The sequence below is a fragment of the Protopterus annectens genome, chromosome 2.part2, assembly GCF_019279795.1.
Source record: "Protopterus annectens isolate FY-2018-M chromosome 2.part2, PAN1.0, whole genome shotgun sequence".
NCBI lineage: Eukaryota > Metazoa > Chordata > Ceratodontiformes > Protopteridae > Protopterus > Protopterus annectens.
In genome coordinates this window covers 307159439-307303617 of record NC_056730.1, presented here as the reverse complement: position 1 = coordinate 307303617, position 144179 = coordinate 307159439, and the positions used below count along the sequence as shown (strand labels likewise).

Below are 144179 nucleotides of genomic sequence, written 5' to 3'. Positions count from 1 at the left end.
TTTATGTTATTTAATTCAGTTGTTATCTAGTTATGTTTACAAGATACAAGTGTTTGTTTTCTAGGCCAAACTGGAAAAGCAATCAAGTTTAGTAACTTTTAGAGTCATACTGTTTATGAGTGGAGTTAGAAGGAATCAAAACTAAGACTAAAAGATGAAAATTTTTAACAGCTTATAACCTTAAGTCTATGCACTGTACTGTCAGAACACAACTGATGAACTCAGATTGCCTTCTCAACTACTGAGATCTGGATGTGCCAAAATCACCTTTCTCTCAATGCTAACAAATCACACCCTCAAAATCTTACTCTTTTGATAAAAATTCCTTCCAAGTCCTTAGCCAAAGCAACTTTCTAGATGAACACCTCAAGCTGGACTTCCATATTCAGAAAACCCACCAAAAACTAGGCATGCTATACAGGAACAACCACTTCCTCTCTACTTCTACCAGGCATACTCTGGCATCCTCTTACCTCTTTCCCTCCCTTCTGTATGACACCCCACTACTAACTAACCTATCCTTTTCCATCACTTCCAAACTTGATAATTGTTATAACAAAATTTCTAAATTTGCCACCAAAGCCAAACATTCCACTCATCAGTGTGTTACCCTCCAATCCCTCAACTGGTTAGAATTCACAAATATCCTGGACTTCCTCCAGCTCACTACAGCACATAGACTAATATTTAATCCAACCAAATGCCGCACTCTGACTAACATCCTTCCCCCATACACCCCAAATAAAACTCTCAGATCGGAACACCAAAACTTAATTACTGTCCACAAACCTAAACGTCATGCTGGACAACTTCTCCTCTCCTTCTCCTTAGGTAAGAAATGGAACTCTCTCCCTTCCACACTAAGAACAATGTCAAATACAAACAACTTCAAAATTCAGCTTTACACCTACCTCTCCTCCAAATGAAAATGTAACTGCATTCTCCCTACCTAGAACTCACTAACAAAAGCCCCTGGGAGGGTATCCTCCTGAGTTCCTAAGCACCTTATAGCTGGCTATAACCTTCTATAGCTAATTCCCATAGATCTCTCACACTCTGTAAATATTGTAAATAGCTTCTGACTTTTGACTTTAACTGTGTGAATTTGTTAAAATGTATCTGCATGATATTTTTCCACTATGGGCAATATTGCTCACGCTTTGTATTATTTGATATGTATTTGTACTTGTACTTTTATTTTTATTGGAGTGCTATCTGTTTCATGGAACTTTTCTCCCCGGGCCTCCACTGAAAACAGGCTCTAGGGGCCTAGTGGACTTACCCGGTAATCAAACTGGAAATAAATAAATAATAAATAAGTGAATGTTTACCATATAAGCCTTGTGATGTTAAAGCTGGCCAGTACCTAAATGCCCTGAAAGGATAAGCTCACAAAGTTAAAGTTAGCTTTAAAAGCCAGATGCAGAAATCCACTTGTATCAGCACAGGAAATGGAATAATATACTTTTGATCTCAAGGTCAGGCACACTACATCAAATGCCTTTTTAAAGATAACTTGCTGCAGCCTCTGAAAAGTATTTATTTCACTGAAATGAATGTAAAAACTGTTTCATAAAAAACATTGGTGCAAATTGTGGATAGGTGAGGCTCATAAATCCAAGAAGAAAAAGTTTTATGCGCTTAAAATGAATAATGTATAATTATGCACATATTTATTTATTTATGGTGCTGTGGTAGTGTTGTCGCCTCACAGTAAGACGCTGTCCGGTTCAACTCTCAGCTAGAGCGTCTTCTGCATGGAGACATGCTTTAATGGGCGTACCTTCATTGAATGTTGTGCATCAGGCCTGGCAAGCCGGTATGTAAAATCAACTGCCAATCATTAGCGGATCGGAGTTCCGCTGTGGCGACCCCTAACCAGGAAAAGCCGAAAGACGTAAACAAACTTACTTGCTTACTTTCTTTTTAACTGATAAACCAAAAATTCCTGTTTTAATTTAGTACAAAATCTGTATATCCCTGTTCTTTGTAATAAGTTATCAAACTTTATGTTTTATTAAATCATTTTAATCCAGTTGTTATGAAAATACTGATGGAAATTTTCTGAACTGATTTTTTATAACTGTTGGCTATTTTTAGCATTGTTGTCTGTTGTATGTGTAGCTACTTAAATAAATTGAAGGATGTACTTTTCACCTGCCACATCATTGCATGGAATATTCAGCTTCTTGGAAAATTTCCCTTTGCATGGTATGCATTTGCAATATGCAGCATTGTTTATCTAGTACCATTACATCTATGGTATTTTACATGGCCGGCCTTGTTAAGTGAAACACAATGTTTTATCAAAAAAATATCCCCATCACAAAACTGGAAACACATAAAAGTATTTTTGTTAAAAGAGAGAAGGTTAGACAAATGAAAAAGTCTGTTTTTTATACAGTTAAAATATTGTTTTTCTTTAAGGAAAATAAATATAAGCTGAACTTTAAACAAGAAAACAAAATGCATGCGTCACTTCAATTAATTTATAGAAGATGACAATGGAAAAGTAGATGAAGCCAGCATATTACAATGCAACATGAGTTAAAATAAAAAAGTAGAAACAAATAACTTTTAAGTCATATAAACATGTTAAGATGAAATAATATTCCAAACCTGGCAGTGTTTGGCCCACTCTGCAAGATAGAAAACATAGATCTGCACTGGAATTGTTGGTCAAATAATTTTATTAAATATGCTATTGTCCCTTATCCACAGAGAGAGAGAGAGAGAAATGATTTACTTTTACACATGCCAGAAGCTAACCTCTATGAAATATATAAGTTCATCAGTATAATGAAAGGCTAAGTTTTCTGATGTTATTAAAAAGATAAAAACTTTTAAAAATGAAAAGTTGGTATACGAATTTAGAAGTGCAGTGCATGAACATTTGAAAAGTCAAAACACAAGATCTGTATAATGAAAGTGTCTAAGGAACATGCAAACAAAAGAAAATAAATACAGTGACATAAAAGAATGTATCCATCTGCTATACAAGACAATGATAATGTAAGTAGTGCACTTCTGAAAACTATGTGGGTAGCTGCATTTACAGCAAGCTAAGGCCTTCATTTCTGTTGTAGAAGGATAGTAATAGAATTTACTTAAAATATCATCCTTCTTTAAAACATTCTTCTGATAAGTAAGTTACAGTAAACAACAGAGTGAACATGACAATTGTTTCATTCACAACAAAGAAAATGGTCTTGCTTTTAAGATGTAACATCACAGAGATTTGAAATGATAAACATGTAATTTTATGATGATAGGAAAAGAGCAAGACAAAGCAGCATTAAGAAAATAATGGAAAGATGTGGAGAGCCAGAACGTTGAAGCAACCAGAAAAAGATAATTGCAGAAATGCAGATGTATTCTTGTCTCCAGAGCGAATTGGCTAATGTGGGTTGGTCAGTTAAAGTGAGCCAGAATGTCTGTCTCAGACACAAGGTAAAATTGCACAGAGGAACACCTCATTAGTAACTAATTACCATGTCTCTGATTTGAACACTGTGCCATTAGACCTGATCATGTGCGTGTTTTCCCTCCCAGCACTGTACTATGGTATCACAGGCACCACTATGCATGTGTCCATCCCCCCATACACACACACACACACACACACACACACACACACACACACACACACTCACACACACACACACACACACACACACACACACACACACACACACACACACACACACACACACACACACACACACACACACACACATCCAGACACATACACACAAGGACAGATTCACAATACCTACCCGTAATCATTCTGAGTGGTAACCATTCAGTGAGGTGAATGAGTGAATGCTATATTTCTGACACCATTCACATTTTCCTCTTCACAAAAATAAAATAACATAGTTATTCTTGCATCTCTCACAATATGGCTGATGCTTAACAGAAGAAATGCGTCTTGTATAAAATTTTAACTTCTTTCCAATGTATTCAACTCTCTAACTGAAGTTATGCAACTGATACAATACTCCGAGTTTCTACCGCAGATTTAAACAATGATACTAATACACTATTATGGCTCAGAATCCCAAGATGTTTCTCAAGTTACAGAAATATGTCCTAATAGTAAGTTTAGTATTTGTACCAAAACATATTTTCTTCTTCATAGCTTTCAGATACTTAACTTCTTTGTGGAATGGTAATATATCATTAATGCTTCCATAATGGTAACGCTTATTAAATGACCCAAGATGTAAATATGTTACTTATTGCTATTAAATATAATAATATTTCCATCAAGTCAAATAGTCAACAAGTCTAAGTACTATTGTAAAGCCTGATCTTCCTTTACTGGGGATACGAATGCAGCCATTTTTTCATCATCTGCAATCTTGTCCAGTCATACTGTTTCAATTTTTGGGATAGCGATCCTGAACACATTAAATAAAAGTGCCACAGAGCTGACTTTGCATCATAACCCTTGTAATTTTGTAATAGTAGGAGACATCTTTAATCCTAACATTGGATCCATGAGTCCTTGTTCATATATATATATATATATATATATATATATATATATATATATATATATATATATATATATGTATATATGTCCATTTTACAATAAAAAATGTATTACATCAACTGCCATTCACCCTAGTATAAAGAATTACACTTCAATCAAAATGCATCTTCGTTAGCGGAAGCTATGTTGGTTTATGTCTCTTATCTGACAGACATTGTCATTAGTCACTGTCATTACAATCCTCTCAAAGCAATTCTCCACTATGCTTGTGATGGTAGTGGCTTTATAATTTCCTAAATCAGTTACATCCCCACACTTAGATCTAAAGGTATTAAATGTGTTCCACTATAGATTATGTACATAACTTTAAAACACATGCACTAAACATGGATTATTACTATTGTTTATTTGAGAGTCAAAAATATCCATTCAATTCATCTTGGAGGGCACCATAGTCAATTGTAAAGACTATTTAACCTAGGTCATCTTTAATCAAAGGGCAATCTAACTCCAAATTCATCATTCATTCATTCATATACATAAAGATGAGTTGAAGAAGACTGTTTAGAGAAAGGCATTATCAACAAATTTTGCATCTGTTACACTTACTGCTTGTCTGAAATGGTGATAGTGATACAATTGTAAACATTATAAGTTCGACTGTGCTTATACAAGGATTTCTTATTATCTCTTGCATTTATTATAAACTTATACCTATACGTCTGCTTGGCTTTCCTCCCTCCAGATTTATATTTTCTATAAATCAACTTAAATCTAATGCTACTGTGACCAAAATACGATTTTCTTCTAGCCAACGGTTCTAATTTTTTTTTGTACTGCCATAGTTAAGTATCTTCAGGATTCAATAAACTCTGTGTTGGTTCCATGCAGAGCCTACACGGACTGTTTTTGTGTTTGCAATACTGCTCATAGTTCAACACTGTGCCATGAGTATTAATGATGTGCGGTGCATGTATGTAAGGTTTTGTGGCTTGCGCCAGTGTTGCTGAAACTAATGAGGAGACAAAAGGCCACAAATAGGGACAGATTTACTATATTGGTCTGATAAGCATAGATGGTAGGTAGAATAATACGATTCATGATACCATGCATGTTATGAAGGATATGAAGTACAACATTTACTTCAGCCTTCAGTGATTACCCAGTAAGCCACAGATTTTACAAGAAACAGCCCAAAAATCTGATGCAAACATCTGGACAGTCTGCAAAAACTGGGACAATCTCCCATTTGTTATTTTTTTTAGGCCAGTTTTTGTGCGATACACAGCTTGGCATAAACATGTTTAGCTGTGGTCACCTGGTTTGGATGAAGTGCAGCAGCACACAAACTGAAGGAGTGTACCACCCAGGTTATACACAGGACGCAAACAGCCTCAGACATAAAAAGGATGCATTCAATTAATAATATTGGCTATCACACAAACACAGTAAGTGGAGTTGATCTATAATTACCAGAGAGGACTTTACAATATCTACTAAGATAGTGCATATCATGTCACTAATCCTGTGGCAGCAGATGTTATGTGCAGGTGTGGAGTGGAGATCGTCTGAGGTTTTAGTACAGGGTATGCAAATTTTGTTTTACTGTTGTGAGATTGCAGATTATAGCAATGAAGTGCAACATCCAGAATTATTTTCTCAACCTTTTTAGGAGAACCGTAGACATGGTTCGACTAGTATGTTTATGCAAGTGCCTGTATACCTAATAATCTGTGCTTGCCACTACTATGCATCATTTAACATTGCCCAAACATAGTGCACAACAGTGAGCACCCTTGTCTACTGTGTTTGCTCAATGGTACATGATGTGCAATGTTTTCAAATGTTGCAAAACCAAAATGTATTCACTTTTAGTAAGGGCGAGACATGCAACACATGGGAAAATGTCAGCATATAAAATGCAGTTGATGGGAACTGCTCATTATACAATGAGCTTTAGCTATGGCAAGCACATCAGGAGTTTCTGGTGAGGGTCTGAACTTTTAGACACAGAGGTGGGGTGTGCAGTAGTCCAATGTTTTTGTTGGACTCCTAGTTAAGGACCATGGTTCCCTGTTGCTGCAATTGGACTATTCAGGCTCAGAATACAAGTCTGAAGCCTGGAATAGTAACGTCAAGGCTTTGGCCAGTGCTAGAGCTATCCCCCACACTGGTTAGCAATGCAGACATCAATTCAATGACCAATAGAGGAGGAAGCAGGATACCCTCATCCATTGGATCTGGGAATATAGTACAGGGGTCACCCCACAGATCTGTAAGTATGAATTAATGTGAGAAATTGCAAGAGTTAAAAGCTGAATATAATTAAGACTGGTATTCATAATGCAGTTATGTTCTGTTCTGTTTTTTTTCTACAGCTGCTGCAGAGCGAGCCTTGAATGTCAGGTTCCATGCTGTGGGTTTAGTAAGGATGCGAGAAGCATGGTCTATGTATGCATCAGAAGAGTACCATCTAAATAGTATTTTAATAATAATAATAATTTATTTAGTAATTTAACAGCATTAAAAGTTAAGGACCGCTTAGTTGGTATTTAATACAGTTTTATCAAACTGAGCATGCATATCTCAACTGTAAAAGAAACTATACATGCCTTAGTCTGTAGTGCAAAGCAATGGTGCCATATTCTCAAATAACTGATCATGTATCTCTAAACTGCTAAAGGAAAGTATGGGTGTAGTAGTCTGTAGGACAAAATAATAGTACAGTATTTGAGAGTAGTCATTAGTTGTGGATTCAGAACTACACTTCCCAAATATACAATACTATTAGGTTTTCATCATTATTGGAATGTGACTTCATACCTCTATACCAGTGGCACAAATGGTCTTTTTAAAACTGTAATCAGTATAATTGGAAAATGCATTTGTACAATATATGCACACATCAAGAACTGATGGTTGCAATCTGTACTATAGTGTGCCTCTGTTATGAACTGTGTAATCTTAAAAGTATGGAAGAAACTTGTTAGGAGTTTCTAGTGTTAAAAGTAAAGGTAACAGATTAGAGTCAAATAATTGTATCAATGCTTTGTATATCAGATATGAAGTTACTAATGTTCTCCTTTTTTCTCTCACCACAACCCTTTTCCTTTTTCTTTTTTTTTAATTTATTTTTATTTTTTTTGTTTTTCCCCACAGCACAGCAGGGTAGGCTTGGGACACAGGATCCACCTGCCCCCACTCCACTGGCTACAGTACTGCTGCCCAGTACATATAGTGCACAGCCTGATAGCACCTCCATTGCCACCTCTGCACTATCTGGTCCCTCAGGTACTTCTGCCCTGGAGGATAGGTCTGTGGCCCCATCTGGGAGCACTGGCAGAGGTGGTGAGTTTATCACCCGACAGGAACTGCAGGGATGGTGCATAGGACTGTGCCCATTACTGTGAGTGCACCTGTTCTCCATCCTTGTGCAGAGCACTTGTAGGAGACACAGATGTTGGTCATTGCAGCCAATGGCACAGTGAGGTGACAGTGATGACAGTCCACTGGGTAAGGACTAGATTCTCACCGTCAACTGCCTCGATGTACATAGGACCTGAATTTCCTACCCTGTCCCCAACAATGGTGTTCACCTAGTTCTTCCATCCTTTACTGTCCCTGTCTCCTGTCTTGTTTGTCTTGTCTGTCTGCAATCAATGACTTCCTCATCTGCCCAACTTATCTCACCCAGACATTCCTACATCCCTTCCCTTACATTCCTCACTCTCTCTCTCTCAGAAAAAAAAAAAAATGTCCCATACATTGCTCTCTATTTCACACACGTGTCTATGACACACATGATTCAGCCAAATTCCCTGTACAACAGATTGTGTTGTGGTCATGCTTCTCTGAAGGTGGCAGCCCAAATTCAGCTAAATTTTAGCATATATGTTCATGTTTTGTTCTTGAAGAAATGGATAGCTCTGGTTCTTTCCTGCATCCTTCCTGCAGATTCCTTCCCTGCTTTTACTCTGTTCTTCCCCCTGCTTGCTCCCCATTTCACACTTTCCTGTCTTGTGCATTTGATCCCTTTAAAGAATTATTGAGCAATGGTGGTCACTACTCACCACCAGAAAGGAGCAGTAAATGGCAGCAATATAAGTAGGTATATTTAAAGTATTATACACACTTGTGAAATTACTACTTCTGCCTGTATTCAAACCCAGTAACATCTGCCTCCAAAAACAATGTATTAACACTTGGTGCCACAGAGTCAGTTACCTAGCAGATGTATTTAATACATTCAGTAGCAAATGACACAGTTTAGCAAAGATTTCCCTTTATACTCCCCAGTGGTTGCTCCCCATATCTTTAATGTCATATCTCCCCCATACCAGCAGCATTGCGTAATCTCCTGTAATGTCATATAAATCATTATTGCGCAATACCCATTTAGTGTTAAACAGCAGTAGTGCACGATGGTACAAGATGCTGTGCATTATGCAGCATTGATAAGCAATGCTATTACTAAAATACTTCAACCTAAAGCTGTATTCGGAACCACTACTATTTCCTGAGGGGAAAAAAATTAAAGATTAAAAAAGAAAAAAAAGGATAATATGGTTGGGGTGAGAGAAAAAAGGGAGGACAGTAATAAATTTATATGTGACATACAAAGCACTGATACTATTATTTGACACTATTCTGTTACCTTTGCTTTTATAGGTTCATAGGTTCATAGGTAGGTACTAGCCTATTGGCCCTAAGGCCTATATAAGCCTAGCCAAGCGTAACCTGGCTTTTGCCAACCAAGAAAATTATTTTCCTGTGCCCCTGTCAAGCAGAGCCACAGAAGTGATCCCCGGGGTGAATTTCCTATCTCCCATCCAATCATCAAGATTTTTCTTGAAGAGTGCTAATGAGAAGCTTTGTTTGATATATATATATATATATATATATATATATATATATATATATATATATAGCTTGTTCCAGAGTATGGGAAGTCTCTGGGACAGGGATCTATCCCTCCAGCGTGTTCTGTTTATTGTGGTGACAAGGTTTAGGTCCCTAGAGCATGTAGCTCGGAGGGATTGGGATTTCTTTACAAGGAGCATGTCCAACAGCTCTGGGTTTGGCATAGCTTTGAATGTTAGGCAGAGATCGCCTCTGAGTAGGTGATATGCGATAGAGTAAACCTGGGTTTTTTTGACACAGTCTGCGTAGGGCATCTGTTTGAGGCCAGTAATCCTCTTTGTGAGGTATTTCTGTGGCCTTTCCAGTTGTTGTAGATGTCTTGTGAGGTACATACCAAAAGGGGCATTGTACTCTATAATGGGTCTAATGAGTGATGAGTAGAGGGGAACAGTGACCTCTTTTTTCCTGGATGAGAAACCTTTTGTGATGAGGTGTGTCACGTACAAGGATTTCCTGACTACTGTGACGATGTGATTATCAAAGGAGAGACTACTGTCTACCTGTGTCCCAAGGTCTCTTATCACATTTTTTGGTGTTACGTAGACTACTGCCTATGTGGTAGTTCATGGGTAAAGAGTTTTTACCAAAAGAGATGACAATGCACTTTTTGGTATTCAGCTTTAGGCCATGGCTTTGACACCAGGCATTGGTCTCAGTGAGGCCCTTTTGTAGGATGTCCACATCATTAGGGGTTTTGATTATGGCTCCTAGTTTGCAGTCATCTGTGAACTTTGTTAGCCGAAGACCTTCTGTGTTAGCTTGTACTTCAGAGAAGTAGATACCAAACAGGAGAGGACCTAGGACTGAACCCTGTGGTACTCCACTTGTCACTGGTCTGAAGTTAGATTTAGAGTCTGCTACTTTCACAGTGTGGGTTCTGTCAGTGAGCCAGTTGGCAACCCATCTTGTAACATGGTGATTTATACCTAGTTTAGTGAGTCTGTCTATAATTCCAGAGTGGGGGATGGTGTTGAAAGCCTTGGCGAGATCTAGATAGGCTGTGTGAACCACCTTACCCTCATCTACGGCTTTGGTGACCTCTTCAAAGAAGTCTGTCAGGTTTAGGAGACATGATCTGCCTTTTACAAGCCCGAACTGGGTAGGGTCCAGAGTTTGGAGATTACCAATGTCATTGTTTATATGTTCCATGATGATATGCAACATAGCCTTGCAGACCAGGCTCATCAGGCTAATGGAGCGGTAGTTCCCAGGGTCAATGATGGCTCCCCATTTGTGGAGTGGGGTAACCGTTGCTGTGCACCATTCTGTGGGCACAAAGCCTGAGGTGAGGCTATGATTGAACATGGTACTAAGCTGGGGTGCCAGTTCATTCTGTAGTTCATGTAGAACACAGCCTGGGATGTTGTCAGGTCCCATGGATGCTGTGTTCTTGGCTTTGGAGAGTGTATTTTTTACCTGTGCAGCCGTGATTATAGGTACTTTGTATTCTTCTGGTATAAAGATGGGCCCTTTAGGGGATGAGAGAGGGGTAAAGTTAGCACTGACCCTATCTGCCAGGATGTTGGCAATATCAGTTGGTTCTGTATATTTAGTGCCATTGTGCTGTAACTCAGAGCAGATCTGAGTGTTGCTATTGTGATTCTTGACATAACTATAGAATGCTTTGTGGTTATCTTTAGAATCAGTGGTGATTTTGTTTTTGTAACTAGCTTTGGAGGATTTTATGAGGTATCTCAGCTTCTTACTGAGGCTGACCGCAGAGTTCCTCAAATCATGGGATTTTACTCTTTTTTGCAAGTTTCTTTCTTTTGTTACAGAGTTTGATTATAGCAGGGGACCACCAGATTGGTTTCCTTTTTTTGGAGGATAGCATCTTGGTTCTGTTAGGAATTGCACGATCCATGCACCCATGTAAGTGCTTATTTAGTGCAATTGTATAGGATTCAGCAGTCGTATCTCTCATTGTCCGTCAGCATGGGTGTCGTGAAGTTTGCCACTTCTGTCTTAAGAAGCGTGAATTTGGCTTTGGAGAAATTTTTTACGGTGGTTTCCCTAATGGGGTGTGGGGGTGGCATGTGGATGTCTAGGGTGATTTGCTTGTGGTCGGATCTGACCGATGAGAAATTGACCTCTGGTGTGGAACACCGGTTGCCCATGTTGGTAATGACCAGGTCTAGGATATTGCTGCCCCTGGTGGGGGTATGGATAAGTTGATCCAAGTTATTGGAATTTATGAATTCCAGAAAACGTTGAGCACAAGAGTTGGTACATAAGTAGTTTTCCCAGTTAATGGTGGGTAGTTGAAATTGCCCATTATTAGGGTATTAGGTTGTACCCTAATATTTTCCAGTGTATCAAGAAATGAGGAGTGGGAATCCTGGGGCATGGTGGGGGATCTGTAGCAAGCTACAATTTGCATTGCGGTCTTGCTCAGAGTTAGTTGCACTTGGACAATCTCAGAGGCATTATGCTGAGAAACTAGCCTGGAGGTGTGGATATCCTTAATGAATGTGGACACGCCTCCGTCTTTAGTGCTCCGGTCCAGGTTAGGGGGGCAAAGGCTGTGATATGTATTATAGCCTGGTAATGCAGGGGTGCTCTCTGGGGCCTTGAACCAGGTTTCTGTCACTGCACAGATGTCGATGTTCTTCATTTTAAGGAGTGTTTCGAGTGAGTGCATTTTGAGGTTTAGACTTCTAGCATTAAGTAGCATTACCCACATGTTTAGATTGCTTGTACCTGTTATGGGGGTGAATTTGTCATTTGAATCTTGCCTAAAAAGGCTCTATAGGGGTGGCAAGAGCCTTATCCAGTATAAGGAATCCCAAGGGCAACAGGTGCAGACCATCTCTGGCAAAGCATTGTGGTTTATCGATTATGTTATCCCAGGCAGACATATACTGGATCACCTTAGAATGACACCAGAAGCTAAGCCAATTGTTGAAATCAATCATTTTGTCCTTGTATTTTGGTATCATTCTGGGTGATGGCAGGATGCTACTCAGGGCTAGGGTCATACCTGCCTGGGCTACAAGATCAGAAAGCTCCTCCATGTCTCTTTTCATGTAGTCCATATGATGACCAACTCCTAACACATAGCTTGTTTACTGTTAAAACTACCTAGCTCCTAACAGATGCACAACATACTACAGATTGCAGCAAGCAATCCTTGATGTGTGCATACATCGCACATATGTGTGCCCCAATTATACTGATTACAGTTTACAGCAGGTCAATGGTGATGCTGCTTTAGAGCTCTGATGTTACATTGCAATATGGATGAAAACATAACAGTACTGTATATTTGGGAAGTGTGGAATTTGAAGGTGACGTATGACTAGTCTGTAATACTGAGATGTTGTTTTGGCCTCCAGAGTAATGCATGCATACTTTCCTATTACAGTTGAGAAATGAATGATCGATTTGATACAACTTTATAATTAACCAGTAAATGTGTCATAACTTTTAATGCTAAAATAACCCTACTTTTGACATGCATACATACCACATGCTTCTCACATCCATGCAAATCTAGCAGCATGGGTTTGCACATTCAGTTCTTGGTCTGTGATGGCTGTGGTAAAAACAGAACAGAATACCATTAAGCATACCAGTCCTGACTATATCCAGCTTTTAATTCTTACAAGTAGTCCCTATAAGTGATACTAATACATCTTTGGAGTGCCCCCAGTCCTACATTCCTCAATTCAGTGGTCAAGGGGATCCATCTTCCTCATCCTGAGGTCTCTGTAGTTATTCCTACATTGTCACCAGTGCAGGGGATACCAGTAGCACTGGTCTTAGCCCAACAGACTATTCCATACCTCTGCCTTGTACTCCAAGCCACAATAGTCCCTCTGCAAAAGCCTGGGCCCATGTTCATTCATTAGTCCAACAAAAACACTTTGGAGTTCTGGACAATCCCATTTTTGAGCACGGAATCTCAAAACCTCTCCAGCAACACCTGCCATGCTTACCACAGATCAAGACCAATGTAGAATAATATTTTCCCACCAATCACAGGTATTGTCCTTACTGGGAGTGTGCACTTTCTGGTTTTGCAAAATTTGTAAGTGTTCAGCATTGCTTTACCATTACACAAGCACATTGCACAAGAGTGTGCATTACCGGGAAATGTGTTTGCATGATGGCCAATAGTATTAACTGAATGTCAAAGAGCAAAAAACTGAGGGGAAGGGAAAGAAATGCAGAAACTGGAAAAAACTGCTTTCATCCTTTATTATTATAGAACTTCAAGTTCTGTAATGATAAAGGACAAAAACACTAAAATGTAAACACAAACAACCAAACCAAAAACCACCTCCAGAGGAAGCCTTAATAGGCAAAAATAGTAAAATGAAAAAAGGCTTCCACCACAATAAAAAGTTCACTGAGAAGTTCTGTTAAAATGTAGGCTTTAATAAAACGAAAAAATAAAAAGCACAAATTGTGCTGTTCAAGTTGCAGGTCAAACAGGATAAGCGCTTTCAGTTAAAAAACCTTCTTCAGATCTTAGTGTGTAGACCTGACTTACTGCTGTTAAATAAAGATCCTTAATTGCTCAACCAATCACATACAGCAATCAGATGCATGCCTTCCTTAAGCCTCCATTTCATTTCTTAATTAGGCTTCTCTCTTTCAAAATAGGTTTAATAGGAACTACTCTGTTGAGCCCTGGAAATAAATTAGCTCTGAGGTTCATGATCCATTTGCTTTCTTCCTTTTCAGTTTTGTTGACAATGTCTCCTCCTCGGAGGTTAGTAGTCACATTTGAGATAACCATAAAGCTAAATGAATGCCCTGGATTTTCAGACACATGTCCATATAGGGCATTGGTTACCACTTTATTCTTGATGTCTAACAGGTGGCGAAGTATCCGTTCCTTAAACTTTCTATTGGTCTTTCCTACATAATAGGCTTGGCACAAATTACAAGTGCCAACGTATATAACATTCTTGGTGTTACAGTTAGCAAAACCAGAGAACTTACAGCATTTGTTTGTTACCGGATGAACAAAACTATTGGAACATTTAATGTGGCTGCAAGCTTTGCAAAAGCCACATTTCCAAGTTCCTAACCTATTTCCTCCTTCTGTACTCTGCTTGTTAGATATTCCATCATAGTTACACAATAAATCCTTTAAGTTCTTCTTGTTTTTATAACCAGACTTAGGTGTTTCCCCTACTATTCTCTTAATTTTACTGTCAGCAGTTAAGACTGGCCAAAATTTCTTGATGGTTTCATGGACATCAAAGGAGTCAGTGCTGTAGGTCATCATGCATCTGAGACTGTTGCTGTTTCCACCTTTCTTCACATCACTCTGCTTCCGTTTTGAGTAGTACGGTTGCCCTTTGTTGTATCGAATGGATATTGCTTTGCTTTTACTCATGACTAATTGTTTTTCATTATAGCCTCTTGAAGCAAAATTCTGTAAGAGTTTGTCTTGTTCCTGCAGAAAATCATCATCGTCTGTACAGAGCTTGGATATCCTGGTCACTTGATTTTCAACAATATTCTGAAAAACATGTCTCGGGTGCATGCTATTGTGGTATAGCATATGGTTCCTCCAATTTGGTTTCCTGAATATAGTGGTGCCAATTCCTTTGCGATTATTCATTGAAATTCTCACGTCTAAGAACTCAATCTCATTTGCTGACGTTTTCACTTCGAATCTTAGAAAGCTAGTCGTACTTGTTAAATAGTCAGCAAAATCATTTAGGCATTGCATACTGCCAGTAGCATTCTGATCAACTGCTCAATTGCAGAATCCTATGTCCCCAACATCTGGAAAATATCCATCATCACCCAACTTCAAAAAGGCGGTAACTCCAATGAACCCTCTAACTATTGTCCAATCTCTATCCCCACTATCCAAGCTCCTCGAAAAATGCATTCATAAACAATTACTTCATCTCCTACACAACAACCTACTCACTCCCACCCAACATGGCTTTCACCCCTCCCACAGCACAAGCACTGCACTTGTTTCTTTCATGGGTACTGTACAGAGACCCACTGACTCCGGTAATATTACTTCTGTACTACTACTAGACCTATCGAAGGCATTCAATACAGTATCACAAAAAAAACATCTACAACACCTGTCTAATATCGCATGCACCCCACCCACCCACCAATGGTTTAATAGCTACCCCACCAACAGGCAACAATGCATAAAATGGCAAAATACCCTATCAGAATACCAAACCAACCAAACTGGAGTACCACAAGGGTCCATACTTGCACCTTTACGCTTTAACATATTTACCAGCAACTTTCACTCTGCTTCTCCTCTTGGCTCTATTATCCAATATGCAGATAGACTACCATCATCTCCTCCTCAAATAGCCTACAACACCTCCAACAAATAACTCCAGAAACATTCACCACAATTGAAGCCTGGTTAACTGAATCACACCTACTCCTTAATGCCAAAAAAAACAAAGCTTCTACTCTTCACAGCAAAACCCCTCTCACCTGAATCTCACTTTCATATTTTCTCACAAAGCAACACAGAAATTGAAATTGCATCCCATGCTTAACTATTAGGTATTACCATTGACAATAAACTTACATTTGAACACCATATTGGTAATGCCATTAAAAAATACACTGCAAATTAGGAGCCCTATACAGATATAAACATTTCATGGGGAGCACCACCAAAAAAAGCTCTCACAAACACTTAATTGGTCCCCTCCCTATTATACAGTTTCCCCATTTTTACTAACCTTTACTTATATCTACAAAATAAGCTTCAGTCCTGCTACCATAAAATCGCCACATTTGTGACAGGTTGCTCATACCTCTCACATTACTGCCAAGCCTTAAAAGAATTAAACTGGCTGGAATTTCCTCATCACCTTAACCTCATTCAACTGTCTATAGCATATAAAATTGTCTACAATCCAAACAACTGCTCTGCCCTTAAGAACATTTTAATACCCTATACCCCACCAGAACCCTTCACTCTGAAAATAAACAACTCATAACTGTTCACGTACAAAAAAATAGCCGGACACTGCCTTTACTCATACACTGTCCCTAAACCATGGAACTCACTTCTAAGCAGCACAAACACCATTAGCTGCTTCAACAAATTCAAATTCACCCTAAAGGTCTACCTACTAAATACTAACATCTGCTCCTGCATCTATCCAAATAGATAAACAACCTACTATGCTTGAGTCTTCCTCTATCTTACCCCAATCTTTACCCATCAAAATCAGCAGGAAGCTCTTTTTGATCGATAAGTTACTTTAAACAACTCTGTTCTTATTATAAAACTCACTGACCTTAACTGTTACTCTAATCCCTCACCCCTTTAAAACTACCCCACTAATTATTTTTCTTTCCGTTTATTAATTCTTTCAGCCTAACACTACCCCACCAATGATCTTTTCCTTTCTTGACTTTCAACCTATTTCAATATTTACAAAAATGTGTGTGTGTGTGTGTGTGTGTGCGCGTGTGTGTGTGTGTGTGTGTGTGTGTGTGTGTGTGTGTGTGTGTGTGTGTGTGTGTGTGTGTGTGTGTGTGTGTGTGTGTGTGTGTGTGTGTGTGTGTGTGTGTGTGTGCAAATTAGTCTGCTTTACTCTCTGATATTGTAACTTCCCACAATTTATTAGTCTGTTTCTCATTTTGTTATATTGTACTATATTGTACTGGAATGTCTGTAAATTGTTGTAAAATACTGTGTAATCATAATGTGTTTCTGGAGTTTTTCTCCCCAGGCCTATGCTGAAAATGGGCTTCTGTCCCAGCTGGATGTTCCCGGTTAATAAATGTCAATAAATAAATAAATATGTTAAACGTGGCCTGAAAACTCTTCTCCATCTCAGCCTAGGCCTATTGGCAGCAGAAGCAGCGGCAGCATTGCTTGCAGCCTGTAGCACAAACAAATGGAGTTAAGCAGCAGCAGCTCCTAACATTCTGTCTGTGTTGACTTTCTGTGTCTGTACTGTATTACTTTTGAAATCCACAGGAAAAACCAGCACGGAGTCAACATGGTTGCTTTATAACTTGTTGAATAATTCCAACAGATTGGTTGATTAGTATGGAATTCAACTACTTATGCTGTAATTAGCATCTCTGAAACATAGCCTAAGACAGACGCAATCTCATTAATAATCTACTTCATTATTAAAAGGCGAATGTCTAACTAGACAAAGTGATGGTGCAGATACTTGCTACATGTTCAGAAAAGCAAAATATTTCCAAAGCTATCTTTATAGAGAAGTATTGAACTCCAGCAGGTATGCTCTCATTTTATTACATACATAATGCACATGCTGGAATAGTTTAATGAATAATGTGAAGCAAAGCCTTTCACACTGTTTTCTGTATGCATTAGTTAAAGGTGTACTGATGGCATGGCCATGTTTGTTAAGCCAATTCAGAAGTACAAATGATTGACAATACATGAAAATAGTAAGCTGTGTGATACATATGTATAACTGTTTAAGGGATAGGTCCTTTGAAAGCATGTTTACCATTTTAGATGTTTTTTATTAGCAAAATGGTTCATGTGCCTGTTCTTTTGTGGGTGGGGTCAGCAAAGAAAAGTTAGTGTTATGTCACAAACTAGAGTGGACTGTTCTTTTGGGGGGGGTGGCACAGTTGAGTTACTGCTATGACACATACAAGGATATGTTGCCCTTGCTACCCTCATGGTTTTGCATCCTGCCTGTTGTTAGTATTTCACATATGTCATATGTATTATGTTTTTCCAGTGGGTACTACTGACTGCCTACCTTTACTGTTTTATTTGGTAACAGTTACTTTGTAGTTAAGTGATACTAATGTGTATTATCATTCTGCTGTCTTTTTGGACAGAAAATGTCATTGAGGAGGAGATCCCCCTCCAGTGAGGCCAAGAATACTACAATTGTTGACGCGCTCTATCAACTTGGGACTTTTCTTCTTGTAAGGTGTCATCCCAATCTGCCAGAGAGGCAGAGACTATGGCAGCAGAATGTTGCTAACATATGGGCAGCCACAGTCAGACTTCTGAGCAGGTGTACTACAGGGCCACTGACATGGTAATCTCTGCACAGAGGTGTGTAGCTGCTGTTGCTTGAGACCAGAGGGTAACCGGGGGGTGGGCCTGCTGCAGAAGCACCTCTCACCCCCAATGAAGAATTCCTAACAAATCTTCTACAACAGAACAAATCAAAGCAGAGTGGCCCACAACATGTCACTGACATGGACGCCACTCCCTCTCAGTCTCAAGAAGAGCTTCCAAGTTGACTTTGTAATATGACCACCTGAATACAGTTGTATAGTAAAATAAATGAAATAAACGTTAGCTCTGTGTCACATGTCTTTTTTGGGCAGATGGACTGAAGATTGGTACAGTAATAAGCTCAGTTTGGAGTTGTCAGCCATGTTCTTGTCGAACTTACACTCATGCAGATATACAGGAGTACATGTAGTACCCCCTGTCATATTGTTAAATGTGATGATTTTGCCCTTACATCTTGCTTAACTTATTTCAGGACCATTAGGACTCCAGCGTTGTTTGCTCTTGTGGATGGTAAGCCAAATAAAGTTATTTCAGTACTACAGATCAATTTATAGAAATATCATAATGTGTCATTTTAGGCCTGTTGTGTGTATTGTTGTACTGTCTGTAATAGTGGCAGCACTGTTAGTTGTTTAACATATATTGCACCATAGTAGTGCAGGTATTAATGTATGCCTGTGTTCATAGGTTCATAGGTTCATAGGTTGGTACTAGGCTATCAGCCCTAGGGCCTATACAAGCCTAGCCATAACAATTCCCTGGCTATTTCTTCCCACATTATTTACTTTCCTGGACCCCTGTCTAGCAGGGTGACTGACATGATCCCTGGGGTGAATTTCCTTTCTCCCATCCAATCGTCAAGGTTCCTCTTGAAGAGGTCCAAAGAGGCACTCTGCTTTACATGTATGGGCAATCTATTCCAGAGTCTGGGGAGTCTCTGGGTCAGGAACCTATCCCTCCAGCATGTTTTGATTATTGTGATGACAAGGTTTAGATCCCAGGAGCGTGTAGCTCTGAGGGATTGGGATTTCTTTAAGTGTAGCATGTCCAACAGCTCTGGGTTTGACATGGCCTTGTATGTTAAGCAGAGATCGCCTCTGAGTAGACGATATGCGACAGAGTATAGCTGGAGTTTTTTAAGGTGGTCAGCGTAGGGCATCTGCTTTAGGCCTGTGATTCTTTTAGTGAGGTATTTCTGAGGCCTTTCCAGTTGTTGCAGATGTCTTGAGAGGTACATACTAAATGGGGCGTTGTATTCTATAATGGGTCTAATGAGGGATGAGTACAGTGGGACAATGACCTCCTTTTTCTGGATGAAAAGCCCTTCGTGATGAGGTGTGCCACATAGAAGGATTTCCTGACTGTTGTGGCAATGTGGTTATCGAAGGTGAGACCACTGTCCACCTGTGTCCCTAAGTCTCTTATCACACTTTCTGTGTTTAGTGTACTGCCACCTATATGGTAATTCATGGATACATGTTTTTTCCCAAAGGGATAACAATACATTTCTTGGCACTGAGCTTGAGCCCATGGCTCTGGCACCAAGCATCTGTTTCTGTAAGGCCCTTTGTAGAGTATCCACATCATTTGGTGATTCAATAATGGCTCCCAGTTTGCAGTCATCTGCAAACTTTGTTAGCCAGAGTCCCTTAGTGTTGACCTGTACTTCAGAGAAGTAGATGCCAAACAAGAGTGGCCCCAGGACTGAACCCTGAGGTACTCAACTTGTCACTTGTCTGGAGCTGGATTTGGAGTCGGCTACTTTTACAGTGTGGGTTCTATCAGTAAGCCATTTAGCAACCCATTGGGTGACATAGGGATTAATGCCCAACTTAGTAAGTTTATCTATGATTCCAGAGTGGGGGATGGTGTCAAAGCCCTTGGCAAGGTCTAGATAGGCTGTGTGGACCACCTTACCCTTGTCCATGGCTCTGGAGACTGATTCAAAGAAGTCAATCAGGTTCAGGAGACAAGATCGGCCCTTCACAAACCCAAACTGGGTGGGGTCCAGTGTTTGAAGGTTGCCAATGTCTTTGTTTATAAGTTCCATGATAATACGCTCCATGGCCTTTGTTTCTCACTTTTTATCACAGGTGATCATGACGGTGGGAGGGTGTCACATCAGACACTGACAATGATAGTGGTGAAACTTGAGGCACAGTTGAGGGTGCAGAAGTTGAATCTGACAAAGAGATTGACATCCAGCCACCCCCTTCTTTTTCCCAGACACAGCCAGTAGGGTTATGCCTACCCTGTTGACTGTACCCACATATATAGGACAGGTGAAAGGTGAGGACATTGAGCAGGGAAGTGTGGCTGCAGTATCTTCAGTGTCTGTTGAGTCTGTCAATAGCCAAAGTGTTGGCAAGATGCTGTGCAGGAGGGTTGCTAGGGGTGCTTGGGGGGGGGGCTGCTGTCCCTCTTCCAACTGCTGCAGGTATCTGTTCTCGTGTCACTCAACATATGTTTAGAGACTTCATGGAGGCACAGGCATGTTCAAAAATGTGCTCTAGACAAATGTTCAGGGTTAAGGATGTTGTACAGTCTGATATGCGTGACTGCCTCCACCATGTCACCGATTCACTGGATCGGATGAATGACATGTTGGAATGAGGGGTGTCTGTGATGGACCAAGAGGTGTTTATCATAGAATGAGCAATGTCTGTGATGGAAAGTCTGCTGGGAGCAGAATGCATCTTCTTGGGCATAGGTCAGCCACATTTGCTAATAGCCAACATGGCCGTGCCCGATCATGCTTCCATAGTGGCCGTAGTTCTGCTGGTCCAGTGGTGAATGTGCTGTTCACATCCAGATGTGGCAGGCCATGGGGTTGTGGTTTTCTGCATTCCTGTGAAGGTACCATGTCCAGCAGACATCAGTCAAACTCAGGTAGCAGCACTGCATCTGACCTTGGGCATGGAGGTGCCAGTACAACTCTTGGCAGAGCCAGTTCTCATGGTCAGAGTCAACAATGAACTGCGACCTCTACCATGCATGGCTCACACCTGTCCATCATACAAAGATGTAGAGCTAGCACTGAGCTTTGGCTGTGTTCATGCAGACTCTCACACACCACTTTCACATGGAGTACCACTACAGACACACAGATAGACCACTTGCTTCCCTTTCTCCCTCACACACTCACCAGCCTTTTGTGCCATCCTAGGTCTTCTGCCCCTTAGCACCCTGTGCAAGTGATGATACCTGTGCTATACCCCTGTTTTCTGTCTTTTGGATTCAGGGATACAAAAGGTTTATGTCTGATGCACAGGGTACATAGTTACATTAGTGCCTAGTGTATCTGCCTTTGTGTTGTTGAACTGATAATTGTACCTGTCTGTTATATTTACCTTGCCAAATTATACATTGGCTAGCATCAGCATGTCAGTACTTTCTAGTGTATTCTCTTGTAAGGGTTGTGAAGTCAGGAACTGTAATGTGGATCATTACGTTATAACTTTTCTCTTTAATAGTTTCCAGTACATACATATGGTGCACATCATAAGACACACCATCACATTCAGATCTCAGGATTGTATGATAGCACTGTAGTCAAACTTATCAGAACAGTAATACAGTATAATGCTCCCTTTTGCATATACCTCATCAGACCCATGCAGCAGCTGGATAGATCACAGGGCTTTCTCATCAAGATAACACAGTGCCTACTAACCATGATATGATGCATGTGGGTAGATTAAAAGACATATTACTGTCATCTGTCTGGTATCTCATTAAATTGTAACTGTTATTGTAAGTCTATTACTTTTGGTTTAAGCACATTGGCTTCAGGCCAGCTGGCTTATATTAAGAAGATCTGTAGTCTACACTCTTGTGGGAGGAGATGGTAGCCTCTGCCCTTCTGACCTGGGAATTGCTGGTTGAATGCTTATTGTGCCTGTCATTCTAAGTGTCTTTGTTACTGTTTAAGCACTTGGCCTCCAAATAAGTTTTTTTCACATTAGGAAAGCTTGTAGTGTAGACTCCTGTGGCAGGAGAGGATAACCTATACCATTCTAAGCTGGGAATTGCTGGTTGAAGGCTTATTGTGTCTGTTATACTAAAAGTCTCTTAGTTCTGGTTTAGGCACTTAGGTTCCAGACCACTTATTTCACTAGGAAGGTTTATTGTCTACACTCCTGTTGGAGTATTTTACTGAATAGCTGCTTTATTTAAACTGTTTTTTTCTGCTGTTGTGATTGTGATTTTCTGTACTTTGAATTTCTAGTACTTATAGCATAGGCTTGATTCTGGCTTGCTCAATCCAGACTGTTTGACATAATTTGAGCACTAAAAGCAGCCTTCTTACATTAAGAAGGCACCCCATGCACCCTTGTGGCAGAAGTGTGCAGCCAAGAACCCATCTGAGTTGTGAATTGCTGAAATAAGACTTACTGTTGGCCTTTCCCTATAGTTACTCTTTTAAAATAATTTAACTTTGATTGTATTCCAGCATCGTGTTTGTCTGGGTTTACACTCAGTTTACCTGAGCAGCTCAGAGCTTACACTGCTGCACCACAAGCAACTCAGCTGTGCATTGTGAAACACTGATACATTTTTCTACCCCTAGCCCTCCATAAAATACATACATTTTGTTAGTCTTACACCAAAATCTGGTCCATCTAGCCCACTCCCCACTAGTTACTGCAGTATATAGCTTCCATAATGGATGGACAGTTTCCCACCATTTCTCCAGGCAGTCTGTTTTACATAGGCATCCTGAGGCAACCTAGCAATTGCCTCATGTAAACTGATCACCAGTTACTGCTAAAACAAACTAGTATAATATGTGCAAGCTGTATCTATACTATAAATTTGGAAACAATTCTTTCATATAACAACAAGCCAGAAATCAAACATGTTGTGAGCACACACCCTTCACCTCATAACACATAAACCCACATATGTGGAGGTACTTGCTAGAAACCTACCTAAAGATCAGAGACCTCTGAAGCCCAAACCTACTGCACACACTGCAGACACAACAGAATCCTTTACACATAATAATACACACACCAGTGTCTCAGCCAATAAGCCCCTCAGGCAAAGCACTTCAAAACCAAATGTCTTGCTCAGAAGTGACTCCATAACGAGACACACAGATGCCCCCTTCACCAGGCTAGACAAGGAGAAGATCACAGTCAGCTAACTGTCAGGTGCTAGGGTCCATCAGATCATGCACACAGTCAAGTTTCTCAACAACAAGTAGCGTTATGAATCTGTCATAGTCCATGTTGCAGTGAATGATACTTTACTGTACTATATGAAGAGAGACATGAATGAGCTCTCAGATTATCTGTCCTAGGCAGTTATGTCCCTAGCCATACAGCATTTCACCTACAGCCTGGATGATGCCTCAATATAAACCAAACATGCTTGACTTCAACAGTTAGCCTAGCTTCTGTTATTAATCCAGGGGGATCCAGTATCTGTTAGTCTGGGAAGATATGGTCGACAGACCGTGCTGCTTTGCCATAGATGGTCTTCACCTGTCACATCTTGGCTTTCAGTTACTGGCAAAGGTACATGTCTTCCCCATAGCGGCCTATTTAGGCAATGTCAGAACAACTAAATTCCCAATGTAAAAGAATCCACTAGATGCAAACTGAAGTTTATGCTGCTTAAAGCAAGGAGTATAAATCAGAAACTGCACTCACTGGAAGCACTCTTTACCTTGAAAGATGCCCATGTCTGTGCAGTCACACAGACATGGTTAAAGGTCATAGAGAGTCCTCTGGCTATGCAAGCCTACAATGCCTTCCACTCATTCAGATATCAAAAAGAGTGTGAAAGAACCAAAGGCAGAGGTGTCTGCATCTTCATTAAAGGCAAATATACCTCAAGACTCATCAGATATTATGACTCCATAGCGCTACTCCGAATCCAACTGACTGTAACTAAAACCCTCTTCCATATCATTGTTAGCTACAGGTCCCCCACCATAAACCAAGAGTACTACTTTGCCTACCTGGACCTGCTTGAGTCACTCACTATACAGTCAAACACCTTGGTCATGTGTGACTTTAACCATCTTTCCATCAATTGGGAGTTGTATATAAGCACAGACATGCTCACCGTAAGGTTCCTGGACTTTGTTAATACACATGCTGTATAAGAGAAAGCCTACACCCCTCCCACAATGGGCTTGAATGATCTTGGCTTAGTTCTCATCAATATAGGGGGTCTCTGCACTAACCCCTGTGTGTTGCCTCCTGGTCAGGTCGGATCAGAATTCAGTCTAGTTCTAATTCATGATCATACCTGATATCCCTTCAAGAGCAGAAATGAAGAAACATTTCTCCAAAGCAAACAATAACCTCCTAAGTGATGCCATAAATAGTTGGTTGAACCCGAACAGATCAAAACAAGGTCTTCACAGATAAACAAGCCACTCTGGTAGGCATCAATCATAAATAGGTTATATAACAAGTGAAACAAAGTAATGTCTAAGAACAAGAGGAAATTGACTCAGCAGAGGAAGGACACCCTCCACAACTTGAACAAGCAAGTTAGTTATCTTGTAAAGTCTTCTAAAGCCAAGTATGGAGCTTAAACTACCATCCCTAACTAAAGATAATCAGGAGGCATTCTTTAGCTACATCAGAAATCTAAAAATGAAGGGCTATTTTTGTGCCGAACTAGTAGTGGACAGTACCACTCATACTGACCCTGATGACATCACCAAACTGCTACCAGACAGTTTGGGGATACCTCCACCCCCCGTCTCTACCAGACATACCCCAAAACATACCTATCAAAAGTCTTCTATCTAGTGTCTCCAAAGAGCAGTTGATAACCGTACTCTCCATGTCCAAAATCACAGCCTCTGTGGGACTGGATAACATCCCAGGCTGCCTACTAAATTGTCTGAAGAGGATAGAAAGGCAGCCAGATAGACCTAACAGCAGCCCAATGGGAAGTACAAACAAAGAAATAATCAAAGGTCCAACCATCCAGCAAAGTAAAATGATTTAATAAAGTATAAAACACACAAAGCTTTAAAATCGCAAGACTCTTCATCAGTGTTACAGCCAACATAAAACCATTTAATATTTAAACTAAATCCAGCCTATCATATTCTCCGTATCAGTCACATTACTAATTAACACATTTATACAATAAAATATGCTTTTATATATATATATATATATATATATATATATATATATATATATAGGTGTACTATTGAAATGTCGAATGACACTACATCGACTATACTATAGTCGAACACGGAAGTTCGAAAATAGTAATGTCGATGACAAAAAAAAATCTAGGAATGGTTTTAACATAGGTCGAGGTAGGTGTTCAGTATTATTCAGAACTACAAACATCTCCCCTACCTCGACCCATGTTAAAACACAATCCTAGATTGTTTTTTTTGTCGTCGACATTACTATTTTTGAACTTCTGTGTTCGACTATAGTACAGTCGATGTAGTGCCGTTCGACATTTCAATACTAAACCTATATATATATATATATATATATATATATATATATATATATATAATTAAAACTTACATAATGTATAACAGTCAAATAACAGAAATCTGTCTCTTTTTAAAAGGGGTTTAATGGTATTCTTTACAGTTAGACCAGGTAGTCTATCTATCCCATTTGTACAGAACAGACCCTAACATGTAAACCCACACACATTATGACATTCTCAGACATGTTGGATGCTAGAAAATTATATTAGCAATAGCAACAATTCCTTTTTAAGTGCTATGACATAAATGCAGCTTTGTACCCCATCCCAAAATTAACAGTGTACTAGTAACTCATGTAGACAGCTACAAGTGTAAACCCTATGAAACACAGAATTCAAAACTTGCATTACTCTGTGCAGATATATAGCTGAGTAATACCCTCCTTTGACTGTACAACATTGTGCTTTCCATCAGTTTCACTGGACATGGTTACCAACCATGCAGATTTATGGCTGTCAGGATGGTGAAGATGCAAATGAGGTCAACACTTAGGTTCATAGGTTAGAACTAGGCTAACTACCCTTGTGGGCCATTTTAAACCTAGCCAATTACCCCATGTGAGAATCAAACCCTGCACATTGTGTCTGTAAGGTAAACACCTTAACCATTATGCCATCCTCCCACCCTAAATCACCCAACCATTGCTGAATCCCAAAAACCTGTAACCATGTAGGGATGTTCACATCATGTAAGCACTTTCACAGTGCTTGTGTTGAATGCATGGCAACAGTGAATGAAGACATTGGGGGGGTGTTAGGTTACACTTACAGAGGTGTATATGTAGGTCTGTGAAGTGTAAAAGTGCATGTAAGCAGTGCACAATTCACAAGTTCTGTGTCATCCTCTTTATTGTTTGTTAAAATTTATCTCATCTGTCTGCATTAAGATAAAATGTATTTTTTAATTTTCATCCTTGTTTGCACAGTGTGGGGGCTTAGCGCAACCACAGGAAATGGAGCAATGAATGGCAGGTTTCTTGGTGTTTGTCACATAACTGTTGCTGTGGCAGCATGTGTATGTGTAGGGATAGAGTATAGAAGGTTCTGGTTTCTACTACAGGGTCTGCAACCTTCTCTCTACTTTTTTGAGCTGCATGTTTGCATGATATCACAGGCATGGACAAAAGTAATAAGATCCCTTGTGTTCACTTTATTTCAGCATCAGTGCATGCAGTGGCACATAGGTGCTCACTGTGCACAAACAAGCACTAACAGAGTTCATACATTTAGTAAAGTAGCAGATGTTTTTCATAGCTGATAATTACAGCATATGCAGGTGATTTTCAGTATGATGGAGCTATTCAACAAGCTAGAAAGCATCCACGTAGCCTACAGTTTGTTTTTTTCCTGCATACTTCAATACCACAGGAGTAGACATAAGGACATTCTAGGCTTGAAGTAAAATTGTCTTAACTGCTGCATTTGTAAGGTAAGTCCTGAACCTAGAAAACATTCTGTAATAATATTATAACATAACCTTCTATATCTTAACTTGGTGGCAGCAATGAGGTAAATAGTGCTGGATTTCTACAAAAAGTACCTTAACATGTGACAACAGACAATTATTTTACTTATATGTGTCCATGACTAAGGTTTCCTTTCTTATTCCTCTTGTTTTTCATTTCACTTTTTGTGTGATGGGCCTCATAGTGAAAATAGTGTAAGTGGGTAATGGCTGTGTTTATTGGGTTTGCATGAAGCACAGCAGACCATCTATGAAGCAGACGGCCAAAAATAGTAAACAGATGAATTCAATTAATGCCCTTGGTCATCGTTAAAATCCAGACTGAAGTACAGATGGTACTGGGTTTTAGTTCAGAGTGTGCAGCCTTTGTTTTACTGTTGTGACATTGCAGTTTACAACAATGAAGTGCAACATAGTCTGTTTTATCAGCATTTCCCTGGCAGTAGTTGTAAGTATAAGACTGGCATGCACATGCACCTGGGTTTGAATACACTATATTTATTTATTTAACATTTGTTTACTGAGAAAGTCTGACTGGGATGGAGTCCATTTTCAGCAGAGGCCCAGGGAAAACCATTCCAGACACATGTCTTTGGATTGTGGAAGGAAACTGGAGCACCAAGATGAAACCCACTGGAATGCAGAGAGGACACACAGACTCTGCACAGAAGGCACCCTAGCCAAGAATCAAACAAGAGAAACTCTTGTTGTGAAGTGCCAACCCTAACTGCTGCACCATTGCACCATATAGTATTATTTTTGCTGATGTTACCAATACAGCTTGCATTTATGCATCACTTACCAACAATTAAACAAGCATAACTTGTATGTGTGTACACTTTGTTAGCTATTGCACAAATCTGTTGCTTGGTGTACTATGGAACTGTATATACAATGATTTCTTATTGGTGTTTATTGTCCATTTCTTTTGTATGACATAAAATTATATCTGGAAACATTGAAAATTCAGGGCATATTCTAAGTATTTGTCATATATTCACAAAATGTACATGTGTTGCCCCCCCCCCCAACCAGTACAACCTTGCGAGCTCAGTATGTTTTACATACATATATCAACCACTCTACAAAGTGTAATATATAATGTTGTGTGCTCCCTTCATAGACAGGGCCAGTCGGTGATGCTGACAACCTTGCTCTGCCGAACAGAAACATTCAGCTATGCTCAATAAGGGTGCTTGTGTTTTTACACAGCTCGGCTTCTACAGACTTAAGACACACTCTACAGTTAGGCTACTGACCTCATATGAGCCTATGAATCTCTGTGCCTATGCAGGCCTCCCAACCTGTTGTCCCCCACATGACCTGCTTATGTAATTTACCATAAGTTAACCTGTAGCCATGTAAAAGTCAGACTTGTGCCATGACACATGCGTAAATTGCTGAGTTCTGCAGCCTGTACAATTACATAGGTAGGGGTTCTGTTCTCACTACAATTAACTGTGTACAGTATGTGAGTATGTGTCCAGTCAGAAGAACATATGGATATCCTGCATTTACCACCCCAATCCCATTAATTGACAGTATTTTGATACCTGCACCTGCCTACACATCCATTTCAGGCTGGCCTCCCACCTTCATCTCTCCAACATGCACTGCTGATGTCATCCACTATAAGTTGACCTGCAAACATGTAAAACTCAGACTCATGTTGTGGCGCTAGCATAGAGTACTGTGTTCTATAGTCTGTGTACTTAGGTAGGGGTTCTGTTCTCACTGTCATCAACTGTGTGTGTGTGTGTGTGTGTGTGTGTGTGTGTGTGTGTGTGTGTGTGTGTGTGCATCTCTACTCAACAGAGTAGATATGCTGTCCTATAGGGTCTATAATACATCAAAAAACACTTAAAAAAGCAAACGGAGATTAATTGACTCTATGTAAGCAAAAGCTTACAATTTCAAACTGTCAGAACAGCGATTTTTTTTTCCTAGGGAAAAAAAATCGCTGTTCCAACAAAAAAAAAATACTTTAAACATTACATTAAGTGGGGGTTTTGCCCTCCACCCCCCTACTTAAATATACCAACTCTGAGACCGCACTACAGTGCCAAAAATGGCAAAGTAACAAAGCCGCCTAGCAAATTCTTTCCCAGGGAAAGAATTCACTTAAAAGCCGCTTCGATATTTTGCCATTTCAGGCTTTTGAGTTCGACCAAGATGCATTCAAAAGAATGTGTCTTTGGTCTTCTAATAGGGAACCATCCTATAGATACCTCTCCAACAGCATAGCTTGCCAGTATTTTGATGCTTGCACAAGCCTACACATACATTTCATGCAGCTCTCCCAACCACTTGTCTCCCACATCGCCTGCTGATAACATCCACTATAAGTTGACCTGCAGACATGCAAATGTCAGACTTGTGATGTGGTACTTGCATATAGTACTTTGTTCTGTAGTCTGTGTACTTAGATAGGGGTTCTGTTCTCACTCCAGTCAACTGTGTATGTGTGAGCTGCTACCTGACATTATATATATCCTTTTACACAAGTATGTGGGGCGCTGTTATCAGCACATACTCAACCAACAATGCTTATGTATCACCACATGGTCAACAGACAATGCTAATGTAATCAGCTATATCAGATTATTGCATATATGACCATCAAACCAGGGGAGGATCAGACACTGGCCTGGAGCCCAGGCAGATGTCATCTTAGGTTCATAAGAGGTTACCAGGTTATTGGCCCTAGGGCCTTTATAAGCCTAGCCATGTTACACCATTGTTGCCTTATTGACCAACTTGTATGGTCTATAGTGGCAGCACAAGTGCATGATCAGCACGAACTGCCTTTATCCAAGAGTGACATGGGTAAAATCCTGGGTAAATTTATGGTCTCCCATCCAGTTGTCTAAGTTACTCTTAAACAGGGTCATTGATGAGCTCTGTTTTATTTGAAATGGGAGTTTTTTTCCAGAGGAGTGGCAATCTCTGGGAGACATATCTGTCTCTTCAGCATGTCCTGTTAATGTCACAGGCATGGTTAATATCCTTAAAGTGAATGAATCTTGTCTCATGTGAGTTGTGGATGTGCAGAATTTCCATTAGGCCTAGGTCTGAGACAGCAATGTAGGCCAGGCACATGTCGCCTCTCAGCAGCCTATACAATACATAGTACAGTGACAGGGCCTTCAGTCAGTCCATGCAGGTCATGTGTTACAGGCAGTGAATTGTCTTTGTGAGAAATTTCTGAGATCTTGCCAGCTGCTGCGAGTGTCTCGTGAAGTACATACAGAAGGGAGAAGCTGAAGTTATGGAGTGCCTGCACAATGAAGGATTTGGTGTAGAAGGTCTAACACAGGTTATATCACAGCATGATGGAGCAAGTTCCCAAATTAAGGAGAAGTAGAAAAATCAGGAGACATCTGAAGAAGAATGGACATGGGAAGGAAAAATAGATTTAATATGGTGTAATATTTATACAAAGGAGAAAGGAAAACTAACCAATACTAAAAGAGCAGCACTAAAGATATTTGAAGAGAAATACAGGCAAAGGAATCTGGACATGGAAAACTTTGCAATACAAAAAATAAGAAAGCAAAGAGGAAAAGTAGAAAAGGAGATTAGTAATGAAGGACTGAAAGAAACAGAAACTGAGGTTATAGAGTACCTGTGAAGTGAAGGATTCAGCGTAGAAAATCTAATTCATAAAGCACCACAACAGGATAGACCGATCGACCTCCAATTTAAGGGGAAAGCACTAGAATGGGAAGCAATTGGTTAAGTGCCATATGAAGATATTTTGGAGCCTTCCACACAAAACCAGTATAAATGTTCACTTGAAACTGGACAGCAAGGGAAGGAACAGGAAACCATGATGAAGTCAATGTTGAGGAGTGATATGCCAGTGAGTTCCCATATGATAGGGTAACAGATGGCACAGGATGAAATTGAAGAGAATGTGCTACAGGAAGATGCTATAGAATGTCCACAAGAAATGGAGAACAAAAAATGTGCCTTCAGTTTAGAAGAAAGCGAGCTAAGAGAAGATTTGCTTGATTTAATAGAGATAGACATATTAAAATCAGTGAAGGAAATAGACTGCAGAAGGTCAATAAAACCAAAAAAGTCATAAGTTTGATAAAACAAATGAATACTGCAATTAGGGCTGTCCATAGAGATCCATGTGATATAACAGAAGTAAACAGGATTTATTACTGGGCAGCTAAATTAATAACTGATGAAGTTCTACCACAAGAACACAGGGTAGTGAGGGAAAGGAAGGGGAGAAATCGAATACCATCATGGAAGTATCGAATAGAGAAAGGTATAAAGCAATTAAGACAAGAAGTATCGCTGTTAGAAAAGTATAGAAGAGGGAAGAGATCAACAAAAATACTTAGAAAGATAGATGTGATAAAAGTAATGCACTGCATTAGAACAGACCAGGATTTATCATGCACTATCACAAATAACAAACTAAAAATCTCAGCACAGGTGAAAAAACTTTGAAGATACACAGATAAATATACAGGAAAAGTACAAAATAAGCAATTTATTTATGACCTAAAAAAGTCTTACAAAGAATTGGAAAACAAGGTAAAAGGAATTGAAAGACCACCAAAAAAGAAGAAATAGATACATTTTGGAGAAGTATCTATGAAGATCCTGTGGAACATAACAAAGATGCTAAATGGATAGAAGAAGTAAAAGAAAGAATAAGAAGTTTAAAGGTACAGGATATGAAATGGGATGAAGTAACAGCCAGGGAGATTGAAACAAAGCTAAGAAAAGCCTCTAATTGGAAAACCCCAGGTCCAGATGTAGTACCTAACTTCTGGTTAAAAGTATTAACATCTTTGCACGAAAATTTAGCCATGAGTAAGAACTATTTATATATGCATCCCAAACAGATACCAACCTGGCTAACAACAGGAAAAACAATGATCCTACTTAAGAGTAACCTGCAAGCTACCCTAAAAATTATAGACCAATAACTTGCCTTCCAATAACATATAAACTATACACGGGAATTGATGTTGAGAGAGTTTATAGTCATTTAGAAGAAAAATCAATTATGGCAATAGAACAAAAGGGCAATAAAAGAAAAATCATATGAAACAAAGGATCATTTGTTGTTAAATAAACTTATAGTGAAGGACTGCAAAAAGGAGATGAATCAAATTCTGGCATGGATTGACTACAAAAAAAGCATTTGATGGTATCCCACATTCGTGGATAAAAGAGTCCTTAAAAATGTATAAGATACACCCTACACTGATCAACTACATTGCAGTGCCCATGAAACAGTGGCAGACCACCTTTCAATGACAAATTATTATTCCAGGGATAAAAATTCAAAGGGGGATATTTCAGGTTGACTCTTTGTCACCACTGCTGTTCTGCTTTCCCCATAACCCATTAAGCTGTCTATTTAATAGCTTAGGCCATAGCTATAATTTGGCTCCTAGAAAAAAAGCAAAGTATAAAGACTTCTCATCTTTTCTTTGTCAATGTTTTAACACTTTATATAGCTCATCAGATGAGGAACTGAAAGCACAACTGCAAGTTGTCAAAACATTTTCAGATGATGAAATAATGTCATTTGGTCTTGATAAATGTGCAAAAGCAACCTGTAAAGCAAAAAAAAAATTGCAGCAACAAGAAAACATCAGTTTGGGACAATAATCTGATATAAAAGAACTTCAGCAAGAGGGAGTGTATAAATATTTGGAAATGATGAGAGATCAACATAAAACATAAACAAATGTGGATAAAACTTAGTAAGGAATACTTTAGAAGACTTAAATTAATCCTGTAAACAGCATTGATGCCTAAGAACAAAATCCAAGCTATAAACTAAGTTGCTCTTCCTGTCCTAACTTACAGGTTTGGAGTAATAGACTGGCCCCAAAATGTGTTGGATAGATTAGACAGGAAAACAAGAAGGATGCTTCATGCTCACCAAATGATTTATAAAGATCAATGTATACCAAGATGATATATTCCCATTCTGAAGGAGGGTTGGACCTCCTTGAAATTGATTATATATATATATTTGCAATCATCAGACTCCATGCATATCTGCTGATCTCACAAGATCCAAATGTAGTGAAAAATCAGAAAGGAGTCTACACGGTTGCTTTAAAGCGTATTATGCTTGTCATTAGCATATAATCCAGATACTTATGTGGTAATTTGCATGCCACAGAAGTTTCTGTGTTTGTGAGTGACTGCGCACCGCTACTTGGAGTTTACTAAATCTAAAACTTTTCACAGCCATGTGCATGTCACAGGCTTTATTGACTCTCCCCATATCTTTTCTGATACAGTTTAAATCATCTATAGAGGTATATTAATGCATGATATGGCCTAATTTATAGATTTGTAGGTTCATAGGTATATATATATATATATATATATATATATATATATATATATATATATATATATATATATATATGTAGTTACACTTCATAATCTCAAATTACTGATATTCCAAATTTCAGTAATCTGAGACCAGACCATGAAGGCGAAAACCAGAATGCCGAAAGTGCAAAACAGCGAATTCAAATATCTCAAATCTGCATTTATGCATTTCTGGTACATCACGTGCCTGAGATTGCAGGTGAGTGAGTGTTTGTGTGTGTTTTTGTATGTCGTATGTGTGGGTAAGTGTAGGGAGGTGTAAGTGTGAGTGTTGGATTTGTTCGTGGTTGTGTATGTTTGATGTGTATTTGTGTGCGAGCGAGTGGAGGATGGCGTGGTGTGAGGTATTTTTTGTTATATGCAACCTCGGAGTTGGCATATATAAGTAGGGGAGGTGTGTGCGTGTGTGTGTGTGGGGGAGCACAGCCCCCATATGGGGGGTGCAGGGGGGCTTGCCCCCCTGCTTATATGTAGTGTAGGGTTGTATGGTTTGTGTGTTGTGGATGGAATGGTGTGGGTGTTATGTGGTGTATGGTGTATGTATGTTAGTCATTGTGTGATTCGGGATTGTGGATTTTGGTATCGTGAATAGTTCGACTTTATAGTCTCGGGTTACTGGAATTCGGGATTTCAGTAATTTGAGATTATGAAGTGAAACCATATATACTAGGCTTATAATTAAATTATAATAAAGACACAATATACCTCTACCTTTATTAATATCATATATTTTTCCAGTCCTAATTTTTTAACTCAGAACTTACATCCTTATAGCTTGCTTTATAGAAATTTCTTCTTAATTTATCAGCTAATCTAATCTATTATCTTTGTTTTCTGCAGTACAGTAATATGTTCAGGAGTATAGCAGTGGGTGGGATGATCTCAACATAGAGACCCTAGTGCTTGTATTAACTCATTCACTCCAATGGAGTTCAGGAAGGTTGCACTGTATCTTCCAATGGGCAGAGCATAAGTCTTTTAACAGAATCAAATTATGTCTTCACATTTCAAACAAATGTTCAGATCTCTGGAACTATAGGGGTTATGAAAGAAGTATAAATGGCAGTCACTTCAGCAAAAACAATTTTTATAGTGGTAGCATTCTTTAGGTTCTGGGTATTAAATCAAATTTTATACGTTACAATAAGCACAGCAACTATTACATTTGTAATATTTTATAAACAACTTACAATATCTCAGCAACCACTCAAGTTATATACATACTGTCAGCAGTATTTTATTCATCTAGCTGAGAGCTTTCATATGAGGTGAAGGAGTTCTGTCTGTGTTACTTGGTTGTTGAGATATTTAAAAAAAATGTGAACATTTTATCTATATAAATTCATATCATGAAAAACAACAGTTAATATTTCTTTACCTGCACTAGACAGAGGTTAAATCTTAATTATACAATGACTCCCCATTAATATTCCAAAATGTGCATGCTGATTGGTCAATGTGCCCATTGTAAATCTGACTTATACTAATGGAAAAAGTCCGGTTGCCCCGACTTTTTCCATTAGTATAAGTCTTGATTTTTTTTGTGTTTTTGGTAGCAACGGAAAATGGAAGAGCTCTGTTGCTGTAATCTCGCTATGTTAAACGAGTTTAACATAGCGAGATATCTTAAAAAAAAGCAACGAAGATCTTCCTTTCTCCATTGCTTTTTTTAAAGATAACTTGCTATATTAAACTCATTTAACATAGCGAGACAGCTTTAAAAAAGGGAACGGCGATCATCCATTCTCCGTTGCTTTTTTTAAAGCTATCTCACTATGTTAAACTCTTTCCTTTCTCTGTTGCTTCCACACACAGCTCTGATGTACTTTGTAATCATATGCATGCGCAGTACATCAGAACTGCCACAGAATACCGGACAGCTGTGGAAGGGCAGCACGGAGGCATTATACAATGCCATTATTTAAGAAAAGTAAGTATTTTTTTCTTAAATAATGTCATTGTATAATAGCAATAACCCACTTCTGGGTGTGGGTAATGCTGGATTTACTCACGGCTGTCTTTGTTTGGCCACTCGGGCTTCGCCCTCGTGACCAAACCACACCAATCGTGGGTAAATCCAGCATTACCTACACCCAGGCATGGGTTATTGCTTAATGAAATGGGGTTTGCTATTGTGTAAACTTTAAGATGAAATCTTTTAAAATTTTGTACACAGCGTGGTTTTGGAATTATTGATGCAAATATGAACAAACAATATTTGACACCTACAGGCATCAGTAGGAGTTAACTGCAGATGCACCTGGAGGTGTCACTCTGATGTAATGAGTTAATGAGGATCATATCTAGAATATGATTCGCACATGTATTGAAGTTTACAATTTGGTTGTAGTCTAGTTCAAGCAGTTTGCTTGTGTCTTTCGGCTTTTCCCGGTTAGGGGTCGCCACAGCGGAACTCCGGTCAGCTAATGATTTGTAGTGGATTTTTACATACCGGGTTACCAGCCCTGATGCACAACTTTCAATGAAGGCACGCCCCATTCACGTATGCCTCCACAGAGAAGACGCTCTAGCTGAGAATCAAATGGCACAATGTCTTGCTACGAGGCGACAATGCTACCGCAGCACCACCACCATAGGCACTCCTGTAAATCATTATCACTTACGCAAGGGGAAATAAAATTCTAACAACATAGATGGGGGAGTGTGAGTAACATCCCTCATGCAGTTTGGCTGAAGTGAATGATAAACTTCAATTTATTATCTCAATGTTCTTCAGTTATTACTGCAGGGTATTCATAGAATGCAATAATCTTTGGGGATTTCCTCTCTACTTTAATTATAATATAAATACTTTAGCCAGAGAACTGTTGAATTTTAGACATCACTTAAAATATCTGACATGTATATGTAAATAGATAGATAGATAGATAGATAGATAGATAGATAGTTGTACTCTCCCTCTACCTGGACAATAATGGTTGTAACCATTATAACAATAAGAGGTGAATAGTTGAGATCTCAGCAATTATACTCATCCTCAGATTTTCCTTACTTATAATATTCTGCAAATTAAGTAGTTTGTAGCTAAACTTATCACAAATAATTGAACTCTTGGAAGCATGTGCTTTTACTGAATGTCTATAAACAACTTTTGTTGCAGATTTCTGCCTAATAGTATATATGTATATATATATATATATATATATATATATATATATATATATATATATAGATAGATAGATATTCCCAGGTAATACTTGTATTTTTTTCACTTCAGGTTGTAATTAGTTAAAATTGGTGTCACTTTGTTTTAAGCAAAATTCACTTTTATAAAGGGGTATGGTGCTTGTCTTAGCTACCTGAGAAAACACGTAAAGCATTGGCTGCCCAGCAGCAAATGTGCTGTGACATTGTTAAGGATTATTGCATTATTACAGTGAGTCAGATAGCAATGCTCAGAGTACTGCAGGATGTATGTGAGGATGTCCAGGGTTATATGGAAATCGTAGATAGTAGGAATAATGCCATCATCACATTGATACTCAGTAATGTGGCACAAGTCAGGACCAATCAGACTCGAATAGGAGTCAGTGTTTGACAGGGTTAGGATGGGGTACTGTCCTACAGGTGAGAGTATAACACAATACACTACAAGTGCTGCTCAAGAAAGTAGTGGAAATAGTATGATGACCAAACACAAACAGAATTTATGCAGGCGTGTCAGCATTCAACCACACAAACCAGAACTTCTCATTTGAGGCCTTGGTCAAGCAGCAGTGTGAGATAAATATCTGCCAGATCACCTGCATCCAGTAGGTCACATCACCAGAGCAAGTCACCGTCAAGCTCACATGACAACTTCTTCTCAAGATCATGTGTACCTTTACCAGCCCAATTTAGGGGACAGTGTGTGTGACACATTTGACCTTGACCTACTAAGACTACTTGAAATTACATATACTTAAAATATGAAATGCTTCACTTCACTGCCATGTCTTTCTGTAAGCTAATGTCATTGCTTAACTTCAAAGGCAGTGTAGACAAAAATGTACATATAACTGTAGAATATGAAAAGTGAATGGATAGGTCTGTGTACAATGTAATCCAGTATTAAGAGGCTTTCCATGTGCATGTGTTTCATTTGATTATTGACATTGCTCACAATAAAAGAATATATTTTGGGAAGAAATGTAAAAGGCAGTACAAGTAAATTGCAATGTTTAGCAGCATTAGGGGTCCATTCATTACCAACAGTTTCATTTAAAAAATGGTAAAGCTTTGAGTTACACAGAAAATACTAAAAATGATAAGACTATTAAGAGGATATCACACACCTGAAAAATATATTACATGAGTATCCCACCATCATGTCTAGCACTGTTGCCACTCACCCTCAGCACTGTACAAATGATGATTGCTAATTTTGAGGAAACAAGTTGGAGTGTTTGACATAAAATGAATTTGATGTGCAGTATCTTTATAGAGAACAACAAATTATTTCTGATAGGTAACAGATAAAACTGGGGAAACATTGCATAATTACAAACAATGTGATGCATTTTCCATGACTTCATGCCTTGCAGTGTCCCTCATCTTGGTTTATAATTGAAGATGAAGGGTTGTTTGTTTATTTGCTTTATTATAAAGAAACACATCACAATGGATAGCAGCAGTGCAAAATATAAACAAACTGATTAACTGACAAGACTACACAGACATGCATGCTTACATCCGAACAGCTTACTACAAAAAATGGCAGTCAGGCTCACGCATGCTCAGAATTTATACACTTGTGCAAGCCCATGGAAAGCTTCTTAAAGGTATACATATATATATATATTGATCTACATCCTCCCTCTTTAATAAATTGCCCGCAATAAAATGACATTTGGAAAAGGCATGCAACTGTACAGACACTAAGAAATGACACAACACTTATGTCCATGTTGCCGTGTATCTTGAACATGGTCTGGAAATGTGACCTGATCTAGTGATATGGCAATAAAAACTGGGTTTAGTATCAGGAGCAGTCATTGGTGAACAAACAGGTTCTGGAGTTTCATTCTTCTTGGAAATAGGGATATTAACTGGAACATCCTCTGGGACTGGAATGCTGGATAACTCACTCTGAGATTTACAGTCTTTCTCACAGGTATGATACTATAATACAGGCTTGGACATTGGGATCAAATGTTTCCGATTCCATCTAAATTCTACTCCTTGTGGTTCCTCAATGTATGATCTCAGCTCTGCACATACATTTTTCATGACTCCAATCTGATCAAAACATTTGGATGTCTGCATCCTCACTATCTCCCCTTTTCATAATGGATCGAGTGGTTTGCTGGACTTATCATAATAGGATTTCTGGGATAAGCACTTCTTCAACAGATGGGCTTTCACTGATCTGTTACTCTTGACACATGGAACCGATAGATGACTGCTAATTGGTATTGTGGTTCTGGTTTGTCTCGACAGAAGTTTCTGTGCAGGTAAACCAATATGTTTATCACGAGAAATATTTCTGAGATTCAAAAGGTTCAAGAAAGCATCTCTATTGTCTCATTTCAGCTTCTCTAGTAATTGCTTTGTCCTTTGAACTACACGTTCTGCCAAACCATTTGACATACTCTGGGCTACTTGTAACATGAGTAAAGTCCCGCTCTTCAGCAAATCTTTTGAACTGTTGGCTTGTAAACTGTGTACCATTGTCAGAAATAACTCTGTGCAGACTACCATGGACTGCAAAATTACACTTCTTCTTAGTAATGACAGTACTGGATGCTAGATTAGGAAGTAGGTCAATCTCAAACCAATTAGAATAAGAGTCTACTAACACCAAGTAATGCTGACCATTCCATTTAAAAATGTCTGTGGCTACTGTCGACCAAGGTAGTTGAGGAATCTGGTTAGCTGACGTGGTTCTTTCTGTTGATATGGCTTAGTACTATTACATATAGAACAAGATAAAAGTACTCTCTCAATGTCCCTTGACGTAGAAGTCCAAAATACTAGTCCTCTTGCCCTTCTTTTGGTAAAATCAGTTCCTGGGTGGCCAATATGCAAAATAGTAATATACACTTGTAAGGATTTCGGAACAATCACTTTTGGACCTTTCATGATGATACCATTTTTAAACAAAATCTCATCTCTGTAAGGAAAATATGGTTGCAGGTCATGAGGTAAACAAGATTGCTTTGAAGGCCATTCTCGACTGATAAAGTAATTGAGCTTCTGAAGAGCTGTATGATGTCTAAGCTCATCAAGACATGTGGAAGAAAACTTTTTCACTTCCATGACTTCAAAATCAAGTTTCTCATTTTCATGCTGTTCAGTGGTATTCCTGGGCGATCTGGATAAAGTATCAGTAAGATAAAGAAGTTTGCCTTTTGTGTAGACAAGATTAAGATTATACTTTTGCAATTTTAACACCATTTGTTGCAATCTGGCAGGAGCTTTATGCATAGACTTTTTCAAAATAGTGATTAGAGGTTGGTGATCTGTTTCAATAAAGATATGTCTACCATAAATATAATCATGGAACTTCAAACATGCAAACACAATTGCAAAGCATTTTTTCTCTATTTCCGCATATGCATTTCAGTTTGGGTCAGAGTTTTGGACACATAGGCTACTGATCTACCCTCTTGAAGAAAGACTGCACCTAGACCAAACTTTGAAGCATCACAAGAAAGAATAACTGATTTGTGAACATCATAGTATCTGAGAGCTGGTGGACTGGCAATTCTCTGTTTCAGGACATCAAATGCTCTCTGGTGTTGTTCTGACCATAACCAGGATACATCTTTGCGTGTCAGCTCTATAAGTGGTGCTGAAAGTTGGCTCAAGTCTGGAATGAACTTGCCTAGATAGTTAAGCCTGCCAAGAAATCATTGTAAGGCTTGAGCATTGTCTGGAACTGACATCTCAAGAATAGCTGTTTGCTTGAAAGGATCTGGTTGTAAGCCTGAACTGGTAAATAAATCACCAACATAAGTAACTTCTTATAGCCTGAATTTGCACTTCTGAGGATTCAGTTTAAGATTCAGCTCACATGTTCTTTCCAGAACTTTCTTGATGTTTCAGTCATGTTCTTTGTGACGTCTGTGCACTGGCCCAGCAATCCTCACCACTAACACCAGTAAGGGGCATTCATATAGGGAAAGGATAATAAATACACACATAGTAAAGTACAATTTCCCTTAAAAGCACTCAGAGATCGCAGTCAGTCTGGGGCTAGTTTCTCCCTTTCTCTCCAGGTCCCCGATAAGACTCCCCACTGGCACAGCTATAGGGTCCGGATCTCAGCCTAGCAGGCAAGCTAAAACCTCCAGCACCCTCTCTGTCCAACCAGTGCCTCGTGTCCCTGCCCGAGAAGCTGACACACACACACACACACACACACACACACACACACACACACACACACACACACACACACACACACACACACTTTGAGATAAGAGTTTATACAACACAGACACTCCTGGGGAAGGCTGGCACAGGTTCTACATCTGTGCCCCTTTTACCCAGTCTATAGGTTTATAGATTGGTACTAGGCTATCAGCCTAGCCCTACCTATATGGTAGAAATCACTGCCATCACCCAGCTATTTATCAGCTACTCAAAGGCCCTTATGAAAGGGTGTTCAATTATACTATGCAATATTATTATCCAAATGGTAAGTGCAACCGAACAGTCAAGACTTATTTGGAGTGACTTGGTACAGTATCACTATATACATGCAATGTACTCTTAGAGCTTAAATTATCTCTACACAAAACAGCCTCAGTTGAAAGGTTTAAAAATATTTAATAATAAATAAAAACACAAGACAATACTTCTTACTACACAGTGCTAGTCAAGAGTTCAGAGATCACAGAGAAATACTTAAATAATAGAGTAAAAAAGTTCTGACATCACATAAAAACAAACTAGTCTAGTCTTCCTATTTCCTAGCTATATCTAAGGGAAAAACAGTTCAAAAATCCTACTTACATATAGACACAGGCAGAGTGATAAGTTGGATGTTCTCAAGACAAATGCTCTAATGTTCTCATTCTTTCTGTCCTTAAATTGATAACACAGTACCACTGATTCATTTTAGATTACATCATTTCTTTCTGGTCCCCAGGCTAAAAGACTCTCAGAGGTTAATAGCCCTTTTGATCTTGCAGCTGGTCAGGAACCAGAGCAATATTCTAGCCATTAACTCTGGCCTCAAAACAATAGACAGAATGACTTTATCTAGACATCTCGGCTCTGAGTTTTGACATCAAAGAATTGACTTATCAGCTTTGTTACAGCAGAGTGCACTGTTGTTTCATTTTTGCAGTTCCACATTTAGCACCATTTTTCCATTTAAGAGAACAAGCCTGTGGCTTATATTCATATTTACAAATGACAGAATTATCTACAAAATTCTATCTGGCTAGGCTGGCAGCCTTCGCCTATCTTCATACATCCCCCCCCCCCCCCGTGGAACTCAAGCTAGTTTTTCAAGTGACCCTTGAGAAACATTGCTTTAGAGGGTTAGGTGTATCTGAGTATACCTTACCCCATTGCCTGTCTGAGAGCCCATCTGCATTGGCATTGCTAATCCCACTGCGGTGCTGCACTGACATATCATATGCTTGCAACCCTAGGCTCCATCTTCACAACTTGGCATTTTTCTGGCTGGCTCTGATTTTAGGGGGTTGTGATCTGTCACTACAGTGAATTTTCTTCCATACAGATAAGGCTGAAGTTTCTGCAGTGCCCACACTATGGCTAGACATTCCTTTTCTACAGCTGCATAGCATTCCTCCCTGGGTTGGAGCCTACAACTGAGATAAACCACTGGGTGCTCATCTCCCTCTGAAGAAATCTGGCTAAGTACAACCCCCACCCAATGGATTGAAGCATCTACCTGCACAACAAATTCTTTGTTATAATCTGGACTTGCTAACACAGGGGATCCTCTCAAAGCTTCCATAAGCTAATGGAATGCCAGCTGACATGCTGGGATCCACGCTACTTTATCTGGCCTGCTCTTCCTCATCAGTTCTGTGAGGGTAGCAGCTATGGTACTTTAACTGGGGATGAACTTTCTGTAGTACCCTGCTGTCCCTAAGAATGCCCTCACCTGCTTTTTGGTAACATGTGCAGACCATGCCTGAATGACTTCTACTTTGGCATGTTCTGGCCTGATCTTATCACTCCCCACTCTATGTCCCAGGTAGGAGACCTCTGCCATACCCACCTGATATTTGCTAGGCTTAATGGTCAACCCTGCCCTCTGTAGTTTGCCCAAAACCTCCCCTGACATGCTGAAGGTGCTCTTGCCAGGAATGGCTGTAGATTGCCATATCATCTAGGTAAGCAAGGGCAAAACCTCCTGCTCCTGCTAGGATATGATGTACCATCATCTGGAAAGTCGCTGGGGCATTTTTCATCCCAAAGAGCATCTTTGTGAACTCATACAAGCCAAAAGGAGTCACAAAGACTGACTTCTCTCTAGCACTGGGAGTCAAGGGCACCTGCCAGTAACCCTTGGTAAGATCAATGGTTGTAAGATATGTACCCCCACCCAGCTGCTCTATGGCCTCATCTGTCCTAGGCATAGGGTAAGCATCTGACTCTGTGTGATTATTTAATTTCCTGTAGTCCACACAGAACCTGGTTCTGCCATCCTTCTTTGGCACCAGTACCTCTGGGGAGGCCCAGGGACTGTTGGACTCTTGAATCACCCCTAGTTCCAACATCTCCTGTATTTCATCCCTCAGAGTCTGTTTGACTCTCTCAGGTACCCTATAAGGCCCTGGCCTAATAGTTCTTTGGGGTCTTGTATCCACCTGGTGCTGCACCAGGTGGGTGCACCCTGGTTTCCTAGTGATCATGTCTCCAAACCCCTCTAAAACTGCTCAGATTTCTCGACCTAGGGTAGGAGATAGCTGCTGGAATATTGCTGCCCCTTCCACTGAGGTGTCAGTCTGAGCCTCACTGAGGAGATCAGTTACCAAATCTCCCTCAAACTATTCCTGTAATCCACTGCAAATGCTCAACACAAGGTCCTCCCTATCATGGTAAGGTTTCATCATGTTAACATGGTACAATTTGTGCCCCTGCCTCCTGCCTAGTAGTTCCACCATGTAGTTAAAATCACTTACCTTTCTTACCACCATGTAGGATCCCTCTCAAGCTGCTTGCAGCTTGTTGTGTCTGACAGGAACCAGAACCATTACCTGCTGCCTCAAAGCATACTTTCTAGCTTGAGCATTCCTGTCATACCACATTTTTTCTGTTGTTGTACTTCTGCCATGTTTTCCTGGGCCAAGCCCATGAGTTTCCTGAGCCTTGTCCTGAGGTTTAGGACATATGCCACAACAGACTCCATGTGATATTCACACTCACCTTCTCACTCATCCACCTATGAAAATAAGTGTTCAGTTCAGCAACATATTCACACACACTTTCATCTGCCTTGCCTCTATGCTCACAAAACATTTTCCTATATGTTTCAGGTGTTAGCTTAAACAATTCTAACAAACAGTTCTTAACTGTAGTATAATTAAAGCAGTCAATGTCAGACATTTTAGACAACACAGTTACAGCTTTACCATGCAGTAAGGCAGTCAAGAACCGTACCCAGAGCCTTTGGTCAACATCATACTGTTTACATACCCTCTCAAACATATGAATGAAACTATCAGACATATCCCCTTCTGTAAACTGTGGAAGAAATGTATGACCTTTTGTGCTTCTGGGGTCCAGTTACTCCCTTCCCCATTACCTCCATGACTCTGGAAAAAAGTCAGCATCTCCTTCTCATGCTGACTGTACCTCTCCTTTTCCTCAGCTTCCATGAGTAGCAGTTTCTCATTCTCCTCACTCTCTAGATGCCTCAGTCTCTCGGTTGTTTCTATTTCCAAATGCCTGGCCTCCAGCTCAAGTCTCTTTAGCTCCAGATGAATTTTAAAGTCCTCTGCAAAAAGATTGAGCTGTCCATTCTCTGAAGGTGGTACATATCCAGTGCCAGTCTAATTGTCCTTCTGGTTGCTGTTTTCTGATGCAGCTGTGGCCATAGCTGCAATCATGTCTGCCTTAGTCAGGTTTCCATGCACCATTCCCCTAGCCTGGCACATCTCAGCCAGTTGGCTCCTTGTCAGCTTTCCATACTCTTCTGCTGACATGCTGCCTGCTCTCCCTGACTAACTCAGTTAACAAAAATATAAAACAATTGTGATCTGAACTATGATTATTCACTGTGTGGCTGGTTTAGAGTATAAAACACCTTCAGTGATCACTGTACACAAGCTACAGGAATTCACTCTACCCACACCACTACAAGCCAATTAGTATTTGCCAACCAATTAATATGTGGTATGGATATCCCACCACTGCCAAACAATTAAGATGTGATACCCATGCACTGGCCCAGCAATCAAGGACCCTCAATCCTCACCACTAACACCAGTGAAGGGCGTCCACTTAGGGAAAGTATAATAAATACACACACAGTAAAGTACAATTTCACTTAAGAGCACACAGAGATCACAGTCAGTCTGGGGCTGGTTTCTCCCTTTCTCATCAGGTCCCCAATAAGACACCCCACTGGAAAAGCTATAGGGTCCAGATCTCAGCCTAGACAGCAAGCTAAAACCTCCAGCACCCTCCCTGTCCAACCAGTGCTTTGTGTCCCTGCCCAAGTAGCTGACACACACACACACACACACACACACACACACACACACACACACACACACACACACACACACACTTTGAGATAAGAGTTTATACATCCACACAGACACTCCTGGGGAAGGCTGGCACAGGTTCTCCAGCTGTGCCCCTTTTACCCAGACTATACAGTAGAAATCACTGCCACCACCCACCTGATATTTATCAGCTACTCAAAGGCCCTTATGAAAGGCTGTCCAATTATACTGTGCAATATTATTATCTAAATGGTAAGTGCAACCGAACAGTCAAGACTTATATGGAGTGACTTGGTACAGTATGCTTGGTGCCAGACCCATGGGCTCATGCTCAATGCCAAGAAATGTATAGTTATCCCCTTTGGGAAAAAACATGTACCCATGAATTACCACATAGGTGGCAGTACACCAAACACCGAAAGTGTGATAAGAGACTTAGGGACACAGGTGGACAGCGGTCTCACCTTTGATAACCACATTGCCACAACAGTCAGAAACTCCTTCTATGTGGCACACCTCATCACTAAAGGCTTTTCATCCAGAAAAAAGGAGGTCATTGTCCCACTGTACTCATCCCTCATTAGACCCATTATAGAATACAACGCCCTGTTTGGTATGTACCTCTCAAGACATCTGCAACAACTGGAAAGGCCACAGAAATACCTCACTAAAAGAATCACAGGCCTAAAGCAGCTGCCCTATGCTGACCATCTGAAAAAACTCTACCTATGCTCTGTCGCATATTGTCTACTCAGAGGTGATCTCTGCTTAACATACAAGGCCATCTCAAACTCAGAGCTGTTGGACACGGTACACTTAAATAAATCCCAATCCTGCAGAGACACACACTCCAGGGATCTAAACCTTGTCATCACAATGAACAAAACATGCTGGAGGGATAGGTTCCTGACCCAGAGACTCCTCAGACTCTGGAATAGACTGCCCATACATGTCTAGCAGAGTGCCTCTTTGGCCCTCTTCAAAAGGAACCTTGGTGACTGGATGGGAAATAGGAAATTCACCCTGGGGATCATGGCAGTCGCCCTGCTAGACAAGGGTCCAGGGAAGTAAATACTGTGGGAAGAAATAGCCAGGGAATTGTTATGGCTAGGCTTGTATAGGCCCTAGGGCCGATAGCCTAGTACCAACCTTTGAACCTATACATGCAATGTACTCTTAGAGCTTAAATTATCTCTACACAAAACAGCCTCAGTTGAAAGGGTTAAAAATATTTAATAATAAATTAAAAAAAAACACAAGACAATACTCCTTACTACACAGTGCTGGTCAAGAGTTCAGAGATCACAGAGAAATACTTAAAATAATTCAGTAGAAACGTTCTGACATCACATAAAAACAAACTAGTCTAGTCTTCCTATTTGCTAGCTATATCTAAGAGAAAACACAGTTCTAAAATCCTACTTATATATAGACACAGGCAGATTGGTGAATTGGATGTTCTCAAGACAAATGCTCTAATGCTCTCATTCTTTCTCTCCTTAAATTGATAACACAGTACCACTGACTCACATCAGATTACATCATTTCTTTCTGGTTCCCATGCTAACAGACTCTCAGAGGTTAATAGCCCGTTTGATCTTGCAGCTGGTCAGGAACAAGAGCAATAGAATAAATTATACATGCAAATTCTAGCCATTAACTCTGGCCTCAAAACAATATGCAGAATGCCTTTATCTAGACATCTCAGCTCCAAGTTTTGACATCAAAGAATCGACTTATCAGCTTTGTTACAGCAGAGTGCACTGTTGTTACATTTTTGCAGTACCACATTTAACACCATTTTTTTCCATTTAAGAGAACAAGCCTGTGGCTTATATTAATATTTACAAATGACAGAATTATCTACACAATTCTATCTGACTAGCCTGGCAGCCTTCACCTATCTTCACACTCTGCTTTACCATTACCCCCTACAAGAATATCATCTACTATAATAGCATATTTATACTCAGAAAAAATTTGCTTCATTGCGCATTGGAAGACTTCACTGGCTGAATTTATCCCAAATGGCATTCTCAAAAATCTGTACCTGCCAAAAGGAGTACTGAAAGTAGTTAGCAATGAAGATTTTTTTGTCAAACAAAATTTTCTAAAATGAATTCTTTGCATCCAAAACAGAAAAAAAACAGTGGCATTTGGCATAAGAGCAGCAACTTCTTTGACTGTACCTGTACACATTGGATAATGAGGCCTTTTAAGCACTTTGTTCAAATCTCATGGATTAATACTAATATCATCTGGGCTTTTCTTATGTGCCACGACCATGGAAGATACCCATTCAGTTGTTTCTTCAACTGGACAAGTTATATCTTGCTGCACCATTTTATCTTGCTCGGCTTTGTTTCTGTTCTGCATAGCTACTGGAACTTTCCAGGCTGGCCTGACAACTGGGCTAACTTCAGGGTCTAACGTCATGGAGTACACAACTGGTAATTTGCCTAGTTTGTCTTCAAAAAGATCAGCATAGGTAGAAAAACTGGACTTGGCAAATTTAGAACAGTGGTCTTTTACGCTTACATGGTGGACTTCCTTATTAAATGAAAATAGTAAACTGAAAACCACCAAATAACAGAAATTACAGCACGGACTGGAAACGAAAACTGAAAACCACCAAATAACAGAAATAACAGCACGAACTGGAAACGAAAACTGAAAACCACCAAATAACGGAAATAACAGCACGGACTGGAAACAAAAACTGAAAACCACCAATTAATGGAAATAACAGCACGGACTGGAAACGAAAACTGAAAACCACCAAATAATGGAAATAACAGCACGGACTGGAATGAAAATAGTCCCATTTTCAAACTGTCTCTGAGGCCTAATAAGGACGTATCTTTTGACTATGTAAAAATGCAAGTCATAGCTATTCCCAGCAGAATAACATGAAAGCACTACTGAATCTTCAGTTTGAATTTCTTCACCACCATAAGCAACAAGCTTCACACACTTTGCCAAATCAAGCTTCTCACGCACATACTCTAGCAAATGTTTCTGCTGACATAACATTGCACTTTGAACCTGTGACGGCTTTGAGCTCTATGAGTTTCCCTATTTATCTGAACAGTACAAAATGCTTCATTCTTTGCCTATAAATCTACTGCATTGACTGTTCCAATAAGCACAGAGACACCATCAACATAAAAAGTAGGGTCATGCTTTCTAATTGATCAACTTGTCTCTTTGAATGTTCTCTTTTAATAAAATAATCTGCATTGTTTGATTTACAAAATATTTGGAAATGATTCCACTTTTTACAGCTGTGGCATTGCTGACCAAAAGCTAAGCACTTTTCTCTTACAGACACACTATTTTCACCACAGTTATGACAGCTGACTATGAGGCCAGGTAAGGGTGTATGCTTTGAGATGCTGACTTACCCTTATGCTTCACTGAGACTGTTCACACTCTGGAATTTGCTAGAAAGCTATGGGGTTTCCCAGAGACTGTTGCAGGGCTTACAGTTGCTGCCAAGTGCTTGAGCCTGATTCTTTAACCATGTGCTACATACTATCAACATGAGCACTAGAAGATACTGGAAGCATGCATTTCTCATTTGTAAGCATATCTGTGTGCTTTTCTTTAAGATCATATATCTGACAAATCACAGTGGCCTTAATCAAAGTTAAATCACTGTCACAAAGCAAAATCTTTTTAAAAGCATCATCTTTAATACCACACAGATCTGTATTTTATCAACTCATCTCCTTAAATCATGAAATCTGCATGTTTAGCTTTGTTTCTCAGGTGAAGTTATATATGCTGCAAAAGTTTCCCCAGTCTTTTTGATCTCTTGTGTAAAATAAGAGCCTTTTCATTGTAATATTTATTTGGAGGTTACGCATTTCTCTAAATTTATGTTTTAAGCACTCATAGTCTTCCCTTGACTCAACCGTTACCACTATATGATAGTCCCCCCCCCCCTCTCCTGCAAATACAGCAGGTGCATACACAAATGAACCCTCTCTTTCTATGGCTTCTGAAACAGCTAAATTAAGCAGAATAAATGCCTTTGTATATCATCTTTATCGGAAATTGCAGCTTGTATGAAAATATCATACTCTTGCTCAAACACTCCCCAATTCTCTATAATATTATTATCATATACAGTTAGAGCTGGTCTACGAAATCCTTCAGCCATGCCAACAAAGTATGCCCAAACATACTGAAAATATGGCTCTTGTAATTATGTACTTACATACACACACAGCCAGTACTTGTAATAACATTCAAATGCACAATAAACTCTTTGAAATATTTTACTTTGTGAAATATGCTTTGAAATGGCTGTATTTTGTGAAATAACAGTACTGTAATACTACACAAACTTGCGAACACTTTGTATACTTTTGATATCTTGAATAGCTTTAATTAATGCAAAAAAGTAGCTCTAGCAAAAAAATGCAGTTGTTTTCCTTGTTTTATACATTTTATGTGATTCAGACTTTGTTTCAAACATTTTCGTAACAATTTTGAATATTTCTATCAATATTTCACAGTTTCAGACATTTCATTTAATTAGAAATTCATTTTGAGCTTTTTGAGTGCTTCATTTTATATTTTCTGAATAAAACATCATTTAAGCAAGTTTTGATACCTGGAATTCGTTTCTGATCTGTTTTTATGAGTTATACGTGCAGTAGGGATGATCCATTCCTCTATATTCCTCCACCATTAACTGATTGTCTCTTGGTTTTGAGTCTGGATTTCTGGATCACATTCTGACACCATGTCGCTCGTCTTGGTTTACAGTTGAAGATGAACAGACAGGTTGGTCATTTATTTTATTACAAAAAAACACATCAGGATGGATAGAAACTGTACAAAATATAAACTGATTAAGTGACAGACTACACAGACATGCATGCTTGCATCCCAACAGCTTACTACAAAATATCAGTCAAGCTCGCACATGCTCAGTATTTATACACTTGTGCAAGCCCATGGAAAGTTTCTTAAAGGCATACATACATATTGATCTATACACAGAAATGGAAAATGTAAATTTAGAAATTGTAATAGATTGAATTTTATGAAATCCAGTCAGCTACTAAAATAACACTTTTTATTAAATTACCATTTCAGCAGATTCAGTAAGTAAATACTTAACTAGAGTCCCTAAGCAAAATATATTCAGCAAAGCAATAAGGCATGTTCCTATTTCTTACATGGTGTCAATTAAAATCACTCAACAGGTCTCAGAGAACAGTCATGCATAACTCTAGTAAAGAATTTAACTGCATTGTAAAAGAAAATATTTAATGATGAGAGAATGTTTGATGAACAGTGACAGTAGGACCAGACAGCATAGCCCAGACATAGCACTGCCTACAGCAATTATACTGTATGTGTTTTTATTTTATTTTTTTTACCTTTTGTTAACCAGGTTGGTCTTACTAGGCTTGTGGATTGTTTGCAGAGTAGACTCAAGGTGATACATAGACTACTAGGGGAAATTTGGCAAGGGTATCGGGGAAATTCCCCTACTCTTTTCGAGCAGAGGCACTGTTTGTTATGGAACTTCTGCTTCTGGTCCTAGTGCAGTGCTGGCTTGGAGAAGCAGGAAGGAAGTGCAAGTCATATGGAGGAGTTATTTGACAAGAGTAAAGAGACTGATCAAGTGAAAGATCAACTGGAGGCTATATTTAGTGCAAAGGCAGTCAAACCTTCACAAAAGAGCGAATTGGATGGTGAAATGGCATGCAAACCTATAATGGAAATGCCTGTGCTTAATGAGAAAGGAGAGGTGCATGTAGTGAGTAATATGAAGGTAGCTGTAACTTGACAAGATTCGGAAACATTGTTCCAGGAGATGCTGTTTGAAGAGGAAAACAAGTTGCAATCTGGATGTACTATTACAACTCTTCAATCAGGAGGGTTGTCAGATTTTTAGTTAACTATTGTCATTGTATATTTTTACTTATATGTGTATTGACCCAGGGATAACATGAAAGTGATCTGCTGGATCTGTGTTCTACCCTGATTAACTGGTAAAAATAAAATAAAATGCACAGTAGTATTTTACTTGGATGTCTTTTGGCCCAAGGAGAACCTGAAAACAATCTACTGTGATCGGTGTTCTACTTTTGTTAACAAATAAATTATTTTATTTTATTTTATTTATTTTACATTTGTTGACCGGGATAGTCCGACTGGATACATGTCCATTTTCAGCGGAGGCCTGGGGAGAAAAGCTCCACAGTGACAGTAATTAATACATTGAGATAATACAAAGAAAGAAAAAACAAAGCAACACATTTCTCTCCTGCAACAAAAAGATGCAATAAAGTATAAATGATCCAAACCTATACAATATCGGGTATACAAAATATTAATACAGATTCCAGCATACCAAATCACCTTCTAGGCACATTACTTTAGGTTAAGGCGAGGGTAAAATGTAATAGATAGGGGATGGGTATCGGAAAGGCTCTATACTTGTCGGAGCAAGGATTAGTCAGGACTTGAGCATTGACAGAGCCAATGTGACTTTAGAGGGTGATATAACTTTTTTTGAAAAGATATAGGGAGGAAATACAGGAAAGACTGGGAGGGAGGGAATTCCATATTTTACCAATGGCATTGGTAAAGAGTGAGTCACCCCCTACATTGTTGGATTTGACTGGTTGAACTAGTTGCTTACTGGAGGAACGCAAACTACTGAGATTATTATAGGGTCTGATTACATTTTTCAGAGCTGGAGTTTTGTCAGGTTGATTCAGGATTTTAAATGCTTCGATAAGTTGGGTCTGCTGTAGAAGGTTGGAGAATTCTATCCACCTAGGTTTCTTAGGTTAATACAGTGGTGTGTTCTGTAAGGCATTCCCATAGCAAATCTAGCAATCTGATTATAGCAGCGCAATAGTTTATTTAGTTCAGCTGTGTTGAGGTTAGTGAACATAGGGGAGGCATACAGGAGGGTAGAGAGCAGATGTGAGCAGGCCAAGGTCACTTTTGCTATTGGAGTTAGAAAAGATTTGATCCGGTATAGTGACCCGAGTTTTTTATTAACGGTCTTAATGGTCTGATTGATATGGATATCAAATCTAAGTTTGCTATCTATGGAAACTCCTAAGAGCTTGATATAGGAGTCTGGGGAGATGACAGTCCCATTTTTGAAGTGGATGGAAAAGGCTAGGGGTGTGGTCTTTTTTGTGGGATGGAAAAGTAGTAATTTTATTTTGTTTGGATTCAGGATCAATTTCCGTCCTAAAAGCCAATTCTCTACTGCTATGAAGCATGATTGAGTTTTGGATAATAGGTTGACAGGAGATGTATCAGCACAGACTAATGTCGAGTCATCTGCATATTGAATGCAGGTGGCTTCAGGGATGGCTTTATACAGGTCATTTGTGAAGATAGTAAAAAGAAGAGGCCCCAGTATAGATCCTTGGGGTACTCCTATGGTATTTGGTAAGAGGTTAGAGAGCTTAGATTGCCAGAGGACGGCTTGTTTCCTATCAGAGAGATAGCCAAGAAGCCAGTCCAGAGCTTGTTTATCAAGCTGGAGATTTTCAAGTGTATGATGTTGTAGCTGGTGGTTCACCATATCATAGGCCTTTGATAGGTCAAGAAATAGTGCTGAAGATATTTTTTTGTCATTTCTGTTGTGATTGATAGTGTCAGTAAAAGTGAGAAGAGCAGTGGTTGTACTATGGTGGGGTCTAAAACCATGTTGTGAGTTGGTTAGTAAATTGTTGTGGGTAAGATAGTGAAGAAGTTGTTTGTGTATGCACTTTTCCATGATTTTGGCCAGTGGTGATAGTATTGCTATGGGCCTATAGTTTGATAGTTCCGTTGATAAGCCACCTTTGTGGAGGGGTATGACATGGGATATTTTCCATATTGCTGGGATTTTGGATTCTACTATGGTTCTATTGATAAGTATCGAGATAGGATACGTGACGGTGTCTGCTGCTATCTGTAAGTATTCAGCTGGGAGAAGATCTGCAGATAGAGTAGTTGGTTTTAGTTTCCTTAGTAAGGATCGTATATAGGCAGTAGAGACAGGCTGAAATTTAAAGGTGGATTGTGATTGTTGGAAGTTTTCCATTTTATTGGAGTTGGTGGATGGTAATTGATTAGCTAGGGATTGTATAGTGTCAGTGAAGAAGTTGTTAAAGGAATTTGCTACGTTTTCAGGGGTATTGTCACTTAGTTGCTTTGGGGTAGGAGTAGAGGATTTACCTGGGTGGAGAAGATTGTTTAATCCAGTCCAGAATTTTTGTGGGTTGTTTTGGTTTTTATTTTGGAGTTGGGAATAGTAATTTTTTTTATCAGATAATGTTGCTTTTTTGGTCTCATTTCTTAGTTGTTGGAATTTTATGCGGTATGTGGTTGATTTGGTTAACCGCCATGTATTCCATGTTTTGTTTCTAAGTTTGATTAGTGATATGGTGTTTTTTGTTAACCAGGGTGAAATCCTTGTTTTTACTCTAATTGACCTTATTGGGGCATGAGACTTAAGTATGGCTAGGAATGTGTTATTAAAAAGAAGTACTGCCTCCTCTAAGGGTATATGCTTAAGGGATGCCCAGTTAAAGGATTGAAGTTCTGTCTGGAATTTATTGAGGTCAAAATGCTTCCTATTTCTAACTGACCTATACATAGGTGGGGTAGCGCTTATTACCTTCTTTTTTGTGATATAGGTGATGAGATGGTCACTAAGGTTGTTTGGGAGGGTCCCTGCAGTATATGTATGAGGTTGACTGTTGATGAGGATCCAGTCCAGGATACTATCTTTTTGATTATTATTGCCTATTCGGGTAGGGGAAGATATTAATTGATAGAATCCATGTAAGTTTATGTGGGTAGGGTTGGCTTCTGAGGAGCATTTAATCCAGTCTATATTAACATCTCCTAGGATAATGGTTTCTTGAGGATAGTTAACTGATAGCCAGCTAAGGATGTGCTCAAGTGTGTCGGAGTTATTCCCGGGGGGAATATAGGTCACAATTAGATTAATACTTTTATTTTTGTTTATTTGTAGTTTTAGTGCCAGTATTTCAGCATTAGAGATCTGAGGTGGTTGCGGCAAGTTAGTAGTGACATTCAGTGTGCTCTTATAGAGCACCGCGATACCACCTCCTTTTTTGGACAGACGATCATTTCTATATATATTATAGCCTGGTGGCATTACTTCATTATCTTTGGTCCCCTGTTTTAGCCAAGTTTCTGTTAGACACATTATGTCAAGGAGGGACATTGCTATTAGAGCGTGCAAGTCATGGATCTTATTATTTAAACTTCTTATATTTAAGTGGTATATTTGACGGGAGTTTGGTAGGGTAAGCGGTGGGCTATTTGCATTTGGTGTGGATGTGGGGCCTGGGTTAGGATGGATATCCCCATCTATGGTTATATTTTTTCTTAGAGAGTCTAATAGTCTCAATAGTTTAAATACTAGTTTGAGTTCCTGTTTGGATTTAGGGTGCTTTGGGTTGGGTTTAAGGGGGTTGTGGTGATTGGGGTGGTATATTTTACTGGACAGATGGATATTGTGAAGTTTAGAACAGCTTCGGGATGGGAAGGTACTAGTTTGGCTTCTGGGGTAGAAAAAAACTGAGAGTGCCTGATCTTCATATCTAGTTAGTAGGTATAGTTTGATAATGAGTAGTAAAGTACAGCATACAATTTTTATCATAGGTTTAGTTAAGATGGATGTTATAGGCTTCATTTTTTTTGTGCAGTAATGCTTTGAATTGAGAGCAATTTGGAAGGGAGGTGGGTGGAGATTTAGAGTCTGTTTGGTTGGCTATCGAATGGATGTGAGGGTGTGGTTTGTTAGGTATAAATTGAGCTGTACTGGGGGCGGGTGAGATATGGGGGCAGGGACGGGCGTGGAGCGAGCCCGAGTGTAGCGAGGGCGAGCGGAGCGGGGTTTATTCCGCTCCCAACTACGTAGTGGCCAGGAAAACAGGCAAACAGTAAGAAATAGTCTTTTTCAATCTTTAACACCAGCCTCTTACAATTTTCCTTGTTTTAATTTACAGGGACTACCACTTTTTTCAATATTTTAATTTGCAGGGACTTCCAATTTTAAACTGTAATAGTGTTTGAGGTCGAGTTTGGTTAATGGGTTAAGCGGGGTAGATGTCTGCCGCGTTCTGATCCCAGTGCGCTAGTGATACCAGGGATTAGTTTAACACAATTAGTATGGGAAAAGTTTATTAATTCCATACAAGACCTTGTCAGGTTTCTTTGCTATTGGGCTACTGTTGTTCTGCTGTTCGCTGCAGTTTAACTGTACTTGCTTCCTTTAGAAAGCGCAAACTATTCATGAAATGGGGACTTGGTGAGGTTAGCCAAGGGCAAACACAATGGTAAACACCTCTGAATACGAGTACTCTGGTCAGAATGTCCTTGAGTTGCAATCATAACGTCAGCCTCATCTAAAACAAACACTTTCATTTTCTTGGGGTCAATGAATTTCAGCTTGGTACACCAGTCAAGAACAGTTCCTGGAGTTCCAATCACAATTTGTTCTGTTATTAATAAAGTAAATAACATTAGTGTTTGTTTAAACACTGGGGGATCTAATCAATTAAGTAGACAGTTTAATTTTACTGGGAAAGTCTGACTTGGAACAAAGCCAATTTTCAGCAAATGCCCAGGGAGAAATGCTCCAGGTGCATTGTCTTAGAAACATGAAAGGAAACCCACATGAATGCAGGGAGGACATGCAGACTCCGCACAGAAGCACTCCAGCCAAGAATCAAACTAGAGAATCTCTTGCTGTGAGGTGACAATGCTACAGTTGCACCACTGTGCTGTTTTTAATTGTTAAAAATATAATATAAAAGGGTTGCACTTTTTTTAAAATCATTGCGGTGCTGAGTTTGTATAGGTGGAGATGAGCGGCCCATTTCCTTCACCACAGCAGCATATGGTCGGCTATCATTTGTACTGGAGGAAAACCAGAAGGCATAAATAATAATGAAACTGCAGCAAACCCTATGCACATCTGAAAACTGCAGACGTGAGGGACATGGCTATAACTCTAGTATCCATTAGTACAACCATCAATGTACAGGCCAGTGACTCCAGTATGCAAGAAGATGTGCAGCTATATACAGTGTCCTACATCAGTAGAGAGTGTACTTTACTCATGACACTCCTATATATGCAATCCTTTGTTGCTTAAAAGATAAGCACCTGGGATATGATACTGACATTAACCATGACACTAGTACCTTGGAAGCTTGTTAGAAAAATATGTATTAATGTATATGTTTAGTGCTTATTAGAAGCTGAAAGGGTTAACACATTTCATTCTATTTTATGTACAGCTTAATTTTGTATGAAATTATAAGATGCTTTTTCAAACTGCAGTATGCTTTATGAAATTGCAAGATGCTCTCTGACCTAGTATTTGCTAGCACAGCAAAATTCATGTTTATGCCTTTTGGAAATGTAGTGAGAAGCAGGTGATTATCTGCTAGGTCAGGAAAATGAATGAATAGTGAATGAATAGAACAATACTGTTTTCTATAATGTGATTGAATATGAACAATCAGCCCTGTTCGTGTTACGAGAACATGCACAGCTGCGGAAAAGAAGAGATACATCAAACAAAGACTGCTTGAAGAAATGAACTGTAATCTGTACTTGCTTTGTGCTCGAATTAGCCATAGTACCTTGAATGGTAACATTGCATAGTGAGAAGCTGTATCAAGGGTCATCAAGGCCACGTTGTTTTTCTTAAGAAGTTTTTTTTGTAAACTTGATATGCCAGCAGAAAATCATGGACAAACAGCTGCTGTGAAATAATATTGAAAAAACTTGTGATTTATTACATCAGCTTAATAGGCAATACATTGTAAGAAATGTATAAAAATAGTTTCACTTCCTGATTCTAGTTAGATAAACTCTGTATTAGCACATTTTTGCTACCTTGCTGCAAGATTAAAGTGCCTTAACCTGAACCTGCCATGTGCTGATCCTTTTGAAGTTATTTTTCCTTTGACAAAGCTACTCCAAATGTTATTATTTGTCAGAATATATCTAAATCACACATGTGATGGCTGCTTCTGTGATTTTATTTCAGATTATATTTGCCATCTGGATTTTCTCTGCAACATATGCGAAAAACTTTATTTGGACACAACATATTTGTAGTGTATGGAATGAGGTGATTATGCTCTGATACTCTGACAATGACAAATCAGTTTAGTTTAGATCGAAACCCAATAATTCTTAAGCACTCCCGGCTTAAGTTGTTAAAGTTGGGTCTAATGCTAGATAGTCATATTTGCCAGTACTGACAAGCAAATGACAATGGCAAAACATAAGATTTATTTCTGTTTTTTGTCTATACCGGAAATGTGTCCCCTGACTTTCTGGAAAGCTGCTGGAATAAAATAATGTGTACCCACCTGCTTTATCTGAAGGATACAAAGTCTGAAACTTAAATGTATGTCATTATTTTATGAATTCAATCCTCAGTTATTTGTCTGAAAACCATGGACTTTATGAAAAATTGTCCAAATATATGAGACAAAAATCTGGGCATTTTGTGAAAGCATGGACATTTGAGAAACATACAAGGTGAGTATAAACATAAGGGACAGTGTTGCACTACCATTCTGACAGGACTTGCAAAGTGCATTATGACTTTGAAAACCAGCAAAACATTTTTTTAATTAAACTAGTAGTACATGGGTAAAGCTCCATGCACTACAAAGAATTAGGATTGGGTCTCCGATCTTAACCTACCATGAACCTGTGTTCCTGACATGAGTGTCAAGATTCATCTTTTAAGCTTCGCTCTTGAGGTGAATTTCTCAGTATCAATGCCTTGAACACATGATAAGTTGGTTAGTATTGGTAAGCCACCCATATTCTTCTGTGTTTCATGACAGTGGGAGCTGGGTACTCCCAGTCTTGGTCCTTTGTGGAAGTTCTCACTGGCCTTTAACCATCATCAAGATTTATGTGGTAGAGACAGCTGTAGATTATGTCTTGTAAAATACATACCCAGCTGTTAGGGAACAGGCATCTGTGCTGACATCTTGAATTTGAATGCATTCTTTTCAGGTCATAATGTCCTTCTATAAATGTATTAATGTTCTTATAAACTGGGTTAACATCTAAACAAATGCACAAAAAGTTATTTTGTGGCCGTAAAAATTGAAAATAAATAGACCAAATTTTATAATACAAAACATTAGTATTGTCTATGAAGTTACTTTTGTTATCGCTCCTTGACACACATTCATTAGAGTTTCTTCAGAAACAGTGTTTCATCTGATTATGAGGAGTGCTACAAAGAAATTAGAAATAATTATGATTTCCTTAGTAAAGCAAGTCTATAAGCAATTGCTGATAGAGCACAACAAACTCTATAATGTTTTTGTTTTAGTTTAGTTTAGTTATCCTTTGTTAACCAGGTTAGTCCCAATAGCCTAGTGGCATCTTTTCATGGGAGACCCAAGATAGTATTTCTACTACTAGGGTACATTTGGCCAGATCATCAGGGAACGGCCCTTACTCTTTTGATAGGTGCTGGGAGCTCTGTTACATCTACCTAATTTAGCAGATGGGACCTCAGAACTGTAAGTGCCATTGTAATTGTGTTCAAACAAAGGGACAAGTCTAAGATGCTTAAAGAGGAACTGATGCACCTTAGCTAGGATGGAATATAGGGGGCTGGAATGATTTTCAACTTTCCCAGTAATGTCTCTTATTGCATAAAAAAAAATATATATATATATATATTCACATTAGGCTTGTGGTCTGTGGTACCCACAATATTTTGCAATGATAAAAAAATAAATAAAAAGTTAATCATTAGCACAGGTTTAACTCTAAGAGATTAAGTGGGATAAAGAAGAGTGCAATGTTTGTTTAAACAAATAAATATTTTTTTAATAATTATCATCACCCCACTCAGTCAGTTGGCTGACATTCAAAGGGTTATCAATTTAAAACAAAAATCCAGCAATTCAAATTGCCTTCATGTTCTGCCACTGAAGATCGGCAGCATACATTAAGTGTCATGGTCTGACCTTTGGCTCAGTCAATATGTACACAAAAGAAAACAAGACTGTCAGGCTGTAAATCAGCTGAATATTTTGAGGCACATAACAATAATAAATCATGCAGCATTGCTAAAAGGATATGAGTAGTGGACAGTTGTTTATGGCATTAGTCTTGGCTCCAGCTACCTCTGGGTAATTTAAATGTACATACTTCATCCTAAATGAATGACATTTTTCTCAGTTTTATTTACACCTTCTGAATAAGTTACAGGCTGCTTCCCCTTCATTTAATGTTGGCGTATCTTGAAATTCTTGTCATTTAACTGATGCCTTTCACTGCTTCACAACCCATGCCTAACGATTGTAAATGCTATAAATATTTTTCTTTTTATATTATTTTCTCCATATAAACAGTATACTGTATGATGTTACGACAGTGTACAGGTACTCTTTTTTTGGGGTAGGGGTTGTACAGGTACTCTTAATAACAGTTTAATTGAATTAATTCTTGTGTCATATCTACTTAAGATTATGTTTATTTTATTCTGCATATTATCCTGACCTGTATGTCTCTGCTTACTTACTTATTTGTTCTTATATTACCACTGTTGCATTGACATTAATTAAAGTTTATTGTTTCTTTAGATGTATTTCTACAACACTGAGTCTGGCAGTGGCCTAGGTGGAATACTACCCTGTCTCGGTTAACAAACTTTAAAACAAAAAGTATATATAAATGGGTTCCCTGCAAAAAATTGAGTGAGTGTGTGTTTGGCTGACAACTAGTTACGATTGGCTAAGCAGCTGGTCAACAGCTGTCTGAGATTACACATTTGCCAGTGCTGGGGAATATGCCTTTGCGCCGTATTTGTGTGATTTCAAAGTTAGTATATATAATTATCTGGGGATGTACAGTGCACATATTTTTTTCTCTCTTTAGATTTTGCATGTGCTGAGGTTGTTTCTCAGCATGTCGACATTGGTGTTTTCATCGTTTTTGCATTGATATTTTGCATGTCAACATTTGGTGCATTTTAACTTTAGTAATACATGATATAGATATACATCTGTATCTTTGTAAGTTATATGCACTACACACTCCAGCATCTTTGGGAGATGGTGTAGATAACACCAAATAGATCATGCTGCTAAGATGCAAGTCAATTTTGAAACATCACACATATTATGAAAACAAACACCACTAAGCATCATGGTCCCTAGCACTCATCTCCCATGCTCAGTGTACTCAGATGACAGGCAGTACTTTACAGAAAGATTTGTGTAGCATCACATAATGTTTTTTGGGAGCACTGGAGGTGAAAAGGAGCCTCCATCATACATTCTCATCTAATATTAACCATATTTTCCTTCATGGCCTTCTAATCACCTCCTGCACTTGGTCTGAATGTTTGTGTTCTTTACACTGTTAGTTTTTATACCTTATTACAACCAGTGTGGTTCCACAAAACCACATACAACTATTGGACTATTTCAGAATGCTTAATAATAATAATAATAATAATAATAATAAAACTAATTATCATAATCATCATCATCATCTCTGGCCTCTCCTTAGAAATGGCATTGGTCACTCACCACTCTACTCATAATTATTTCTCAAAATGTATTTTTATTTTTTCATTTATTTGTTAAACTATGTAGGTGGGCTAATGCATGCATTTATTTGCAGCCATATCCTAGGTCCCAGGAACAACAATAAGGATTACACGCAGTGATAATTGTAGAGTAGTTACTAGATATAACGCTTTGTTAGGCTGGCAGAAATTAGAATGCCTTACAAAAACGTATATGGATATCAGGAGAATAAGGAAAACTCACAACGTTTGTTTACCTTTCTAAAATACACTTTCTCAAAAACTCCTCCCCAATCCACTTCAACCATTATCTAGTTTAAGTTTCTGCTTGATCCCTACTTCGTAAGTAACTCTAAAACAGGCAATACATTCATGACTCAAACTGCTAATTTCACCATTCTTTCACTTTCAGCCAAGTGAATCACAGTTATAGCCACCTCTGCCTCCTGTGACTTAATACGTACAGTACATCTCATGGTTCATTCTCTTTGTTTATATTTCTTATATCTCTGACAGCAGCAAGCATTTCTCTGTCATGCTGTTGAATGGGCGACATTCTGTCACAAGTCTTAATGATCATAAATATCCCCTCATATTATAGTATCCATTTTTTAATGCTTAGTGGTGTTTGTTTTTTCAGTGTTTAAGAATGACTAATTCAGTTATTTCTTATGCCAGCAAGAGAAGCAAAATAAAACATAATACTTCTCTGTTATTCTTTGCATTAGGCCTGGTCTTATTATTTTCCAAGACAGTAATGGGAGCAGCACACAAAAAACAGGTAGTTAATCTGAACAATTTTGGACAAAAAACCCAGCTGGCCACTCAACAACACCAGCTGTGTACTACAGCAAAGTAATCTGCTAACACTGTGAACCACACAAGGGGAGCACAGTTAGCAATAAAACTGGACTAGCCACTAGTGCAATGCATAATGGGAAATGTCTGCTCTGCTAATGAGACTTGTTAGTGAGCAAGGTTACTAGAAGGAAAATTTTGTGTGCTTCACCGTAGTGTCTGTCAAATAAATGTGTGGGCCACATAAGGAAAAATGACCCTGTCATAGTCTACTGCTAGGTACCCTAGCCAAATATGTCTATATAGTCCAAGGCCAGCCATGTGTGTGTGTGTGTGTGTGTGTGTGTGTGTGTGTGTGTGTGTATGTGTGTGTGTGTGTGTGTGTGTGTGTGTGTGTGTGTGTGTGTGTGTGTGTGTGTGTGTGTGTGTGCGTGTTGAGGAATAGAAATTCAGGTCTGTCTATCACAAAGAGAAAAAATATTTATACCTGCTGCATTATTTTAAACTTTGTACTGCAGGCCAGTGAAATCATCGTCAGCTGCTATTTTTATGTTATTAAAGTCACAGGCACTGTTAGCTTTTTAGTCAATCAAGAGAAAGGAAAATGAAGACATGATAATTAATTTATTATTCTGTCAGAAGTATTGTTCTAGGTATCATTCAATGTTTCTTTCTTTGTTTAAATGTTTGACATTTATATTGAGTTGTCACTCACAGCGTTAGGTAATACCTATTTTAAGTACTATTTAATTCCAATGATTTAGAATCCATACTTTGATACAGAGTACAAGCAATCAGTATTATTTTTATTATACTGCATTCTTCAGACTTCCTAAGGGTTATACATAATTTGGCTTCATATCTGAATGTGTTTAAGTTATCTTCATGGTATGGCTGTTTTTTTTTTTTTTGGTAGGAGCATATAACACCTTAAAGAGTTAAGCATCCTGATTAGATGTATTGAAGTCCACAATAGAATTGTAGTAAGATTATTTTCATGACTAGAGTTGTCTTTTCCTGTTTGTCTCTTTATTGTATATAATCTAATTTCCCTTACAAGTGTGACCTGCGTTCACTTTGCTGTTGGCAAGAATCACTTACATAAGGGTATAGGTAGTCATATAAAACAAGCATCATTTTCCTTCATAAAACATCAGTTCACTGTTTAATAAAGCCTTCTGCCCTTTTTAAACAGTTTTCTGCTCAAAATAAAGTCTTACTTGGATTTGTGCTCAAAAAAGGCTGTTGTATTCTTCAACATTTCAATACCCAGCATAGTAGAATTATACAAATGTGTATACTACTTACACTTTGGACAGAAAAACAAAACAAGTAGTACACCAGGCAGATGAAATAATGGTCCAAACGAGCAAATATACTTCACAGTTTAATGATACAAAACGGAGTAAGCGCTTTCACGTTGGTCAACAACGCTTCATCAGACTTCAATAACTACAAACATTTCTTGGCATTTAAATAATAGTTCCAATTCCTTCATTGATTATCTCATTAATTGACTAATTAACATTTAAAACATTTAAAGGCATCATGAAATAAAATTTGATACATGTTGCAGATTAAATGTAACAAGTACAATGTATAAAATACATGTAATATAGTGATATTAATAGCAACATATAATAAGAACAATTCATAATCCAAACATATAATGAAAATAAAATTGTCTGTGAATAAATAAAATAAAAGCATATATATATATATATATATATATATATATATATATATATATATATATATATATATATATATATATATATATATATATATATATATATATATATATATACGTTTATGTTCACAGACAACAAATCACATAAAATCTGGTTCTTATGTAGGCTTATTCAATGATTATAGGGACGTGCTAAAAGGAATGGCTTTAATGACACTTTATCATTTAAGCCGTAATCTTGATGTGCCTGTAGTCTGATGATCCACCTATTTTCTAATTCCTCTGAACGGTTCTTGATGTTGCCTAATCTACATGTCTTCTGAACTAATTGTAAAACTCTAAATCTGAACTGATGTCTGAGACCTTTATCTAAAACATGCTTGGCAAGAGCATTATTGGTGTTTTCTTTGCTAATAGCATAAAGATGTTCCCTGATCCATTCTCTCAGGGTCCTATTGGTCATACCCACATAGAAACACCTGCAGATCCAACATTCAGCTAAATATACAAGATCGCAAGACTTACAGTCAGCATAAAACCTAAAATCAAACTGCCGTCCTGTAGTTGGATGGATAAACTTAATGTCCTCAGAGATATATGTACATTAAGTTTTGTATCATTAAACTGTGAAGTATATTTGCTCGTTTGGACCATTATTTCATCTGCCTGGCGTACTACTTGTTTTGTTTTGCTGTCCATGGACTTTCTTGCATTGTGAGTACCTTGTTCAGTGTCTGGTTTTGTTTTTCTCTGAACGTCGTTCTTTTTTATCACACCACTGAGACATGGCAGATGAAAATCCTACTAATGAAGTTTTTCATGAAATAGTAGAACTGCTACCAGAAAAGAACTTTTCTCTTAATGGACTGTGTTTGATGTCAGTTAATCCGTTGCTTAAATTGACAACTAAAGACTTATCTTGTGATAAGGAAGCTGGTAAAAAAGTCAAGCACGGAATGAATGTTTTATTAACAACTAGGAGACTGGAGAATACGATACACAAATTGAGAATGACCCAGTGGCAAAAACAGCATATGGAAGCTTGTCTTAGCTTCCTTTTAGTGTGGAGAGGCTTACGTTTGCTCAAGATGCCCAACACGTATCCTGAGTTGTTGTCGAAATGGCAAAAACTCAGCCTGGACACTAGTTTTGGATACATCAAGCTACTCATTGAACAGTACTGTTTGATTGAGCAAATGCTAATGGATGATATAGAACAGATTGAGAAAGAATTGAAATGTATGCTTACTTCTAACGAACTTGAAATTGTTTACAGTGATTTACATACTTTGATATCCACCCTCGATGTAAAGGCATTACAGGATAAGAAAAAGAAATTAGAACGTGACTATCTTGATTTTCAGAATAGTCACATTTTCTCATGGCCAAAAGAAAAGTTTTTTAATAATAATTCAAAGCGTGTATATGATTCTAAAGTTACTCATAACATCAAAGGGGCTTCTTCCCAACAGCCAATCACAGCTTCCGTGACGTCAACAAGTAGAATAACATCTGACATGGACACTATTACACATGAACAAATGCCTTCTAAGGCTACATTTGCTCAGACTGTTAAACGTCCTGTTAAACAGATCACTACACAGGCTTTAGTGCACTCAGAGTGTAGTGACGATATTGTTGCATTACCATCTTCACCTTGTTCAACCAACGCCACAGCTGAAGATGTTATACAGAAGAAAACGCCATGCATATCTTCCATAACAGCTCCTTTGGGAGGAACTGCTTCTTTGGGGCTCAGTGATTTTTTAGTTTTTCCACTTCCGTTTCACCAACCAGAAAGGAAGGGATGGTCGCCTCATCATTCCACCAAGAAGCGAAAGAACACCGAAGAGTTGACAGAAGGACAAAAGAGGACCTTGAAATCAATAGTCATCGCTTAGTTCATAACATTTCCAGGTATGAGTTAAATGATTATGAGCTATGTGTATTAGGCAAAGGCCTGAATTTTATTCCATCGAGTTATACCGACGTTACAGATGTAATCTTGGACATTAAATGTTTTATCAGGAACATATCTTTGAAACTGATGTTTGGTGATTGTGACTATTATGCATCTGGGGTTATCTTGTTTAAAAAAAGTCTACTTTTATACCACCTTCTAATTCTGTATTAGAAGCATTTGAGCGTGCTTGTGAAAAGGATTTGCTTGATCTGTATGCAAGGAAGGATGTTAAATGTGAATATTATAACATGAATAAAGATGAACGTTCAGCATTAACAAGTTTGCAAAGTAATACTGACATAATTATAAGACAAGCAGATAAGGGTGGGGCTATCATTGTTATGGATAAAGATCATTATGTTACTAAGATTAATTTGCTGTTAGCAGATGATACGACATATCATATGTTGAATGGAGTTGGTTTAAACAAGTTAATCAATAGAGTACATGATAATTTATATGACTTTTTACTAAGTGGTGTTATTGATATTGGGCTCTACAACTACTTTTTGGTTGAGAAACCTTTGGTACCCACCTTTAGGGGTCTGCCGAAAATCCACAAGAATATGGCAGATCCTCCCTTGCGACCAGTTGTGTCTAGCAAGGGGTGGTTGACTGAGTCAATGTCTATTTTTCTTGATAAGCAGTTCAAACCAATTATAGGAAAAATAAAACATATATTAAGAGACACGCAACATTTTCTTACAGATTTAGCTGAGTCGAATATTGTTAGACAGATTATGAACACAGACTTTTTAGTCACGTTAGATGTAAGGTCCCTTTTTACATCGATTCTGAATATTACAGGGATAGAATATGTGAGACTATTACTATTGGAACAAGGCATTTCTAACAATGAAGTTATAAAATGGATGTTGATTTTAGAACTTGTCTTAGAGAATAATGTATTATGCCATGACAATACATACTATTTGCAAATCAAGGGTGTTGCTATGGGCACACCCTGTGCTAATTCATATGCAAATCTTGTCATGGCATATTGGGAGAGCATGTACTTATTAAATAATGAAAGTTACATTGACTGCATTAAATACTATGGCAGGTTTGTAGATTATGTGTTTTTTGTATGGAGTGGCACTCTTGAAGGGCTGAATGACCTCTTGACATACATCAATGGTACTACAAGCTTTTTGTTCTTTGAACATACTTATTCAAATAGTAGGATTGAGTTTCTAGATGTTACCATTATGAATGGTTATGAAGGGATTGATACAGTTTTATATAAGAAGTCATGTTGGAAAAATAATTTGTTACATCGGGAGAGTATGCACCCTAAGCACATATGCTCTAATATTATTAAGAGTCAAGCTTATAGGGTCTCCAGACTGACAACTAGGGATACTGATTATGAATATCAACAAGACATATTAAAGGAGAATTTCCTCAGTAGAGGATATAACAAGAAAGAAATTCATGAGGCTATTGAATGTTGTACTAAGCAGAGGACAGATAAAACTTTACCATTTTTCTTTAGACAACAAGAGTTGAAATCAATAGGAAATAAAGGGGTTGATGAAGCAAAGAAGCATTATGGGAATAAAAATAAAAACAAAAACAAAAACAACAATAGGTTGGTCATTCCTTACACTAATAAAAACACACAAATAAGACGTGTCATCGAGGACAATTGAAAAATCTTGTTAATGGATGAGAAAGTTAGAGATATAGTAGATATACGGCCAGGGATTACTTATAGAAATATGAAGTCTTTGAAAAGACTCCTATGCTATGAGGCTTCACATAGTGTAACAACTTTACCATCACAACGTAAAGGAACCTATGCATGTAGGTCATGCAATCAATGTACATATATCTCTGAGGACATTAAGTTTATCCATCCAACTACAGGACGGCAGTTTGATTTTAGGTTTTATGCTGACTGTAAGTCTCGCGATCTTGTATATTTAGCTGAATGTCGGATCTGCAGGTGTTTCTATGTGGGTATGACCAATAGGACCCTGAGAGAACGGATCAGGGAACATCTTTATGCTATTAGCAAAGAAAACACCAATAATGCTCTTGCCAAGCATGTTTTAGATAAAGGTCTCAGACATCAGTTTAGATTTAGAGTTTTACAATTAGTTCAGAAGACATGTAGATTAGGCAACATCAAGAACCGGACAGAGGAATTAGAAAATAGGTGGATCATCAGACTACAGACACATCAAGATTACGGCTTAAATGATAAAGTGTCATTAAAGCCATTCCTTTTAGCACGTCCCTATAATCATTGAATAAGCCTACATAAGAACCAGATTTTATGTGATTTGTTGTCTGTGAACATAAACGTATATATATGTATATATATATATATATATATATATATATATATATATATATATATATATATACATATATATATATGTTTTTATTTTATTTATTCACAGACAATTTTATTTTCATTATATGTTTGGATTATGAATTGTTCTTATTATATGTTGCTATTAATATCACTATATTACATGTATTTTATACATTGTACTTGTTACATTTAATCTGCAACATGTATCAAATTTTATTTCATGATGCCTTTAAATGTTTTAAATGTTAATTAGTCAATTAATGAGATAATCAATGAAGGAATTGGAACTATTATTTAAATGCCAAGAAATGTTTGTAGTTATTGAAGTCTGATGAAGCATTGTTGACCAACGTGAAAGCGCTTACTCCGTTTTGTATCATTAAACTGTGAAGTATATTTGCTCGTTTGGACCATTATTTCATCTGCCTGGCGTACTACTTGTTTTGTTTTACTGTCCATGGACTTTCTTGCATTGTGAGTACCTTGTTCAGTGGCTGGTTTTGTTTTTCTCTGAACTACTTACACTTTCTTAAAATAAACTTTTTCAAGTGCCATTTACCTCTAACATAACATTTTGATTTTTTACCACAGTTTGTCAAATTGCTAAAAATATTTCTAGTAATACTCTCTGCCAAAGTGCAATCCCAATCTTTTCTACATATGTAATAATTGAATATACATAACACTTTGCTGTTTTAATAAGAACATTTTTATATATTTTGTTAAAAAGTGAATATACATCATTCTTTGTGTGCATTACATTGGGATAGGTCACATAAATACAAGGTCTGTATAAAAATGCCCCCCCCCCCCATAACGCATAACGTCATACTACCTGTCAAATGTGTATAATTATTCATATATGCATTTACAAATGTATAACAGATGAGTGACTGGATGGAAGTAAAAGGCAACAAAAATTAAGCAACATCACAGAGTATGAAAACTAATGAAATATAATTTTATGACCCACCTTAGCAAAGACATTTTACATGCATTTATTATTAGGAATAACATTACTTTCCTGTAGTAGTCATGTGCACTTCATTAAAACCAGCATTTCTATAATTTGATTTTTACATAACACGCTCTACTGGTTTTTTAAACAGCTGAAGGTGTTTTAAAAGCATGGCTGAATACATTATCCATCTACGAGTGTGTCTATATGTCTGTTTGTTTGTCTCTTTCTATTTATATTGATGGCTCTGTTTCAAGAACATGCATGCATGCTTTGGCAGTAAAGTACTTGTTCTCAAAGGATAGCACATACTGAAGTTCATTAACAAAAATAATTGCAGCTTTTGCATTATAAAGCTAGGACCATGATTTTCACAAAAGTCTTCTAGTTTGGCATTTGAGATAGTCATTCATTCAGAGAAGGCTAAATATTGTCTAATGACCTTAATGCATGTATTACACTCCCACCAACTTTAATGCTTTAAGAAAGAAAAGGCTGTAATGATAATACAATTTGCTTGCAACCTAGAAATATAGTTCAAACAGATACTGATACTGCAAGCTCCATTTCTAAAGTATGAGAGCACTCAATTTGGCTTAAAAGCATAATTATGACTGTTAGAACTACACTGAAAATCACTTAGAATTTAACTGCATGAAAGCACTACAATCTTGTATTAAAAATCTATAAAAAGAAGACATTGCTATTCTTTAAGCCAAGATGCATTATCTGCTGTTTGGTATTTTGCTGACTGTGCTAGAATGCTGCCTTCAGCAAGTGATTCTATCTACATGATCCTGTCTAGAGATGTTCACTTAGAGTTTAAATGTACAGCATTCAATATCTAAAACAAAAGTGGCATTCTATTACAAATAAGCAAAATGACCTTTGCCTACTTCAGTTTCAACTGTATGAAATTATTTTTTGTGAACATTGTCATACTTGAAAGAATGCAGCATTAATCTTGATAATAAGTTTGCAAAGCTCCTTGAACCAATAAACCATTCAACTAGTTTAAATAAAAATGATTAAATAATAGAGTGTGTTTCCTGATAATTAGCTGACCTTATGACATAAACTAAAACTGTCAGGTAATGTTCAAATGTTCAGAGTTACACTCAGTGTTGTTCTTTCACAAATGGAATTTTCCATTTATTCCTTCCTGTTATTGTTTGCTACAAAACAGACCCTTAGCATTTAGGAAACAATTAATTTATTTTTGAGCGCGTAATAATGTCAGGAAGCAGAAGATATTTTTTTTCAGTGCAAGTGGGCATAGTTTTTCAAGTATCTGCCACATTGCTCTTAACCTCTTAGCTCATGAAATTTGGACAAAGCCTAAAATAATTCTGGGACAAAGGCCCTAAAATAGGGACAGATTTTAAATATTGCACTTAACTTAGACAATTGTTAGAATAACAGAATTTGTGTTAGCATTAATGTTCTGAAGGATATAAAGCCTGACATTTAATAGTATGTTATTACTTATTGACATCTGTCCTCAGTCATTTACCAGAAAACCACAAATATGAGGGATAGATGAAAAATATGAGGCTAAAATTTGGACATTCTGCAAAAAATCTGGACAGCTGAGAGGTATGAAAATTTGCTAAGAGAACAAGTAGGTATTAAAATCATACAGCCAAGATGAAGAGTCATTAGACTCAATGTGCATTCAACAGCAATATTTAGAGAACTACACAAGATGAAGATACATTAGACAGACTCTCTTAACAGTAACACTTCTTTAAAGATATAGCACCTGCTTACTTTAAACAATTTTATAGCAAATATGTGCAATCTCTATTCAAATACGTTGACTGTAGATAAATACAACTATATCATGTTTCATGTAAGGTACAAAAATGTACTAAAAACTGAAACATTGACATGCTGTTCAGAAAAATAATCATTTCAAATTACATAAAAAGTATCATAACAGATACTTGTTCAGTTGCTCGTGTGTTGAATGTTGAGGTCACAATGAGATAGTCTTGAACTATGGTCCCATTATTAGTAGTAGTGGTCGTACAGTCACCCCAGCATTAAGATTAATTGGAAAAGCTTTTTGATTTACAGAACTTGACAATAAATTTAAGAATAACTCTGGGAAACATGTTTAGACTGAGAAGGTGGTAGTGCTTTCTCTAGTTCAGAGCTATGATATAACTGGAGTCTCTGATAGCTGATAATTGAACTTCATTTAGAAAAGACTACTTAATTAGAAGTTATTTGCTATCTCTACATATCCGTATACCTATTCCTTACACTTATTAAAATCTTGATTGGTCCAATTTAGCAATCACTATGGTAGGTACATTACTTCTCTGCAGTTTCATCCTAAAATCTACACTCATTCTTGGTCTTTCTCCCTTTTACAATTCAGTGAGGTTGTTTAAATGCCTATCATAGTAAAATTTTTGTCTGTAGTGTCTTTCTGTCATAATTTCAGCAGCATTTCTTCGATTATCTGTGACCAACAAGGGACAACGTTAGACAGGCTAGTTTTAAGATGTCTGCCTATAAACATTTGTGCTGCCAAAATTCCTGCTGATTGCAAGGGCATATTTCTATAATCTGCAGCTGGAAAATAGCAACCTTTGCTTTCAAAACTGTCACACTTTGATATCAGATTCCTTATAGTCTAGAGCTTATATACTGCATGCCAATTGTTCTGCATATATATATATATATATTGTAGGATTATGTCAATTTGTTTAAATTCCTAATGATTCACAAACTACAGAATTCTTAGGTTATGATTTGCAGACCATTGACTGATATTGTTTGATTTTTTTAGCATGTCTAACAAAGATTTCAGTGTCATGATGACTTCTGACTTGTAGTGTTACATAACTACACTACTTCTAGGTATTTTGCATAATGGTCCACACAAAGAAGAAAACAAGCATCTTTGTACTGAAAAAATATATATTTATACTTTCATCAAATAAAGATATGGTATTTCATGTAGTAACATTTCCACTGTTTAGTTCTGTGGCTTGGGAAGAGGAGGTCATGGATAAGCTAGATTCATATAGAAAGCATGTTTTATTCTATTGTCACTTCATAGATTACCTCTTTCTGTACTGGATGGGGGGGGCACTATTACTGAATTAGAAAAATATGTTCTTGATTTGAACTCGAGCACCACCTTCTTCAAGTTTTCACACAAGTCTTCAGACGCATCCATTGAGTTCTTCGATATTAAATTGAGCATGAGTGAAGGTAATATTATTCACACTGAATTATATAGGAAAGACTGTTACAGACCTACATATGTACACTGTATGAGCATGCATCCACGGCATATTTTTAAAAATGCATTGAAAGGCCAAGGTTTGCGAACAAGTCGCCTACATGATAGAAATGAAGATTTTGAGAGAGAACTTTTGAGGATGAAGACTGATTTTACTTCTAGGGGCTATAATGAGAGAGAAATCGAAAATGTTAATGAAAAGTTAGGCACTGTAGAAATACAAGTGGGAGACCATATTTTTCGTCATACGAAAGGAATGATGATATGTTAGTAAATCGGAGAAGGAATAGAGATAAAAGCACCGTATGTTTTGGCCTAACGTATTCTAGTGATGACAAGAAAATTAATTAAGGACATCATTTATAAACATCAGTCAGTACTATGTACAGACCAACAAATACAGAAACTTGTGGGTGTGAGACCGTCCTTTGAGTATAAAACAAGAAATCATTAAAACAAAGGTTGTGCTACCCCAAAGCAACCAGTCAACTAGATAGAGTGAGACTGGAATATGGAAGGAGAAGATGCAACGGGTGTCTTTTTTGCACCTGCATTGGCGAATCTGGTTTCTTTATACAAACTAGTAATGGTAAAAAGTTTTCCCACTTACCTCTTGCTTATTGTAATTCAAAGAATTTAGTATACTTGGCATTATGTAATGGATGCTGCTCATTTTACATGGGCAAGACAAATAGGCGCTTGCGTGAACGTATACGTGACCATTTCTATTGTGCATGCAGGGGTATGAATTATAATGCAGTAGCGAAACATATGATAAATAGTGGAATGGAGCACACTTTTAGCTTTCAAGTATTGAAGATAATTCATGAAAGCATTAGTAAGGGAGATCTTACAAATAGGACATATCAGGCAGAACTTAAATGGATCTTTATACTAAGAGCACATTGTGATCCAGGCCTGAATGATAGTGTATCAGTACAACCTACCCTAAGAGCTAGACCCCTGAGAAAGAAATGAAATATTCTTGTTGTTTTGTTTAATTAGTTATATGTATTTGAATGGTCTTAGGGCTATAACTGAATGTACTGTAATTTTTATACATGGAGCTTTTATATATGTAATTTTATATTTGTATATGTTAGTTTTTTATTTCTTTCTTTTTTATTTTCTCCTTTAATGCTGTATTATATTGTTACCATGGTATTTAGTGTGTTCAGATGCACTTTGAATTGATTGGTATTTTTTTGTTTTTAAGTGATGAATTTTGAGTTGCATGTTAGATCTGATGAAGCTTACGGCGAAAGCACTTATCTACATTTTATCTTGTCATTAAATCCAGTTTGTTTTTATCTATCTGTTGTGGACTACTTGGAATTCATATTTGTTGGACGATATACTGATTCCAGAATACATTGAATATATCATAGACTGAGTTACCTGTTCAGTCTGACATTTTATGTAATTAAATAGCACTACTGTATCTGCTCTTTACTTAGACTAGTTAGTCCTTGATGTGAAAAGTAACATTGTGCAACTGAATACAAATAAGTCTGTCACCTCTGAACATTATGTCTTGTACCCACAAAAGGGTGACACCATATGGAAAGTGTGCTTTAATGTCTGTGTAAATTAATGTAATGATCTGATGTTACATTATCTCTCCAACTATTCACATTACAATTTGCAACAATTGCATTTATACAATTATACAGATTCACTGTTCTTTCATCTTTTCAACTGACACAATAAAAACTAGAAATGAGCTGAGTGGTCTTGGACCGTCAAAACTTCAAGTAAAAAATAAAGAAAACAAGAGCCGAACCTGCAGAACTCACTAACTTTATTCAAAAACAAAAGGTTGAGCACTTTCTTTTTATAATTGGTAAGACATCATCAGAACCTTAAAAAGCACTACAAAGTAATAAAGCATTTTAAATAACACAAATGTCATAGACACACCTCCAAATTCACCAATCATACATGCCCATAGTCCTAAAATCTGTGAAACTCTGATCCTGTAAAAACCCAGATTAAAAATACAATAAAATACACAACAAACATTTTTGTTCAACAAAAAAATACTTATATAAGAGCATCCTCATTAAAGCTTGCTAGCTCTCCTTCATAGTTCACTGATAATTTAAATATTTTCATTAATATCATAAAAAGTAGTCACATCAAGACTGATCTGCCAAAACATTTTGTGCGGTAAAAGTTTGTTTTTCCAATCCCCTAAATACTGAAACAATGGCACTTGCTCAAGAACCAAGAACTTAAATTTCACAAAGACCTTTCAGACTAAAGAATGTCTAGCTAGGGCACTTTTGTTATGCCTTCTTTGTATACTATATAAATGCTTGTAAATCTTACGATTAAGAGCATTCACCATGTTTCCTATATAAAAAGCATGGCACCATGTGCAAAAGGCAAGATAATCCAGGATAAACCACTCTATCTATGTGACAGTAAAATTTACCCCATTGACACTTATTACAAATCTTGTCATAAAGCCAACCTGAATAATGGGTGAGCACAGAAGATTTGATTGTTTGGGGAGTATAATCGCTATTTGAGTTCTGAGAGCTTTTTTGTTTTTGTGGTTTTGAATCATAGGCACTAGTTTAAAATGCAGTATTCCTAAGTATTGTTGCTATGGGAGTAGTGGGATTGTACAGTGCACTACACAGATGCAACTCATTTGATCTATTTGGAAATGATTTGTACTATTGTTCCAAAAACGTCTGAGTCTGTAATCAAAATCCATGAGTGGGTTTTACTTAATAAATTACATCTTAAGTTACTGCTTCAGTAATAAAAGACATAGCTGCTCCTGTCTGTCTGTAGAACTTTGTCATTACTCTATCTGGGATAATTGTTGACTTTTTGAATTGTTCCTACATAGAACCTGGGTAGCTGCTTTTATTAAATAAAGTGATCTTCTGTAGTCCCCAGCTCCCAAGCCCACCTGTTGATGTCTTCTACCACTTCCTAAATAAAAATGCATGTTTCAGTATAATTTCCTCACAAACCCCCCTGTGCTTCTAACAGTTTAGTCTGGGTACTATTCCACAGACTAGACTTAAGCTTAGTCCCTACAAATAGTTTAGCCTGTGCATTTCTTCACATTTTGAATTAAGCACCTTAGTCACATTCACTTTATCTATGCATTTCTCTAATACTGTGTGTGTCTGATATTTTTTTTACAGAAGGTTAGGGCTACGAGCTGTAGTTCCTGTGATATAAGGTGTGATTCTCTCAATCCTCATTTGCCTGTGCGACCTTGCACAAGCCAGTTAACCAGCTAGTGCTGTGGGGCATTTGGGCTGGGCTCCTCAACAGTCCCCTGGCTGCAAGCCTAGTAACTACCAAGAGACATTATAGAATGTCAGCCAACTTGTTACCCTTTTGTTGCTGGTGTTTTAGTACCTGTCCTACCCATGTGTACAAACTGTCTTCTGATAACAAATTGTTACTTTTCACAAATATGAGAGGAACAAACATTTAACTAATTTGAGGCATCCCTCTCACTTAAAGCCATACATGGAGAGGATGGAGAAATTAAGAAGGAGGTGGGAATTGTGGAAGTTACAATGATATCTGAAGAAGAAAGGAGCAAGGTGTTGAGAAGGTGCAGTAAATTAAAAGCTGTACTTATTATATGGGAACAGTGTATGAGATGGTTGCATAGGTGGAACAGAACACTCCTTCAGATACAGAGATGTTGGAGGGTGGGGACGGTGAAATGTTGGAAATGTGGGGAGAAGGAGGTAGGAAATGTGTTCATGCTTTGGTAGTACCTGACAGTTAAACATTTATGAATAACTGTGTAGTGGAATGGGAGGAGTGTGTAAGAAGTAAATCCCGTTATATTTTGGAAGTTCAAACTCTTTGGATTAGGCAGAGATAAGTATGGGTGGATCCAGAAGGAGAAAGTGCAGTTTCTATATGAGGGAGGATATCTGAGGAATATTATATATAAAGGCTGGAAGGACCACATAAGCTGGAAAGAAGATATGGTGAATGTCAATAATCAGAGAACATATAGGCATGAAGTAACAGTACAGGAGTATAATACAAATAGGGTAAAGTGAGAAAGGAAAGAGAGAAAGTACTGCATGGGAATATTAAGTAATACAATTTGTAATATATCTATGTATGGTAGACCAGATGTCACAATTTATATCTAATATTTCCTTGGTGTGCATGCTCTGTCAAGGCTTGTTGTTAAAAAACAGGTGGTAGAATTTCAAAAGGGGGGAGGGGCAGGGGAAAATGTGAATTAGCATTATGGTGTTGAAATGTAAAGGTGGCATTATGTGTACAAAAAGAAGAATGCTGTGTTTAGCATTTTTAAAGTGTATTTCTGTATATATCATAATTGCACAAAAATAGTTAACATCAGAAGGAAAATATTTTGATAATTTGAGTGTTGATGGTATTGTACATTTTGAAATCTTCAATATAAATAATATAGAAAACATGAATATTAAGCATCATAAACTCATGGCACAACCTCCAACACATACTTAACAAAAACAAAGTAAAATGTCATACATATTGAGGCCATTAAAACCTCTAGCAAAGCATGCTAGATCTAGAAGAATATGTTGCAGGAGAAATTTTCCAACTCATCTCCTCAATGCACAATTACAGCATTAAGTCACAAAGTGTTAGATTACTGCCAGCATTGTACTCCTAAACACTCTACTAACAAAAATGTCTGAGTGATTGTTACCTCATTTGTTAGGCATCCAAATTCCACATTCACAAGGCTGGATAAGGATACAATTGCAGCCAGTTGCCATCTTGGGTGCCAGTATCTCTGACATTATAAGGGCCATAATGACCCTTTCCCAGGGCAAATATGACAGTCCCACATGCTTCACAAGAGATGACCTGCACCTTTTGTTAAAACACTTCTATATTGCTTAAGCCTTTTCTGCTCCCAAATGCTCAGTTAATAGGCATTCCAACAAAGCAAATGTTTCAAACTTCAGTTTTGATCAAAGTGGATCTTGTTAGTGCCAGAAATATCAACAACAATTATATGATCTTGAGACTCTCCTGCTTCTGGAACATATCCATATTGTGCAATTAATGATACGTGAAAAGTTAAATAATATACTCTAGGAATCCTATCTGTTTAATGAGATAAATATAATAAGATAATACAAAAAAAAAATTGTGCATGACAATACCATTTAATGGCTAAGTGCAAGTTTTATGTACATATCTAAAATTAGTAAGCACATTAGAGGACACAGTATGCTAGATCTGATCCTCATGAATTTAGCATCTGCATGCATTATTCTCCCTGGTATGTACTTCTCCAGCTAAGTTGAACCAGACATAAACTTATAATATTTGAATTCAAAATATCTAAAGCCTCTTTGACCAACATCCGACAAGCCTCATAATATTATGTGGCAAAATCTCAAAATTTACCTATGATGGCACCAGTTTGGAAGTTGACACAGAAAGCAGCTTTACAAAGGAGTTTTACATCTACTTCAACAAGTGCAGAGACATAGCAGTTTCAAACAGAGTAAAATACAATGAAAATTAAAAAAAATAATAAACACCCTAATAGTCCACCAACATAAGTATACTCTATAAGTATAACAAGTGAAAAAAAAATCCTTACACTGTAAAAAAATCCTAAACTCCTCATAATAAGTGTAGTATAGAAGATATTACACTACACACAACCAAAAAATACTATTAGAACTAGAAAAACATCCCACTAGCTTCTGTAATTATGGATAAGTAAGTATAAGTCTTTCTTTAGCTACATTACAAAATTAAGGTAAAATACCTAACGATACTCAGACCTTATTCTGAGTAATACCATCCAGTCTGACCCAATAAACTAGCAAACAAATTTAGTGCAGACCTAACCCTGAAACATCTATCAAGACTCCACATATTCCAGAATGCCTTACACCTCCTTTTATCAGTAATGAACATGTTTTGAAGGGACTATCAAAGACCACAAATACTTCCTCCTTGGGACCCTAAAACATACCTGGATGTTTAATAAATAGCACAAAACATATATTTAATACACCTCTCCTCACATTTTTTAATCTCTGTTTCCCCCCTCACATCTTTTCATCGAACTTTTTCCTTTCCTTTCCATGCTTGTTCACTAGTTTACTTAAGTTAGTTAATTAAGCTAATCTGAGACAACAAACTCAGATAGAAATAGAAACTTTTGTATTACTTGCTCTCATTTCCACCTTGCTTGTAGCTTCCCTTTGATTTTGTCATGTGCAGAGTTTATATTTCAATCTAAAGTTTGCAAAGATAGATTAATCTTATTATCTTTGTATTAAGCTGTATGTATGTAACTTTATCTCTTCTTTACACTGCTGTATAGTCACCTGGCCTCTGCCAGTAAATGGCCCACTGAGATCAGTGCACTACCCTGGTAAACAAATATAACGTGAAATAAAATTATGTGGGGCACCATACTGGTGATACCATACCACAAAGATGCACCTACCACAGACCCTGGTAATTATCAACCCATCAATCTTAGTATCCTAATCTTCAGATCTATCGAGTATATCACAACTGATATAATCAATTATGGCATCAAAAATTTCATTAGGCTAGATCCTCAAAGATGGGCTTTGTCAAAAGGAGATCCTACTATTAAACCTAGTTAACTTCTTTGAGAAGGTCACACAGGATGTTGAGACTTGTCATAGTGTTCACACAGTATATCTTCACCTAGCCAAGGCATTTGACACCACACCCCATATCGGCACAGTAACTATGATAAATGCTTTAAATATAGATCCTAATGTGGTAAGATTGATAGCAAGAAACCTCAAAGACAGACCCACATAGTTCATGTGAAAAATACATCATAAAATAATATAAAGGTAACCAACAGAACACCCCCATGGTTCTGTATTGGGACACATCTTTTTCAACATTTGCTTCTCTAATCTCCAAACCAGGATGTCTGGTTATCTTTGTCTGCAGTTGACTGCAGACTGTGTTTTATTATCAAGATGTACTCTGACACCTATATCCTTCAGAAAGAACTTCCTCCAGGCAATGTCTGGTCTACTGACAATGGGCTGAACTTTAACACAGAGCAGAGTAGTATAATTTCATCTGACTAACAAACTCTGCTACCAGCATATAGTATAGCTAATGTTCCACAACTAAATGAAAATGTAGGTAGGGGCTTGATTTGGCAGTTCCCTCTTCTTCAGTCGTCATGTGGCAACTTTATTCAGGAACAAATAGCCAAGAGCATAGCACCACAATCTAAAGAGGTCACCATTCCCTTATATTTGGCACTGATAGAGAAATTATAATACAATACCTACTTCAGGATCTACCTCACCCAGCATGTCAAACAACCACAGAAACCCCAGAAATTCCTAACTAAGAAGAGTTCAGGCTTAAAAATCCTAGACAATCAAAAGAGGTTATAAGATCTAGCCCATTACTCATTGTCTAACAGACACACATACCACACCATTACAGTCTGTTGTCCTTGATTTCATTTATATCCCCAAGTCTAAAGCTTAGTGAACACCAGAAACTGAGACCTATATCTTCATCAGTAGACAAACAGAATGCAATGGATGGATAGCTTCATTCCACTGCAAGTCCCCATCTCTAGAATAAACTGCCACTGTAGGTTAAGAAATATGATACATTATCGTACTTCAAACAGAACCAGGATAACTGGATGGATGCCATTATATCTGCCTCTTGAATAACTGCTATAGCTCTTCTTGAGAAAGGTGTATGGTTTGAGGGTGGGTATTGGCAAGGCAATGAATATTGTGAGACTAATTTCTTTAAAACTGTTATAAATCCTATGAGTAAATTGTACATTATGAATCATTATAACCACTCCAAGGGTCTCAAAATCATTACAGTCCAGGTTTGCTTTAAGTAATGATTCTAAGGTTATAAGGCCATTACCAGGGACTCAGTGGCTTCAGAATGCTCTGAGAATACATCAAAAAAATATATATAAAACATAATTTGTGACAGATCATTGAATTTCTGAGGAATATCAAGCTTCAATGTACATGCCTTTGTATTTAATCAAAATGTTTTTCTGACCAAAAGTCATATTTTTCTTGCTTACTATCTGGCCAGAATTCACATTAAATATTTATGCTATATCCACAAACATTTTCAGTTTTGTTCTGTCATTTGGCTTCATAGAGGAGGGTTGCAGTGGTGCAGCGGTTAGCACTGTTGCCTCACAGCAAGAGCTCACAGCAAGAGGCTCTCCGGTTTGACCTTTGGCTGGGGTGTCTTCTGTGCAGAGTCTCGCATGTCCTCCCTGTGGTTGTGTTGGTTTCCGCCAGGTTCTCCGGTTTCCACCCACATCCCCAAAGACATGATGCAAGTGGATTGGACACGCTAAAATTGGCCCTAGGCATGAGTGCGTGCATGTGTGTGTGCCTTCTGTGTAAGGTTGGGTGCCAGGCTGGCAACTCGATACCGCAAAAACTCCACTGCCAATCATGAGCGGACAAGGTGATCCGCTGTGGCAACCCCTAACCAGGAAAAGCCAAAAGAGAAAGAGAGAGACATGCAAATCTTGTAGAACTGATTTGCTTTCACCTTTGCAGACCTTTGTAAAATTATTATGATTTTCATATATCTTACAAATACTATTAATATTTATGCTGTGTGCTTTCTCCTACTGTAGCTACATTATTTGCAATGGATTGCATCTGATTGGTTTAGTATTAGCAGGCATCACCTTGAAAACTATATAGGAGCCAGCACCATTTTCAATTCTATTTCTTTTATTCAGTTTGAGCCTTTTTATCTTATATTCACTACAGCTGATATTTTGCATACTTCCATTTCCTTAGTAATTTTTTTAAATTGTAAATAGGAAAGCATTCTTTGGCTACATACACTGTATTTATCAATAGTCAAGTCTGCTTCTCTTAATACTATGCATCTTTTTGGATTAATTGTGATGCCAGACACAACTATCTGTTATCAGTGAATCATGCAATTCAAAAAACCCACTGTCTTTCACTCTATTTCATTTCAGTCATATACACATTTTTTGACTGTTGACTGCTTTGATTTCTAGTGAAAAATAAAAAAAAAGCTTTACAGATGGAAGGTTCTTCTTTGTCTCTAGGTTTGCCAGGAATTATTTTCTCGGGGTTATTAAATGATTGATAAAAAGAGTATTAAATACCTTTATTGCTTCCTCTCATGTAATATAAAAAATAAAGCAGCATTGCAGATCTTTTCTGGCTTTTCTGCAATTCATCACACGGTGAGCAAATGCTCACATTTTTGAATCTAGAGATTCTAGTTTTCAGGCAAACTTTCTTGTAGCTTCTGTGATGTTGTCGGGCACAGTAAAGATATTCTGTAACAATGGTTGAAGAAATGTAGCAGTTAGATTAGTGGTTAAGCAGTCCTAAGCAAAAGACTTGGAAAAACAAAATTACTATATGGGTCAGCAAGATCTGAGACTTATAGAGCTATTTAGTAAGTGGAAAGACTGTTGGATTATTTGTTTCAATACTAATATTATGAAAACTGAAAATAGAACTTCATACATTTGATTTTTATCAAAAATTTAGAACATAAGACTTACTTGCTAGCAACTGCAGCTCTGTCACTGTAGACACATCTTTGAAAACACCAAATTCATGCTAAATAAAAATGATGACAAGAGTTCCAAAAATGTGGTCCGACATGAAAGTTGACTTCTGATGCTAATGTAACTTTTTTGATATGGAGTATAGCATGACTGCAGTCAGGATGACTGAAAGAAGAGCCATTGGACTTGTTTATGCAATGAGCAACAGCTTTTACCAGACTGTGCTGATGAAGACATCACATGGCACATAAACCCGGTCACTGGTAACTCTCATTTAAAGGTACAGCTTCAATATCATCAGTATGCACAGACCATATGTTCACATATGGATGATGATGGAAAAAATGGAATGTAGGGAAGTGCAAATCCAAAATACAGAGTGACGTGGTTATGCAAAGTCCAGCTTTCTCTGTTATCACTTGAAACTATTTTCTTCCACTAAATATAATAAAAGAAAAAAAGCTTTTCATTATTGCTGGGCATATGTCTCGGCTGCCTGTGACATTAATTAGAAATATTCTTAACACTGAATGCATAACATGTCCTTCAAATATGGAACAGTGAACAACATGGTCTTTTTAAGACTTAAAATGAGGAACATTCTTCATAATGAGGTCACTTGAGAGGTATAAGCAACAATAATAGGTTTTCTACCCATTATTTTTAGCTTTGATCTGTTTATTGAACAAAGAAGCTGAGAACTGTGGCCAAGACGATATGCATCAGCACCTAGATGTTATACAACTGCCATGACATTCTGAAAGCAATGCAAAGCACTGGTGCAGTCCAGTGCTCTCCATTATCACACACATCTGCTGCAACACTACATACCCTGAAAGAGAGACATGAAAGAGAAGAATATTGAGAAAAGAAAAAATAAATAAGCAATCACATGGCATTAATACAACAGTGTACTTGTATAAACATATGTAGATGACGACTCTGATAGATAAAGCAAAACTCCTGATGTGCAGGGTTATATGAATGTTCTCCTTTAAAAGTCCAACTGTGCAATAAATATATTTATAGTGTTGTTCAGCATAAACAATCACACAAGCATAACTGTTAGTACAATGTGAGCTGTGCTGTTGCACTAAGTCTGACAGCAATGAACAGAAGTACAAGGGAAAGAAACTTAAGAATGTTGCAAAGAAGTAATACGCTGAATACTCACTGACACTTTCTACCATTAATGGAAGAAAACGGAAATGCTATCACAATGAGCAAACCAACAAAACGCTGCCATGAAGTTTTATTTTGTGTGTCTATCCTAAAGGTATTATATAATCTATTAACAAGGAGAAAGACTATTTTATTTTATGTAAACATCTGTATTAGATGTATAAACATCAATTTTAATTTTACTTCAAAGATATTTATTTCATCCAGGAAAGTAATAAGGCACTCAAATGGTTTGCATGAATGAAATTAGATCTACTTCTAGGGAATTAATATACTATGTGGTTTATAACTAAACAGTCAAACATGAAGACTGCAGGCAAAACAAAGAATTTGCCAACCATACCCCTCCACTGTCCAGAAATTTGCAGAATGCCTGAACTTTTGCCTCATATTTTTTATATGTTTCTCATAAATTTAGTGGGCTGGATTTACAAAAGCTAGCACAGAGTGCAATAAGAGTGTAGGAGTTCACGCCAGCAATATATCTGCTGTGTGATCCAGGTACAGCCGGCAGGGGCGTGCACGAGAGCTGCTAAAGCTACTCTTGCACGGACAGCGTCATGGTATGCAAATTACCTCATTTGCTGGTGAAAGTCATACAAATGAGGTAAATTTGCGATCCAGGAAACACCAACCTGTCCGTTGAAGATTAGTGTTAGCTGCAGAAATGTATTCCATTGGTAACGGAGTACAGTTCTGCAAATAGCTAAACGGAGCTATGACAGCTCCAAATAAAGGATGCATACAGTTAAGAAAGCATGCCAATGGCCAAATATAAGGCCATTGGCATTTATAAATGTTTAAAAATATAAAAAATTTACTTTTTTTTCCCTGATCTCCGATGTTTAAGCATAGTGCAGCACCGTGCAAACGTGTGGCGCTTATAAAAACAAGAAAATAATTTAAAAAAGCCAAAAATAGGCATTTTCACTAAAAAGCTTATTCTGCCATGCAGGTGAATGGCAGGCTGAAGACAACATGGCCACTGACTAATGGTTGCTAAGGGGGGAAGCTCAGTGTGAGAGATGTAACCATGCATTAGTAGGCAATCCTATGCAAATGAGGATAAGGATAGTGAATCCCAAATTTCCCCAGCATGTGAACCATGTCCCAAGAGTGTAAGAGTAGGAGTAGGTGAGGAGTAGAGCAGAATATAGGTAACATCATGAGGGGGTGAGTCAGACAGGCTGTAAGCTAATTGGAGCACAGTGGCTTATGTTTGCTTTGAGTTGCTCAGGATTGCAACAGGCGTACCTACAGTTGTCTTATTTGAAAACTTCAAACTAAAGGTGCACAATGTTAAAAGATAGGAAACTCCTTGCAGACATGCACACAGCATGTGCGCATGTTTGCCCTTGTTTGTGAGGCGCTTCCGCAGGGTGAAAATAGAAAGGCAAAAGGAAGGAAAAGAAGTAGTAGGAAGTTAACCAAGGAGAACTAGCAGAGCTGCCAGGTGAAATATATTAGAATCAGCCAATTACACAGGCAACAGACTAGCCCAGCCCAGCACTTTAAACTCTGCAAACACCATTCCCTCCTGTTTTTTACCAAGAACTCTGCAACACTGCAGTATACAAAGAGGGAAAGCTTAAAAAGCTTAAGTCAGACAAAATGTTAGGGGCTTCTCTTGCTATCATAAACCAACATGTGCAAGGTGCTGAGGGTGGTGATGTTGTGAATGCTGCTGAGCAACCCACAGTGAGGAGACGGAGAAGAGTGTACAGACCCAGGGTAACCTACCAAGGGTTACATGAGCTGGAGATAGTGGAGCGCTATAGGGTGGACAGAGACCTCCTACAGCAAATTGTTGAGCTGTGCCAGCCACGCCTCACACACAGAACCAACAAAGAGGAACCCATCCCAGTGGATACCAAGGTATGTGTTGGCCTAAGAATACTAGATACAGGTACCTTCCAAAGACCAACTGGTGATATGATGGGGATTTCACAGGCATCAGCATCCAGGGTACCCCACCAGTTCCTGAATGCCATGTCAGCACATGCCAGTGACCATGTATATTTCCCCAATTCCCGTGAAGCATTGGCCAGCAATATGCGTCTTTTCCACCAAATAGCAGAATACCCTGAGGTAGTGGGTGCAATAGACTGCACGCACATATGCATCAAAACACCACCTGGTGAGCGAGGTAGGGTCTAAATCAACCACAAGGGCTTCCCCTCCATCAACTGCCAGGTCATGTGTGATGCCCAGGGCATAATAATGAATGTGTGTGCTGCCTGCCATGGAAGCTATCACAATTCCCACATCTGGCATCTGACGCAGCTGTACCAGAGATTTGCCAGTGGGGACATCCCTGATGGTCACCTAGTGGGGGATGCTGGATACGCACTGGAGCCGTGGCTGATGGCACCCATCAGAAATGCACACACACCTGAACAAGAACTCCATAATGAGGCACACGCACAAACAAGAAACATAACTGAGTATGTGTTTGGGATGCTCAAGTCACAGTTCCGGTGCCTGGACACATCTGGTGGAGCCTTGCAGTACTCACCAACTACATGTACCCAAATTGTTATGGTATGTGCCATGCTGCACAATATGATCCTGCAGAAACAGCTGCAGCAGGAACAGCATGGGGCAGGGCCAAACAGCCCACCACCATTGCCAAGGCCTGCACAGGCACAGCGTGACTCAGAGGAGGAACAACTTGAGCCTGCCCCAGTAGGCAGAATGAGGTGTGCCCAGTATGCCCTGGCCTTGGCAAAGAGGCAACGCATAGCACATACACTGACTCAGTAGGAACCCTGGAAATGACACCTCTCTCTGACTCGCACATACAATAAAAGGGATGCCTAACTTGACACTACCTGTTTTCAAGCATGTATAGGGAGTGTACTATGTGCATCCGAAATAGGCAGCCCTGCAGCACCACCTGAGGCATGAGTGCCCTATTTTAAGCAATATAAAGCACTGCTAAGCATATTTTACCAGTATTGTTCATATTTAAATACAACTGCGCGTATCTGCGCACTGCGCTAACCAGCACAACATCGGGCAACGTTGGGCAAAGTTGGGCAAAGTCGGACAAAGTTGAGCAAAGTCGGGTAAACACGCTCACACCTGTTTTACTGTTCCTTAACTAGTCATGTCTGCCCAGCAGGAAAATGAAAAGCAGTGACAGGGCTCGAACTCAGGATACTGTGCACTATAGTCACAGTACTGAACCACTAAGCCATGACAGCATTTCACTAGCACAGACACAACTTAACTCACTCACAAATACCAGTTGGGTGGGTCACATACCTTACAGTCACAGCCAGTAGGACAATTGCAGACAAATGCAAACACAAACAAATGCTGTATCATGCTCTCTGAAGAGGCATATGAGTAACCTCCCCCCAGGCCTATGCAGACAGATAGCAGGCCAGGCAGTGTGATGTTGGTTGGGTAGGCTATGAAGTCACAAATTAATATGTGTGTATTTGGAAGCTAAGGTCTGTAGTACAGTGGTATGCCTCAAGCCAGTATGATAGGCAACAGTACAGACTGAAATGGAGTACCTGACATAGCAGTGCAGGCCTAGCAAATGTGTATAAGTGTCAGGTGTACCCCTCATCTATGTACACCCACAGTAACAATCAGGTGTGCCCTCACGGCTAGAAATGTACAAATAGTAGCTGTCCCCCCTGTATGTAGAAATGTTGATAAGTCTATGCAAATTGACTCATGGAAGCCCTGCAGGCACAGCATGCTTCCTGTCGATGTACAACACAAAGGTAAGCCCTGAAGTAAAAACCAATTTGAATTTTCACACACATATATAGTATACATATGCCCATAGTGGGCAGGCTCACACACTTAAACAAATTTAGCAAATGTCAGTCAACAACATACTGAAAGGTCATACTGGGCATGCTCACACACTTAAACAAACAAAGCAAATTTCAGTCAACAACATATTGAAAGGTCATACTGAGCATGCTCACACACTTAGGCCATGTCTGAGTACAGCAGTGGGCCACACATATCTGGCAGTTGCAATTCTTACTCAAGATATGTCATTATTCACAAATCCTGCCTTATGCACACAGTGATATGAAAACAGACCCATATAATATATTGGACCCCTGTCATAATCAAACTATGTAATACAAGTACCTAAGTTGTTCAAAGAAAGTGAAAATCCAAAGAAGATCAATAAATCTCCGATCAGTATCATCAAAAAACAATGAGCACTCCTAACATTGTCCAAGCAACGTTCTGGCAAAAAATATTGACAAAGAGTCCATAGAGAACCATGAAGCTTTCTTTAGCTATGTCATAAATATCAATGTAAACTCATATATGTTCTGAGTCAGTGCAAAGTTTTAATGAATACATGTACATGACTGACATTGCCAAATCTTGTCAGACAGGTTCATACATATTTACCCCCCTCTCACTGACAAAGGGGCCCATTAGCATACCTGGAGATAGTGAAAAGCCAGAAATCACATTTATAATGGTTAAACAGCTCTATCCAAACCTAAAAACACGGTGTCTATGGGATGACATGGTGTCCCTGGATGCATCATATGTGAACTCCAAAACAAACATACCCTGCACCTGAACAGTCTGTTGAGACTCACCCTCTGTACAGGATATGAAACTGTTGAATCAGTTACAGCAACGTTTGGCACACTCCACAAGTGTTGGTGCACAACAGACCATGGGAACTACTGTCTTATAAGCCTAATAAGCCTAATCTGCAAGGACATGGAGTCCAGCATTATGGAACTCATAAACAGAGCTATTGGGCGCCTACAAACAACCAACCCTACCCATTTTGGTTTGGTCAGGGGCAGATCATGGTTCCCTAAACCTGCTAGACAGTTTTAAAGGCAGTTACTCAGGAGATACATCAATGAAATGAGCTCCACACGGCCTACATAGACCTTGAAAAGCCCTTTTCCAACATCCCACTCACATGTTGTATCCACAAAATCAACAACCTGTGCATAAACAAGTATGTCATCTGATGGATTGCAAACTGGGGCACAGATAGATCCCACAAGGTAAGAATTGTGGTCTCCCTGTTGGACTGTAAGCTGGGAACAACTGCTGTCCCCCATGGCTCAGTCCTGGGACCCCTCCTGTGTGGTGTATACTTTTCAGAAATACAGTCAAACACATGAGGGCTATGGTTAGCAAAGTTTGTGGATGACTACAAAAAGGTTGTCATAATCAATGTTTGGGACAACAGAGACATCCTTAAAAAGGGTCTCAGTCAGACAGATGTGGTGTCAAAATTATGGCCTCGAGCTACAGTCATACAAATACCACATAGGTGGCAACACCCTAAATATGGAGGTAATAATAAGGGATCTATGGACACATGTGGATAGTCATCTCTACTTCCAGAAACACATTCACAAAATGGTTAGAAAATCATGCTACGTCTTCCTACAAATTGCCAAAGTCTTTGCATGTAGCTCACCAGCTTAGATGTAAACCCATATGTCACAAGATGGGTTGCAAACTGGCTCAAGGACAGAACACACAGGGTTAGAGTTGCTGGTGCCATGTCAGACTCTAAGCCGGTCACGAGCGGTGTCCCACAGGGCTCAGTCCTGGGCCCCCTCTTGTTCGGCATTTATTTTTCTGAAGTGCAGGCAAACATAGGGGGATTGTGGTTGACAAAATTTGCAGATGACTGCAAACTGGGCACCATAATTGACACTCCATCAGACACAGACATCCTCCAGAAAGGGCTCATAGAAATGGATAACTGGTGCCAGAGCCATGGCCTTAAGCTAAATGCCAAAAATGTATAGTCATACCCTTTGGGAAAAACAAGGTAACCCTAATTACCACATAGGTGGTAATCCATTAAACACGGAAGAAGTTATCAGGGACCTGGGGACCCAAGTTGACAGTAACCTCTTTTGACACTCACATTGCCAAAGTGGTTAGGAAGACCTTCTACATTGCCCACCTGATCATGAAGGGATTCACATCCAGATCAGGAGAGGTCATTGTACCCCTGTACTCTTCACTTATCAGACCAATGATTGAGTACAACGCCCCATTCGAATGTACCTTACCCGACACCTGCAGCAGTTGGAAAGACCCCAAAAGTTCCTCACCAAAAGGATAAAGGGCTCAAACATATGTCATACGATGCCCGACTGAAGAAACTCCAGCTCTATTCAGTCGCATACCGTCTGCTCAGAGGTGATCTGTGCCTGACATACAAGGCCATGTCCAACCCGAATTAATGGACATGCTCCACCTCAAAAATCCAAATCCACCAGAGCCACGAGAGCAAGAGACTTAAACCTCAACACGGATATAAATAGGACATGCTGGAGGGACAGATTCATCACCCAGAGACTCCCTACACTATGGAACAGAATCCCAGTCCATGTGAGGCAGAGCCCCTCACTGACTCTGTTCAAGAGAAATCTTGACGAGTGGATGGGAGATCGTAGGTTTACCCCGGGAATCATCTCTGTATCACTGCTGGACAGAGGCACAGCAAATTAATGGGTATAGTATTCTCATCCTAAGGGGTGGTGAAAGCCACACACACTCTGGCTAGGCTTATAAATGCCCTAGGGCAGATAGTCTAGTATGAACCTATGAACCTATGAACCTATGAACCATGTAGGTCAAAGGCGGTTCCCTCTACTCATCAGTCATCAGACCCATCAAAGAGTACCACGGCACACTTGTGATGAATCTGACTAGGCACCTTCAGCAGCTGGAAAGACCACTGACATACCTCAACAAGAGGATTACTGGCCTCAAACAGTTGCCCCATGCAACAAGACTGAAGTAACTCAGTCTGTACTCTGTTGCATACTGTCTACTCAGGTGATCTCTGCCCAACAGACAGGACCTTGTCCAATGCAGAACTTATGTACATGCTCTATCTGAAGTAAACCCAAGCTCACTGTGCCACATGCTCTAGGGATATAAATAGAATACAATAAATAGAACATGTTGGAGGGATACATTACTAACTCACAGACTTCCCTTGCTTTGGAACAGGCTCCCAACCTACATTGAGCTGAGTCCCTCGCTGACACTCTTCCAGAGGTGCCTTGATGAGTGTATGTGAAACTGAACTGTCACACCATGGATCACTTCATCAGCTCTACTACACAGAGGCATAGGGAACTAACCCCATGTGTGGTGATAGCTGCACACTCTGGCCATACTAATATATGCCTTCAGGCAGATAGCCTATTACCTACCTATGTACCTATATATATGTAGGGGGAACACAGTATAATAAGCCAAAGATGGATGGGCAGAGATGTGTGTAAGAGGGTGACCATGACAGGGAGCCATCCAGGACTATCCCACCCAGCACACATCCCAATGGCACAAAAGACATGAAGTGCACATCTCACCCACTGTACATAATAGCCACCAGTATCTGTAAGCATTACAGTGTATGTGGTGTATGCGCCTGCTGTACAACATGACTGTACAATGAAGTACACATCTACTATCTGTGGAAATGTACCTGTCACATAGGTTCATAGGTATGTAGTAGACTATCTTCATGAAGGCATATATTAGCCAAGGCAAGTTGTGCAGCTTTCGCCACCCCAGTGGTTAGTCTCCTAAGCCCTAGTTCTAATAGTTAGTACCCTAAGCCCCTTTCTAGTGGGGTTGCTGATGTGATGCCTGGCATAAATTGTCTGTTTCCCATCCACTCATCAAGGTTCCTGTTGAAGAGTGTCAGTGAGGGGCTCTGTCTGAGGTACATTGGGACTCTGTTCCACAGTAAGGCAAGTGCCTGGGATGGTACTCTATCCCACCAGCATGTTGTATTCATTGTTGTGATGAGGTTCATATCCCCGGAGTGTGTAGTGTGACTCAATTTTGTTATCCTTAGATGGAGCATGTTCAACAGTTATGTGTTGGACATGGATCTGTATGTTAGGCAGAGTGTGCCTCTGACTAGGCGGTATGCAACGGAGAACAGATTTAGTTTTACCAGTTGTGTTGCATAACACAACTGTTTGAGGCCAGTAATCCTCTTGGTGAGTTACCTCTGTGGTCTCTCCAGCTGCTGGATATGCTTAGTCCAGTACATCCAAAATGGTGCATTGTACTCAATGATGGGTCTGATGACTTAAGAGTAGAGGGCCACCACTACCTCTTTTGATCCTGATGCAAACCCTTTGTTGATTAGGTGGGCCACATAGGATTTCCTAATCACTTTGGCAACATGGTTGTCAAAGGAAAGATGACTATCTACTTGTGTCCCCAGATCCCTTATTACCTTGTCAGTTTTTAGGGGGTAACACCTATGTGGTAGATTGTGGGTACTTTGTTTTCCCCAAAGGGGATTACTATGCATTCTTTCACATTGAGCTTGAGGCCATGATTCTGACACCACACACCTGTCTCATAGAGTCCCTTCTGGAGAATATTTGTGTCATCCGGGGAATCTATTATGGCAAACACTTTACACTTCCCAGCAAACTTAGTCAACCACAATCCTCCTGTGTTGGCATGTACTTTTGAGAAGTCTATGCCGAATAGGAGGGGCCCCAGGACTGAATCCTGGGTGATACCAGTTGTTACTGGTTTAGAGTCTGACATGTAGCCAGCAACTCTTAATTTGTGGGATCTATCTGTGAGCCAGTTTGCAATCCATCTCGTGATGTATGAATTTATGCCCAGGTTGGTGAGTTCATCTATGATACCTGACTGGGGAATGGTGTCAAAGGCCTTAGCAAGGTATAGGTAGGCTGTGCGGAGCTCCTTTCAATCATCTGTAGCCTGGGTAACTGTCTCAAAAAAATCCACCCAGTTCAGGAGGCATGATCTGCATTTGACGAAGCCAAACTGGGTGTGCTCAACTGTGTGAAGGTTCCCAATGTCTTTATTGTTGACTTCCATTATGATTGGCTACATTGCCTTGCAGATCAGACTCATCAGGCTCATAGAGCATGAATACCAAGGGTCTTTTGTGGCCCCACCCCTGTGGAGTGGGAAGAATGTTGCTGTGCAACATTCTGTGGGTACATATCCTGTAGAGAGAATGTAGAGAGAGGTGTAGGTATCCTTGATGAATATGTATACATCCCCACCCTATGTGCTATGATCCAGGTTCTGATGCTGGAAGGTATGAAATGAGTAGTATCCTGGTAGTGCTGGTGTGCTCTCTGCTCCCTTGAGCTAGGTTTCTGTTACTGCACAGATATTAATATTCTCCATACTGAGAAGTGCCTCGAGTGTGTGCATTTGGGGGCTGAGACTTCTGGCAATGAGTAGCATTTAGCTCACTTTGTGGTTATTTCTGTTGGTTACGGGGTTTGGTTTGTCCTTACTGACCGGTGTTCCACACCTGAAGTCAATGCCTCATTGGTCCGATCCGACCATAAGCTAATTACCCTACATATCCACATTCTGCCCCCCACCCCCCATTAAGCAAACCATGTTAAAAAATTTCTCCAAAGCCAACTTCATGCTTCTTAAGACAGAAGTGGTGAACTTCATGACACCCATGCAGATGGACAATACAGTTACGACTACTGAATCCTACACAATTGCACTTTATAAGCACTTACATGAGTGTATGGATCGTGCTATCCCAAACAGAACCAAGACGCTATCCTCCAAAAAAAGGAAGCCAATCTGGTGGTCCCCTGCCATAAACAAACTGTACAACAGAAGGAAGAAACTGTTGCAAAAGAGAGCAAAATCCCATGAGTGGAGGAGCTCCCTGGTCAGCCTCAGTAAGAAACTGCGATTCCTGATAAAATCCTCCAAAGCTAGTTATGAAAACAAAATCCCCACTGATTCTAAAGACAACCACAAAGCATTCTATAGCTATGTCAAGAATCTCAATGGCAACACCCAGATCTGCTCTGAGTTAGAGCACAATGGCACTAAATATACAGACCCAACAGATATTGCCAGCATCCTGGCAGATATGTTCAGTGCTAACTTTACCCCCCTCTCACCCATTAAAGAGCCCTTCTCTATACCGGAAGAATGCAGAGTTCCTGTAATCACATCTGCACAGGTAAAAAACACACTCTCCAAAGCCAGGAACACAGCATCCATGGAACCAGACAACATCCCAGGCTGTGTTCAACACGAACTACAGAACGAACTGGCACCACACCTATGTACCATGTTCAATCATAGCCTCACCTCAGGCTATGTGCCTGCTGAATGGCACACAGCAACGGTTATCCCACTACACAAGGGGGAGCCACCATGGACCCTGGGAACTAGCGCCCCATTAGCCTGATGAGCCTGGTCTGCAAGGCCATGGAATGTATCATCATGGAACTTATAAACAAAAACATTGGTAATCTCCAAACTCTGGACCCCAACCAGTTCGGGTTTGTAAAAGGCAGATCATGTCTCCTAAACCTGATAGACTTCTTTGAAGCAGTCACCCAAAGCCTTAGACAAGGGTAAGGTGGTTCACACAGCCTATCTAGATCTTGCGAAGGCTTTCAATATCATCCCCCACTCTGGAATTATAGATAAACTCACTAAACTAGGTATACATCCCTATGTCACAAGATGGGTTGCCATCTGGCTCACTGACAGAACCCACACTGTGAAAGTAGCAGACTCCAAATCCGACTTCAGACCAGTGACAAGTGGAGTACCACAGGGTTCAGTCCTGGGCCCTGTCATGTTACGTATCTACTTCCCTGAAGTACAGGCTAACACAGAATGTCTTTGGCTAATGCAGTTCGCAGATGACTGCAAACTAGGAGCCATAATCGAAACTACTAATGATGTGGACATCCTACAAAAGGGCCTCACTGAGACGGATGCCTGGTGTCAAAGCCATGGCCTCAGGCTCAATGCTAAAAAGTGCATTGTCATCCCCTTTGGTAAAAACTCTGTACCCATGAACTACAACATAGGCGGTAGTATACTTAACACTGAAAGTGTGATAAGAGACCTTGGGACACAGGTGGACAGTAGTCTCTCCTTTGATAATCACATTGCCACAGTAGTCAGGAAATCCTTCTATGTGGCACACCTCATCACAAAAGTTTCTCATGCAGAAAAAAAGAGGTCATTGTTCCCATCTACTAATCACTCATTAGATCCATTATAGAGTGCAACACCCTTTTTGGTATGTACCTTACAAGACATCTACAACAACTGGAAAGGCTGCAGAAATACCTCATAAAGAAGATTACCGGCCTCAAACACATGCCCTACACAGACCGTCTCAAAAAACTCCAGCTTTACTCCATTGCATATCGCCTACTCAGAGGTGATCTCTGCCTAACATACAAAGCTATGTCAAACCCAGAGCTGTTGGACATGCTTCACTTAAAGAAATCCCAATCCCTCCAAGCTACACTCTCTAGGGACCTAAACCTTGTCACCACAATAAACAGAACATGCCGGAGGGATAGATTCCTGTCCCAGAGACTTCCCGTACTCCGGAATAAACTACCTACCTATATCAAACAAAGCTCCTCATTAGCACTCTTCAAGAAAAATCTTGATGATTGGATGGGAAATAGGAAATTCACCCCGGGGATCACTTCTGTGTCTCTGCTTGACAGTGGCACAGGAAAATAAATTTCTTGGGTGGAAAAAGCCAGGGTACCTTTTTGGCTGGGCTTGTATAGACCCCAAGGCCGATAGCCTGGTACCTACCTATGAACCTATGAACATATGAACCTTTGAGCCTTTCCTAAAAAAGGTAATATGGGGACAGCAAGAGCCTTGGCCAGTATTCAGAAGCATAGGGGTGACAGGTGCAAACCATCTGTAGCGAAGCAGCAAAGCTTGTCTATCATGTCATCACAGGCAGACAGAGACTGGACCCCTTTGAATGACACCAGAAGCTCAGCCAATTGTTGAAGTTTATCATCTTTCTGTTATACTGCAGTATCATGTAGGTGAAGGTAAGATGCTACTCAAGGTCAGGGTCATACCAGTCTGGGCTACATGATCATAGAGCTACTATATATCTCTCGTCATGTTGTCCTGGGAGGTATGTCTCAGATCTTTCACACTGACATGTACATAGAACACGTCATATATGTACCTGTTCTGGAGTGATGTAAGTGCTTGTGTTATGTGGCGGATCATAGCACCTGACAGACAACTGACAGTAACCTTCCCTTGTCCAGCCGAGTGAGTGTAACATTTGTGTGCCTGACTATGGAGTCACCTATTACTAATGTGTTGGGTATGTTGTTTTGCCTTGGGGCCTGTTGTGAGGCACACTGCTTTGGTGTATTATGTGTTTTCTGGTGTGTGCTTGGAGGTGCATGTTGCTCGCTTGTCTGCTTAGGAAGACAATACGGAATGGATCAAGTGCTAGCCAAACCAAAGACAAAACCAAAAGCACTTGAAGGAAATAAGGCTCCAGGCGAAAATTCTGATAGTTTAATGAGGTATAAAAGTAGCATAAATGCCAAAGACACTCCACACTGCGTTTTCGTTTAAATCAACTTCATCAGACAATTTTACACACTCAATTCATGCCCCTTAAATACAAACACTTTAATTGGATAAATACCAATTAAGCCAATATTGCAACCCTCTTAATTGCTCTATTAAGACTGACATAAACCAAGAAATAGCTGCAGAATTCAGTTTGGCTAAACTGACAGCAAAAGGAAAAAGCAAACTTTCCTTATAAATATAAGCAAAGCTTAATAAACTTCCCTTAATTTATAACTAAATATTGCACTACCTCCATGTAGTAGGGCATGAATTGAGTGTGTAAAATTGTCTGATGAAGTTGATTTAAACGAAAACGCAGTGTGGAGTGTCTTTGGCGCTTATGCTACTTTTATACCTCATTAAACTATCAGAATTTTCGCCTGGAGCCTTATTTCCTTCAAGTGCTTTTGGTTTTGTCTCTGCTTAGGAAGACACTCACTTTTATTCAGATTAATATTTGTATTCTCCGAGTATGGTAATGGGTATTTATGTGTGTGTTTTGCTGGTGCTTATATTGAAGGTCTATGTAAGACTGTTGGTGTTGTGGTTGTATGACCCTACTCCTCTTGACTGTATTGTCCAGTATTGGGTTGACAGATCACAGCCACCAGTTTGACCCTGTGTGTGCCAGCATGTGGTGCATCAACCCATATATGATATGGTCATGGCCTATGTGTACAATACACTCACAATACACCTAGTATGATAAGCCTGCTGAGGTTAGCAAATGTGAAAAAAACCTTTTGGCAAACTTTCAGCAAGTGATGTCTGTATTGCACCCTGTAACTCCATATTGCTTGCCGAAGTGCAAAGACGTACTTAGTTTGGATTAAGAAACCTGCACTTGCCAACTGTGTGTGTGTGTGTGTGTGTGTGTGTGTGTGTGTGTGTGTGTGTGTGTGTGTGTGTGTGTGTGTGTGTGTGTGTATGTGTGTGTGTGTGTGTGTGTGTGTGTGTGTGTGTGTGTCTGTCTCACAACCCTTAAAAGTGGTATACTCATCTTTGTCAATTATGATGATGTCACCATCCTACAAATATACCTGTGGAAAGATGAAATTCCAGTAATGTGTGGTGTGTGTAAATGCATAGGGTTGTACTATCATACTGTAGTTAGATAGGGGGTTGATTTCTGCACTTGCAAACTGTGTGTGTGTCTTCTTGGGGAAAGCAACCTTTTTGGAGACTACTCACACCCCTTAAAAGTGGTATACTCATCTTTGTCAAGTCTGATGATGTCACCAGCCTACAAATATACCTGTGGAAAGGTGAAGTCTCCATAATGTGTATAGCGCGTCATGTAAATGTGTACTGTTATAATATCCTAATGTAATTAGGTAGGGGTTTGATTGCTGGCCATGCCAATTGTGAGTGTGTGTATTTCCCTGGGAAGGAGCAACTTTTTTGGAGACTACTCACATCCCTTAAAAGTGGTATACTCATTTTTGTCAAGTCTGATTATGTCACCATCCTACAAATATACCTGTGGAAAAGTGAAATTCCAGTAATATATATAGTGCATCATGTAAATGCATACTGCTGTAGTATCATAATGTAGTTAGGTAGGGGTTTGATTCCTGCACTTGTCATGTGTGTGTGTCTCCCTGGGAGAAGCAACCTTTTTGGAGACTACTCAAACCCCTTAAAAGTGGTATACTCATCGTTGGCAAGTCTGATTATGTCACCATCCTACAAATATACCTGTGGAAAGGTGAAATCTCAGTCAGGTGTATAGAGTGGCGTGTAAATGTGTACTGCTGTCAAATCATAATGTAGCCAGGGAGGAGTTTAATTCCTGCACTTGCCAACTGTGTGTGTGTCTCCCTGTGAAGGGCAACCTATTTGGAGACTACTCACACCCCTTAAAAGTGGTATACTCATCTTTGTCAAGTCTGATGATGTCACCATCCTACAACTATACCTGTGGAAAAATGAAATCCCAGTAATATGTATAGCGTGTCATGTAAATGCGTACTGCTGTACTGTCATAATGTAGTTAGGTAGGAATTTGATTCCTGCACTTGCTAACTGTGTGCCCTGCTGGGAGGGTCAACCTTTTTGCAGACTACTCACACCCCTTAAAAGTGGTATGCTCATCTTTGTCAAGTCTGATGATGTCACCGTCCTACAAATATACCTGTGGAAAGATGAAATCCCAATAATGTGTATAGCATGTTGTGTAAATGTGTACTGCTGTAGTATTATAATGTAAATGCTAGGGGTTTGATTCCTGTGCTTGCTTACTGTGTGTGTGCATGTTTCCCTGGGATGAGCAGCCTTTTTGGAGACTACTCACACCCCTTAAAAGTGGTATACTCATATTTGTCAAGTCTGATGATGTCACTATCCTACAAATTTACCTGTGGACAAGTGAAAGCCCAGTAATGTCTCTAGCGCATCGTGTAAATGCGTACTGTTGAAATGTTGTAATGTAGTTAGAAAGGAGTTTGAATTTTGCACTTGCTGACTGTGTGTGTTCCAGATGTGTGACACCATTGCTCAATATGGAGTGGGTTTTGATTTTTCTAGTGTATGACATATCACAATGACAACTGTATGTGCATTACACATGTAAGGTAGCTGTGGGACAAAGCCATATACATACATGTGACCTAAATTATTTCATAGATGGGTACTCTGCTTTCTCCATGAAAGCATCTGTTATCTTTGCCAGAGCATGCTGGCGTGTTCCAGACCTTAGGTCACTTCTGTATGCTCGTGACAAGCTTATCCACTGCAGTGATCCCTGGGCTACGTCTTCTGTTTCACATCCACTCATCACGGTTTCTATTGAAGAGTGTGAGTGAGGGTTTATGCTTGAGGTATATTTGAATCGTGTTCCAATGCAAGCAAAGTCTGGCAAAGATGACTAATCATTATAGGTGTGCAACAACCTCTGTGGATCTGCATGCAAACCCTTTATTGCTTATGTGCTCCACAGAGGGATTTCCAAAACCCTTTGGTAATGTGATTATCAAAGGAGTGATGACTAAACACATGGCTCTATGTATATATTAGTACCTGTTCCACATTTTGGGGGCTACTACCTATGTGGAACTCTGGGGATACTTTGTTTTCTAAAAGTGGCTAACTATGCTTTCTTTGGCTTATAGCTTTACAGCATGAGTTTGACACCAGGTATCTGTCTCTATGATACCCTTTTGGAGGATGTGTGCGTCATCTGGAGAATAAAGTAGAGCCCACAGCATGCATTTTCATCAAACATGGGCAGACATATCCCTAATGTATTTGCTTGTACCTAAGAAAGCTATACGCCAAGCAGGAGTGGTCCCAGGACTGAGTGCAGGTGAATATCACTTGTTACTGGCATAGAATTGTACATGGAGGCTGCAAATGTTACTGTTTGTCCTACATCTGTGCGTCAGTTGTCAATCAATCATCTAACAATCGTTTATGGTCAGTCTGTTGAGGTTATGTATAATACCAGAATGTGGGATGGGTATGAATTGCTGGTGAGCTATAGCTTGGCTGTGTGGACCTCCCCTCCCTCACCTATAGCCTTGTTAACTGGCTTGAAGTCTACTAGGTGTAGGAGCCCCATGATCTGGCCTTTAGAGAACCTAAGTGGGTATGGTGCAGTGTTTGCAGGTTCATATTGTCTCTGTTAATGAGTTCCATAGTGCTATGCTCCATAGCCTTCCAGATAACATTTGTCTGGCTTATAGGGTGAGAGTTTCCAGGATCTGTTGTAGTTCTACCATTAATCAATTTATGTTAACATTTGCACTGGATGTGACGAGAGTGGACAGGATTAGGAATAAGTATATTAGAGGGTCAGCCCAGGTTTGAAGGTTAGTAGACCAAGCCAGATAGGCAGGATTAAATTGGTTTATACATGTGCTGAGGAGGGATGCAGAGTATATTGTGAAATAGATGCTAAGGATGAAGCTGCCAGGTAACAGGAAAAGAGGAATGGCTAAGATGAGGTTTATGGCTGTGGTGAGAGAAGACATGCAGATGGATGGTGTGACAGCACAAGATGCAGAGGGCAGGAAGACATGGAAACATATGATCTACTGTGCTGACCCCTAATGGGAGCATCTGAAAGGAGAAGAAGAAGACGTTGTAGCTCAACCCTTGTGGACTGTGAACACCATTACCATGCGTCATTCCACAGGTATGTAACCTGTATAAAGGCTGCATCTGGAAAGAGTGTTTAGGTGAGTGGTGACTTCATATGTCAGCTTGTGTATGACACAGCCAGGGACACTGTCCAGTACCATTACCACTGTGGTTTGGACTTTGGTAAAGAGATGTTTTAACTAGAGTGTCTGTGAATCATCAGGATTTACATTCTTCAGGTCTGAAAATGTGGCTCTTGTGTAATGACAGGGTGTGAAATCCGCATTCAAACTGTCTCACAAGAAATTGGTAATGTCAGTCAGATAAGTGTACTTTGTGACCATTTACATTAACTGTGACCCAATCTGAGATTTCCCCTGTAGATTATAAACAACACTAAAGAAAGCTTTAGTGTTGTCTTTGGAATCCTTGCCATTTTGTATTTTGAAGCTTGCCTTGTATGTTTAATGAGGGCTTGTATTTTCCCAATGATACTGACCAGAGAGGTTATCCCTTCTTGGTATGTAACTCTTTTTTGGTACAACTTCACAACTCCTATTATATATTTAGTTTATGGCAGGGGTCCATGAGACTAATGCACTTTTACTGTATAAGTGAGAATTTCTTGTGTTTGTGATAACATGGTCCATGCAACCCTGTAGGTGAACAGTGTGCATTACTAAAGGATTATGCAGCTGGGACAGTGTTAACCTTAGTAATGCAAATCAATGACAGATAGCAACAACAGTATCATCCGCAGCACAGTGTCAACCTGTGTCATACACACACATGCATACTCAAGTTCCAAAATGTGTGTAGTACAATGCATACTGGCCACCAATAGAAACGATGGAGTGTTAACACTGGCCAATACAGTCACCCTGTCCATGTGTCCAATATGCATGTACATGCAGACAGTGTACCTCCACCATATTCACAAATGGACACCTGCAAACCTGTGTTGCACACACCCCACACTTACTGTCCACTGTATAACGCATGCTGACTCAACTACATACATCAGCCAAGTGGCACATGGGCAAACAAAACACAATTGGAATAAACACTGGTGAAAACAATACAACATTGCTAATTACAGCTTTAATGCATCATGCCTGCTCAGCTACACCTTCAAGGATATCATTACACTTCACTGCTGACAACATGCTACACATCCAACCATTGCTATGCTTTATTAAAGTCACCCTGTGCATCAGCACCATGTTAGCCTGTTCCTGCATCAATGTTACAGATGACAGGAGGTGGCACAGGTTTTATCATATGCACAGGGTGTGTTGTTGGTTTGCCAGAGGCCTACACTGAGCCATACAATTGACATGTGTGTGTGAGTGTGTGTGTGAAGGCCATGAGTACTGTTAAGGGGCAATGTTGATATCATGCGTGTGGGTATGTGTTTGCCCTAGGTTTCTGTTTTATGAGTGTGTGTCTGCATGCACACAGTTCCACCATGTGGCTGCCATATATGGGGATTTGTGAGACAGCTACAGACTGTACCTGGCAGGCTTTACAGATCACCGTCTCTGGCCACAGATACAGAACCTTTGCCTGGCAGGGGTGCTACAGACAGTATCAGGTACTAATCCAGATTGGGTACTATCCAAAGAGGTTGACATATGTCCACTGGATCTAGGTCCCTGTGGGACTGGCCAGAGCCATGTGCACGTGGTCTGCTAGGATGGTCTATGGACAGCCCACCCCCAACATTGCTGGGGCTGGTACTGGCACTATGGGAGCAGCTGTGACTTGCTGGACGTCCATGGTGACCTCCAGCTGGTGATGTTGCTGGCATACATTGACATCTCAACCATCCCGCACTGTCCTGACACATGGACATGACATTGTGGAGGACATGCAATGTCTCACCCCAACATCTATCAATGACCTCAGTGTAGTTACGTATGGCACCTGCTAGGTAACAGATACTGTCATTTACAGAGGTGTAATGAGCCCTCTGTGCCCTTAGCCCCTGTCTGGTATACCGCTCCATTCATGTCTGTGCTTCTATGACAGCCTGGAACATGCGTGTAGTAGAAAGAGGTGTGGCACATCTGCCAGGGGCATGATGACCAGCAGTGCTCTGACGAGAACCCCTGGGCATCTGCCTATGTGGTACCATTGCAGACATCTGGCTATGGCTGCTGTGTCCTGGTACATGTGATATAGATACCACACTGTCCTGGCCAGTGCCAACCATACACTGTCCCTCAGCTAAGGGCAATGGTGATGATGGATGTACAGGCAGTATGACTGTGTTCATGGATGGGGTGGAGACTTATGTAGTGTCAATTGGTGGCACAACAACAGGCCCTGACAAACCTGCCTGTGCCTCAACACACCTATCCTCATCATCACTGTCTGTCTCAGTGACATCTGGTTCATTGCTGTACTGAACCAGCCCCACCTTGCCACCTGGGAGAGGAAAACACACTTTAAGACCTGAACATGACTTCAGACCACATGCACACATGCACACATGTGCACATCTGCACATGCGCACATGCGCACATGCACACATGTGCACATGCACAGATGCGCACATGCACACATGCACACATGCACACACATAAAACTACACCCCTCCCTGAAGCAGACACACACAACACCAGCAATCACAGAACATACACAATGGCAGGTGATAGTGGGGTACAGTATCACAAGCAAAACAGTCATATCACACATGTCAGCATGCAGGACATGTGTTGCTCAACAGCATGCAGTGCAAGTGTAGTCAGTCCTTGTTACTAACAGTATACATGGCTTTGATGCATGTGTTTTGTTATTAGGTGATGCCCCTCCCCCTGGAACACAATGCATACATGGACACAACATTGCTGTGCAGGTATTCATAACCCTGTGATGTACTGTGCACCATAACTCACAGGTGTACATACCATTGTTGGATGTGTATCTGTGTGTCAGATAGGTATCCAATGCTGATTACAGCCTCTGTGTCTTTAGTAAATAATTGTGGACACATTTTTAGCACATGCATGATGAGTATTCACACAACATTATCAGTGGTGCATAGATAATTGATGGAATACCATTCGGTCACATACCCAATGTACGGTACTTATGGTGAGTGTAGATCATATTGTGGACATGCCAGTCTCATCCATGACATGGCATGCTATAACACAACTGCATATTTAAACACTACACATACCCAATATGTGTCATATGACCTAGCCACTCAATAGCATCACAAGACATATGTCAGTTGTGCAAATTGTGATTGGTATGCATACTGTTTAGAGGTGCATATGTGTGCACACAATGATCATTATGGTGTGTAGCAATGACAGCTATGTGTAGTACTGCAGTTACAATAACTGGATGGGGTATAGTACCATAGGCCATCATCATGAAGCATCAGGTGGTCACTCAAGGCTATAAATGTTTCACAAACCAGCACTAATCATGCTGTGCCGGAACTGTACTACCTTGGCTAAATTCACCATTTCACAACCAGTTGTTACGTGAGTTTGTAAGGAGGCCAATAAGGAGCATTCCCTGACATGAATGTGTAGTGTGTTGCAGAGTATTTAAATGCCCCAGGATAGGCCTCTACCCCTCAGGTATATTATGTGTAATGTGTGGATGAGATTTTGGATACTGGAGTGTGTCTTTACAGAGGGTTTGGGAATCCTTTATGTGTAGCATGTTAAAATGTTCTGTGTAAGACATAGATGTGTATGTTATGTGCATGTTGATTATCAGCTTTGCCTATCCAATGGTCACTACAGTCTCACCACATTTGTTTGAGATGGTCTGGGTACTGCATGTGTTTGAGGCAGCTAATTACATTAGTGAGATGTGCGTGCTCTTACACCAAACATGCACAGCATGCATTATGGGTAGGTGTGTTACAGGTGTACATGGCCTACACCTTAACTATGACATGAACTTTTTATTTACAATAATAAATGTAGAACACACTCACCAGCATCTGTCTGCTGCCTTGATGTCACCCCAGAGGGACGTACATAGAGATGAGACAGTTTGCCAGTGGCCACAACTGTGGCATTGCTACTGTGTGTTTGCAATCTTACAGTACAACAACAGTTTACATTCACAGGGCTACAGATTATGTTCCAAATGATCAGTATTGCACAACAACAGGCTCCACATCTTTGAACGACACACTCTACATCTCACATATGCATGATCTATCAATACAGATAACAGTAGTCTACAGATATGCCATGTTACCTGCATGCTCCATGTGTGCTTACTGGGTGGCTCCAACCTCCATCATGGTGTATGTCTGCTGCTGTTGTTGGGCAGGTGCCACCAGGCTCATGAGCAGCTCCTCCACTCTGGTGAGGGGGGGGATGGATATTAACACCACCCCCTGTTGCAAGCTGTTGTCTATGTACATCAGCGGCACACTGACAGACATGTCTGAGAAGATCACTGCAATGGTGGCGTACCTGCTCATATGTCCGGTTATGCAGGCCTACCTCATTGACCCTGCAGACAACATCTTGCCACATTGTAGTACGCTTCTGCTGGTCCTGGCTGGTTCGTGAGGACATGAGACGGTAGTGCTGAATCATATTGCTAGTAATGATATCATCTTCAGCACTACTGTAACTCGGGTTCCTGTGTTGGGCCATGATCCCTGGAAGACATAAATACAAAAATATGTCTGAGCAAGTCATATGGCACATTTAACATTATACAGTACAGATATCACTGAACTGCCATATATAGCAACCTATAAGCTAACCGAGAGTGAAACACTGTAACTGCCACTTATCACTGCTCACCCCACAACTGCTTAAAATTGCCTTGCTCACTCTCTATCTAATGAACCATGTTCTGCACATCAACAAAATAAAATCTCTATATAAGACTATACAAGAGTACCTGGCACACTGTATGCAACACGATGCACCACCTAGCCACAGCAGATATACATCAAGCTGATGTGTAAAGAAATATATCATCCATCACAATCAGTGTAAGGTCCAGTAAATGTATTACTATTATACCACATAACTTGTTAATGCCATATCTGTGGCCAAAATATGTGCAAAATTGGGAATATAGGTCACATACTGCTGTAGTACACTATGAATGTTGCTAGATACACAGTTATATATATTAGCACACATATGTTAAAGGACATGTTACAGACATACCCACACACACACATCAGATATAATTACAGAACACAAAGGTATGACAAGCCAGATAAGCTTTCAGTGTGTACTATACAGTACTGTGTGTCAGTACTTACACAACCTTAATCTTGAGAAATGTAATCTGTGATGAATACAGGGACCACACAAAATAGTGGATGCAAGCAATGTGGACATACACCATACTTTGCTGTACAGGCCCAGAGCTTCAATTAGTACTACAGTACATACAGGATTTGCATTCAACATCAGTACCAATCAATAATCATAGATGTAGTGCTTTAGCCTCCAATGACATACCCTAGTTAAAACCAAGGGACTTAATCACACTGTATGCAAAAGCACTTGTTCTGCCTAGCAACAGAATACACAGCTTTTGCTAGGATCAAAGCAAGGACCCATAATACCATAACATAAACAGTTTCCCACTAAGCTAACCCACAGATACATATCTTTGACCATCACATTTAGTCAACAGTACAGAGAATCTATTGCAACAAGTAGATGTAGGTGTGTATGGGTATAAATATATATATATACATATATATATATATATATATATATACATATATATATATATATATATATACATATATATATATACATATATATATATATATATATATATATATATATATATATATACATACATATACACATCCATTTGCCTACATATATATGTAGGCACATAGACATTTCACCTTTCATAGTGAGAATATCAATTATACAAAGGATGTAAGGTGTACAGTAATGTAATATAATCGCAGAGTCTTGGGATAAATGCATTGAAGTTGTTCACAGCCCAGGTAGCTTTAGCAGGCCTTACTGGCTTCAACATTGCAAACTGAACAAACCACCCACATTGTTTAACCAGCACATGTCATATACCAGCACTGTATGCTGTCTTGTTTGTCACACACTAAAACCTACATACAAATATGCGCATACTAACCTTCACCAACATATATAGCTCCGCTCCTTTGCAAACAGTTGCAATATGTCCCCTGCTCTATGCACATATACAGATGTGAATATATATGACACATATATATTTCTCTGTACGTGTGTGGCATACACACACATGGTCCACACTGTTGTAAGTCCCTGGACCTCACAGCTGAACTGTTGGGCCTTGCTGCAACACAAACAGTTGTCACATATGAACACAGACTAACATTAGGGGGTATATATGGCAACAGATGCTAGATAAACATACTAGACTGCTACAGCAGTTGCCAATGCTAAGCTACACTTTAATATGACTATCATGCATGTGTTGTTCTGTCACGCCCATGTTTATATAATGTCAGCGCTAATTCCCCCAATAGCCATTGGCCACACTACTGTACAGAACACGGATAACATGGATCAGATCTTTGACATTTAATGCTGAGCTACACATTTCACAGGTATGTCCCACTGCCCACAGATGCTCACAGTATTCTACATAGCAGTAGTTAAGCAGAACATCTGTGCATAAACATGCACTGCTGCCACATATGAATGTTTCACATTATGTAGTCTATTCTTCAATAACATCTACTACATGCCAGTAAATACATATGTGTCACATACCTTTCCTTTGTATAACTTGGTAATATTTCTTTTTCCTTTTGTCTGTCTCTCTCTCTCTCTGGCTCTCTTTGTCAGTCTCTGCAATAGAGTGATTGAGTTTGTTGGCAGAGATTACAGCCTGCTTTTGTAGGAATTTGCACATGAGCATGTGATGGCCTCTGCACCAATTAGTGGCCACCATTTGCTAATTGCATGTAGCCTGCTGTGTAGTAATTGCAGTAATCACTGTCATAGCAACCCAGTACTATAAATTGCTAACTCATGTAGGTGTGGCCCTTTCAGCTTTCCAAGATGGAGATCATCCTTGTTTGCTGTGGACATCATTGTTTAAGACAGAAGGTTCGTATAGTTCTTATATCAGAAGCCAGGGGTGTAGCCAGAGATTTACATTTTGCACTCAGACCTAATGTTGTTGCTTCCAGTACCCACTTGTCAGTGTAGAAATGTACTCACTCCTCAAAATACTACACCAAGATACATAGAAAGATGAACTTTCTTTTCAACTGTTGCAATTAACTGCCATACAAAGCTAGTTATAGAGATGTATTCCTTTGGCACAAGAATTGTTTGTGAACTGCTATACTGTGAATATTCATTTACTCAGTTCTAAACAGTTTGTGCTTTTATAGTGTTGACATTAGCACGAGCTGCTCAGAAAAACTGGACACATTTCAGTACTGTGAGTATGCTTACCTACATCCTTGGTAGACCCTGCACACACAGGTATATTTTACATTTGGGTAGGGTTGTAGAAGTACAGAGAGTGTAAGTAGTATTGTATGGATTTTATCTTGCTGGACTTACAGGGTTGCTGTGTACATGTTAGTTTATCAAAGCAAGTAGTCTGTCTGCGTAACTCCCAACTGTGGACCTATCCACATGACAGCCAGAGAATAACCTGTTATTTATTGTCTGTACACTACGCAGGTCTTTTCAGCAATAGAGCAATGGCATTCTTACAGTTGGTTGCTACCAGTACATGGCTACATCAATTTGTATTTCAGTGTTGTATTCCTACATAAGGGTATGCTTCCGAAACTCCTTCCAAAGCTATTTGCACAGTGTGTAACAGCAGAAAGGCTAATATGCCTCCGTGTTTCTGCCTCTGCCAGACCTCTCAACCAATCAGGTACATATTTGAACAGACTCAGGGAAAAGTCAAAAAAAAGTCAGGGACAATCAGGGACACATTTAAAATATTAGTGCCATTAAGTTGAAACATTGAGAGAATCAGAGCATATGAATTAATACACCTTTTCTGAAGTAAAAGAAGTGTCTAACTCTTAATTATTGTCATTATTCATTAAGTGTAATTCACCACCTTTCTGCCCAACGTCAGTAGTTGTAGGAGGGATTCAAAGGGAAAGAGCTAAAATTTGTGTCAAAATCAGGGACATCCCTGAAAATTAGGGACAGTTGGGAGATATGGCCTCTGGCCTAAACAGATATGCCAGTGCTTGTCCTGCTGTGATACTGTGTGGGATTGTAAAGTGATGGTATAATATTATTTCCTGCTAGAATGGCTGCTTCTCTTATCACAATCATGTAATGTAATCCCACAACAACTGTTGGTCAACATCCACAGAACAAGTTCTGTGGTATGGTATTCCTAATTTTCCTTTACATTCACTCATTCTGATGCATGATATAATTATTTAAGCACCAACTTGATGTATATCTACCGTGGCTTAGTGGTACTTCATGTGTAGTGTGTGCAAGGTCCGAGGTTTGAGACTTACAGAGGTGTTTTTCTTTGCTCCTGAGCAGAACAAGGGCCCTCACATACAGAGTGACTAAGGCACTTTTAAGCAGTTGTAAGCAGGTTTGCACAGGTTTGCGCAATGCTGTGCATTGCTTAGCCAAGTGCAAACAAGCGCAAACCCGCTCACTACTGCTTAATAGTGCTTAATCCTGCTCACCCCCGCGCTAATTTCTTTGAAAGAAAAGAAAAATGGGGAGATAGGAAAGTGGTGAAAAAGGGGCACAAAGAGGGAAAGACAGTATGGAAAATAGCTTGGGATGTGCAGGATGGGTGTAGGGAAGGTCCATAGCTGCCCATTTCTTCAACAGCAACAGCTTTGCATATGCAATAAATTTGGAGGTAGATATGAACCCTTCAACCCCTGGGAGAGGGGTGAGGACAACAAAGTATGTTGTAATGTCAATTAAATAACATTTCATGTGCCCAGTGGACATATGTGCAAAATGGGCAGCTATGTATGGGGCGTAATTTATTTTTTGAGAGCAGATAGACCGTTTTTCAGGTGAGAGTGGCATGTGGGGTAGGGGAAGTAGGTATATTTGGGGAGGTAGGTTGGGGAGGTAAACAGACAAGACAAACAAGACACATACAGGGGCGGTATATGACATGTGGTGGGTGAACACCTTTGACGGGGAGGGATGTTTGGAAATCACAAAGCCCATGAGCCCCCAGATGGAAACAGTGGGTCTGAGGTCCCCACCCATGGGCAGTCACCACTGCACCTTCATGGCCCAAAAGATGGCTGTGCTGGGGGCTGTGTAGGAGAGGCAGGCTGATCCAGGAGTTGCACCACTTAGGCCTCAAGCTAGCGTAGAGGTTCTGCAACAGAACATTCAATCTCTCTATGCACCACAGCCTGGACCATTAGAAGGGTGATAGGTTCCCCTCCGCCCACGCTTGCATGGGGGGCTGAGCCCCATCCCCTGCAGCACTTCCACCCAAAGGTGGCACAGGGCCAATGGAGGTCCCAGGCTGGGCACTAGATCTGCTGGTGCCAGGTGCCATGGCCACGTGAGGTGGGGCAGGTGGGTCCGCTGAGACCGGCCTTCCCATATGAACTATTTTTTGGAGAGTTTAATAAAGATATGGGTTAGTAACAGTCAACAGCATTCCCAATTAGTTATAACAGCATGTAGAAGTATTCCCATTAAACCAACACACCATATTTTCAACAGTTGAAAAGCAAGCATAACACATGCATATATAGAACATTAGTGGACATTACAACAGCATGCAGGTTGAATTGATGGCAACAGGCTACCAATATTGTGGTATTTTAACAGGGCACATGTATAGAAATAAATGCAAATATTTATAAATGAATAGGACATATGTCCCAACAAATGTCTTGAGATTAGGCATACCAATTGAGGTGTGGAATTGCATTTTTTATGCACATATAGTAGGGCGGGAAAAGATAGCTCAATTAACAACTTATATATCCTTCTAGTTTTCACTACATTCCTATTAACTGCAGTTATATGTCCCTTACATGTATTATTACACTACCCAATGTCCTTATATTTTGCAATTGGATTTTGCTAGATCATTATATACATGAGCTGTATCTTACATACAAACTGTCCAAGATGCAGATGTTACTGCAACATATTTTGAGAGTTGCTCACACACACTACTGCTAAGATGGTACACTGACAGATCTATATTCATATAATTATCTAGATATGTTCAGGTGAAAGTATCAGTTATATATTAACAGCTCCCTACTTTTCTGGCAGCACACTGACATTTCTGGGGAACACAATACCAAGCTACTCATGTGCCAGATTAACCTGTACATGCTGGCCATGAACTAACTGTTGAGGGCTGTACATATGCATACAAGCTACTGGCACTCCCTTCATCCACGTTATATGGGCTTACCCAAGTGTGGGTTGACACTGCTTAATACAACACTACTATTTGTAGAATGCAACAGTACAACAACATATCAAAGAAAATGACATAGACGCACTCCATGAATCATACATTTATTAAAGGATTATTACACCTTTATTTATTGGGTTAAAAGACTTTTTGAAGGCTCTCTCATTTATTTTATATAACAGTACATGCAGAATAATTATTAACCTGCCTCATGACACAGCCTTTGCAGCCTATCTTCATGGGCTTGCTGGTTCATAGCCCGGACACCTGCAGCTGTGAAGTAAATGCAAAGATATTGAGACATACCTATCCATAGTATAGACAAGCATAGCAATTCTTAACTACTTAATACAATGGCTACTTACTCAGTACTGGGGCATTAGGCATGTACAGGATTCCTGGATCCACTGGTCCAGTTGATCCTCCCTATGTTGCTTCAGGTCAGAATAATGGTGCCTGACCTGCTCACCAGTCCAAGGAACACCAGTGGCACTGGTGAGATCACAGGCAAGACTGTTCCAGGCTTCCGTTTTATACTGGGTACCCTGGTACTGGCCCTGCAGGAGTCTTTCCTCATGAATGTGGACAAGGAGCCAAACCATTACTTTGGACTCCTGGATGCCCCAGCATTGTGCTCTAAATCAAGTGCCTTCAACAACACCAGACATGCTGACTGCAGAAGGAAGCTACAACCAGTTATAGCAAGTATTCCCACCTGTGGAGCTTAAATATTCCTAATTTCCCACACTTATTTGTGATTGGCCAGTTTTGGAAAAACTCAGCTGTAGGCACGCCTGCTTAGCTGATGTTGGCAATGTTTAAAATTCCTTTGATAGATATGTGTCTGTTGAAAGTGCATGTTTGTGAAATGCTGTCATGGCTTAGTGGTTAAGTACTGTGAGTATAGTGCACAGTATCCTGAGTTCAAGCCCTGTCACTGCTTTTTATTTTCCTGCTGACCAGACCTGACTGGTTAAGGTACAGTAAAGGAGGTGTGAGCGTGTTTAACCGACTTTGCTCAACTTTGCCCGACTTTGCCCAACGTTGCTCAATGTTGTTCGACGTTGCACGATGTTGCACTGGTTAGCGCGGTGCGCAGCTACGTGAAAATACGTTGTGGTTACGTTGGTTAGCACGGTGCGTAGCTCTGTGCAATTGTATTTAAATATGCTCAGAAAATGGTAAAATGTGCTTAGCAGTGCTTTGTATTGCTTAAAATAGGGTACTCATACCTCAGAATGCATAACCATTTCACCTTTATATATATATATATATATATATATATATATATATATATATATAAAATTCGTTCACTACTACATTTAACATTTCAATGCTTTTTACAAAACTTATACATAAAAAATGTCAGGGAATATTTTTGTATACAGATTTCCCACAGAAAATTGAATGTGCAGTTGTGGGACTCGAATCGGGAATGCCTCCTCTTTGTGCGAAGGCTCTAACCACTACGCTATCGCTATTTTGCTTAATTTGCATATATTTTTCTTATTATCCTCTTCTGGTATCTAAGCTGCTAACTGTGGCTAAGCAATGGGCAAACCCGCGCAAATATGGGCAGCTATAGTGGAAGAAAAAATATATAATTCTTTTTGTTTTTAATTTTGTCAGTTGTTTAACATATGGGGAGTGTAGTGTTACATTGTACACATGTGAGCAGACTTGCTCATGTAACGCGAAATTGCAGCGTTTCTTCATTGCAGGGGAGTAGATTTCTGGACTGCTCGGCAGTCTGACATGCCCCCTACACTCGCCCACGCTCCATGTAAGCTTTAGAGTTGAGGCAGAGCACCCTCGTTAATATGCATGGTGCGCTGCCATCATACTCTGACACTGGCGCTTCCATGTAAGACTAATCTAGTCTTACACGGAAGATTAGTAAATCCGGGGGAGTGTTTTTTTCTGGCAAATTAATGAGGACTGAAATCACAAAAAAATTACAAACATGTGAGTTTCAGACTTCATGTCCTTCAGAGAATGTACACTAATGTATAACCTGCTATTTTGTTAACTATCTAAGTTTATTAAGAGTAAGATCCAAAATCTGTTTCTATTTTTGGGCCTTTGTTCCCCTCTATGATTTTTAGTTTTCTTCAAAATTCTTGTGCTAAGAAATTGATAGGTATGTCACCCACTTCATATTATATGCAGCTACCTGCAGGTAGTTGAAACACTGAGTCCTGTTGTTTACAAATATGAATTCTGAAATGTTTAGCAACTTTAAAAGTAGACATTGTAAAGTACATAATAAGTGAAAATGTGCTTAAAATAAATATAATAGTCCACATCAAAGTCCAGTGTTGAAATAAGTAAACTGATTCAGACTAGAATGTGAGAAGTAAAGAAAGAAAGAAAGAAACATTGCACTGAAGGAAATATTTGCAGGAACATGTTTACTGTTCTCAAGCGTTTTATTAATCTATTCTTTCCAGTACAAAAGGCCATTTTTTTGTTGAACAGATAACCCTACAAGGGCCTTTCTTTAGAGACAGCCCAGAAACACTGAGTGTTAATTGACTTGCTCTGGATCAATGAGTAGGCAACTGGAGGCAGAGAGAATCAAACTCAAGACTACAGGTTCAAGTTGAGCAACTGCTTTTGATAATAACTCTAGAGCACAAAAGTGTTAAGCAGAATGACTTAGGCAACAGAAAGTAGAAAGGGTTGGTGCCAGACCTAGGGAGCCTATAACAAGAAAAACAACCACAGATCCTGTGAAGGTGTTAGAGATATTTTGGAAATTTTATGAAAATTTGTACGAAACAAAGAAATGTGGAAATCAAGAAAGAGCACAAATGGAAATATTTATGGAATACTTTAGTATACTAAGGTTAGAGGTAGAGGAGGCTCAACTATTAACAGCTGAGGTAGGAGAAGATGAGATTAAAACAAAGATGTGCAATCAATCTGCAGGAAAGTTTGCAGGAAGAGATGGTATACCTGTTAAGGTTTAGAAGCTAGGAGTGAAGAAAGTGATAAAGATCTGGAAGGTTTTGTTTAAAAGTATTTTAAAAGGAGGTGAAGCATCAACATCATGCAAGAGAGTTTTGATGGCTATAATTGCTAAATACAGTATAAACTCATTGGACACAGCTTCATATAGGTCCATTTGAATTGTAAACCATGATTATAAAGTGTTTACATCTAAAATAGCTAAAATTATGGCAAATGCATTGCCAAAATTGATAGATATGGATCAATGTGATTTTGTAGAAGACAGGCAATTTGTGACAGCATTAATAGAACAATGATGATCCAGAGAGAAGCAGAATGTAAGAAAATATTGCTGCTGCTATTTGTGGGTTGTGATGCAGAGAAAGCATTCAACAAAGTAAGGTTGGATTTTATACGTAGGGCAATGGAAGCACTTGCATTCCCAGATACAATAATAAGGTTGAGTCAGAGGCAAAAATTAAAGTGAGAGAGTTCCTCTCTGACAATTTCTTTCTGAACAGAGGAACCAGGCAGTAGTGTCCTCTTTCATATTTAGAGTCATTGGCAAAGAAAATAACAGACTCACAAATTCAAGTGTATAATCGGTACAGTAATCAAACAAGTCGTTTTTATTTGCAGACAATATTATTTTGCAACTGATGAAACCAGAAAGACATCTCAGTGTTGTGGAAAATCTTGAGACAGTTTCACCTCTATTCAGGGTATAAAATGAATAAAGATAAAGCAAGTATTATAGCTGTAAACTGTGTACCCACATATGAATTGGTCCAGCAATACCCATATTTATAGGGACACAATAAAATGAAGTATTTGGGAGTACAGATTAAAAGGATTCTGTTATGGTGGCTAATGATATATGGGAAGAGATTAAACAAAAGATAACACAAAAACTGAAAACTGGAAGCTCTTGTTTATGGGTATATGGATAGTATGATGCAAGCAGTGAAAAAATTTTTATACCTTCAGCTTTATATATAGATCAGGCATATTTTTATCACCCAGAGGAGAAGTTGGGGGTAATAATTAACAAAGAGTTGAAGGAATTTATCTGGGGGGGGTGCAAGTATGAAGTGGAATATGTTGATTCTTCCAGCAGAGTAAGGTGGTTTACAGTCACCTGATTTATATGTCTGTTTTAGAGCTACACATTTAAAGGTCATATACATAGCAAAAGCAGAAAGCTGTAATTCAAAGTGAAAAGGGATGGTGATGAACAGGGGGGAAATTCAATAAACAAAGAGAGTGTGGGATGTTGGATGCAGGAATTAAGGAGATTAACAACAGTCACACAAAATACATATACCTAAAGCATTAGAAGATATTGTAAGAACTAAGTCAAAAGAAGAATGGACAAAGGAAATCTTGGAGATAAGGATGACTGCAATTAGGGGTACAGAGAATATGCAAGAGAGCAATGGAATTTATTGGGGAAAATTGGCAAAAGAACCAATGTATTGGGAGCAAATAACTAAAGAGGGAAAGGTAATACAATGGGAAGATGTGAAGAAGTTATTTGGACTACAGGCTACAGACTGCTCTTCCCTATAAGGGATAGACATCAGAATATAGGCAAAGAGAAAGGGATGGGTGATCCTAAGTGACAGACCTGCTCTGGTATAGATTTTAGATGAATCTAGAGCAGAAATTGCTGTTAAAAAGAGATAATAATTAGAGGGGCATAATATTGCACAATTACTATAGGAATCAATCAGAGGAGGTTAGAAAACATTGGGAAGAGAGATTAATGGGAGGAAATATGTATGGCTCCTAATGTATGCAACAAAGTCTAGAAGATTTAGGATTTTTGCTTGGAAATATTTGCATAGGTATGTTTATACTAAAAGCACACTGCAAAGATTTTCTCCGCAGGTAAATGTGGCAGGTGCGACGGGGAAGAAAGAGGTAACTGGGAAAATCTGTTTTGGGATTTTAATGATTTGGCACACTTCAAAAATTCCCCACAGAGTACTCTGTCAGAAATATTGGGTGAGCAAATGAGTGTAAATAAGGAAATTATTTTTTTAATGGGATATAAGATCTGAATTGGCTAGACATAGTAAGGCCTTGTTACATTTAATTTTGGTGGCTTCCAAAAATGTAATTACTAGAAAATGGAAATCAAAGTTTAAACTAAATGTATTAGAAGTACTAAATATAGTACCAGAGATAAAAGAACTGTGAGTGGGATCTTTATAAAAGGGCAGAAGCAAATTACATAGAAAAAAATAGAAATTATGTGAACAATGCATGTAGAATAATGTTTCGGAAGATGAGAAGTGAGATTTGAAGAAAGGAAGGGATTGAGCAATTAATTTAAAGTTGATGATATTTATGCAAGCAATATGTGATATATAATATTTATAACTAGGAACATGTTAATATGGTTTGTTTTTTATATAAATGCATGTTTGCCAGTGTCTTAAGTAATAATTCAACAAATGTGTTTAAAAAGTCTACAGATTCAAGACTTTCAGCAGTTCATAACATTAATCTCCTTGTTTCTAAGGCTAGACCTGGATCATTATCACTTATCTGTGACTAATACTGCAGCCTATACTTTATAAAAAAAGAGAAGTAAAATGGTGTTGAGCACAGAAATAAACAATTCATGTCCAACTGGAGAGCTTACTAGTTTTGACATAAGGTACTAAGCAAATGAGGTTATATGTGTGCATTTGTCATAACAGCAGGTATTCATACAATAGAATATTTGCTGCTTGAATCAATGAGAGTAACTAGCAATATTTAGAAGCAGGAATCGGTACACTTGTCAGATGTGAGATGTCTTTAGTTACAAACATGAATCCTTGCACTGTGTCCATTGCATAGAGCATAGCTATAAACAGCAAGGGGATGCATACACATTTCCATTTTTTTTGTCTCCCAAATGCATACACATTTCCCTTTATTTTGTCTACCAAAAGTGTTATAGCGAATGATATTATCAAGAAATTCTCTTATTTGAAGCCAAAAGTAAACTGGAAGTTTGAAAAGAGCCAGTGAAGCATAAAGAAAATTTAAATGTACCAAACAGCATACTTGGGTATGCTGTAAAGAAAATTGCCCACTAACAAAATATACTTGAAGGTATGAAAAGCATGTAGATAAACTTAATTGAGCTACAAAAAAAAAAATCATACAACAAAACCCATAAAGCATTTCTAGGTGGTATACTATACCATATACAACAAAGTATCAGAACTATATCATGTACCTGACCTGGGGAGATGGAAGTTTACCTAGGAAATAGTGGTCTTATTATTCAAACAACTATTGTATTCACACAGCTCTACTATTTTCATCATAAGGATCACTGATAGAGTAATCTATAAAATCTAAAAAATGACTAGGAGTGTACCAGAGAGTAGCAAACAGTGTACCTTCTCCTTCTTGATGTGGGTAGAAAGAAAGAAATATGTCCAGGTGGAGTTCTGATGCAAATTCTTCTCTGCATCTAGACTATAATCCAGTCTGGAGTATTTTGAACATACAGATATGACTGGGTCAATCAAACTAATACCACCATTTCTTTGGTATTTTTTAATAGTTTACTATCAAAATCTAGAATATAGGTTCAGCGAACATGTTGAACAGCAGTTGGCCGATTCCTGTGTTGCTGAACATTAATTGAGCAAGAGTCCTTATTAGCAAATGCCACTGTGTATTCATTGATATGAGCTTGATGTTATGAGTAGAGGTCGCGGTGCAGTGTGGATTGGGAAATGCATCCCCTTCGTCACTGTAATGTAATTTTGGATTTGGAATATATAGTTAGCAGGGGGTGCAGGGGGGCACAGTCCCCCACAGGGGGTGCAGGGTGGCTTGCCCCCCTGCAAATAAGTGACATTCTCATTTAATTATTATGCATGAATTCAACATTGCCTTTCAACGTTAAATATGTTTTTTTTTATATTGCGATTTTGATAGTAAACCTTTATAATATCTCTTTTTAATGAGGTTCTTTCTACACACTTGCTAAAAACATAAACACCCCTGCTAATTATGTCAGTTTCCCTAACATAGATGAATCTAACATAATATACCATCTTTCTATATGATAGCTGAAATATCATCTACCATACTGTTATCTTTTTTATTTCTTGCAACATCTCATCCCACTGATGTTTATTTACATCATATCTTCCACATCTTTCCACCAAAACACTTATTTCATTCATGTGAAAATATAATTGTGCATTTTTACCTGCAAAACTCTTATGTTTTTGTTTACCAGTAAACCTTCATTCACTAAATACTTTTTAACTTTCTGCACTACTTGTTTCAACAAGATCTTATTTTCAACGACCAAAAACAAATCATGATCATTTGACAATAATAAAGGCAGGTTCTGAATGAGCTATGTAATGGTTGACTGGCAATGACCGGATATATTAAAAGTGATTTATAATGTTTGCAGCTACAGTTCTGTTGCCATACTTTGTAAGGTATAATGTTTACAACTGAGATCATGCTGCTGTGATTTATTTTCATTCATATAAATGTAAGATTGTCTGTGTCACACATGATAATTTAATAAAGATGTTACTTGCAAAAAAAGAATACATGCAGAGGAACGAGTTTTTTTAATAAGGCAGGATTTGAATGAGCTATGTAATGGTTGGCTGACAATGACTGGATATATTATAAGTGATGTATAATGTTTACAGTTACAATTGTCAGCATGCTTTGTAATGTATGATGTTTACAACTGAAATTGTGTTGGGATGGTTTATTTTCATTTATATAAATGCAAGATTGCTTATGTTATATGTGTTAATTTAATAAAGATGATTCTTTTTTAAAAAAATAACAATTTTGTCCTTCTCCTCACCTCCCACTTTGCTTTCTCTATACCATTCCTACAAGTTTGCACCACCACATTCATGTTGAATGGACATCCTTATGTCTTACCTTCATTTATTTTTACTTGTTTCTATGTTAAACCATTTATCAATACATTAACCCAAGAATGTTCTTATACCAACCTTAAAACTTCCATTTCTTCCCAATCCCATATTTCTCCAAAGTCTCCTGCATCTGCTAATGAAGAGTATTATCAACTGCCTTTCCTAAATCACTAAACGATTGCTCTTCTTCACTACTCTCACTTAAGATACAATCCACTACTTCTTTCACAACAATTATCTTCTCATTAATCTCACTGTTTCAATCCTAATACCCCTTCATAGGTAGCCATTCCTATCTTCTTTATCACTTTCTGAATTATTTTCATAAATATATTATTGTGTGTTTTAGTCAGTGTTAATGATTTTCAATATTTCAAGCCCTTCCTGTCCCCTTCTTTTATATAAATTTAATTACACCTTTACATATCTCTTTTATTACTTCTTCTATCCATCCATTCAAATCTCAAAAAAAAAAAAAAATGTCTTCCTCACTCTTTCCATGCAACAAATCTTTATAAAACATAACCAATTCCATCAGGCCCTTGGACAAACTCTTTTTTACCTTCTCTAATTTTCTCTAATTTCCAAATCCAACTATTCTCTTGAAACATTTCTTTCCATTTGCTTTACCGAATCATCCAGTCATCTTTCTACCTACCTCACTGGCATACTTGCAATTTCCTTCTGCTTATACCATATTGTCCTTCTCCCATTTACCATCAGATAATTATTTTCAACTCTTTTTAATTCATTTCCAGGAATTGAGACGCTTATTCCTTCTGCTTTAATGAACACTTCTGCCATTTTACCTTTTCTTCATTACAGTCATACATGTTTTTTTTTTCAGTCTTACCAAATGTCTCACTTTTTTCTTTAAATAATTTACCGCACGTTCATTTTAACTCCTCATATGTCTCATGTTGTCTTCTTCTCCTTTGTCTTTCTTTCTGAAGCTATACTTTCTTACATGTTTTGCTTCATTCATCTCCTACCAATATGACTAGTCTCTATAAAATCAAAGCATCGACTAATGATTTTTCCACAACTGCTTCCTTCCTGTCTCCTAATTTCACTCTTTACGGCCTTTCCTGTCAGTCTCTTTATCCCCTTCTTTCCTTTTCCCTTCCTAAATAACCTCTTCATCCTCATCAGTCCTTGACAAAATAGCCAGTGATATGAAAATTCTGTATAACACCCTAATCACCTTTTTCCTTTCTTCTGAGTTTATTGTAATATCTATTTCTGTTCTCAAACTCGCTCCTTTAATCAAATGTCTATATCTTTTGTTTCCTAATATTAGTCTTCCATTTCTCTATACCTCTTTAATATATACATTCAATATCTTGTGTTAACGTACCTTTCTCTTTTAACAAATTGCACTAAACCCAAAATAATAGACATATTTACTATAACATACTTTTTCAGTTCCTCAAATACTCTTTTCCTATCCCCAGCACTAGTATATGCATATACCATTATTAATCTGAACAGCTTAATTTTCCTTCTGAAATCTCATACACTTCTACTCTTCCAAAGACCAATGTTTTAAAAGCCTTATTTATCATGACAGCAGTAACTAAAGACACACCTGTCTCTATTACCAATAATATGTTTTACCCCTACAACTTCTCAATCCTTTCTCATTTTTTGTCTTTCTCTACAGCTCATATCCCAAAAAATACTACATCTGTCTACAACCTTTTATATCACCACAAACTTCCATTTTTCTTACTTTATTCTTAAAGCTATTTAAATTAACTATAACTACAACAGTATTACCTATTATTTTTTTGCATAATTATTTTCCATGTTTAATTTTTTTCCCTTCGACTTACCCTTCCACTGTTGATGTCTCAGTTTCCTTTTCTGACCTATTTCTATCTCTCATTCTTTCCCATAATCTACAATCAAAATTAAAAACCTATCCTCTACCTGTTCCAAAAATGTCTATTCTTTTCTTGCCATCATCTCTTATTTTCTCAACATCTCATCTGGTTCTCTTTCTTGTGCATATTCTGTGTCTTTTCCCTTACTTTGGCTTAACTGCCTTGTACTTCATATCTTTCTTCTTCCACATACTTCTCAATATTTCCCATTTCTCTGTCTTCATCATTTCCACTTGACTTTACACACATTATTCATTAATCTCAGACAAACAAGCCAAAAGGTGCCCTCACTGTCACACTTCCTATACATAATTCTACAGCTGCTGGACAAATGCCATACTCCTAAGCTGCTCACATATCCCTTTATTGCAATCTTGCACTAAATTTGACCACTTCTCACAGTAGAAACATGCTTTTGGCTTTATTAATTATTTAACATGAGCTGTTTACTATTAATCATCATAATGATTGAAATATATCCTATTGATACCCAAACCACACAGACAGATAAATGAGCCCCCAGGTGCCCGTGCCAGGGTTGCCTTGACAGGCCTGCTGCAGAGTATTTCCATGACCAAGAAGGACAAGATGTACTGCGTTTCATTGACAATATTTTCAGATTCACCTAGGTTGGTTCAGAGGTGTCTCCCTTTCTGGGTTGTATCCCATCAGCTATAGGTTACCAACCAACTCTGGCAACTGATATGGGTACCATGCAGGAAAGAATTACCACAACTAAAAAGGAATCCATTACACCAATGCAGGCTATCTATGTACCTGCGGATTACTTGACAGATCCTGCTCCAGCTACCACTTTTGCTCACTTGGATGCCACAACTGTACTGTCACGTGCTATTGCTGAGCTGGGTATCTACCCAGTTGTAGACCCACTGGATTCAACATCTCGTATTATGGATCCAAATATTGTTGGCAATGAGCATTATGATGTGGCTTGTTGGGTACAGAAAATTCTTCAGGACTATAAAATCACTTCAAGATATCATTGCTATTTTGTGTATGGATGAGCTGTCTGAAGAAAACAAGTTAACTGTTTCACGTGCTCGCAAGATCCAGAGATTCCTTTCCCAGCCTTTCCAGGTTGCAGAAGTCTTCACTGGCCATCTTGGAAAATTGATGCCCCTGAAACATACAATCAAGGGTTTCAAGATGATCCTTTCCAGTGAACTGGATCATCTTCCAGAGCAAGCCTTCTAAATGGTTTGCACCATTGAAGAAGCTGTTGCAAAGGCTGAGCAACTGGGAGAAGAGCATTCCTAAATTCCATTTGTACAGAAGTCTGGGGGTAATTGTATAAAGATAATTTTTTGTCACTAGGACAAAAGAGATTTTATTTAAATGTTCCCATTTATGTGGAAAACTATTGAAACAACATTGTGCACTGTTCATATGAAATAGAAAACAGAAAATAAAGCTTGTGCACAGTAAAAAAAAATATCGGGTTTAGGTTTGGTGTAATGGTTAAGGTGCTTGCCATACAAATCCAAGGTGCAGGGTTTGATTCTCAAATTGGCTAATTGGCTAGGCTTAAAATGGCTCACAAAGGTAATTAGCCTAGTAGTAGTCTATGAAGCAAGCACCAATCTACATTTTCCTATTATCTATCCATCCACAACCCCTTTCTACTATTTTTGCACATGGGGTCAGAGTGTCACTTCAACAGTGACAACCATCTTGAGCCAAGATATACATCACTGGGTGGCTAGCCCTGCCACAGTAGTTCTTCCACACCATATACTCATACACACACTCATACTTATGGCCAGTTTAGTGCCCAGTCCACATACTGCATGTCTTTGGAATGTAGTAGGAAACCAGATCACCTGGACAAAACCCACCCAAACACAGGAAGGACATGCAAAGTCTGCACAGAAGACACCTCAGCCAAAAATAGAACTTGGTAACCTCTTGCTGTCAGGTGACAAGCTATCCACTGTGCTACTCTGACACCTGTATTTTCCTACAGGAGAAAATTTCTTATTATCCATCACTTTTTAATCCCTGGGATTCATTAACAATCATGTTGGCTTCACACTAAGCCTGCATGACTTAAACATGTTAGCATGATGAGCAGCAGTGCAAATAGAATATGCATGCTGTTTATCATGCCACACATTTGCAAGCACTTTTTCATGGCCAGCAATAGTGTTCATGGCCATGGAGAGGTGCTTATAAGCATGAGCACAGAACGTAGCCAAAAAAGGCTTGCCTATAAGCAAACCTAAGATATGAGCATGCACTGTAGCCTAAAATGTTAATGGCAAGTACAGTGAAAGAAGTCAGCAGGAGGGGAAATGAAATGGGGGAACTGTACAGGGATAATAATGGTTTGTACTGCTTAATTAATTAATAGGGATGTTGAAATAGGTAAAGTGTCCTCATATACTGCAGGCAAATGTGCTGAAGTATCAAAGAAACTTTTCTGACATAAATCCTGCCATACTGATGCGATGATAATTAATGTAAATGGCAATAACTGAGTTATGCACTTAAATAAAAAAGGACATGCTAGCAAAAGATATGATAGGGATATAAAGCTGCAGTGTGTAACAAAGGGGATATAAAATGCGATATACATGTTAATAAAATGCTGAGTTGAAATAACAGCAAGGACAGAAGATGAATGCATAGACTGTAGTTACTGCATATGAGATCTGTATATACAGTAAATTTATGTATGCAAGCAAATACCACTGCTGCATTCTACACCTCAACACGTATACACAAGAATAAATTGACCTTGCAATAATGTCATGTAAACCAGAAATGGACATGATTTTACAACCAAATGTCAGCAGCACCCGTAGGAAAGGGTTTTATCACCTTTAAACATGCAATAAACAAGCAAATTTGTTTAGTCATGTAAATGCTAATAGTAATATAATAACACTCAACATACATTTCTAATAAATGGCAACACAGATTGGATGTCATTCCATGATTTCAAGTTTTCCATTGATTATTTGCAAACATCTCAGACATAGTTATACTGGGTATGCTCACATGGAATTACAGGGAACAGTAACTTAACAGCAATTCAACAGCACCAACACACAAGAAAGTGTCATAACAGAGAACCATTCACAGTTTCTAATGGTCTGGCAGTAAGAAATACAGTAAAAAAATATTTATAGAAGTTATCATCTGCCATTAAGATGTATAGTATGAACTGCAGTAATAAAGAAATGTCTGGAATAATTCATGCTATACAGAGCATAACTATTCTGAAAACAGGTAATGCTTGTCAACAATGAATTCCATAATAAACATTTGCATCATGTCATTTTCAATCACATAACAGGAAAGATACCAGACTGATGCTTATCAATTATGGATGCCACAGAAGCACGCATATCAGTTATTTCATGAAGAACACCCTTGAAGGGCTAACAGCACTTTCCTATCAAAAGGGGTATGGATGCCTTACCTTGTAAGACAGTATCTTGAAAAAGGTGGCCCTCTGAGTGTGTGGTAACTATTGTCTGAGTGTAAGCCACTGCTGCCAGACACAGTTGTCTGGCAAACGGATGTTATCAGAATCAAACCCCTGCCTATGATGCTAGGCTCTTTACAGACCATTGTACTGACTGCATGTGACACACGAGATTGCAATGGCAGCAGCCACAAATCAATGTGTGCAGTAAGAAATGAGTTACAAATATAATATGAACAAGAATCTGATTTAGTCAGAATGTTGAAAATGAGTTATAAATGTTTCTGTCAACACAACAGGACAGTACAATATCAAAGCATCTTTGCCAAAAAAACTTTTTCCACCGTGTAGTATGCATACTGTCTCAAAACTGAACCACAGTCTATCTGTGTAGGTATGTTATACAAGCCAGTATTTAATTCATATGCCACATGAGCACTCACAGCATGACATGCCCAAAATAACTATTTCACTGTCATACAATCACAGCCTGTGATGATATATCATTGTCCAGCTTAAAAAATGGATACAAACAACTTAATGCAATGGTGTTCATGTGATGTCAGTAGATTCATATAATGATGCCCTTTTCAGAAATTGAACAGCAAGCCATGTGACTCTGCGGACTAATGACATGTGAATGAAAGACAAGCACCACAGTGGAAGTCTTAATATAACTGTGTATTTGAAGAGTAGCATACACAGTATGAGGGTGAAAGGCAGACTCACAGCTGGCCTCAAACATCCTACACATGTAGTTACACAGCATATCAAAGTCACACACCACAGGAGAAATTGCACTACAACTGTGAGATAATGCAGTTATGGAAGCATTTTGTCATCATTGCAAAGTCAAAAGTTTTTTCTTCCCTGGGGATGCTAGGATTCACTAATAGAACATTGTGCCACTGTAAATCCATCTCATAAGTGAATGTATACATAACAGTGGTTGTGAAGTAGCCAACGGTATATGGCAGTAATCACAGTCACACTATTTAAGCAAGGATGGATGCAACCACCTACTTTTCTAGTTCCACAAGCTATATAGTACATTATCAGCAACAAGGACCACAGGAAAAAACTGAGTACAAGTGAGGCGTGCAGCTTCTATGAAAGGATTACATCAGCAATGTTTCGTCAAGGAGATGTGTCTGGTAAAATTACTTGTACTGCAATCTGAGGTTGTAAATGCTGCCATTACAAATGTGTGTAAAGCAATCCTTAATTCATTTAAAGCCAGACACATAGTTGTAGAAGTTAATCTTTGTTGCATTTAAACTTCCTGCCTGTATATTTACACATTTTAGAGAACAGTATAAGAAATGTGAGTACCACAGGAGAATTCTGACTTTTCAAGTATGAGAGTGCACTTCAGAAATAATGATCTCATCAGTGTGTTGCACAGAAGATGTGCTTGTGAAAGGTGGGATAAGGGGATGATGGAGTCATTTGGCAGTTTAAAATGTTTTGCTAGAGTAGAAGTTGACTGAGCACAGCTGTTTTGGAGGACATGCTCACCTGACTCTATTCACCCCCCCCATTACACGGGCACACACACAAGTTCGCTACATTGAGCACTGAACCTCTTACCTATTTAAATTACCCTATCTATGGAGCACTGTATCAGTCACAAGTGCCACATAAGAAGTCAGACTTTTTAAGGTAGGCAGTGTACGTTTGGCCAGATTACCTCATCGATATGTTGCAGATAGGATATTTTTGTAAAAGGTGGGATAAAGAAGCTGTTTGCAAAGTTAAATGCATTATCCTTAAGTGAAGTGGATATAGCAACTAGCATTACACACGAGTTTTCCAACTTCAGTATCGAATCTCCTACCTATCTAGTTACATGAGCCAGACAGCACAGTATTAGTTGCAAGTACCACATGAGAAGTCTCAATGTATGGGTATGAAAAAATAACATTTGTGCAAATCTCCATTAAGATATAGATACTGTCCTTCATGTACATTGCATTACAGTGAGGGAGATGTACCTGTTTCACAGAATGGAATGCCAAAGAAATTCACAGTTATAAATCATTGGATTATCAATCAAACTTTACTGCCACTTTATGCCGGAATGAATACGCACTTGTCTTGACTCATACTTGCATAATGTGCACGGCCAAGACAAACAGAAAATTACTACATAGGGGAGTGCACTGCAGAAAAACAGTGATAAATAATGTGTGAATAGGATAACCAAATTTTGAAAGTATAACCATTGGAGAACTGGCAAACATTAACCGACTGAACTAATTGAGTCAACACTCTGAAATTAAGATAACCTGTTGAAAAAAATAATGGGGGTACACAAATTTTGTGCAACCTAAAACAATAATTATTTGATTTTAATTTGTATTTTATTTATTTTATTTTATTTTACATTTGTTTATCAGGATAGTCAAACTGGATACGTCCATTTTCAGTGGAGGCCCGGGTAGAAAAGCTCCAAAAAGACATTCAACAAACTGTTACATTTTTACAGTTTAAAACACAAAATAAAACACAAATAAAAGGATTTTTACACAGATGTAAACAAACGCAAAAACAGATACGCAAACAAATTATTACATTTTTACTCCGATGGAAAATTCTAGACAGTGTTTTTTAAGAATGATAGGGTATTGAATGCCTTGTAGGCTAACCTGGTAGTTTTTTACTCTTTGATCACAGTGTTGTCAAGCTGAATTGCACTGCAGATGGCAAAGTTTTAGTGCATGCATAATCATATCTTGAAGTGCTGAACTTAGAATGAGAAATAGCAGTACTCTATGTTGCTCTGTGCCAATTTTCATGAAAAGATCTGTAAAAGGCAGGCTTCACAATAGGGAGCAGGCCCATAAATGTAGCAGCAGGATAAGGATGTGTTAAGGAAATGTGTAACCAACATTTACAACTGCAGGAGTCAGACAAAACATTCTGAAACATGTTTTATCCATCTAGATTCAAACCTTTAGAACATTCTAAGAAAAACATTCATACCTTATCTAAGCACACTACATTGGAAGTCACACTACAACAAATAAGAAGACAAAGAGGAAAAGCAGAAAAGGAGATTAGTAATGGAGAAGTTAAACAAATAAAGACTAAGGTTATGGAGTACCTGGGAAAGTGAAGGATCCAGTGTAAAAAGCTAATTCAGAAAGCACCAGAACAGGATAGAACAATGGATATCCAAATTAATGGGAAAACAGTGAAACAGGAAGTAATTGGTCAGATGCCATATGAAGATAATTTGGAGCCTTCCACAGGAAACAAGTATAAACATTCACTTGAAGCTGGACATTAAAGAAAGGAACAGAAAACTGTGGAAACTCTGATGCAGTGAATGTTGAGGAGTGATAGGCTAGTGAGTTCCCATATGGCAGAGCAACAGATGGCACAGGATGAAATTGAAGAGAATACCCCACAAGAAGATGGTGTAGAACTTTCCATAGAATGCCCACAGGAAATGGAAAACAAAAAAATGTGCTCTCAGTTTAGAAGAAATGAGCTAAGAGAAAAGTTGCTTGATTTAATAGTCATAGATAGATATATTAAAATCAATGAAAGAAATAGACTGCAGAAGGTCAATAAAACCCAAAAAATCAGAAGTTTGATAAAACAAATTAACACAGTAATTAGGACTGTCCATAGAGATCCATGCAAAATGACAGAAGTAAACAGGATATATTACTGTGCAGCTAAATTAATAACTGATAACGGTCTACCAGAAGAACGCAGGGTAGTGAGGGAAAGGAAGGGGAGAAACTGAATACCATCACAGAAGTATTGAATATAGAAAACTATAAAGCAATTAAGACAAGAAGTGTCACTATTAGAAGACTATAGAAGAGGGAACAGATCAACAAAAATACTAAAAAAGACAGATGTGATAAAAGCAATGTGCTGTATTAGAACAGACCAGGATCTATCATACACTATCGCAAATAGCAAACTAAGAGTCTCAGCACAGGCAGAAAAACTTAGAAGATATGCAGGTAAATATAATGGAAAACTACAAAATAAACAATTTATTCATGTCCCAAAAAAGTTTTATAGAGAATTGAGAAACAAGGTAAAAGGAATTGAAAGACCATCAAAAAAATAAGAAATAGATGCATTTTGGAGAAGTATCTTTGAAGATCCTGTGGAACATAACAAAGATGCTAAATGGATAGAAAAAGTAAAAGAAAGATTAAAAAGTTTAAAAGTACAGGATATGAAATGAGATGTAGTAACAGCCAGAGAGATGGAAACAAAGTTAAGAAAAACCTCTAATTGGAAAACCCCAGGCCCAGATGCAGTGCCTAATGTTTGGTTAAAAGTATTAACATCTTTGCACAAAGATTTAGCCATGAGTAACAACTACTTATATGTGCACCCTGACCAGACACCAACCTGCCAAGCAAGAGGAAAAACAGTGCTCCTACCTAAGAGTGAGCCTGCAAGCTATCCTAAAAATTATAGACCAGTAACATGCCTTCCAACAACATATAAACGATATACAGTAATTGATGCTGTTAGAGTTTATAGTCATTTAGAAGAAAACTCAATTACGGCAGTAGAACAAAAGGGGAATAAAAAAAAGTCATATGGAACAAAGGATCATTTGTTGTTAAATAATGTCATAGTGGAGAACTGTAGAAAGGGGAAGAATCTAAGTATGGCACGGATTGACTACAAAAAGGCATTTGATAGTATCCTGTATTCATGGATAAAAGAGTGTTTGGAAAAGTATATGATCAAATATATTGCAGTGACCATGAAACAGTAGCAGACCACTTTGCAATTAAGCAATGATAAAGGGCAAATTATTATCCCAGGGATAAAAATTCAAAAGGGGAAATTCCAGGGTGAATCTCTGTCACAGCTGCTATTCTGCCTTGTCTTCAACCCACTAAGCTGTCTACTTAACAGCGTAGGCCATGGCTATAATTTGGCTTCTAGAAAACAACAACATATAAAGACTTCTCATCTTCTCTTTGCTGATGATTTAAAACTGCACAGCTCATCAGATGAGACCTGAAATCACAACTGCAAGTTGTCAAAAAATGTTCAGATGATATAGGAATGTCATTTGGCCTTGATAAATGTGCAAAAGCAACCTTTAAAGCAGGAAAACTGCAGCACCAGGAAAACATAAGTTTGGGACTAGAATGTGATATAAAAGAACTTGAGCAAGAGGGAATATATAAATATTTGGGAATTGATGAAGGATCAACAATAAAACATGAACAAATGTGAATAAAACTTAGTAAGGAATATGTTAGAAGACTTAAATTAATCCTGAAAACAGCATTGACATCTAGCAACAAAATCCAAGCTATAAACCAATTTTCTCTTCCTGTCATAACTTACAGTTTTGGAGTGATTGATTGGTCCCAAAATGTGTTGGATAGATTAGACAGGAAAACAAGAAGGATGCTTCTTGCTCACTAAATGATTTATAAAAATCATTGCATACCAAGTTTATATATTCCCCATTCCAAAGGAGGGGTTGGCCTCCTTGAAATTGATTACATGTATAGATCTGCAATCATGGGACTCCACACATATCTGCTGACCTCACAAGACCCAAATGTCCTGAACGTTTTGAAACACGAGGAGAATAAATCTAAGATGACTTCTCTGCTTAATCTATCAGAAGCATATTGGCATCATGCAGGAATGGAAATCAAACCAGAAGTAAGTAAAAAATCATGCAGCAACTGAATGCTAAAAAACAAAAGAAAGAATATAAGGTGAAGGACCAGATGAGAAGCCAAGAAATGTGGAAAATGCATAAATACAGTTCCAAGTATATAAAACTTCTGGAAGACCCTCATGTTGATCAGGAATGAATGCAGGAATGGTTAAGGAGAGGCAAATTCAAAGCAAGAGATGAAAGGTTAATATTGGCAGCCCAAGATAGTGGGCTGCATACACATTGGTTTACAAAGTCCATTGAACATGTGGGAGAAACAGATAAATGTAGGTTTTGTGAAACCAAACTAGAAACAGTTGCACACCTCATTGCTGGTTGTGACATACTAATGTCAGAAGGACTGTATACTGAAAGGCATAATAATTTGGCAAGACTGTTGCACTGGGGATTTTACAAACATTATTGTATTGAAGTGGCTGAAAAACACTGAAAACATGACCCACAAAGCATCATGAAAAATGATGGTTTACATCACATGGGATCATTCATTATCAACAGTTCAAAAGGTAGATGCTAGAAAACCAGATATAGTGGTCCATGAAAAGAAGACAAAAGTAGCATTGATCATCGTAATCACCACACCCAGTGACTACAGTGTCTTGTGTACAGAGAGACACAAAGTCATAAAATATCACTTAGCTAATGGTAGGATTCGAACCCTTGAAGGTAGTAAAAGATCTATCCATACAAATGAGCATTATTGTATCACACCACAAAGGAATTGCATAAGTTAGTCCACAGGGAAAAGAAGACAGGAATTTGCAGGAGGGTGGTTAGGACACCATAGCTATCAACGTTTTCACAAAAAAAATGTACAGTTGTACAAGCAATTTCATGACTTTGGAGTGTCATTTCACCAGTCATGTGTGACAAAAGAATAATATTGTATGGCCAATTGGACCAAATCAAGTGTGTCAAGAAGACAAGAAGATGAAGTGAAGAGCTATATATGAGGTGTAATTTATAACAAAAGTATTGTGGCCATCATACATATGCAAGTGAATTTTAAATTAAATATCTGGTGGGAGTGATGGATGCATTGAAGGTGGAGGTGGGATTACATCAAGGATCAGCTCTGAGCCCTTTCTTATTTGAAATGGTGATGGACAGGTTGACAGACGAGATCAGACAGGAGTCCCCATGGACTATGATGTTTGCAGATGACATTGTGATCTGCAGTGAGAGTAGGGAACAGGTGGAGGAGACCCTGGAGAGATGGAGATATGCTCTAGAGAGAAGAGGAATGAAGGTCAGCAGGACTAAGACAGAATATATGTGTGTGAATGAGGGGGAGGATAGAAGAATGGTGAGGATGCAAGGAGTAGAGGTGGCGAAGGTGGATAAGTTTAAATACTTGGGATCAATAGTTCAGAGTAATGGTGAGTTTAAAAGAGAGGTGAAGAAGAGAGTAAGGCAGGATGGAGTGGGTGGAGAAGAGTATAAGGAGTGATTTGTGACAGACGAGTACCAGTAAGAGTGAAAGGGAAGGTCTACAAGTGGGTAGTGAGACCAGCTATTTTATATGGGTTGGAGACAGTGGCATTGACAAAAAGGCAGGAGTCAGGGCTGGATGTGGCAGAGTTAAAGATGTTAAGATTTGCACTGGGTGTGACAAGGGTAGACAGGATTAGGAATAAGTATATTAGAGGTCAGCCCAGGTTGGAAGGTTTAGAGACAAAGCCAGAGAGTTAAGATTACATTGGTTTGGACATGTGCTGAGGAGGGATGCTGAGTATATTGGGAAAAAGATGCTAAGGATGAAGCTACCAGGTAACAGGAAAAGTGGAAGGCCTAAGATAAGGTTTATGGATGTGATGAGAGAGGACATGCAGGTGGTTGGTGTGACAGAGCAAGATGCAGAGGACAGGAAGAAATGGAAACAGATGATCCGCTGTGGTGACCCCTAATGGGAACAGCCGAAAGAAGATGATGATGATGATGTTGTCATGTTTAAGAAATTGGACAAACATTAGCTTGAAGTTACATGTGTAGCAGTAATGATATAAGCTGAAGGGAAAAGTTTACTTATGCAAGCATTGCTGACAGATTACTTGAAAGATGCATGTTTAACATTATCCTCTGTCTTGAGTTTTACAGACCTAATCAAAATGTAGTGAAAATGTGATTCTGACATCCTTTGTAAAAGTATCTTTTAACTGGATTCAGACCATTAATTACCTGGGTTCTTTATCTAAAGTCACTGCAGTTATACCTTTTGCCACAGAGAAATTTTCCTGACAGGTGGATTTTCTTCAGTGAGTACTATAACAAAAGCAGTTCACAGACTCCGCTGGCAGCAAACTAGGTTAAGGAACAAATCTAGAAGGTGGAATTGTCACATAAAATCCTTTATTTGCTGAAAATAAAAAATCAGGTTAGCACTTTCATTTAAACCATATGTTAAACTTCATCAGAAAGTTGGTAATTTTGAAATCCCTTCCTATATAGACTTCCTGTAACACTGATTGGTGAATCAACTCATAAATATTAATAACATTTAAATACTTCATCTCATGAATATAAAACACACATTCTAAAAAGCACCTGCCTGCCACTCTATTGCTATCAAGCTAATTGTGAACTGTAAATAGAATTCTTAACTTCTTATATATATATGCACAGTAAAAGACCACTACTAGAACATTTTTATATAATAACATACTTCTAAAAAGTATATGTTCTATACTCAATAAAAACAAACTATACATAGTTCTGAATGACTTCATGTCTGATTAAAGAAGTGTTGCTTAGATCACTACACCAATATCAAACGTGCACTCTTTTTTTATATGTAAAAAATAAATGCATATAAATATATATTAAATAAGTTAAATATTGAATAAATATGTAAAAGTGTAAAAAATAAATATATGTATAAAACATATCATATATATGTAAAATGGTTTACCTTCATATCGTCGATCACACATGATTGACCGGCCACTTAATCGAACCGTTTCCACAAAACCAAATCACGAAAATTTTAAAATGTCAAAATAATGTCAAATTTCAACATTTCCGACAGTGCCACACCTCCACACCAGTGCTACCATGGGTCAAAAAGGGGCGAGGTTTTGCCGTTCGGTTATGTGGAATTCAGCATTGGAGACATTCGCACTTTGGTATTCGCTGAAGCCGTTTTGCACATATTGGGATCGCCGATATGAAGGTAAGCCATGTAAAATATGTAGGTGAAAAATGTGTTTGTTAAAATATATATATATATATATATATATATATATATATATATATATATATATATGAATATATCAAAATGTTGCTATCTTAACTTTTTTCCTTTCAACAGCTTTCAACTTCAACACTGGGGCAATGGAGCTCCGCTCATTCAATCCTGGCCAATTATCTGCCTGTAGGCGGATTTGCCACTTTAGTTCTTTTATTTCTAAAAGGAGCTCCCATAGTTTGTTGTCTTGTACACACATTGAATCTATGGCCATAAAACTGAATTTGTGATCAGTATTGCAATTAATGTGCCTAGCCAAAGCATTATTTAAGTTTTGTTTCTTTACAGAATAATCATGTTCATAAATCCTCTGCAGAATTTTCTCTCCATTTTACTAACATAGAAGCATGAGCAGGGAGTTCAAAATGCCACGTAAACCCCTGCTGTAGAAGAACAAGAATATTTACTGTTCACATAATATGTGGTATTTCTCACTATAAAGCTGTTGGTTACTTGGACTTTATGACACCATGAACATGCCCCACACTTAGTCATTCCCTGTCTATTTTGTATTCCGGTTACTTGTTTCATTTTAAGTAAATCTTTGAAATGGCCATTCAGTCTCTTTGCTTTAACTTCTTCTACTAATTCATCAACAAGTTGGCCTGAGTATGCCCTTCTAAGAAACATGGAACTTAAGAAATCGCACTAATCTAAAAAATCCTCAAAAGTGGTGGTCATCCAGGCTGCTCAAACTAGTTGCCCCTTGATGACCGACCTCTTTTGGTGAAAAGGATGTGAGCTACTGAAATGAAGGAAGAAATTAGAGCAGCGCGGATGACCACACTTTTGAGGATTTTTTCGATGAATGTGATTGTCCGAGTGGAACAAAAGAGGTTTCATCGAACTTCCCTAAAGCACTTGTTATTACTTATAGCAAGGAAGCCCATGCCTTAAGATCCATCTTTGAGAAAAATTGTCCTATATTGCTAGATGATTCTTACATGAGACAACACGTGGGAGATAAACCCATGATTATATATAGGAAAGGGCTTAACCATAAAGATTTACTTAAAACAAAACAAGTAACCAAAATACAAAATAGACAGGGAATGACTAAGGGTGGGGCATGCTCATGGTGTCATAAAGTCCAAGTAGCCAACAACTTTACAGTGAGAAATACCACATATTATGTGAACAGTAAATATTCTTGTTCTTCTACAGCAGGGGCAGACCTCCCAACCGTCCCGAATTACTCATTTTTTACCGAGTTTTGGGGTCCAAATGAAGGGGTGCCACGATTCCCGAGTGGCACCCCTTCATTTCCGATTTCTTTGGATTTGTTTTTTTTTATTTTTTAAAATTTTGCGCTTTTGGAGCTGACGTCATCGCGTGCGTGATGACATCAGCTCAGTCAGTGCTACCAGCCAGTCGGAATTGAGCTCAAGGAGCTCACATCATCATTTCCGGCTTTCTGCGAGCAGGCGGGAATGGGAAGTGCTTTGAAAGTTTGAAAAGAAGCATGCTGGCGACGGCGTTACAAGCTTACTGTGTCGAGACTCGAGAGAAGAATGCTGGCTTTGCTTATGCTGCTGACAGTGGGAGTCGGGACGTAGTAGTATATATTGGGTTTGCTTTGAGAGAGGGACTTTGCTGATGCTGCCTTTTCGGATGGAAACTGCTGACTTTGCTGCTTGCTTTGTACAAGTGACAAACTTTGCTTCTGCTGCCGTTTTGGATGCTGACTGCGAGTGCGAAGAGAGGGACTTGGCTTCTGCTGCCATTTCAGAGGCTGACTGCTGGCTGGCTTTGGACTTTGCTGGGAAATGGAATTAGGACAGTCACGGAGGTAAGGGAAGTGTGTATGTGTGTGTGTGTGTGTGTGTGTGTGTATGCAGCAAGCGCTTCTGTGTGTGTGTGTGTTTCTTAATTAATACACTGTATTTACGTGCCTTATTCTTTGGGATTTTGTTTTGTTGTGTTCGTTGCTAATTTTATAATGACAGAATGGGAAGAAAAATTCATATTTGATAGTGAATATGTTAAAAAAGAAACAATCTGATTATCTTGCATATGTTTCTAATATAAGATAAAGAAAGGAGACTGGTATAAACCAGAAAGATTCATACATAAATGCATCATAGTGTTCTTTTTTTTTATTTTTTCAGGATAAATAACAGAGTAGTGTTAACTTTATTCATACTGCCAATTATACCATATGTCTTTGAGTGAGAAGCTGTGTAAGATGCCTATGGCTTATACTACTGTCATTCTATGTATAGTGTGGATGTGGAAGTAGACTTTTATGATGGAATTGTTCTGAATTGGGCAACTATGTTATTTGTTCATGCATTTTATTTCACTGCCTACAGTACAGCCTACTGGAAAAATGTTAAAATAATTTAAAATGCGCTATAAAAAGTGTGTTGTAGTGTACAAGGAATATAATTGAATAAAGTCAGGAAGGTGTATCAAAGAAAAGAGCACATGTATGTTTCTTGTTTTGTGTGCAAGAGGCCAATGATTTGAAAACAGCCCAAAGGTGATTTTTAAACACGACTGACAAAATGCATTTTCTTTGGATGTGGTGTGGGTTTCAATGAATGAGTTTCAAGGGCAGGGAAGTTTTAATGCCAAGTCTATTTTCATTGTGAGACAGTATTGCTTTGTTTACCAGATGTTTATTAGTGTTTGGGCATTGCTGTGCTGTAAAATGTAAAAATAATATCCAAATAATCTTTGTAGAAGTAAAGCAGTATGCAAACATTAGTGTTTATGATAAATGGGGCAAAATAGCCAGGTGATGGGACATTGGAATGGCTGCAGGGGGACTCTGGGGCCATATCTTGGTCATCTGTTCAGTTTACGTTTGAAAGTTGGTATCCCACAATTCCATTGGAGTGGGTGGGGTTACGTAATTATGTATGCAAATTAGATGTTAATAAGCGTACAGATTTGTACCTATTTTTCATGGGCCTTGTCCAGATTTTTGATGATTCCAGGTTGAGAGGTATGAGCAGGGGTTTACATGGCATTTTGAACTCCCTGCTCATGCTTCACGTTGGTAAAATGGAGAGAAAATTATGGTAGAGGATTTATGAACACGATTATGCTGTAAAGAAACAAAACTTAAATAATGCTTTGGCTAGGCACATTAATTGCAATACTGATCACAAATCAGTTTTATGGCCATAGATTCAGTGTGTGTACAAGACAACAAGCCATGGGGGCTCCTTTTAGAAATAAAAGAGCTAAACTGGCAAATCCGTCTACAGGCAGATAATTGGCCAGGACTGAATGAGCAGAGCTCCATTGCCCCAATGTTGAAGTTGAAAGCTCTTGAAAGGAAAAAAGTTAAGATAGCAACATCTAAATAAAACATGTTTCTGTATATGTTAAATAATAATCTACGTGCATTCTGAGCTCAGTGCCTTAAAATATTTTTCTGTGAAATTTGTTAGAAATTTTCAAAGTTTCAGAGAACAAGGCTTAGCATTGGAAGATATCCCCATTAGAACTACGTTGTCATTTATGATCTTTTGTTGAATTGGTTAAGCTCACCAAACTTGTAGATTATTTTCAAGAAAGACCTGAGATTGTGTTTATACAGAGTAGCGAATATTTTCAGGACAACAGGAAAATTCCTGTACTTATATTTCCATTAAGTGCCATGGAATCTTCAGCCATCACCTAAGTTTTGATCATCTGAAGTATATGAGACAATGGTTTTATTCAGAAGATATATAATACTGCAGGATGACAGCCCACCCCAACAATGCAGCGCTGCAATATCAATAGTGAAAAAATGAGTTTCTGAGATGGGAATAAAACCAACACTCTTCTTATCTTTGAGGCATCAATGGCTAGTGTAAAGTACAGAGGGAGATTAATGCTGACAATTTGGTTTTGCCTATTTAGATACAAAATTTATTTATTTATTTAACATTGGTTTGCCAGGAAAGTCCAATTCAGCAGAGACCTGGGGAGAAATGCTCCAGATACAGATTTAATATTTTTAGGTTTACAGACTGAATACAGACCTGAATCATTTCATTTCTGTATTCTTATCTAATCAAAACTAATGTTTTATGATATTTCTGTCAGTTTTGATGCTATAGCTAAATGCATATATTGGACTTTCTCATAAACATGTTATTTACTCATGCAATAAACCAATCAATGCTGACTGTCTAGGTGGCTTAATTTGTATTATAAGAATATCTTGAAGAAATTTAGACATTTTTCACATTTAAATTTATGATGAAATTCAAGCCAAAATGGACTTTAGAAACTGACAGACTTCAAGGTTTTCAAAACAGATTAAAATAAAATGTAACTACCAGTTCTTTTCTAACTATCAAGTTTTTTATACAAGTATGTTTGATAATTGAATTAATATGATTTATAGTTTTGTACATTTTTAAATTGTTGGAATAAAATACATTTATTTGCCACACGTGTATATTTTAACTTTGGAGCTTTCCTCCCCAGGCCTCTGCTGAAAATGGACCTACGTCTTGGTCAACAAATGTAAATAAATAAATAAACATGACTATACTGATTTTGTAGATGCATTCTATTTTCAATTTTCTGCTGAAGTCTAGAATTGTAAAAGACAAAAACACTAAACTTCTTAAATGATATTCTGATTAATGTGGTGTTGATGTGTTATTATTGTCTAGTTTGGGGGGGTTCCATGAAATGAGACAGTTTTTCTTGCTATAGGATAACAATACTGAAATGGTGCTTTCCTAAAATGTTTAAAACATAACTTTTATATGGAGAATTCAAACTTTTGATATTGAGTAACAAACCATAACACCCAGAAGAGCACTCACCAATGTATACCTATGCAGAACAAACAAAAATTGAATGTAATGACATGCAGCTGTGCCCACCCCCCACCCTATCCATAAACACACAGCATGCAGGCACTGGATCTCAGTCAGGGTAATAATATGTGTGCCAAAAGACAGACAACAGTAAACAACACTAGCAACCTAGATACTGCTCTGTAACATAAAAACAAAACAAACAAGTCTCTGTCAGTCACACAGCATTCTTCTTTTCCTTGCTTCCCCCTAAGGTTCTAGAAACCATTGAATGTTAGTCCCTCAAAAAAAAATGTTGGAGATTAGCAGTGGGAGACATCCTTTCACCAGTGTCCCTATCTTCAGTATGTTTGATGACAGTCATATTTATTCCACAGCTGAATCTCAGAAACAAAGACATTCTTAATAAGCTGCTTCCTTGGCATATCTGTAGGATCTAGAATAATCTTCTCTGGGTGGTTACTAATCATTGGCTCCTCAAATGTATGATTGTTTGTCCAACAAGAAGAGCTACAAACTTGTCAGTCTAAGAGATAAGCTTTGGCATGTCCGGAACAATTCTTGTGAATGCTGTGGGTGGGTTCAGGTATCGGGCTCATTAAGCACTTTATCTTGCAATTGCAAATTTTGAAAAGACATATCTAGCTCAGCTCACAAATCCCTCCGGCTTGTTATCCCATTTTACATGCAGCTCAGTAGGGTAGAACAACTGAGTCTGAAACTCATTCTTAACGCAAACTCTTGTGCTTTATTGAAGTCCCAACAGCAATGTTGTGAAAGTTAAACCTGTTAGCTAGTCATAATACAAAAATATAGTCTCCTTAGTAGCTTTCAAAAACAAGTGTTAGCCAGAGAGGTAGAGTAACCTTTAAACAATCTGCAATGCATTATATTCATCCTTTCTAATAGACTTTAGGAATCGATTTTGCAGTAGCCATAAAAGTTATAATTTAAAAGTTTGTGGAACTTTTCCTTCAAAATAGCCACTCTCTTGATCCTTCCATGTGCTTCTACAGTCCCACAAGTGTAAAGTCAAGCCATTGCTGACAGTTCTCAACATCTTCAAGGTGAAGCTGTAGCAGCTGTAGTCCCTCATTATGTTTTCCTGGCAATAACATGGCATTTCTGAATTCTTGGCTGATTCCACAAGCATTACCTTTGCTGACCTGGTATCCAGAGCAACATCACAGGTCACATTCTCAACTATAGTCACAATTGTAAGCCTGTAAAATCTGAGTAACAAACTATTTAAATGTACTTATTCTCTTCTCAGTCTGTTCAGTCCACATAAAGTCTAAACCTGCTTCCAAAACACAACTTTATCTATCGGCTAATATTTAATCCAAGCTTAACCAAAGGTGATGCAAAATAGTTACTCTTCACGAAAGTTATGTCAGCTATGTTAAAATTTTAAATTGCAGAAAGTTGAAAAAGTAATTAGCATTAGAGCCTAAACTGTGATTTTCAGTGTAATGGCACAAGCTCCACCCTCCTCCACCAGTATGTCCCATTAGTGTCATTTCATGTTGCTGCCAGCTGTGCACCCATACCAAACATGTTGACCAGACCTCATTTAAGTTTGCATTTACCATTTCAGACTGATTGGCAGGAACAATATTTTTCCATTTTTCCAAGAAAAATATTGATAAGTCTTGAATATGGATTGTCAGACTATTGGAGAACTGGAACACTTGTCCCATTCATTATTTCTTCTCATGTTAACTACGTGTAATGCTCTCAGCTTGCTTGATCAAGTATTTTCTACCTAGAATATGCTTTAATTTTGGATTTGTAGAAATGCAACAGGAGAAAATATAATGAAATCATTGTAATAATAAGAAATTACACTTAAAAATTTTAAGTATCATAAGCCTGATTTCATCACATGAAAACTGAATTCCATTTTATTAAATACTACAAATCAGTCTCCCTTCTAACTGGGATATAATAAGATGGCCAGATAGTTTGACATTGTTTTATCTCAAGCTTACAGTAAACAAATTTTTGAATTTCTTAAACTGCATTCTAATTCATTATTAGAGAACAGCTCATATTTTGGTATGTTCATATGAAGTCCTGAAATCATGGCATACTTTCCCAGTATGGACAATATAATAGTAGTGGCTGTTATGAGATCCTGGGTTAAAACAATGCAGTCATCAATAAAAAGTAATGCTTTTGTTTCTATACAATATAGTGACCAATCAGCTAAAAGCAGGGCTGCCATTTAGCTTTCTGTTTCTATTAAGCAGCTCAATAACTAGTACAATCTGGCAGAAGAGATGTTTTAACCTTTGGTGGTATGTAGAAAGATTCATAATGCTAAATAATATAAATGGATTACTGCAATGTGGATCAAAATAGATTAAAAATTAATGATGGCCAGCAAAGTGCAAACATCTTGGGTAATAGGCTATACTATAAATGATTGCAGACACAGTAGTTGCAGCTCTCACATTACAGCAGTGGCTGTGCTACAGGTGGGAGGAACATTAAGGTGGCATGCCCAGTGTTATGTGCATTCACATGTACAAAGAAACACCTCATGCCTGCAACAGAGGTACTGTAAGCAGGCCACAGTGGGCAAGAACAGCAATGTGCCAAGTCAGTTCATCATATAAATGAGGAGGATAGGAGTAGGCAGGACAGCTGGAAATGAGGCTATAGCAAGAAGAGTAGCACATACAAGAGTATCATGAAGGAAAAAAGCCTAGGAGGGAAGAAGGGCATTTTTTGAAGGACCGGTACTAATTTTCTTCCCTTTTGTTAATGAAAAAGTGTAGATGGGGATAGTAGTTAGAATTCAAGCCAGGATAATGGAGGACATGGTGAAGATAGCACTAACACAAGAAGCTAAGCAAATACAAAACACATGAAGGGGAAACCAGGAATGTATGGACACAAAGGAGAGGGGAACAATGGAGAGATGCAGAAGGTGGACTACTAGTGATGGGGAGAAGTGGACCACAGACAGGGAATGAAGAATGACACACAAGGAAGGCAAACAACTGGAGGATAGAACAGGATACAGAGGGTCTGCCTGACTGACCCAGGGTAGAACCTACCCAAATGTCTGTCACCTCTATGGCTGATATCATGGGAAAGCCCTACCTCCAGTGGCCTAATGGGCAGGTTTGACTGGACATGCAAATCAGTCATAGAATTATAGCATCGTAGGAGTTACAAGGTAACCAAGTTATGAGGCCATTTCTGCCTTCTCAATACCCACCCTTAAGCATTGCCTCTCTTTTCAAGGAGGGCCTGGCCCAGTTGCATAAGGAGATACTCCAGGTTCCCATTGTGAGAGTCCAGCTCCAACTCCAAGTCTACATCAGCTGTAACCAACCAACACATGTACCACTAGGTATCTCAGACTACCCTTCCAGGGCACACTCAAAGGAGAATCCTCTACTAGCCTCCCTTGAGAGAGGGACAAAGAGGCCACTAGCAAGATTTGCTAGTCTTCTTCCATAGGGTGATATTCATCCCTTTGATGACCCAGTGTTAAGGACTTTGACTGATGCAGACACTAATGACTGCTGCTGCACCATATTCTGCTCCAAAACTGACCTGTGTGAGAGAGAGAGAGAGAAATACAGCACATGAATACACATGTATGACACTTCCATATCATCTTTAAATGATACCTCATTGTACTACATTTTCCCTACTCCCCAGAGAGACTGTTACTTCCCTTTTGGCAGGCTTCATGAAAGAATGCTTTCTCCTTTGATGCTGTAAGATATAAAATAGGAGTACAATATGTCCCTGCCAAAAGAAGGTAAGTACAGCAAAAGACAATACCCTGAATATGTAATGCAAAATCTTGTACATTGTGCTTACTATAGAAGACTGGCCTCTCTCTCTCTCTCTCTCTCTCTCTCTCTCTCTCTCTCTAAAAACCTTTTTCTGCCACTGCTGGAGTATGTCAAAGGGGCACCTCTACAGATCATTCTACCTATGCTGACACTGCTTACCAGAGTGGATGATACCAGAGGTATCATTCACCACCATGGTGAGCTGATGCCAGGCATCCAGTTTATACATAGGGCCATAATCCATATGCAGCAAGAAGAGAAGGATCTTTATCTTTTGGATGAAACAGGCAGAGGATCTGCTGAAACCAGATCCTGAGTAGGCTATGTCCACACTGCATATCAGAATGAGAAGGAAAATGGTAGGACCTTGCACAAGGCCACACATTACAGACAGCACGTCATGTATATTGTTGGCAGCAAGGATGAGTGATGGGAAAGGATCACTAGCATGGGCTTGCAGTACTGCAAGCTTTGCAATGTCGGTATATAGATGTGGTGTGTGTATGAACTCCCAGCCTCAGCATGGAGAGTGATGCTCATAGAAGCTCTGGCTGTGGCTAACATGTCATATTGTAGCAGCAGTTTAGAGACATTCATACTAAAACACAGCATTATTATAATCACTAAACCACAAGGCCCATTTTAGCATGATAAATGCGTGGTCAGCATACTGGAGGACTGTGTATTACAATTAGCAAGTCAAGAATTAAAACAGAGTGGATAACAGTCTCTAGTGTCACATAATCATACTGACAGCATAAAAGATAACTGATGATGGGCTTCAAGTGTACATGGTGCAAAAGACAGTATATAGAAGCAGTGTGAGTAGATACTGAGCAGTAAGAGTGTGCAAAACAGAAGGGCATAGCAAATGATTGCTTTGCTAGGGAGAGGGGAAGTGATTCATCCTTTCACTGGTAAGAGCACAAAGTCTTGGCAGCTTACTGACCTGATTTTAGAGGCTCACCCTGATATGGAGCACAGACAAAGGCATGATAGATTATTATACTGTTGTGTAGGCAGGCAATGTTGTATCATATGTACAGAGACTACAAGACATGTTATGGGGGAATGAAGACTCCTGTACATACATGTTCACCACATTGAGCTGCAAGATAGTATTCAAGCCAGTTGAGGCATCAGTATGGTACACTGTCTAAAAGGCAATAGCAAATTAGCAGACATGTCTGTGGTCATCTAAAGGAGGCAGGATTACAGTGCTGAGACAAAAGGACAGCCAAGTGTCAATCATATGCAAACACACGCACACACACACACACACACACACACACACACACACACACACACACGCACACAAATGCATATACACATTCACTGATTCGTGTGTAACTCACATGCATACATGTTTTGCCATGGAACTGGCTGGAAAAGTTCACTGCACCAGAGAATGAGATGCTGCAGGTTACACATGCAACATGGCATGTGCATCCTTGAGAATGATATGTCAGGAAAAGCTTTCTAGGACCAGATATAACAGGGAATGCTGCAGGACATCAGTGCTATGGCAGCCACAGCGGGGCAATAGTACAGGTGCATCATAGGTTCTTTGACAGGATACTGCTCGCCAAGACACAGGATATTTCTAGGGACAGGGTCACCACAGTGGATAGACTACCAACACAGATGTGTCTCATAAAGATGAAACTATTCTTGGTAACTTAGACCAGGGTTGGGTGAGAACCCCCATACCTGCTAGTAGTTTGATGTGAAAACTGGTTTGGTGATATTTGCAAGTGAGTTTACAGAGGATAAACCAGGTTTGTACTAGCACATTCCATTTCTGTTGTACAGTGACATGCCAGTGTGAATGTGTTAATCAGAGGAACACATACACATATTTTTTTACAAGTACATTGGTACTGCAACCACAACAATTTGTGCTAGAAGAAATATATGTACCCACAGGCACATTGGCTATGCAAATATGTCGCATGTAGCAGTGTATGTGCCACATGTTGGTATGAGTGACCAATATTCTCAGGCATTGCACAGGTATGTTGTCTGTTTACTTTCACAATTCAACTTGTGAAGGATCCAGCACAACAGACACATGCATGATGTTAACAGGTTACCTGTGGTTGTCAGTGATGGCACCATACACATGGCACAGTCCAGTGACACAGTGGCAAAGTCAGCAAAGCTAACATTGAAGGGTGCTTACATACATGGGCTACAAATGCGATACAAAAAAAGGACAGGATGATCCCCTGATATTCCTTGTCTTTAATGTTGAATGTCTTGTCCCTGTTAAACTCACCAAAGCAACACAGGATTCACCAAAACAGATGGCATTAGTGAATTACACAGTCTCCAAAGTGAGGACACTTCTCACCAATTGTAAATGTTTTAGAGTTACATAAGGTCATATAATGTTCTGCATGTGATTACTGCAATTAATGTAGAATAGATCTTTGTTTTTGCTCCAATCCCCTGCTAAGTTTCACCTTACTCCCCAGTTGCTCTACTGACACATTCACTCCCCCAGTACTATCATCTGTGGAGGGTGAAGCAGAATTTTTATAATAGCCTTACACTGTACCTGTACAAATCCCGTGATACCTGTGGCATTAGTTATGCAATGGATATCGCAGATGATGTTCACCTACAAAAAATGTCTCTAATCTCTAATCCCTCAATGATCTCATGTCTGCGAGTGATTTAAGTCTGTAAATGCCCTAATCCATTTAAGGCAAATGACCCTCTTGGATCTCTGGTCTCCAGTAAGGAGCTCAAGTAGAGAATACTTTCAGGGGTATATTCTACATCCACTCCCACCACAAGAGAAGCAAAGATGCACAGCCCCATTGTTCATTCCCCACCTTTGCTGGTTCTTCCAGGACTTAGTCCTCTAAACTATCATGGATTGTATGTGCCATAGCCATGGCCTTAACTCTGTACCCCACATAGCTGATTGTGGTACATACCTTTCGATGATTAATGTTAATTAGGTCTTGTTGTTGATGCAGATATATTGATGATAAAAAAGTAAATGACACAAGTAGAGTGTTGGTAATCCATTGATATTGGTAGTGAGTGAAAATATATTGTATTTTATCATTTCTATGTGTTTTTGTCACATCCCTTTGCAGTATGTGTGATTAGTGATGAGCAGTTTGCAAAGAAAGAAAAAAAATATTTTTCCTAGTGGAAGAAAAACTTATTTTATTTGTTTCCACACTGGCAAAGTTTCTTGAAAGACTTACCCCAGGATTTAATAGCCCATGTAGGCTCCATGTAGAGCTTCATAGTATAGCTGAAGATACATGAGCACCCTTCACTATTCCAGTCGCTAGATAGGTTGACTCATGACCTACAGTGCAGTAGGTCCTGGGCAGTAATACCTTTTTACATATACTGCTGTGAAACTGTGTGAGGGCACTGAAACATTGGCTCACTTTAAATTAAATTATTGTTAAATTTAGGAAAGATGCGTGATGCTAAGTATTGCTTAAACATGGGTAATGGTCATGTTTTCACATTGCTAAGCTTCGCTTAAATGTGGGTTGTGTGAGTTTGTGAGATGCTAAGCAACAAGGCGCATTTTTGAAGTTACAGTATGATGCACAATGGCGAGAATGCATCCTATTTAAAGAATAATAGCCAGGAATTGCACAGTATTCCTTGGAGCCTAATTTTTAGTGTGGATATGGCTGTTGTGGGGGAAGGTGTGTGCTTTAGGGCACAACGTTGGGGTGTGCAGGAGTCTAGGGTTTTTTTTGGACACCTGTTAGAGCACTATGGACCCCGCCTGCTGCAGGGAAACTATCAAGGATCAGAATACAAGTTTGA

At 38.7% G+C, this 144179-nt stretch overlaps 1 pseudogene; it reads left to right on the top strand.

The window, feature by feature from the left end:
* Positions 1-65695: 65695 nt before the first annotated feature.
* On the top strand, positions 65696-120673 carry LOC122795933 (annotated as a pseudogene).
* Positions 120674-144179: the final 23506 nt, after the last annotated feature.